This window comes from Mixophyes fleayi, chromosome 4 (assembly GCF_038048845.1).
Source record: "Mixophyes fleayi isolate aMixFle1 chromosome 4, aMixFle1.hap1, whole genome shotgun sequence".
NCBI classification, from domain to species: domain Eukaryota; kingdom Metazoa; phylum Chordata; class Amphibia; order Anura; family Limnodynastidae; genus Mixophyes; species Mixophyes fleayi.
In genome coordinates, this window is record NC_134405.1 from 126,242,054 (window position 1) to 126,357,881 (window position 115,828).

Genomic DNA, 115,828 nt, shown 5'->3' on the forward strand with positions numbered 1-115,828 from the left:
GAAGGTCCTTGTTTTATTGTTAGCCAATAAGACACGGGAGGGGATGTAGTCTGGGGGTTGTATATATATATGGCAGTTTGTATTCAGCCTCTCTGCTTCCAGATTCCTCCCTCCCACCCTGCAGTTTTAGGGGTAAGGGTTATTCATATGTATCCATAGTGTTTTGGTAGGAGAGCAGTGCAGTCGGTAAGTTTGCATATGGTGCTTGGGTTATCTCGTCATAGGTCACTACTCCCCCTTTTGTTCGTGGTGTCATCACATGTTTGGTCCGACTGTGAGGAGAACCCTTGGCCAGTATGTTAAAGGTTATACTGGTGGTTATAGGGGGTGTAGTCTTGCCGTTGGACAGATATTTAGCACCGGCCAATAGATAAGGTATGATCCTGGGTTGGTGGTACTATGGTCTGACCCTTCCACCATTATTGGTTTTGTGGTTGCTGACTGCCCTGCACTCGTCCGCCTTTCAGTTCTCCTAGCTTCATTTAATAAATTCTATTTTTATTCCAACCTTAATTTGGTGTCCGTGTCTTCATTGGTTTATTATGTTAAGGTATTCTGGTATAATTGAGGAGAGCTTCCCCGATGTGCATTTTATAAATATTGCGAAATTAAAAGTATCAAATGCAGTGTGAAATGGTCATGCCATGGAACGAACAAAAATGGAACTTAAAAATTGCTTCGCTGCAACTTTGCTCATCTCAACGGACAAAAGAAGATTTTTCACATTGAAAACATTATTAAGCATGATAAAAAACCAAATAGAATATTTTAAATGCAAGTCTCATTCTTTTTGCAGTGGATGATCACAAAAAACAGTGGTGAATGACTTCTTTGATATGTTCGTCAAGACGGAGACTATGCAGTGAATTTTGCATCATCGCGGAGCTGCACATACAAAGTATTTTAAATAGCGGCCTATAGATTTGGTTTTCTGTGAGCTATATTTGCATTTGATACTGCTCAACACTGACACGTACACCAACTTTTTTAAGCTCATGTGCCTAACAAATTAGAGCGTTTGGTCTATCATTCATTATTCATTCCATAGTGCTATACCTGTGCAGTTGTTGGACTCATAGTGAGATTAGGTGCAAACTGGTGGATTCAGTCTTCATGAATAAGGCGAAAGTGATTTGACTTTAACAGAGAATTTGCCTGCAAATTCAGAAAACAGGCCTGCAAGGACTTGTATATTTGGTTTTCAGCAATGACTCTTAGCAATGGAGCACTCCTCTTTGTCTGTTACCTATATAACACTTCTGAATTTGCCTGCAAATTCAGAAAAAAAGCCTGCAATGAATTTCAGCAATGACAAAATTACCAACGCAGCTCTTCACTTTGGGTGTAAATTAGACCCTACACTTATTGGTGCAAATTCAGAAAAAAGTCTGCAAGGACTTGTATATTTGGATTTCAGCAATGACAAAATGGCCAAAGCAGCTCTTCTCTTTGGGTGTATATAACACCCTACACTTATTGGTGCAAGTTCTGACAAAAAGCCTGCAAGGACTTTTATATTTGTATTTCAGCAATGGAGCTCTTCTCTTTGCCACTCTATCCTACCCCTTCTGTATCCATCTCTCAAATGGCGCTAGATCGCCGTGGAGGGCGATATTTATAGATTCCAAAACTTCCGACATCCGACGTCATGATGACGTTTTGCCTTGTTTTGGAATCAGAAATTGCGTGAAAGTACAGAGTCGACTGTGCTCGGTACTCGGATCCCCTAAGTTCGGTTGGGTTCGGTTTTCAAGAAACCGAGCCCGTCTATCTCTAATTGACACCAACAGTAGGAGAATCAGATGGCATGCACAGATAATAACAGGAACACGGATAGCACAGTGATAGCACAAACTGGAAACAGTGAAAGATGGCACAGCAATAGTAACTCAGACATACACAGGATGATGCTTGTAATAATTAAAGCACTGAAGAACATGAATCACAGTAACAGTAGAATCACTGGTGCATAAATAGGTGCTCAGGGAAAGTAAGATAAGTGATGTAGAAGTAAGACACAGATACACCGAGATGGACTGGAAGCAAATCACAGATGCACAGGGAAAGCCAGATGTCTGAGGTGCAGGATAAACCAGGGCTCAGAAACACTGGACTGAGCAGGATTGCTGCAGCACAGACAGGAGTTGAGACGGAGGCCTTCCCTTTATAAACTGCACACCAAAGGGGGAAATATGGGAGGGTTATCCAGCCAGGAACTTGTGGTTTCCTCTTTTAAATAATCCACGGCACTGTTGAATCTGCACTTATCCCTTGTAGTAAACAGAAGTGCAGGTTGTCTGGAAAACAATATAGGGTCCCACCAGGTAATGAGAGATGTGCCTCAGTGTTTAACCAGTAGCTTCCTCAGGGAAATTATAATGTGTATTTGAGTGACTCTAGAACTGCCTTATATCGGGCAGAGATACTGGTCTTGATTGGCTGTGATGCCTAATTAATTAATCTGAATACTAGCCAAGTGAATCAGTTAGTTCCTTAGTGGTTGGTTGAGAAAAACTATAGCAGAGGGTTCTTTAGTGATAGTAATATCTGACTTAAATGTCACCCTCAGTAGGAACCTCATTCATCATCATCATCATCATTTATTTATCTAGCACCACTAATTCCGCAGCGCTGTACAGAGAACTCATTCACATCAGTCCCTGTCCCATTGGGACTTACAGTCTAAATTCCCTAACAAACATACACACACAGACAGAGACAGACAGACTAGGGTCAATCTTGTTAGCAGCCAATTGACCTACCAGTATGTTTTTTTTTTGGAGTGTGGGAGGAAGCCCACGCAAACACAGGGAGAACATACAAACTCCACACAGATAAGGCCATGGTCGGGAATTGAACCCATGACCCCAGTGCTGTAAGGCAGAAGTGCTAACCACTACACCACCGTGCTGCCCCGTTATGCCTCATTATGTGGGACCATAAAATATGGCCATGCCAGAGGTATGTACTCCTCTGGAGATATCCCATATATGGTGGGGTATGTTAACAGCTTAAGACTGCCAAATTCCCAAATGTGGATAGACCAAAGTTTCTTCATAAATCAATCAATATTTTTTTTTACCTGTAAGGTAATGTGGCTATTCTTCAGACATTTGGTGTATTCTGGCCTAGATGGGTATGTCTATAACAAGCTGCTTCTTCTGCAGCGCCCTCTACCGACCTCTCCACAAACAGCCAGAGTTTTTAATTATGCTTCACCAATAACAAATGTGGTATGGTGACACCAACCAAGAATAAAACACAAGGGGTGGGCATCATTTTAAGGTGATTTTGCTTGCTATTTCCTAACCACTACACATGCATTTTTCATGCACATTAAATGACCCCCTTAATTAATAAAAGATCACAGGAGCCAAAATTCTGCTTGTTCTATTTATTTTGTAAACTTATCATACTTATCCTATCTTATCTAGGCTTATACTAGTGTTTATAAGTGATTCTACAATGTATCATACTCCATACAATAACTTGTTTACATTAGTTTTTTTTATTTTCTTCATGTGATTTCATTATCCAATCTATGCAGTAATATTGAGATCCACTGGTAGTTAGTGGTCACTGTCAATAAGGTCAGGCGCTTTTTCTCTGATGTCGGTACCTGTAACCTGCAGCAATGAGAAATAAGAACGCATTAGATTGCACCTATATCGTCTATAGCCACGTGAAAATCTTCTATATCATTGGCCAAGACTACAGTATACACAAAGTAACTGGAACATATATATTTACCTCTCATTGTGCTTCTTTCATACATATGTATGGCTGTATTTGTTGTCTGCTCCTGGCTGAAGGCTTAAGGTTGTGCCCCCCCCCCAGTACCCTCTGCTCCTGGCTGAAGGCAAAGGCTGTTCCACCCCCCCCACTCCCCTCTGCTCCTGGCTGAAGGCAAAGGCTGTTCCCCCCCCACTCCCCTCTGCTCCTGGCTGAAGGCAAAGGCTGTTCCCCCCCCACTCCCCTCTGCTCCTGGCTGAAGGCAAAGGCTGGTCCCCCTCACTCCCCTCTGCTCCTGGCTGAAGGCAAAGGCTGTTCCCCCCCCCACTCCCCTCTGCTCCTGGCTGAAGGCAAAGGCTGTCCCCCCCCACTCCCCTCTGCTCCTGGCTGAAGGCAAAGGCTGTTCCCCCCCCACTCCCCTCTGCTCCTGGCTGAAGGCAAAGGCTGTTCCCCCCCCACTCCCCTCTGCTCCTGGCTGAAGGCAAAGGCTGGTCCCCCTCACTCCCCTCTGCTCCTGGCTGAAGGCAAAGGCTGTTCCCCCCCCCACTCCCCTCTGCTCCTGGCTGAAGGCAAAGGCTGTCCCCCCCCCACTCTCCTCTGCCCCTGGCTGAAGGCAATTGACTTGTGGGCTCCAAGTCCCCTCTTTTATACCATGAAACTACTGTGTCATGTTACTGACAGCTTTATGAAGTCATATGGGCGGGGTTTGGGTGTGGCATGTTCAACTGTCATTTGGGTGTGGTCAATTTATTCAGTCATATGGGTGTGGTCACTTCAAATGTCAAATCGATGTGGTCCCTTTATTGTGTCATATGAATACATGGATTAATTTTTGTAAATATAGTAGTGTAGCCTACAAAACACAAGAGCAAATTAACATGCTACTAATGCCACTTAAAATTAAAATGCATAAATCATATTAAGGTTTTATCTGGCATGTTTTCTGTGTCGGTGAACACTATAAAAGGTAATATCACTTCTCTTACCCCTTTATATTACTTGAAAATACCCTCTAACGTTGGCGTTATACAAAGGATAGTAACAATAACTCCATTTGCTCTATTTGTATGAAATCTGGTAAAATATAGAGTTGTTCCTATCATCATTTATGTATAGTCCCATCATATTACACAGCACTGTACAGAGAATATTTATCATTCTCATCAGTCCCTGTCCCATTGAAGCTTACATTATAGTCATCAGTCAATAAGTCTACCTCTATGTTTTTGGATTAAGGAAGAAAACCCACAAAAAGAAAGGGAGAATGTATAAACTCATGACACCAGCAGCAATGCTAACCATTGAGTTGGATGGGAACCAGTTAAACAAGGTCTTATATCCACTGACATCAATATTGTGCTTTGTACTAGCATTTCTAACGCTAGTGGAACACATGGAAAAGGGTTTGAAATTAGACACCACCATTACTCTCAAACGTTAGCATGCAGCATCGTTTCATTTTTCTGAAAGATTCGTGCGCAGGCCTGGCGGTATTATTAGTTGAGATGCTCACTGACCCCCATGTTTTGGTTTTGGTTTGGTTTTGGATCTGGATTAACTTCGGGTTTTGGTTTTGCCAAAACCACCCCTGCGTGTTTTGGTTTTGGTTTGCTATTTTTTTACAAAATTAAATTTTTTGGGCTAAAATCACATAATTTAGGTATTATTTTTTACCTACATTATTATTACCTCACTAATACTAATTTCCAGTCATTTCCATTCAATTTTGACCACCTCACAGGTCACAATATTATTTTCATACACTTTCAAACAGAGATTGCAGCAGTTCTTGCCAGTGATAAGAAATAGGCCATTGTCATGCCTAAGCATAAGACCATATAACAGAGGGATGGAATTAGCCCGAGGTGATATAAACGCTGCAGGGGCAGGCAGATGAAAAAGTTCAGGCATAGCAGGAGTTAACTTATATGGGTGGTAGTGAAAAACTGAGTCATCCAATCGGAAGGGGAGGGCTTAGCCTTGCAGAGAGGCTTATAACATATAGGAAGAGGTTTCAACTTCCTCTTACCGTCTGGAGAGTTTACCCACCCACCCATTCCCTATTTTGGTATAGGAGTGAGTATTTGTTGGTTGCCATCTAAGTGATTCACACTTCTAATTTACAAGAGGCGGTAAGCAGCCCAATCAGCGGCCAATTTGGTTACATTTAAGGCGTAGTAGGCACTCTCCTCTTAAAGAGATTGGGCAATTAGTCAGAATAGCCCTTCGGGGTTAGGGGGCTCCACTTAGGCGGGCGGGCCTCAGCTAATGTGCCAAATGGGGGAGTTTGGCATTTTTACGCCTAGTCGGGTCCAAATTAGTTTGGACGGAATTTGCAACTTGTAGGTGTGGCTGGAGGCTGATTGGTCTGCTTAGATTTGCTACCAATTTTTTCCAGCAGATTCGCCTTTAATAAATTCCTGACCTTTCAAATGCCAATTCAAGTCTCTGTAAAGGTAAAATATGGTAAAGGTATGAGGTCCACCATAAGCGGTTTAAAAAATCCACCTGTTATGTGTGGAATTATTTTTACACAAATCCTGACAGTTGTCTAGCCATTTGTAGCGTTTTTAAAGCCACACTCAGTAGAGGTAGGGACCTTAACCATCTAGGATCCTCATCCATGTTACAGCATTTGAAGTGAGTTCATGGAAAGCTGTTGGGAAAATCAGAAACTTATGTTAAAAAATTAACAACAAGCAGACCAGCATCAGCTACCTCCCTTCTCTCATCTAGATCCCAGCACCTGCAATCTACACCCCCAACACCTTCATAATCAATATCCTCAAAAGTGAAGGGTGTTAGTCCTGCATCCAAGTTGCTAAGGCTAGATGACTCCTCCACTAACCATGATTATTCTGAAGAATTATTGAGCGTTAGTCCCGCTGCTGCCGCTGTTGCTAGGGGTCGATCTTCAACCCAGAAGAATACTACTAGTAGTTTACAACAATTGACTGTTAAACAATCCTTTGCTAGAGAAGGAAAGTAAGAAAGCTGTCACCGAGCCGCAAAGCGGATCACAGACGCCATAGGGACTATGCTAGTATTACATCTGCGTACAATGTCCACTATTAATGCAACTGGTTTTAGACAGTTACTTAACGTCTTCTGTCCTTTTTACCAAATTCCATCACTAAACCATTTCAGTAGGAAAGCTATTCCTCACCTCTACCAGAAGGTTCTTCAAAATGTAATTATTGGGCTACAAAATGCCATTCTACCCACTGTACACTTAACCACAGATAAGTGGACATGCGGAACTGGGCAAACTAAAGATTATATGACTGTGACAGGCCACTGGGTTGGTCATTCGCCTTCACCAGCAGGAACAGTAGCAGCATGTACCCAAGTACGTCACATTTTTTAGAAGTAGGCTACTATGTGTATCAGTGGCTTCACTAAGAGGCATACAGCTGACAATCTGTTACAAAAACTAAGGGATTGCATTGCAACATGGCTAATCCTGCTTGGACTCTCCTGAGGATATGTAATTTCTGATAACGCCACCAATATTCCATCACATTTCCTGTTTTGCTCACACAATCAATTTGGTGTTACCAAACTTCAAAAAAAATGACCATGACATGCAGGAGATGCTGTCTGTGTCCTGAAAAATTTAGGGTCATTCCAATAAAATTACACCTGCAAATCTGTTCTAGGTTATGTGAATCACAGCCTCTCTGCTCCGACTGCTTAGAGATGCTGGGTTTTTGCAAGGACCAATTGCGATGTTACCACATCTACCCAGAGTTTCAATGAATACACCAAATGCGTGGTTGACATTGTGGTATGCCAGTGTAGAGGTGTCCCCGGGAGCCCTGGAACCGGTGCCCGGGAAGAGGGCGAAGATCCCCGCTGCTGCTGTGTCCCTGGAGGGACAGAAGATGGTCCTGACTGCTGTGCTCAACAAGAGGGCGAAGAAAGAAGGGGAGCTTAACCTACCATTCCAGCGATCCAGCGTTGGTAAGTATTCGCTTTTTCCCGCAGGTCTGGGCAGCGGAGGAAGGATGAGCCAATCAGGGCGAGTATATAAACCGCCAGCGGCGCTATTTTACCAGAAGTGCGGCGGCGGAGTGAGAGAAGGACGTCGTGGGACGTCCGGAGCAGCAGAAGAAGAGATCTTCAATCAACCCGTACCCCTTTATCTCAGGGACCTAGTACTTACACTGGTATACTGGTATCTCAGCCTTGAGGAATGTTATACTCACAGATATAATAATTACATTTTCCTTATAGTCATCTGTTAGAGCGCCAGCTGTTCTGAATTCTCCCGCAAGTTTACACTGGCTTTAAAGTGAACAAGTGGATCTATTAATCGCTTTATTCCCCCATCTCTCTAAATCATTCCCAAACCATATTTGTGCAGAATATTAGATTATACTGTAGAATAGACACTCTGGGGCTGAGGCAGAGTTGGGTGCAAAATGAAAGTAAATTACTGTTAAAAAAAACTCTTAAAGAAACCTCCCTTATAAAAAAAAAAGAGTACAGGAAAATTATCGTATTTCTGCCCATATGCCGAGCCATTGACATCTTGAGATGTATCCGCCTCCGCATCAGCACCATAAGCGCTGGTTTACATCAAGTAGCCATCATCAGTGAGTATTTGAAACTGCCCAATAGCATGTGTAAGATATACTCCTCCTAATAAGAGTATATGCCTGTTTCTGCAGGTCTGCATGAGCCGCATTTGTGTAAACACGTCTTGACTGTACTCGGCCTCAGGAGGGCATCAGTGCCAGCATCATGTCTGCATAGGCGCATGTGCATGCACCTTCTTTATAGGTATGCACAGAGTGACTTCAAACAAGTTAAGCTGCCTATACTGCCGTCTATCTCACTGTGCATCAGCCCCAGTGTGCTATAGGTATAATATATTTATTTTCACTCAGTGGTGGCTATTGATCGACTGAGGTAGGAAGGGCTCACCATGGAATTCCATAATGGAATTTCATTATAGTGGCTGAGGCAAAATGTATATTTTTAGCCCAAGCAGACTAAATACTCAATAACATACAATATACTTTCTGATCTGCAGACAAAATACAAGACTTTTAACAGACATGTGGGAAACCTAATGGATGAAACCCTATGACAACCCCATAGGAATTTTGAACGGGTAATCATATCTAAAGTTTGTCATTCTCTTATGCTACTTACAAGACTTTCCCCTTTACCAAAGTCATGTATATGAATCATATTGCCATGCAATAAACATTTTCCCTGAAGCGTGTACAGTACATTTAGAGATGTCGCCTGGGTCTCCTCAAATGTTCAGTGAAATGGGCAATCCACCAAGATTCTGTTCTGATATCAGTGACCTGATTGGTAAATGTGCAAGGTAAATTGCTAAGTCTCTTCATACGGCCAACACATGGGTGTGAATGCTGCCCAGGGGAGGGCTAGCAAATTTCGGCCAGGGGTGCAAGACTTGACCCAGCAGCCTATTTTAAAGCAAAAAAATGCAGGTGGCCCAGTGATCCAGCCCAAGGTAGCCCATTATGGGACCAGCCCGGGGGGCAGATGCCACCCTGCCCCTGATGCTGCCTTAGAAATCAACTTACCGTTGTCATGAAAGATGTGGGTCCACAATTCCAGATGTGGAGCCACTAAGCCACTAGCATTAGACACTAGCTGGCCAGAAACTCAGAACAGGGCCATTCAGTGTCGGACTGGGGCATGAAGGGCCCACCGGGAGACTGCAACACTAGGGGCCCACCAGAGGGGTTGTGTGGTCAGCCATCATAGAGGCGGGACCAGACACTAGAGGGGGAGTGGTCAGTCCACTAAGGACAGCTAGCACCTTACTGTAGTATAAAAAGAATGCAGTATGTGTATAAAGAATATACAGTCTTGACCTGCCTCACATATACCACGCAACAGTGTCCCCAATTCATATTATGCCCACAATAGTGTCCCCAATTCACATTATACCCGCAATAGTGCCCTCCAATTCACATATGCAATGGAATAGAGCTCTCAATTCACACACACACACACATATATATATATATATATATATATATATATATATATATATATATATATATATATACATACTCTATATATATATATATATATATATATATATATATATATATACACATACATACTCTCTGCAGTCAGCCTCTGCTCTCCCAGTAACTAGAGCACAGATGAAAAAATATATATATATATATATATATATATATATATATATATATATGTATATGTATATATATATATGTGTGTATGTATATGTGTGTGTATATATATATATATATATATATATATATATATATATATATAATATATATAATGTGTGTGTATATATGTATGTGTGTGTATGTGTATATATATATATATATATATATATATATATATATATATATATATATATATATATATATATATATATAGAGAGAGAATTCTGTCTCATGCTGCAAGTCCTGTGAAAAAAAAATCTACTTACCCATTGCTGCAGCCTCTCTGGTCCTTAGTCCTTCAGGGAGCAGACAGTCAGCTGACAGGAGGAAGGGGCAGGTCACATGATCGCAACTGCGATCTTATGTGAAAGATGACTGGCTGTCACTGACAGCCAGTCATCTGCAGCAGCAGGAACGCCGAGGAGGACAGCGGGGACGCCGAGGAGGACAGCTGGGACGCCGAAGAGGAAATCGACCCCCAGGTGAGCTGGATGGGCTCCGCCCACTTCTAGAAGGGGGTGTGGCTGTAGGGCAGCGGGGCCTACTGGTGATTTTTCCGGTATCCTGGTGGGCCAGTCCGACGCTGGGGCCATTTAACAACATTATGGGCCCCCGGACAAAGCAGTGCACTGGGGCCCCTACCTACACAACCACTTACAGGAATAAAAGTGTAAATTATCAGTATAATTAAGTGTCAGTGCTAAAACATTTAAAAAACATGCTGTACTAAAGAGATTAATCCACATAAAAATGTTTTACAATATCTTGCCAAGTGAAAAAGAAAAAGATGATATCCAACAATGCTAAAATGTTCACAATAATAACCAAGGGCCTGATTCATTAAGGATCTTAACTTAAGAAACTTCTTATTTAAGTCTCCTGCACAAAACTATGTTACAATGCAAGGGGTGCAAATTAGTATTCTGTTTTGCACATAAGTTAAATACTGACTGCTTTTTCATGTAGCACACAAATACTTCATAGCTTATTTGTACACTGAAATTTAAAGTTGATATTTGAGTGTGAAGTGAGCACTGTGGCTTTTATGCCCTTGCCATTGCCTATACAGAAGAAATGCTCATAACATTGCAACTGGTTATTGAGTAAATTGCCCACTGTTATGAAATGAAATGGAAGACATTGTTAAAGTAATAGAGACCCCGATTATCAGGACGGCCGGCACAGAATGGGTTACTGTGTGCAGGTGCATGGCAGAGCAAGTCTATAGAGATTCATTACAACTTCCTCAGAGATCTAGGTTTACTTTGTGTTTAATCAGCCACAGGCAGGATAAATGGCTTCATTTCAGCTTGATGGGAGCCAGATTACCAAGAGGAAAAAAGTCCCTGAGAATCATCAATAAGCATATTGTCCTAATTTGCAGAAACACTGTGCATTCCTGCATGGATCAAACTCTACATCATGCTCACTATTTTATTTATATTTATGCAAGCAAAAAGGTTCCACCCATAAGTTCTTCATTTCTGAGACCCACCAAAAGTTGTAGAATTTAAGGGACAGTGTCACATCATTTTATCCCAGGTGTAGATAGCTGCTTCCACCTCAACTAGAACACCGATCACTGTCAAGATACTATTTTCTGTGGTAATTGCAGCCTCTGTGCTCACCAAACAAACTGCTTAATTTTAGGTACATCCTGCTCTTTGGTGAGCATAGAGGTTGTGTATGGGCATGTGAGTGCCTTCTCCTACTATGATCAATGAGTTTTGTAGTGATAGGCTGTAAAACTGACTCCGGTAAAAACATTTCACTCTTGTATTCAAGATTTATTCTGTCTTACCCCCCCCCCCCCCACGTCTGGATGATGCCCCTCATTCTACCCCACACCTCTGGATGTTGCCCTTCATTCGATCACCTGTAAAGTAAAGCCTACCATTCCACCATTTAACCATTCCACCGTTTAACCGCTCCACCGTTTAACCACTCCCTTGCCATCTTTGTCTCCCCTTTTCATGTGCCTTGTCACGAACACAAAATTTCTCTTCTTCACATCACCATATTTTGTATCAACCCCACCCATCTGATTTCTAGATCCCCTTACACTGATCTACCCCAAGAACTTGAAATCTCTGCGGCGTCAGATGTTCTGGAAACCCAACCTCATCCCTATACTTTCCAGACAATGTATTTTCCCCTCCTGGTTACACTTCTGTCGCAATGGGCATTTCTAGGAACACTTCAATGCAATGGTATAAAGCATTCAAACGCACAAAGTGACCCTTGTGGTAAAGACCCAGTGTCGTCTCACTCTCCTGACTGATGACATAAATGAGGCTATGCTCACCATTAGGAAGAAAGCTTACATTTAAATGTATGAAAGGTGGTCTTAAGGATCATAGCAGGTTAGAACATTTTACTGTTTCCACCATGTGTATTTTCCTATCCAGAGGTGGATCTAACGAGCTGTGGGCCCTGGTACAGGGAGGCGGGAAGGACGTGAACCGGGGCCCCCAATCCTCTGCATCTGGTGATCGTGGTAGTCTTCTCCCCTTACATAGTATTCGATTAGGCAGGGGGTTACACTTCAGCCCATGAATCTGCCTTTACCAAGTGGAGGGAAAACTGGCATGGGTCTCATAGAGCTGGACTACGGGGAGGAAAACAAGTAAACTCCGTGGCACAATATGGACCTCAGTCAGGTCCTCACACTCCTGGGCTTGAGATGAGCCCAATGTTGTATTATTAGAGCATGTCAGTCCACTGATGTTAATGGATAAAGGGTAGCTGCACGGAGCCGGTCTAAAAAGTGGCCATTCCAGATGCCCCGCCCACCAGAAGTCCTTCTACAGTTTTCTTAACACCAGCATGACCTGAAAAGCGAAAGACATAAGCCCAACGTAAAAGTTTGAGATGAAGATGTGGAAGGATGAAGGTTCTCCCAGGAGGACAACTGAGATTCTCGAGAGGAGTAGAAGCTACAATACATTTGGGGTCCAGAATTGGCTTGTTCTATTCAGAGGAGTCCTGGTCAACAAAATCAAAAGATCTGGAAAGAGCATCAGCCGTCTTATTTTTTGAACCAGGCCAGAGGTCAGATTAATGTCAAATCTAGAAAAGAACAAAGACCACCTGGCTTGGCGAGGATTCAAACACAAAGCAGAACAGAGATAAAGAAGGTTCTTGTGATCTGTATAAATGGTCACCGGAAATGGAGCCCCTTCTAACAGATGTCGCCATTCAGAGAGAGCTAATTTAATCGCCACCCTTTATCTCCAAATCCTTAATTTCTCTCTGAAGGGAGAAATTTACAGGAGAAAAAAACCACAGTGGTGAAGTTTCCCTGATGAGTTCCGCTGGGATAAAACAGCACCAGTGCCATAAGAAGAGGCATCCACCTCTAAGAAAAAGGGGAGCTGACAATCTGGTTGATGAAGAATAAGAGCCGAGGAAAAGACAGTTTTTAGTTGCTTGAGAGCTTCGAGGGCCTCAAGAGACCAGATTTTATGGTTAGTCGCCTTCTTGGTCAATGCCGTAATGGGGGCTATGATGGTGGAATAACCGTTGATAAACGGTGGTAGTCATTAAACAAGCTGAAATAATGCAGACAGCATTTAAACTGATACAAAAATGCACATTACTGTTAGACAGACGTAGACGAAATACACACTTACCCTAAAAACGCCTGATGTTAATTGTGACTACACAACAAGCCGGCTGTGGGATTCTCGTAAGTTAAAATGGCCACACTGAGATTGCCGGTTTTAAGGGGGCAATGGCAGGGCCTGGCGCATCTATAATGTGGAAAAGATTCTTCAGATTCTTTATTCTTAAAACTTGTCTCCCTCTCCTCAGGGGAGAGACGAGCCCTGCCCAACTGCATGGGTTCTTTGGGGGTGAAGTAGCAGCCTGAAATTGAGGGGCCATTAGAATAGCAGTGCACCGGGTCTGTTCTCTCTTTTGAGATCTCTCCTTAATCGTAAGTCTACCTTTACACATATGGAGATAAGGTCGTTGAGGGAGGATGGAATATCACAAGAAGCCAATTCATCTTTTATCTTATCCTTGCCAGAAGGTAGCACCAGTGCCTCGTTGTTCCAACGTAGCTCTGAAACCATGGTCCTAAAGTGGATGGCGTATTGGCCTCAAGTTAACTAATCATTTAATGACTTTGTTGTGTCTGCTTTTTGTTGGAGAACAATTTGAAAATTAGGGCACAGCATGTAGATCCGCAGTTTCAGCTGATCCTCTAGATGGGAAACCGTCATTTGTTAGGTAGGAGAATGTAGATTTGCAGCAATAAGTGGTTGAAAAGCAAGAAAGTTTTTTCCGGGTACGTTGTCGAAGTCATGGGTATTCTACTGCAGTTTTTCACATTTCAGTTGGATCTTTCTTATCATCAAATAATGACTTTAGAACATCATCTACTGAGAGCTAAATCAATACAATCTATAGTTCTTTAGGTGCCTTACTGACATCAACTAGGTAGACTGAAATGCTAATTTGAGTGTGATGTCATGATTGTCAAAGTAAGTGAGCGTTTCATTGTTTTCTCCAATTAATAATCTATTCTATATCAGCTGCGTATTCCTCCAATGCTTCGCTTATATCATCCTGCTCATCAATGATCTTTGCTAACTGGGGAAAACGTTAATCCGAAATTTCTTCTAGAAGAAGTGTTTTGAAAAAAAGATAGCTTGTTTCGAAATGCTTGGATTTTTTTTCACCACATATCATATATAGACTTAGTTTTACCTTGCAAAGAAATATTCAAGTCGTTTTGATTTGACTTGATATCACACAGAATGCAGCATTCCTATAGAAATCTTCTTTCAATAATTCACATTGCTGATTCTGTTCTTCATAAACTTTAACTATCTGTTCTCACAGAGATAACATTTTGGCTAACACCCTGCGGTAGCCAACGCTAGAATGATACGGCAAATCCACACTGAATACATCATCGTCCAACTTTAGCATGTTACAAATCTGACGATACCATTTTGCATTTGCACGAATATAGTTAACAATACTTATAACTTGTTGCAAAGTGTCACTTAAAATAGTAGCGCAGAGATTTTGGTGATGCAAGAATGAAAAGAAATGAGAGCATCTGGATCTGTTAATACTTTTTTTATGTGTGCAATAAACCCTTCCTGTTTTCCTGTCATGCAAGATGCACTCACTAAATTTACCAAATTCAGTCCTACTTGTCGACATTTATCCTGTTCTGCTCTCAAGAGTGACCAAAGCCAGTAACTTTTTGTAGCAAAGAAAATCTTCTATTATCGCATGAATGAAGTATAAAACCTGCGCAGAGTCAGTATTATTAGTTGATTCATCCAAAGCGATTGTATCATATATATTTTCCTTTGGAGTATTGTACAAAGTTGTTCTGTTATGTTGAAGGCTAATTCATGCTGCTGATCAGTCATGGTTCTCCTTGAAAGAGGCAGTTGTTTGTACGTATTCAACCGAAAAGTCGTAATTTGGCAAGTTGTTTGATATAAAAAACAGTTATACTGTCATTTACAGTTGTTGAAATTAATGTTATTTTAAAAGGATCACGCAAAAATCATTCACATGTGTAAGAGATATCAGTAGTTTTTACTTTGTGCCTTATTTTACTATCCATTTACTATTTAGGTGTCAGCTTCCAACTAATCATGCGCACAAAGCGCAAAATTAAGAGTCCTTTTTGCCTGGAACTGCCATACTCGACCCCCATAGACTCTCGTCAACCGTTCTGTAAGGGCGCCAGTCAGGCGGGAAGTTAACACACATTTTAGAGTCACATTAGAACTAAATCATGAGCGTAACAGGCATTAATTTAGCCCTATGGTTTACTAATGTTCTAATTGTGGTGGTCAATCTAGGCGGATTATTTTGTTGAAACTTATTTTACTCTTTGGTAATTTAAATATGTTCATTTTAAGAATAAAATTAAATTTAAAAGACGAACAAAAACGTACTGTATATAAATAAAATTTGGATTCAGTCAAAAGGCCGCAAATATGCATAATTTTAAATAAAATCAAGTATAACAATAAAAATACTGTAGCTGAATAAACATTAATATTCATACTATTCTTGTCTTCAAACTTCACTAGATTTAATGTTTTGTTTGTCATAAAATCCTGATACTTTACTTGTACATTTTAGAGTGCATTAGATTTCTCAAGAACTGCATCCCCTTTTCACAAAGATTAAATCTAATGGCTTATAACTCAGACACAGAAATACATGGCATAAGGTAACATGTAATAAACAGCAATATGCACTACTTTACATGAATAAATACTGTGCATGTATTTCTCTGCTTTGCAATTCTTGCACTTGAATGATCCCAGTATTGTAAAAGGTGGGCATGGCTTAAACATCGCTTTGTTTTTAGTGTGTTTTTGAACCTTTCCTACCTGTTATTCTGCTACTTTGTGTATCTGAACCTTTCCTACCTGTTATTCTGCTACCTTATGTATCAAGTGTTCCCCACACCTCTTAGATTCTAAGCTCACTTGAGCAATCTAAAGGATAATAATAATAATAATAATAATAATAATAATAATAATATAACTAAAGTCGTTTTTCAGGACTTATCTCTTGCAAAGGGAGTGTAGAAGCTGTGCAGTTTCCAGAGCCATTTGCTAAGGGTACTCTTATTGCAGTTAAAAATTGTTATGCTAATTTGCACAATTTTCTGTTTTCTAGGTGAAAACGCGCAATTTTATCATTCAAGCTTTCATAAATGTTGCTCAATGTTCTTTATAGCAAGAAGACACGCAATGCTTTTTATCTTTATTCTTCAGTTTGGTCATAAAACCATAAAAGCATTACATTCAGTTCTCAATGTTCCCCTGATTACCCAGATAAGAGAAGCAGGGAAGATATTTTATCTTTGTGTAAGCACAGAATGATATGTACTTTCTGGGATATGAACCTCTGTGCAAAATGCAAGACTAGTATAAAGTAATGATAAAGTTTAATTGCACTTAAAGATGGTAGTCTAATCAGTTTATAAAACTTATCATTTTTCAAATTTTGATCCAAACCATTGTAGCTGCACTAGATTAGATAAATCTATAAACAGAAATAATGTAAATGACGTTCCAAAAATGATGGTATTCGCACTACTTGTAATGCTGCATTCATACTCTGACAAAATCTGATGCTGCTACTGACATGTCCAATTTAAATTGCAAACATTAACTTAAAATAAAGTAGTGCATTATATTTTAGAAATGTGTTTAAAGTGTGCTAATTAATTAATTAAATTAACTGGTAAGATAGCAAATTTTGTTTTATTTCTTTTCTATTTTGAATTTCTAGCTTAATAGTTAAGATCAATTTAGTGATGGACTTTAAGCACACAGATTAGTCTGTCATAGTATTCCTAGTACCAATTTATAACTACTGTGTGAACCAGAGGCGGAAAGAGTGAGCTGTGGGCCCCTCTGCATCTGCCATGCACCAGGCCCCATTATCTCCATGGGTCCCGATGCTCAATGGTAGTTCAGCCACTGGTATGAACACTTTCTAATAGTGAATAAAAGACTGCTAAACCTAAAATACAAATGATAGTAACTAATCTAAAAAAAAAAATAGTAACATACCCAATTATATGAAGAAGTGTCAGGCGCATACCAGAATTGATAATATTTGAGATTATGCTTTGATCATAGAGGATACTATTGTTATGCACAGCAGACTTTCTGGTTGTAACCCTATGTAAGTACCTTACAGTCAGCCTCTTGGAGTGTGAGATATGCTGTTAAAAGAATTATTGTCAGATAATGTGATTACCATTAAACCTGCTGAGAAGGGTGGAGACGTAGTAGTACAGAATAGCAAAGATTACTTTTTAGATGCAGAGTGACAGTTAAATTATATATTTTAGAAGGTATCAACATTTGGCACTACATGCAAGTATCATACTGAACTTAAGCTTCTTTTGGTTGAAGCACTAACTGACGGTGATATCCAGAAAATGATGGCACTTTTTATAGGGTATGCACCCAATCAATCACTCCAAGTTATCACCTCCCGAAGATTCATAGAACATGATCAGGACTGCCAAGAGGAATTCAGGGCGCCGGAACAGCAACTTCATGGGGCCCCCCTTATAGTCGAGCAAGGTAAAAACTTTTGCGCCGCCGCTAGGTGGTGATGCAAAAGTGGGAATGGTCATGCAATTGGGGGCGTGGCTGTGCATCATTGGGGCGTGGCTAGGTGAAAAGCGCTAGGCAACCCTCCTACAGAAAAAAACCTGCATTGCTGTGTACACCACTGGCACGAAGGCCATCTAGCAAGATAGTGTAGTATATGTTTGTGTACATACAGAGTTCACAGACTTGGCCTGCCCCTTACATTGGGCAGAACACTCACCAAATATTGGGATTGTCCCACTAGAAACATTTCACAGACTCTCCTGCTCTCTCCTACCTGTTCTTGTCACTTTCACCACCTGTGACTGCTAGTTTCTTTAGTTGCGGTTTGTCTGGGTCCTGGAATGTTGGGGGCCCTATATGGAAAAACAAATGGGTACATTTAGAAAATTTCAACCAGCCCCGGAGATAAATCAATTGAACCCACGAGTAATAATTAGGCCTTCCTCCAGCTCCAACATTAAAATAATAGTATTCCCATTTAATAAATAAACCTATTTCTCTCCCTCAAACAGCCCCAACAATAAAGTAAATATATAAATATATACCTATTTTCCACAACCATCAATGCCATTAAATAATTCATTGTCACATTTAATAAAGAAACCTCAATCACAGAAGCCCCCTGTGCAATCACATACTGATTTTCCCCATTTATCACTGTGTCATGCTGCCCCCCTTCTTCATCACACTGTGCCATGTTGCCCCCCCTCTCCTTCATCACACTGTGCCATGCTGCTCCTCCCCCCTTCTTCATCTGACTGTGCCTTCCTCCACCCCCACTTCTTCATCACACTGTGCCTTCCCCCCCTCCCACTTCTTCATCTCACTTTGGCTTTCTGTTTTGCTGCCCTTGCCTCCGTTCCTTTACTTGCCTTTGTATTGGCTTATTTCATCTCTTTTCTTCTCTTCAGCCTTCTATGTTGTCTCCTTGCCAGGTCCTCTTTGCGCCACTCCTCACTGAATGTTGGGCGTGATGTCACGGCTGACATTTAGTGCAAATGGAGGAGGGAAGAGGGAAGCCGGTGCCGCAATTTGTATACTCACATGATCGCGGCGCCGGTGCCCCCGCCCCCAAAAATGAAAGACAAAAAAAAAAATTAGGTTAAAAAAAACCAACAAAACAAAAAAATTTCAGCAGTGAGGGCCTGGGCTAGGGTAATTAGTACCCGCACTCTCCCCCTCTCGGCGGTCCTGAAAACTATTACACCTCCAATGCTCCCTATGATTTCAGTGATTGAGTCACTATCTGAGATACTTCACATTTTCTCAATCTTATTACTAGCATTGTATACTCCAACTCCTTATGATATTATTATCTTTAATTTATAAGGCGCCACAAAGGGTCCACAGCGCCGTACATGATATATACTGTAAACAGTGACCCATAACACAACATGATACAGAAAGAACAAAAAATGAAGAACAAAAATATACACACACACACACGATAATGCAAATTAAATTATTTCTGGGACAGTGAGTGAAAGTGATGGTATAAATCAGCAAGAAGTAGGCCGAAGCTTAAGAAAACAGAACTAGAGAAGCAGGCCAAGAGGTACAGGGGGTGATGAAATAGTAGAAGGAGCACACAAGGAAAGAGGGCCCTGCTCCTCAGAGCTTACATCCTAAAGGAAAGGGGGAGACACAAATAGGGTGGTACTAACTGGGGGAGAGAACCGGGACAAGGGAGTTAGGAGGAGAACTGATAGACTTGAATAAAGAAATAAGTCTTAATGGCACGTTTGAAGCCTTTGAGAGTAGATGCTACCCTAATGGAACTTGGAAGATTGTTCCACAGCTGGGGAGCAGCCCGGGCAAAGTCCTGGAGATGGGAGTGAGAAGAGGTAATCAGTGAAGTAGTGAGGTTGCGGTCACAGGCAGAGCGGAGGGGGAGGCTAGGAGTGTAGGTAGAGATTAGATTGGAGATGTAGGGAGGGAGGATTGATTAAGAGCTTTAAAGGTAAGGGTGAGGAGTTTAAATTTAATTATGTAGGACATGGGGAGCCAAGAGCCAATCTAGTGACTGTTGGAGGGAGACAACAGAGATAGAGCGGCAGGAAAGAACAATGAGGCGGACAGCAGCATTGAGGATAGACTTAAGAGGGTCAAGGCGAGAGTCAGGTAGGACAGAGAGGTTACAGTAGTCAAGGCGAGAGATTACAAGCGAGTGAACAAGGGTTTTCGTAGCTTCCGTGGTGAGAAAAGGGCGTATTTTGGATATATTCCGAAGGTGGAAGTAGCAGGATTTTGAGAGGGATAGAATGTGAGGCTTGAAGGAGAGGGAGGAATCTAGGTTGACCCCAAGGCATCGGACTTGAGGAACAGAGACGAGGGTAGTGTTATTAACAGAAATAGAGAGGGGGGGAGGTGGGAGAGTCCTGGAAGGAGGGAAGACAATTTGTTCAGTCTTGGAGATAATGAGTTTAAGGAAGCGTTGGGACATCCAATATGAGATGGCTGAGAGACAGTGGGAGACACGAGACAGAAGGGAAGGGGGGAGGTCAGGGGATGAAACATAAATTTGGGTATCATCAGCATATAGGTGGTACTGGAGGCCAAAGGAGCGGATGAGGAGACACCAAGGGAGGAGGTGTAGAGGGAGAAAAGCAGGGGAACAGGAACGGAACTTTGAGAAATGCCAACAGGTAAGGGAAGAGGGGGTGGTGTAGAGTCATGTGTAGAGACTGAGAAGGAGCGGTTGGTGAGGTAAAAGGAAAACCAGGAGAGGAGTGTTACAGAGGCTTATAGATTTGAGAGTTTGCAAAAGGAGTGCGTGGTCAATGGTATCGAATGCAGCAGAGAGGTCAAGAAGGATAAGAAGGAAGTAGCGTCTTTTGGATTTAGCGAGAAGGTCATTAGTGACCTTAGTGAGGGCAGTTTCAGTGGAGTGGAGGGGGCGGAAACCGGATTGGAGCGGGTCAAGGCGTAAAGGTATTAATGCTGCAAATAAATTTTGCCCTGCGTGGAGGGTTTAAGAGAGGCAGCGTAAGTTTATAATAGATTCTATTCAATTTATTTTTTCTCAGTTATTTTGTATTTATTGGTGTTTATTATTTGCAGATTATCGGAATGGCAATGATTTGCTCTAAGTTTTGCCAATAATTATTTTAATCTTAAATTCACCATCACATAATATTCTAAAACCGTTAACTGGATTATCTGGAAATCACCCTCTCAGTGTTCACAAAAATGGAAAAAAAAAAAGTGAAGGAAGGTGGCGCACTATAAGAAATGCTTTTCCATCTAAAACGTAATAACTTTTATTGGATATTCATCAAAATAGCCCCACAGAATAAGACAAAGAAGGTGAAGTACTAAAAACATTAAAAGATGTGTGTACAAAACTAGAACTTGGGACTCTGATATGTAAGCAGTTATACTTGTTTGGTATTCTCATTGCATTTATATCTCTCATGTGGCATTTAATGTTTCCTGTATGTCAGTTACTGTATTTATTCCCCAGTTCCTTCAATTAGTATTCCAGAGTAAAGCCAACTCACATAAGCAAAATATGCACCCAAATTTGTAGAACATGCATAACGGTTTCTGAGACCCTTTCCTTTTACCTGGCTCCTAAGGTTTTGGAGCGGACTCCTACATTTTCTCAAACTTTGTCTAAAGGTTCACTGCAGGCATAGGAAATAAATGTTTAACAGATTGTGACTCTCTGACCCATCAAAGTGCAGGTCTGCAACCCCAATGTACAAAAACAGTTTCTTTTATATGGTGCTGATTTTATATATAACCCAGGCATTAACTGCAACTAAACAGTGGTTCTAAAAGAGCATCATTAAACATCTATGGACTTATACTCTTCTCTTCAAATTCAGAGATTAATTACTAGAACTTCAAACATTTTTCCTGATGAAACTGTTGGTGCAAAGTGCATTGGGGCTGGAATAGCTGGTTTGCCCTGTTTACAACATGACTATGGCCAATTCGGGTAGGGTATATACTCTTCGCGGACAAACTTTTCCATTACTCATTCTTTTGTACAAATGCTATGTACTATATGCACACAGAACATGAATAGTATTGAATTGTCTGTTTGTATGTACACTATATGGACAAAAGTATTTGGCCACACCTGTTAATTATTGAATTGAGGAGTTTTAAATCAGACCCGTTGCTAGAGGTGTATAACGCACCTAGCCATGCAGTCTCAATTTGCAAACATTTGTGATACAAAAATGGGCATTCTGAAGAGCTCAGTGACTTGTGGTGCTGTGATAGGATGCCATTGCAATAAGACAGCTCATGAAATTTCATCCCTGCTGGACATTCCACTGTCAACTGTAAGTGACTCAGACACGAAGTGGAAGACCACATAAAATCAGAGCGGGGTCAACGACTGCAAAGGCGCATGGTGCGTAAAAGTCGTCAACGCTCTGCTGATTCCATAGCTGAAGAGTTCGAAATTTCACTGGCATTAATGTAAGCACAAAAACTGTACGGCAGGAGCTTAATGGAATGGGTTTCCATGGGCAAGTAGCTGCATGCAAGCCTCACATCACCAATATCAATGCCAAGCGTCGGATGGAGTGCTATAAAACACACCAACATTGTTCTGTGGGGTGACGAATCACGATTCTCTGTTGGCAGTCAGATGGGTGAGTCTGGGTTTGGCGGATGCCAGAAGAACGTTACCTGCCTGACTGCATTATGACAACTGTGAAGTTTGGTGGAGGAGAGATAATGGTATAGGGCTGTTTTTCAGAGATTGGGCTTGGCCATTTAACTCCAATGAAAGGCAATCTTAATATTTCAGCATAACAAGTCATTTTGGACAATGCTATGCTTCCAACTTTGTGGCAACAGTTTGGGGAAGGCCCTTTTCTAATCCAACATGACTGTGCCCCAGTGCACAAAGCAAGGACTACAAAGACATGGTTTGATGAATTCGGTGTGGAAGAACTTGAGTGGCCTGCACAGAGCCCTAACATGAACCCCATTGAACACCTCTTGGATGAACTGGAATGGGGACTGCGAGTTAGGCCTTCTCACCCAACATCAGTGCCTGACCTCATAAATGCTCTACAGAATGAATGGGCACAAATTCCCACAGAAACACTTCAACCTCTTGTGGAAAGCCTTCCAAGAAAAGCGGAAGCTGTTATCACTGCAAAGGGGGACCAACTCCATATTAATGTATATGTATTTGAATACAATGTCATTACAGTCCCTGTTGTGTAATGGTCAAGCTTCCAAATACTTTTGTCCATATAGTGTATGTTAGGAAATTTAGACTGTAAGCTCCGATGGGGCAGGGACTGATGTGAGCGAGTTCTCTGTAAAGCGCTGCAGAATTAGTGGCGCTCCATAAATAGCTGATAATGATGATTATGATGGTATACAACAAATTATAGGGTGCCTGAAACTCACAACAGCTCAATAATTTTGGCAGACATATGCTGTATAACATCACTATTACAAAGCCTATTCATGCTAAAATCAATGACTGCTCTAGGTTATGTACTCATGGGCGGTGTAACATTGACATATGGACTGTTGAAGTGCATTGGCAGGAAACTCAATTGTTATCATGGGTGGAACGTAAACCACCAGTAAGTAGGTGTTCTAACAAATGTGTACATTTCTTCAAAGACTTAATATTGAAAAGAGTTTGTAGCTATTGTGCAACATCCACAAGCCAATACAAAAAATGGATTTATGATCAGACCTTGGAATGCGTTGAGAATGAGGTGGTATGGAAATTAGGGAAAACACATTTATTTCTTGCCACTCTATTTTTTTCAACTTTTTGTGCTTTTTTTAAAGCAAATAGTTATATACATTCATTGTTAACATTATGACACTTTTTACTCCAAAAAGAAACCCAACTATTGGGTATTGGCATATACATAGCTAAGTATAGGCAAGTATTGGCATATACGTAGATATATGAGAAAAAAAAATAAAAGTGTTTCTTAGTTACAAACATTGTGCAGTTGTCAAGATATTAGATATTATTAAAAAATAAATAAAACTAAAATTGATAATAATTTGACCCCCAGCCACCAGTTCTAGGAATGCGTAGCAACCCATTTAAAGTGTCCTTTATTTTTTTTAGAACTGCAGGAGTCAGTTGATATGCCACTGAAGTTTCATTGATAATGACACGTTTTAGATTATTTGGTAGTGCATGTTTACCACGAGAGCCATCATAATTAGCTTTGTGTATCCATGTTTTATATAACTTGTAAGGTACGTGGTGCTGAAACAGCAATTGTGCAAATCGATGAGGCTGGCCGCGGCTTTGCATCTTGAAGTTGTTCAACAGCCCTGTTGACACAGTAGCCAATGGGATATCTGGTAATGCTTCTCCCATAAAGTCAGCGATACGGTAGATATCTTGGTGGACTTGTGACTGTTCTGATATGTCTAATACATTAGGAAAGGATGGTGCATTAACAGAATGGGTATCAATATTGGTTACAGTGGTTCTTGATGGGGAAAAACTCACTGGTCCTGTAAAAGTTGGGGAATATAAAGACTCAAATGATGATGGTAGCAGTGGAGTCTGTGCTGGCTGCTTTATAGCATCCTGGCACACATCTAAAAGCAAATCATCTTCTATGCAGGACTCAGAGACAGTACAATTATTACTCACATAACAGTGGTTCTCGGGTTCTTGTGTGTCTTGTTGTTCAGGGTCAACAGTAACATTCTTATGTTTAAATTCCTTTAGAATGTGGGTAATGTTCCGGTCTATTTTTGCCATTCGTCGCCCAAGTTTAGTAATGCAGTGCATAAGTTGTGTAAACTGCACAGACAGTGGTACTTGTAGATGTTTTTTTTTCACAATGCTGGATCTGCTTTCTGGTGTAAGCAACACCATACTGGGTATACTGTTTTTTGAATCCAAATATGTCATAGCATCTAGAAGATATAATAAACAAATGCATTTAATAATGAATTATCAGACAGTAAATAGAAATTGCTAAATATATACATCTATAATAGTTTCCAACTGTGTCTGAAAATCGCTAAGTGCCTGTGTTTTTTTTTTTTTTTTTTAGATAGTCTTTTAAATCTCTTTACTCAGATAAAAGCATACCAATAAAGAGGACATGAACTATTGATACATCATCTACATTTCACATATGCAGATACTGCAAGTCAATGATATGTAGAACTCCAATATATTTACAGTCATGTAAAAAAGAAAGTATACCGTTTTTCAAATGTATGTTTTTACATATACCTAATCAACAATCATTTAGCCCTCACCAAGTCTAATCTCATGTGACAAATAACCTATGAGCTATTACGGTCATTATGTATCAAACAAAAAAGAAGGCAACGTGAAAAAGCCATGTGTGATAAAATCTGGGATGAGGTGGTGTGTAGAACCACTATTAGGAACAAGAACTTGAAATAGTAGTTTCCTGTGAGTATAAATATACATTATGCATTGTATTTGAAATTTTTTGACACATTCCTTCTCACAACACTGCTTCAATTCATTGATGTTTGAGGGCATTAGTTTATGCGCAGCCCTCTTAAGGATTCATCAACATCATCTCAATGGGGTTGAGGTCTGGACTTTGAATTGACAATTTCAAAATCTTAATTCTTTTCTTTTTCAGTACTCCATTCAGTTTGCTGGTGTGCTTTGCATCCTTGTCCTATTCGATGATCCAATTTCAACCAAGCTTCAGATGTCCTCACATTTTCCTCTAGAATCTTCTGGTATAAAGAGGAGTCATGATGGAGGAGCTCATGATGGATTGTGAGGCATTCAAGTCAAGTGGCTGTAAAACAACCCCAAATCATCCCCTCTCCACCAAAGTGTTTAACGGTTGGTATGTAGTTCTTGTAGCAATATGCTGCATTTGGTTTTAATGCACAATGTCATGTTTGTTGAAAACCAAAACAAACCTATTTTGGTCTTACATGTCAATGTTCTAGAAGTCTTGTGTTTTGCACAGATGCAACTTTGGACAAATTTGCTAGGACACCCACTCATGAGATGACTGGTAACTATTTCCATTGTTATCCATACCTAAATAATTTTTCTTACTGTAGAATGATTTGAAAATTACCTTGAAGCCCATTCCAGATTGATGAGCACTAACAATTGCTCTTCTGAGATCATTGCAGATATCTTTTCTGCTTGTCATAGTATTCACACAACTCCAAATGTTCCAATCCAAACTGCCAAATGTTCTGTTTTTATATATAAGTGGTAGCATCCCCTGATGATTAAATAAGGAAGTGCACTTGATTAGCAGCACCTGCCTCTAATTACTTGCTTTTTTGATATGGAAGCAGAGAGGATGTATATTTTTTCATCATTGGCTTCTTCTTGGCTTTTTTTGTTAAGGAATTATTGACAAAGTAAAATCTGTTATAGGTTGTAACATAGGTTTAAAATGTCTCAGGACTTCATGAGGACTAGATGATTCAACATATGGGATGGTGTTGCGTTGGAGATATGCAGTTTTGTTGTCGATGGTGAGGTGCTGGGAGCACAAGACTCTAAAAGCTCAGAGGTAGAGGAATATGTGTGAGTAATGGAAGGAAGGTATGTGTGTAATAGTAGTAGCTGATGAAGAAAAAAAAAAGCTGCTAGTTTCTGGTGAGTGGGTGGAAAAGAGGATATTTGTACTCCCCGTAAAATCGGTTTCTCTTAATCAATTTGGGGGAAACTGCTCACCATGGGGTATAGAGGGTGCTGTGCAGGGAATATGGCATTAAACTAACAAACTTGTCTGGCCTGCTCCCTTCCCCTCTATGCCCCCTGGACAGAGACACACCAGTTTATTTACTAATAACAAAAGCTGCCTGACACACTTCATCAACTGATGCTCCATTCCGCGTGCCCAGAAGGTGCTGACCGACCTGGTGGAGTGAGCCATAATTTCCTCAGGAACTGGAGAAACCTCTGAGATATATGCGAATAGTATGATGAATAGTATTCTTAATTCATATGGCAACTGTCTGTTTCGTTGCTGGCCGTACTCTCTTGTAAGTGTCGTATAACGCCAGGAGACTGTCAGTTTTATGCACGATGCCGTGAGATTGACATGGTTTCTTAAAGCCTGGACTACATCCAAGAGATGTAGCGAATCCTGAGAACCGGGCTGCAAGTCCGAGGGCAACACAGATATGACAATATCCTGGTTGAAATTAAATTTTGGCACTACTTTATGGTGGAAGCCGTGGTGTGTAAAACAACTCTGTCCTTGTAAAAAATGATGAAGGACGATCTACAAGACAGGGCCGCCAACTCTGAAACTTGTCTCGCAGATGATATAACGAGTAAAAAGGAAGACCGAACAGGTCAGAATCTTTAAGGGAACCGAATCGAACCGAATCTAACGGTTAATACGGTGACTTCTGTGATGCAGAGAGAACCAGATTCAGGTCCCACGGTACCACCGGCGGAACAAAAATGTGGTTGGACGTGAAGGACCCCCTGAAGAAAAGGGTGTTCTTCCGGTAACACAGACAGACGTCTTTGGAAAAAAACAGACAAGGCAGTCTGCTTGGTAATGTAACTTTAACTTTACACTTGGAACAAGTAAAGTATTTTGTTCGGAATGCTTTTCCCTTATCAGACATTTTCTGAAAGGCATTGCACCACAGTATAGAAAGCAAATAAGAATAGTACGGTCACACAAGACACAGGAATTTTTTACTAAGATACTAACTGATCTATGACTGACAGTCAAAAGTAGTATCTTACACTAATCGTTATATATATATTTAATGGTGCAATATACAGCTATAGTATAGTACAGAGCAGTACTTTTGTGAGTAGGATTCTATGTAATATACTACTTGCACAAATAGTAGTATACCCATGTCCACTAAATACAATAAGTATGGCCGTATAAAACAATTTGGTAGCTAGACTTCAAGACAGGAGAGGAGTCCGTCAGCAGTTGGAACTTCAGTGTGTGGCAGGGGAGTGTCTGCAGATCCTTCCCGGGCACACTTCGTGCCAAGTGAGAAGCCAATGAGTTGTTTGAGGTGGGAGAGCCCGAGCTCCTCCTCCCCGTTCAGAATGCAGTCTTCTTCTCTCCTGTCCTGGATCTATTGGAGTGGCTTCTAAATTATAAGCCCCTCAGCAATCCTTAAACAGCCTGTCTCCTCTAAATTATGCTTTTGAAGCATAGGGCTGTACTTGTACCTCGATCCACCTCTCCTCTCTGAGGGGGGGAAACTTCGTACATTCCACAAGATGGCAGCTGCCACCACTACGAAGAAAGGCACTCTCTGCCTGTTAATGGCAATGCTGGGCTTCAGGGATTCTTTAATGCGACTGCAGCTTTGCTTAACCGCCTGTCAACACTGAATTGCAGTGACAACTGTTCTGCGGCAACGCTGGTAATAGTGTGCTGGGATAAAGCACACTGTCGAATGTCTGTATAGAAGAAAATAAATTAAAATGTGTAAATAAAATGAAAAAAAAAAAAATCTATACTTCCCTTCCTATTAATAAAAGTAAGCCCAACTCCTTGGGCACTTAAACTACACTGAGGAGCTACAGGGGGCTTGCCGAGGGGAGGGGTCTGTCAGCAAGTTACAATTAACAAGTTAACTAGTTAGGTGCCAACTCCACACTCCCCTCATACAACCCCATGGTAGCAGTGTCCCACAGATTGGATGAAAGAGAAAAAGATTATAAAATTGTGTGTTCTTTTGTAGTTATGAGTGGGATTGATGAAAATATAGGATAGGGATATAAATGCACACAAGATAAACAAATGTAAACAGTTGTATACAGAGATAGGTTATTGATGTCTGTAGTGGTTTAAATATTAGGAAATATGATAGATAAATGTTGAAAAAGCAGAAATGTAAATAATTATATAAAAAGACAGATTTTCAAATAGTGTAGTAGTTCCATGTGGCTTCTTTAATGTTTTTTTTTTTAAGAATGGTACCACTGTTGCAAAAGCTCTTACCATACATACACTTTTTTTCCATTACTCACACTTGTTCTTTTACCTCCCAGCTTTTAGATTCTCATGCCCCCAGCACCTTATCACCAGCAACAACACTGCATATCATCAGCACAACACCACCACAGACATCAATTTACCGGACAAAAGGGGACCAACTACATTGCTACACAGCTACGAACGGACACTGTTTTGTAGCGCACACACATATTATCCCCATACACAGCTGAGCACATGAATATACCTACCTTTGTCTTAGTCTAGACTATTGCTAATGATGTCCTGATATGTAAAAACACAGATTTGAATGATGACAATACTTTTTTTTTTTTTCCACATGACTGTATGTATTCAAGAAAATCACCAAAAACATGCCTTTGTTTTTGACAAAGATTTACCTGAACTCTGGTTTACTAGGATATTAAAAGTATTCTGTGTCTGTCTGTTCATTGTGATCACGTCCTGGTACAACTCCTTGTGTGCTTGTAAATACTCCCACTCCTCCTTTGAAAAATAAACTGCAACGTCATCATATTTTACAGGCACCTGCAATAAAGAGGAAGTTATGTTCACCAATTGTACAGACAGGAAGTCTGGTGTGCAGAAGAAAAACATTTTTTTTCTTATATCAGTAAATTTGAAATATATTTAGATTGAAAAAATGCCTGTCCAATTTGCATTTTTGAATATTATATAAAGCAAGTTTTAGTTAATTTTAACTATGAGTAATTATCTGTATCTTGACATTCCTTCTTCTGTTGGTCGCAAGTTGGGGGTCTATATGGCATGTAATGATTGATACAGTTTATTAATGGACCATATTTCTACATTCTCAGAACAATACTTAAATTATTAAATGTTATGTCAAGTTTTAGAAAAATGCTTCTTAGTGGTGGCTGTACACAATCCATAAATCTCTCTCTGCATCAGCCAAGGTATCCAAATCATAGTCGCTGAGGTATTAAAGGGAACTTAACATCAACTGTGTTATCTCTTTATTCCTTTTGTTAAAAAAAATATTTCTGTGGGAAACAGGGCATTTGTTAACACCAGCATACAGCTGTAAGTGTTCCTTGGTGGCCACTACTGCTCCCTCCCCATCCCATTCTCTTCCCCTCTAAACAAATGTGTGATAAGGAAGCAAAGTACTTATATCAGCAGCATAGATGGGGAGTGATGTATATGGAGATGGTGTAGTTTTAGCACACACAAGAGGAAAAACATCTGAAGACAGCAAGAACAATGGTGGTGGTGGTAGTGGTGGCGGGCTTCAAATAGACCATTTAATTGATAGTAGTAGTAGTAGTAGTAGGCACACACATTTTGTAATAATATATCTTTATAACTCTATTAGGTAAATGATATGGAAAGCTTTATAAAACAAGGCTAGTGTACATTTAACAATTTAATCTAAAGTAGGAGCATCCTAAAAGCCTGATAAATGTGTGCATAGAGCCAGCATTTGACTACAACTATTGTAGCCCATCCCTCACAAATTGTTGTGCGCAACAAACATTTCTTGCCATAAGGTAAGTTTTGCAGTAAACAAAATCTAATGCCAATATCATGAACGACTCATTCTCACCTCTTCAGTTGAGTGGCTGCTGCACTGGGGGGAACTCTTCTTTACAATGGTATATTCCTACAAAAGGGTAACATACATTAGACCAACAAGCCTTCACATTAAGAGACGTGTTTCTGGTACTTCATCACCAGTTAGGGGATAAATTAATCTTTGTCAGTAGCCAATTTAAACATGGGGGTAAATGTATCAATGTCCGGATTCTTCAACTCCGGCGAGATCGGTGTCTTCAGCGCTTAAATTTAAAGCGGCGCTGCCTTGTAAAGGGAAACTTCCCTTTCCAAGGCTGCACCGCTTTAAATTTAAGCGCTGAAGACGCCGATCTCGCCGGAGTTGAAGAATCCGGACATTGATACATTTACCCCATGCTCTTTAGTTGAGTATTGACTGTATCACACAAGCAAATCTTTCCAATTGGTACTCTATCAAAACCAACAGAAACAACAGCTACAGAAAATGCGTAATAACTGTTAAACCTCTGGATAAACCCACTTTTATAAAATCAATGTTTATTTATTAAATATACATTTTATACACTTATAAACACTTAATTTGTACAAAAATCATAAACATACAGGAGTAAATATAAGAAGTTGCTAAATATTTTGTTAGAAAAGCTGGTTCTTCATCTGTTTTTTATTGCCATCATTTTAGTCTAAAATATTAAGGCTCTAGAACCCTCAGAGCAGTTTTCTGTTCTGTGTTTCTTGGATGTTACTGAAACTTTGCTTCCCCCCTCTGACACTGCTTCCCCTGCAGTTCTCTCCTTTGGAAGTCTGTCCTCACCCACACTCCTCAAGTGGGTGGCCATGGCCCGGTTTCTATTCTCCCTCACTAGCACTTTCAAAATCACTCCCCAGAACTCTCACTCTCCTCCTCTGAAGTCTATACCATTAGTCTCTTCACTCCACTCCACCTTCTTTTCACTTACAAAACATACTTTCCTTCAGTCTTACCTTGCCTCCTGCATCCACCCTCCACAACAATCCATGCACACACAGAGACACCTAAACGCTCTTTATCGGATCCTCTTCTCAGCCTCACTTGTACCAATGCTCTCACATATAACTAACATGTCCAACCTTAATGTAACTAGGTAAGGAAGGTCCAGCCACATCAAATGCCATCCAAACTCCCACCATGGCACTCCAAACAGACTCCCCATCTGCAACATTTCTCCTGTCAATGGAAAAAAACCATTAACATACAGTCATGCACTCTCCATAGTCAAACATTAGCAGTAGAATACTGAAGGGCTCAGAGATTTTCAATGTGGCACTCTCATAGGATGCCATGTGTCTAACAAATCAGTTTGTTAAAGTTCTGTCCTGCTAGTGCTATCCTGGTCAACCTTAAGTTCTGTTATTGTGAAGTGGAAACATCTAGAAGCAACAGCTCAACTGAGAAGCTGTAGGCCACACAAGTCTAAACTGAACTGAAAATTGCTGAAGCACGTAGTGAGTAAAAATCATCTGTCCTCAGCCGCAAAACTCACTGTCGAGTTCCAAACTGCCTCTGGAAACGTTAGCATAAGAAACGTTCATCGGAAGCTTCATTGATTAGGTTCCCATTGTAGAGTAGCTGACACACAAGCCCCAGATCACCATGCGCAGTATACTTCCTGGTGGTTGAGCCTTTCCCCAAAGGATTAGCCACCTTACAGCAGAGAACGCTGATCATCCATATTATCCCCCCACCACCACTGTCTTCTGCTGCTGTGTATGCCTGTCCATCTCTCCTCTGCTGACAACATGTGTGAAGACAGCAAGCTACAGCATTGCAGGGCAGAAGGTAAGTGTTAGGGGAATGGTCTTTCAATATAGGCATTGTGGGAGGGGAGGTAGAGCGAGTGGGGACAGAAGTTATTAGTTTAATGGTAGGGTGAGGGTGGCTAATTATTTAATGGTGGATAGGAGTCATTACATTTTTGGCGGGGGCTATTTAATCATGGGGATAATTTAATTCAATACTGGGTTTAAGGTGGTATTTATTAGTTTAAAATGGGATGATGGGACTATTAATTAGCCGAGGTTGGGAAGAAGCAGGGCCATTTATTAAATGTGAATACTAATTATTTAATTTCTCTGCTTTTTGGTAGGAAATAGGTTTAGTCATTAAATGTGAATGCTATTAATTTAATATCAGGCTGGTTGCCGTGAGAAAAGCCTAATTATTAAACATGGGTGTTTTTTATTTAATGCCGGGGCTGGCTAGGGGGACTGAGGCATACAGTGTTCATGCATTGCTAGGCTTTCCATATTTCATGTATCTATCCTTTTTCCAAACGGGATCCCAACATTCCAGGATCCAGACAAGCAGTAACTGAGCTTAAGACACCAGCAGCTGGTAGTGAAAGCTGCAAGAACTGGTAGGAGAGAGCTGGACAGTCTGACAATTGTCCTGGTTCTGGTGAGGCAGTCCTGATTTTACCTTACTGTCTCGCTCACATGGGACTTTGTCCTGACTGCAGGGACAGTTGGAATATATGTCCCACTTCACACTGCTCTGCTCGTGAAGGGGGAGCTGTTTGCACTTAACAGTAGTGCAAGAAGGATTGCCCATCTATTTGAAAGGGATGGAGAGCAGCCTAGCACTACTGAAACTGATAGTCATGCTCCTTGAATGCTGGTCATGCCCACTCTGATGGAGTGACATGGAAACCACTCTCTAGTAATCCTGCATTTGGACCTGGATGAATAATAATAATATGGAGATTTTTAGCATTGTTTGGACTGGGACCCTTAGTTCTAGTGAATGGAAATCTTAATGCTACAGCATATAATGTCCTTCTACAGAATTGTGTGCTCCCAAATTTGTTTGGAAAAGGTCCTTTCCTGTTGCAACATGACAATGCTCACATGCACAAAGAGATCCAGTCATAAAATGGTTTTCCGAGTTTGGTGTGGAAATACCTATTTGAACACCTTTGGGAGGAATTGAAAGGTCAACTTAGAAAGTGGAGGCTCATTAATTAACTATTAATGTTCATGGTTTTGGAATGAGACAAGAAGCATATATGGATGTGATTTTCGGTTGGCCACACACTTTTGGCCATATAGTGCATACTGGCTGCACCTTCTCCATGAACCTAATATGTCCTTTTTCTGTTTTCAATTATGATTTTTCTTTTTTGTACGATTTATTGTAACTACTGTCCAATGCTGAGGACATTTATGGCATCTTATATATAAAACATTAATTTTGATTCCTTGCTTTAAAGGATTTCTTGGTCGGAGTCCCTCATCTCTCTCTGCGTTGGTGTTGGTGTCACACTTACATCAAGCAAAAGGAATCGTCTGCACTTCTGTATGCAGTGGACGTGAGGATACAATGCTTTCTTTGTCTCACATCTAAAATTATTACACAAGCTCACCTCTCCGGTTAGCATGTAGATAATATCTAATGCATGGTTCAAGATCATTTCAGTCTTCTGTTTGTCAGGTTGGATGCTGTGCATTCTTAGAGTCCGTCAGATTCTCCAAGAATGTGACCTAGGGGAGAAAAGTGTCAACTGGTAACATTTTTTAAATTCCTCATCTAGAACAAAGAACAAAACACATGTCCCTAACAGAAGCTAAACCCCCCAAAAAAGACACCATAAACAATGTGAACAACATGACTAAGGTCACTCAAAATACAACAGCAGCATATCTGGAGAAAAGGAAAGAAGAAAACAAGCAAGTGACATAACTGACATAGCGCAGAGGTTGCATGAAAGGGTATCAGGAGAAGGTTGAAGGGTGGGAGTTGATTAGGACAGTGGATAAACATGCCACCACACCAGAAAACATAGATAAATATAATTGCTTATTCAGTAATGCTGAAGTATGGTCTATGTAGTAGTATTTAGGGCTATATATACTTTTTCATGTTTACTACTAAGTTTAAAATGTACAAGGGTGTTGTGAAATGGGGAAGAATTAAATTGTATATACTGTAAACATAAGTATACATGGAAATAAACTGTAACAGACAACCACTGGAGCAGAGAGTCATGTCCACTAGCATCATGCTGACGCACTTAGGTTTCCAGTTGCCCGAAAACCCCCCACCAGCCTGAAACATTGAACTCCGTTTAATGCAGTTAGAAGTATGACAAGCAGCGTGATTTCCCTTGTGTAGTGGACGTATACTACAGCAAAATCCAAATGAGTAAGTGTTTTGGATGCCCATGATACAAGGGAAAACTTCTCACTTGAAGTGCTATTCAAGTACTGTCATAATGCACACCTTTTTGAATTGCTTTTTATTTGATGCTGCTGTAGCTCACGCCCAATGTACAGTGACATCCTTTTCATAAGGCATGAATTTTATGCACTGTAATCACTGACAGATTGGTCACTGAACAAGGCCATAAATACATGGCCTTGTTTCAAGGCATTGTTTTTACTAATGGCTACGGTGGCACCCAGTGTCAGATGTAAGAGGACTGCAGTTGAAAAAGGTCTGCCCTGCCTTCGTATAAGAAAAGTAGGCAGTATAGTGCTTGCTCGAACTGCACCAATAGCTTCTAGCAAAGAGTTTGGTCTGATAATGATTCAGAGAACTGCCTAGAGCCTCAATTTACTTAATTTTAAACATACAGAAGAATCCATAGGTCTAACATTCCTGTATAACTGGGAGTGGAATGGATGGGCTAAAGAAGGTTAGACCTGCAAATGCATCTACTTTGAGACAAATACCCCCTATCTCAACCCCTTGACTGCGTTTGTTTCTATTTGCCTGATAAACCGTTCAAAGTCTAAAGCTGGGTACACACTACAGAAATTTCGACCAACTTTTTATGCCGAGCGATTTTACATGCGATCGATGGTCCGATAGCTCGGTCCATGGACTGCATACACACTAGCCTTGTTTAGGACGATAAAGGGAAGAGCGGACGTCCCTTTAGCGACTTTTTACAGCCATGTTGTCGTGAACAATGATTTTAATTTCGTACACACTGCAGCGACATTTGCGGGAAATGTAACGAGATACCAAAGGCATTAGTATAAAGGGGCAGAGCTTTCGCTAAAGTTAACACCCAAAGCTGCATAAAAAGAGAAGTCTACACTGTCTCTTCATTCATTTCTATAAAATAGAAGAAGTTTAGTAATATACATTTAATTTAGAAGAAACATTTAACTGCTAAAGTGCAATGCAATGAATATTCCCGAATAATAAAATCCCTTCGTATGTAATGGAATGCTCCATTCTCGGTGGACATCATCGCTGATTGGTCCACAGCAGAAAAAAATGCCCATGTCTGAGTGTATAAAATGACAGAGGAACCTGTTTGGCGCCGAGGAGCGTCAGAAGATGGCGAGTGAGCAAGTGGCAGTGGGGGTTGCGGGTGAGAATGTGTCAGTGGGGCTTGCAGCTATGGAGACGGAGACGGAGATAGAGTCAGAGATGGTGCTGGAAGGGCCAAAAAATGTTGGACAAGTTAAGGTGGGGGATGGAGATGCTCAAAGAGAGCAAAGAGCAAATCCAATGAGCCCAAGAGAGGTGGAGATAATGGTCAAAGTACTGGACCAGGACGACAACGACATTAAAAAAGGTCAGTAGCACATGTAGTGTACCTGCTAGAAGGACTTTATTTCATTCTAGTGTCACATAAAGCTAAATGCTTTGGGAACATACCTGTACCGTTATAATAACCAAAATGGCGCCTGTTTTCCTGAATGCTCGGAAGTTAAGCCCGCTATTGTTGTGATTTCGCCACAGGGACCAAAATATAAACTGATCTCAAACAGTGTGAAAGTTGAGAAAATTAGAGTATTTATGTCGTTGTATATAAATTACAGATATAGAAGTTAAATGGTAAACATTTTTTTATTTCCTTGTATCGTAGATAAAGAAATTAAAGGGAATAGAAACCCAAGCCACATCAAGACCTGTTCTGCCACAAACCAGTAGCACCTTTAAAAATACTAAATACTAAAAATAATACTCTGCAGTACTCAGCTCTCTGATTGGTATGGGCGCGCTCACTTCTCATGCGGATCTTTCTGACAGCTGTGTGTGTAAAAACGTTTGTACCTTTTTCCTGCAATAAAAATCTTGCTTGAACACTGTGTGGTTTATTCTGGGTTCTTCACAATTATAAGGTAATCAAGGTTAATATAACTTTAATAGGTTATAAAGGTATATAAAGGTTATAAAGGTATATAGGTGTATAAAGAGTAAATTTGAAAAATACACGTGCTTTACACAAGTGTAATGGTCTGCAGCCAGACAGGTGCAATATACATCGATACAAAACACTAGTCAGTGATGTGCGGATTCCGCACCACGTGGGACTGGGACAGACGTAAAAAAATTAACATACACACGCCCCCCCCAGGTCGAGGAAGTATGTCGTGGATCGGTCAGAAGTTTATACACACTACACAGCGGAAACGAGATTGGAACGAAAATATTAAACGGTACGACCAACCAAATGAGGCGACAATCGTCCATTTGGGCAGACTTTCAACCATCGTGTCACTGCACACACTGACCCGACTTTTGAACGAGCGGTCGTATGTCGGCTGATTCAGCCGATTATTGGATGAAAACTGTGTAGTGTGTACCCAGCTTAAGGATGGGTACACACTACAGAAAATAAATCGTGCCAAGGAAGCGTACTTGGCACGACAATCGGGAGAAAAACCTGTAGTGTACCCAGCCTAACTAAACTAAATGTATACTTTATGTAAGTTGTGAGTGCAGAGTCTTTGCTATCACTTTGGTATCCTGATGTACACAAGAAGCAGCAATATTAAGCCTAAAACCAAAGACTGTTCCTGGGAATGAGTGGAAGTTGGTACACATATCATACCTCCCAATATTTACACATGCCCCGCAATTTTATGATGATATAAAAATGAAGTAGAGTACCACAACCTACCCAAAAACAAAGGATGCCTATAAAACCAATAATTCACTGCCCAGGATGTGTCCCTAAATGGCGCACACTTGGCTTTTCGTTAACCTTTTAGTCAGACGTACTGTATAAGTTTGGCTGTAAAATTAAAACCCTAATGATAAAAAGTTGTATGTGTTCCCCAAATATTGCAATAAAACGAATAAATGCCTCGTACAACTACCTTTCACAGCCTCTTAGATGTGGATGCAACCTCAATAACCAGATTGGTTGGAATATATCACGCAATCTTCGCAAGAGGTTGTGGGAGTTGTAGTCCATTTTGCTAGTGACTCTAAGTAGTACTACAGTACAGTGTTACAGTAGTACTTCAAATCCCAGTATGCAACATATGGTTCCTTCCATAAGTGCATCAGCCTATCAGAGCATCTTATTTAGTGGGCTCAGAAAAATAACAACAGATGGTTACTGCATATACATGTATGGTGCATGGCTGCTAGAACTTATGAAATAGTTTCACTAGAGTGTGTTTATTACAGACCGGCCAGGCTGTGTGTTGCACATTTCAAAATAACAATAACTCTGGAATGTTATTGAGCAAAGTATACAGTGATTTTTATTCTATTTCTCTGAGGACACACTTCCGCTTCCGGTACCTAGTGACAGCTGTCGTCCTGGTCCTGTCATTTATGAATACATAGACATAGCGACATGGATCAGCCTGTCAGTGAGGCAGCTTGTCTGGTGCAGAAGAACAGACGAGCGACATTAGAGCGAGTGGAGAAATTTATCTCCGAGCTGTACTTCACTGATTGCAATCTGCGGGGAAAGTGAGTGATGATGCTGCTGCTGTCTTATGCCGACTGCATTATTAACACTGACACACATAGCCTGCCCTCATTCTATGTATCCATCTGGCCTTTTAGTCCTTCTACTCACAGTCTTATAGACCTTGGGGCTGATGTAGAGTGAGTGAGTGTTACACCTGTTCGCATGACTTGCTTGAGCCTCACACATATCAATGTGTACTACTCTGCATATGGGTGTAAATTCGCTATTTGTGCGTGCTTTTTATTAGTAACTTACACTCATTTTGAGACCAACTCTGCATCAGCTGCCTTTTATCATCAACCTGTCCTTATTCTCTTTGCATACCTGCCAATATGACCACATTCGACAGTGAGATAACACTCTTGTTTCTACTTTTCAGGGTAAGCCTGTCCTTACACCTTTTCTTCCCACAGCCTACATGTGTGACCTGTCTTAATTTGTACTGTAGTTCTTCTTTTGCGTCATGTTCCATACCTCCTAACTGTCCAGATTTAGGCGGGACTTCATCATCAACATGTATTTATATAGCACCAGCAAATTCCGTAGCGCTTTACAATTGGGGACAAATACAGTAATAAATAATACTGGGTAAAGCAGACAAAGGGGTAAGAGGGCCCTGCTTGCAAGCTTACAATCTATAGGTCCATGGGAGTCAGATACATAAGGTTAAATCTACATACTACATATTGGTCCAGCCAGATTGCACAGTAAAAGTGATTCATATGCTATGTGATCCAATCACACGACAATGTTTGTCTGGGGTCAGAGGGTTGTTGTATTGTGTGAATTGGGTAAAGGGTGGTAATAGGGTAACATAGTGAAGTTAAGAGGGTGGTTGAGAAATATTATAAGCTTGTCTGAAGAGGTGGATTTTCAGAGAAAGCTTTAAAGTTTGTAGACCAAAGGAAAGTCTTACTGTGCGAGGGAGGGAATTCCACAAAGAGGGTGCAGCTCGAAAAAAGGCCTGTAACCGGGAATGGGAAGATGTAATGAGAGTGGATGAGAGATGCAGATCTTGTGCAGAACAGAGGTGTCGAGCTGGGAGATATTTTGAGACAAGTGAAGAGATGTATGTTGGTGCAGTTTTGTTGATGGCCTTGCATACTAGTAGAAGAATTTTATATTGGATTCTGTAAAAAAAAAAACAGGCAAACAGTGTAGAGACTGACAGAGTTGCTCAGCTGAGGAAGAACGATTTTCAAGGAAAATCAATCTAGCCGCTGCATGCTAAATAGGTCGTAGGGACAGTCTCTATTTGATAGCTCTATCTGCCATCCCGATTCGGATAACTCTGTCTCGATTTGTTTAGCCGTAATGTTGGGCGGTGTGATGTATATTAATAATATTTGTTAGGGTTTTTTTCTTTACAGCTTTGGGACTGTTTAATATTTTACTGGCATACTATTGTGTTTCTTTACGATTTGCAAACATTCAAATATTGCATATAAAGATTACATATAAGATTAAAACATAATACTAGTGATAATTTAAAGATTTACCTTTCTTAATGGAATTGCAATATTTAGGTTATTCAATGTAAGTTTACCTAAACTGCTCTACCCACGCAAATCATTTCAATATCACTGATTTGTCAACTAGCCTTAGAAATAATGTCCCTGGATTATAATTATTAAAGCTATGAAGGAGGCAATAGACAAGGCTGTTATATTATGGCATTGACATATTGTGTATTGAGTATAAGAGAAAATACTTATAGAAATATACTTAAACAAGGCGCTAGGGGCAAATTCAGTTATCGGCAAGATATTGTAGGGACCTTGCACAATGTGGTTCTATGCAAATAACTGGCATTTACAATACAGAAAATATTGCTAATTTCTGAGTGAAGATTAATACCATAACAATCCTGGCTAATTAATGCTGTCTCTATGATGTTTCATATTTTTGTTAATAAAGGATGCATTTTAAGTGACACTTTAATTGGCTTTGGCACTGTGTGCAAAAAAGTTTTGAGACTTTAAAGCAGGCATATTCAAATTATGTTTTTGGGGTAACATGCAGTCCTTTGCTTCCTTGCGACAATAATCTTGACATGTGTATGTATTCTTATAGGTTGCTTGGAGCAACATGTCCTGTAGGTTCTCTATCCTGCTTTCTAACAGAGGAACGTATCTCATATGATAATGCTGTGAAGAGAGAGTTTCAGACAGCACAGGTTGGACAGACCTTTGGCCCTACGTAAGTACCATTAAAAATTAACAGAATCATTTTGTGGCTAGATTAGTTGGCTATAAAAAAATATTTGCACTATTCTATCGTGTTGTCCAAATTATAATTCTGATTAAGAATTACTATCAGTCTGCTTTGAATTTTTAGGTGATATTTGTCAATAGATATGTGTTGATTTCTGTACGTCAATTCATATATAATTGTATTACAAGCTCTGTACACTAACTTAATGCCATTGCTACATTAGATTGCTTGCCTTTTTGTGAAACCTCACTCAGAAAGGTTTTGACCATGAATTGCTGACAGCAATTTGCAACATGAGCCGGAGATCATGCTCCGGTTGGGAAGTATGGGTAATCCATATTAATGATACAAAGTAAGAGCAATCACATTCACATACTGGATTTTCTCACATTTAACCATATAAGTCACAGTTTGGCTTCAGAAAGGTGTGTGTGTTTTCACCTTCTTGGTAGACAACATTGGGATTTGTAGTGAGCATTTTAATTTACTATATTTTTCAACTAAAGTATTGTGATAAACATCTTGTTTTGTTTTCTTTAAGATGGTGGACATGTTGGTTCAAAGTCCAACTGAGCATCCCTAAAGAGTGGTCAGGACAGGAAGTCCATCTAATTTGGGAAAGTGATGGTGAGGGATTGGTGTGGAAGAATGGTACACCTGTCCAGGTGGGAGATTACTCTAGACATGTTTCAGTTGGTTCCGCAATAATTTCTCTAGTCTGAACATCACATATTCACACACCTCACACACCAACATTCAACTATAAGTCATGGGCTGAATACGAAAAAGGGTAAATGTAAAGAAATAAAAGGCTTATAGCATATCCTATTTTCAAATAGTTACTGCAGCATAAAAGTGGCATTGTATCAGTATGAAATAATACATAAGTCTATAATTAAGATACGTTTGGAAATATTTCCCCTGTTATTGTTGACTATTTAAACAATGGATCACTGCTCTCTTTGATGTTTCTTATAGCAGTCTTTCAATGGGTGATCCATGTTGAAGTAACTGTCTGTCCTGAGCACAGCAGGAGCTCATCCTACAATGAGGCATGACTGCTGCCTGTGATGTTAGTTATTATGATTTCACGGTTGCGCTGTGTCGCCCGGTAAGGGCAACGGTCTGCGCAGTGTGGGCACATAGTAACAATACCTGACGTGCTATCCACCCAATCACAGGTATCAGCAATGCTTCCTGTGCATGTCGGATAAAGCTTGAAGCTACTGCCACACCTGGATTGTGTCTGCAAATAGATTGAGGAGAAGTCTGCACGTTGGCATAACTATACTGTTCCTGCACAATGATGTTTGCCAGTGCTTTTAGACCAAAAGATTCGTTATGGTTAAGGGGTTTTCAATGACTCAGAAAATATGTTGTGCCAGTGACCGTTGCAGTTTTGATGTTTGAGTAACTTGCATTGATTTATTGTCCGTTGTATAATTTATGGTGATATTTACTTTGTCTAATTTAAATTATTTCAATAAAGTGTTTTAATAGTAATAAATTTACTATTTTTAAGAACAAATATTTTTAAGTGTTATTGTTTCACACTTCAGGTAGCTCACCCATACATTTTTATTTGAATGTGGTTCAGAACGTAAAAAAGCTTTGGAACCTATGCTTTAGAACAATGAAGGTTGAGGCGTTTGCAATAAAGTTGAAAATTGTGGTTACTTATTTTGGAGGAGGGCGCATTTAACAATAAAAAATAAATGCTGATGCTGTCATTATCAGTAGATATCTTTATAGCAGGCCTTTGGAACCCGCCTCTCAGGAGTCATATCTGGAGATGCGGCCAAACCAAACTAGGCCACATCTCCAGGGGGTTTGCTACACTTATGAGTGCATGCTCTTACTGTACTTAATTTGCATGTGCCAGCCCCTGAACAGCCTCTCCTGGCATAAGAGGCCACACGTGCAAAGTGCTTAAACGAAGTATTGTCATATTTTATATTTTACTATGCATACACAGTTTGGCAAAGCAGATTTTTACACGCAGCTCAAAATTAGGCCCTAAATACTCCTACTTTTCCTGCATCAGAATATCACATATGCCACTATTCTGGCAGATGAAATAAGTCTGAAGTCACTATATGTGATTTTATTTTATTCTGTTAATGACTCAATTATTAGCCCAAGCTGATTTTTACTTTTATTTGCTTTTAATACAGGGTTTAACAAAGGAGGGTGAGAAAACCAGCTACATCTTAACCAGTCAATTGAAAGCTGAGGATCCTCACAGGTGAGAGTACTGTGCAGTATATTTTAAGTATAATGTTAAAATATTAATTATATATTGCTGTTTTTAAAATATCCTTGTTTTCACAAATGTGTGAATAACACCGTGTTAGTACACATTGCACAGACAGACCATTTTCAGATGGTTCAATTTTCCTGCAAGAATGTGTAGTCAAAATTGATATTTTACCCATGCTCTCTCCAGAGACATCACAGTTAGGAAGGAAAGCAGACATTTGAATTTCCTGTACCAAAAAAAAAAAATTTGGAATAGACTGCCCATAACATGTTTTTAGTTATAAAATTATTCAGCAGTATTATTTGATTTTCGTCACCTTGTTTTGGGGTCTGCTTCCTCTATTTTTCAGCATGACTCTTTACATTGAGATGGCTTGCAATGGACTCTTTGGGGCTGGTCAGGGAGGGATGATTGCTCCTGTTGATCCACATAAAACGTTTACTCTGCAAAAAGCTGAACTTGCCGTTTTCCGCCGAGATGTAGCAGAGCTACTTCTGGATTTTGAAGTTTTATATGATATGGCTAAGGTGAGCTGGTCCTGTGATTAATTTCTTTATTTGCTTTTGCTGATATTTTTCAGACCTCAATAATACATCACAAGTACAACTAGACCATTTGCAGAAAACCATTTTTAATCTTTCGCCAAGAAAACAGATCATATTTTGCTGTACATAACAATAATGTATTGATTGGTGCTTATTTTGATGAGAAATTCAGAGTTTTCTTTGTTCATTTTATTTTTGTCACACTTGATAGAAAATTTGCATCCAGACATTTATAATAGTAATGTTAATTTGAGAGTAGTCCTGAATTACTGTGTAGGTGGTATACATTACAATATTTTATTGGGTGCAATTACAAAATTATTATTTTTGATGAAGTTTAAATTGATGTTTTTTTTTATTTTAAGTTGCTTGGTGAAGATAACCAAAGAAGCTTTCAGGCTCTGTATGTAGCCAATCAAATGATCAATGTTTGTGATGTCAATGACCCTGGGACATTTGCTGCTGTCCGCAAACTGTCTTCCACATTCTTTAACCAAAAGAATGGTGACAGCCAACACATCGTTCATGCTGTGGGGCACTGCCACATTGATTCTGGTAATTATTATTTATGTAAAATGTAGTCCTGCAGCACTTATTGTTTTTTATTATTCTTATAAATGAATGTGTTCTTATTAAGTAGAAGCTTATTAAGCAGTATAGCAGTAATGCATAACAACACAGTTTTCCTGACAACTAAACTACAATGTCTCCCCTGGGCTTCAGATATGTTTGGCTAGAATTTAATGTTAAGTGATTTAAAATGTTTCCAAATGGATATACTTAAGAAATAAGGTAGCGCTCGTTTGTTGTCATTAATAAGAATGAATGTTTTCTACGGTCTAGAAATGCTTTGAGGTCATTGCTTGATAAAAGAATGCTGCTTTTATGTGCTTTATGCTTAATTAATGAGTATGAATACAGTCAGCAGGCAAATGTTTGCCTACCTCCTAGGTTCCCAAACTGTGCACCGCGGCTCCCAGGGGTGCCGCAATGCTGTCACAGGGGTGCTGTGGCCAGGTAGAAAAAATAAATAAAATAATAATTTACCAATCTGGCGGCACCCGGGACCCAGCATCCTTCCTCGTCTCTTCTCACTGAATGTCGGGAGTGACGTCATCACGCCCGACATTCTGTGACAAGCAGCAGGAGAGAGAATGCTGGGTCCCATGTGCCGCCGGATTGGTAAGTTTTTTTTTTTTTTGGGGGTTTTTTTGTTTGTTTTTCTCTCTTCCTGTCCATGGCGGGATGCAGAGGGGACAGAAAGGATGCAGAGGGGGGCAGTGTGAAGATGCAGAGGGGGCACAGAGCGCGTGGATGCAGAGGGGGCACAGAGCGCGTGGATGCAGAGGGGGCACAGAGCGCGTGGATGCAGAGGGGGCACAGAGCGCGTGGAGATGATGCAGGGGCACGGAGTGTGAGATGATGCAGGGGCACAGAGTGAGTTAGCTGTAAATTATTCTTTGACAGAAATATAATTGAAAAAAATATATATAAATCTATTATTTTCCCTTGGATTTATGTGTATTTTTGCATACAACTAAATAAGTATTTCTGTCCTGACCTAAATACTTATTACGTTTTTTGACCCAGCTACTTATAAAATGGGACTGCTCGGTAATTATTTTGGAGGGGTGGCTTGAAAAAATTATGGAGACTCTAAGGGTGCTGCGAACTGTAAAAGTTTGGGAACCACTGGCTTACCAGATACCTGTAATTGCTTCAAAAAATGAAAGGTTGTATTTGAAAAATCCAATTCAGTATTGGCATGTATTATATTATTATTATTTTGTCTGGTTGGTGGCTATGTGTGACATTACTTTTGTTATGCTTTCATGTTTTAGTAAGTCTTCAAATATGTGGCAATTATTTGCACACTATTAGAAAATGTAAAAAGGCAGCTTCTTAACCTTCTTGACTTGTCATCGCTATCCCATAATTAGCTCCTACATAATGGATGCATCCCTTAAAAATAAATGTGACAGCAACTGGCATCTCCACCTAGTTTTAACAGTTCACTTATCTGTGTACAACTGATACAACCAATGCTCTAATAAACCAGTCCAGGGTGCAATGTCATAGTCAAATATTTATTCACGTTAAACCAGGCCTAGCTGTCCGTTACAGGCTGCACAATGCAATACATGAGTGGCTCAGGCTTTGAGCTAGTAACAGTCATCTCTTCTTCCAAGTGGCTGTGTGGCACACTGGGATGCTAACATCATAGATGTACCCGGAAGTGTTTGTGTATGTCCTAAAACCTACTGGTAGGTTAATTGGCAACTGACAAAAATGGTCCTGTGTGTGTATGTGTGGCTTTTTGGAAATTTAGATTGTATGCTCCAATGGGTCAGAGACTGAATTATTTAGTATTCTCTGGAAATCCCTGTATTATTTGTTGCTGCTATAGAAAATAAACAATGACTAAAAAAAAAAAAAGATTACAATTAGTATGACTTGGATTACAAAATCCTGTTTCAGCTTGGCTATGGACGTATGAAGAAACCATTAGGAAATGTGCTCGCAGCTGGGTTACCGCAGTACAACTGATGGAAAAAAATCCATATTTCACCTTTACATGCTCTCAGGTATGTCTGAAACTGGCAGTGGTATAATCCAGCCTGCTGGAATTACACCTTGAAATGATCATATCCCTTTCTTGAAGTGTCACATCCATGATAGCACATACTTAATTCAATCACAGGTAAATAATGTGGATATATTAAACCCTGTACCATTGCTGCCATTCTGACCTTCTCTGTACATCTGTGTTAAATGTTATGCCACACATGCTTTTGTTGTCTGTAGGCACTTACTAGGAAAGGGATTAAATGATTATGATTAGAGCTGCTACGTGGATTGCTTTCAGCTCTGGTGGAGAGACATATTATTCTGAAAGACAATTTTTTTTTCTAAAGTGAGAAAGTTTATCTCCAGTGCTTTTAAAATGCATTTGGCCATTGCCCTTATATTAGCTATGGAATGTTCCCAATAGTAAACTAGGAAGTGACAGGCTGAAGACAATCATTTCTGTAAAAATCACTGGTACCAATTGGAATTTAGCCTCTACATTTGTTGATATTGTGGGGGTGGTAGAAGTACAGATCAAAATGGTAAGCAATGTTTCTCAGAAGATATTTAAAATAATTTACATGCAGTCACCACTTTATTAGCTTCACCTTTCTAGTACTCGGTAGGAACCCTGTTTAACCCCAGAATAACCTAAATTATTTGTGGCATGGATTAAGCAATGTTCTGGAATCATTCTTTAGAACCAACTTGAGATGGTGTGTAGAAAATATGTAAACTGTAGCCATATGTGTATGCATATGGTCACCATTCTCTGTAAACTGTAGATACTGTGGGGTAAATGTATCAACTGCCGATTTTTTCAACTCGCTGCTACTCGGCCAGTTTGCAGTGAAAATTTAAAGCGGCAATGGCTTTAAAGCCATTGTTTTGCCTTTAAAGCCATTGCCCCTTTAAATTTTCACTACAAACTCGCCGAATAGCAGCGAGTTGAAAAAATCGGCAGTTGATACATTTACCCCTGTGTGTGTGTGAAAATCCAAGGAGATCAGCAGTTTCTGAGATACTCAAACCACCCCAAAATCATTCCACGGTCACAGTCACTTGGATCACATTTCTTCCCCATTCTTGTGTTTGGTCTGAACAACAACTAACCCTCTTGATCATGCCTGCCTTCTTTTATGCATTGAGTTGCTGCCACATGATGCCTGATTAGATATTTGCATTAATAAGCAGGTGAATGTAATAAAATTGCCACTGAGTGTATGTGTGAAATGTAAATCAACACTAAACACTGTCACCATTAATGTACCATCATTTTTCCAGGCTCAGCAACTGGAATGGGTGAAAACACGGTATCCTGGATTGTTTTCACAAATTAAGGAGTATGCCAAGCTCGGCCAGTTCATACCTGTTGGTGGCACATGGGTGGAAATGGTAAGATCATGTTTATTTTCCCATCATAGTATACTTCTCCTAAAACTCTTATCTAGCATTATCTAGAGTCCACATCCGTAATGTTTATACACATGTGTATTTATTTCCCATGTGGTAGAGACACTGAGATTGAAGACTGTAAGGGAAGTAATTACTGATTAGTACTCTACTTTGTGCCTATGAAAATCCTTTTCCAACATTTTGGTTACACCAAGATGCCCGAAATATTAAGAATAAGACAAATTCAAGAAAATGCTTGCTGACTTTGAGACTTGTATGGTTGTAGATGTTTGTTCCAAACATTCATCAGATCTGGTAGTTACTGTTGCATGTAAATTTTAACATGTTCAGAATTAACTTTGGTCTCTCCTAAGCATAATCTCATTACATAGACTCTAATTAGTTGATTATTTCTTGATTGGCTTCCTAATTGCTCTCTCATGCTATTCCTTGCCACTCTCTGTCCATTGATCTCTCATTTGTTCTCTTGCTTGTTCTTTTTTAATCCCTTGTTTAATACACCTATTTCATCCTTTGTATCCCAAGCTCTCCTTAATGTAGTTTTATATGATGTATTTTTTAGTTAGTAAATCCAGCTAGCTTGTGCAATTCTGCTCCTTAGCAATATCAGGTTGTGCTGCAGGGGGCAAACTTAAAATCCTAATTTAAAATGAGAAGTGCATACAAATTTAGAAATGGTTGGGGAGTGTGACCAAACTGAACTGTAAATCACAGAGTAAAATAAAGATGTACAACATGCAGAAGCAGGCAGTATTTTTTTCTGCATGCAATTTTTTTTACATTTTTTTACATGTTACCCGTGCATCACAACATCGTTTGTCCAGGTGCAATTATGCCCTCTCTAGTTGGATTGAAAGTGAGACTCTTACTGGCATTAGATCACTTCTTTTCATCTAGGGCCACATTGTGGTATATTTTGTTACTCTTCATTTCTTTGAATCTTTGCAATTTAATCAACAAACTAACATATAATGGCACATTCCCCTTGCACGGGAATCTAAACTAGGGTGGTTTATTTGTTTCTCAGGATGGAAATCTTCCCAGTGGTGAGTCCATGGTGCGCCAGTTCCTGCTTGGTCAGCTCTTCTTCCAAGAGGAGTTCGGCAAGATATGCTCAGAGGTTAGATATATAATTTACACAATTTTAATCAAAAATAATTATTAATAATACTTGTAAATGTATTCGCTTGTTTTTGATATTTTTTAATGTTTTGCTTCTTGCTATCTGTTGGAAATTACAAAAATATCACAATATATAATATGCTGGCACTATAGAAATAAAGTTATAAAATTATAAAAACATGGTCTCATATAATTCTTCCTTAGGGTCATGTAACACTAGTTATATTTTGCACTTCAATAGTAATGAATAATACTTTTCTTTTTCTTGCTTGCTATAAAGTATCTCTTCCATAAACGTAACAGAGTGAGTTGTATAAAGGTTTACACACAGGGTAAAAACTAGACTATTCAAATAGTAAGTTAAAAGATCAGCATCTAATACACTGGATTGGCCCATGTGTCCTGCATCTCCACTTTGACCATACTTGGCCAATATAACAAATCCACAGGTCCTGCAAAACCACATAAGGGGCTTGGAAATGCTGATCACTGCACCCCCAGGCCAACATGTGTAATTTGCCAACCGTATTGCATGCCCAAGTATAATCTAATCTTTATCAATTTATTGTCTTTAATGTGGTGTTATCTCAAACATATTCCGTTACACAGTGTGTAGCCAGTTTCCGGCTTGGTTTTGTGTGAAGGTCATGTAGGCCTAGGGTAGCAAGGCATTAATAGAGTTCAGGAAGGCAGTAGTTTTTAAAAGATTTCCAGATCAAGGAATACACTTTGAAACTGTAGGGAAGAAGACTGAAAGTAACTTAAGGAAGAACATTTTTACAGAGTGGGTGATTGATCCATGAAATGGTCTCCAGCAGTTGTAGTGAAGTATAAGTTATTACTGGGGCTTTATACACTCATTTTATACACACATCTGATGAAGTTGGGTCATAGTCAATGAATGGAAGCTCTGAAATAACTTACTATTGCTGAAGCATGATCACTGCTGAGTTAAGGATAGCAATTTTTGCACATATCTGACACATGCAGGAGCTCCTATTCTTCGTTGTTTTGCAACTGCACTATAGTACTGCCACCAGAGGCATCAAGAACAAGTGGCAGACAGGAGGTAATGACATATGAGGGCAGTGGTTGACAGGGGTAGGATTTAGAGCTGGAAACCACAAGGGGACTGGTGGGTAGGCAAATATAAACATCTGGTCACCATCTTTGTGTCCCAGTATTATGTGTTCTCTTGATTACTTAATTCATTATGCGTGATTAAAAAGATTGCAATGTATTGTAGAGTTATTAGCCATATGTTAAAAATAATGCATTTCTCAGTTATCCAATCTGGGGGACACTGCTACCATGGAGGTTGTATGAAGGCACATGGAGTTGGCACTTAAATAGTTAACTAACTGCTGCTGACTCCTCCCCTATGCAACCCCTGCTAGGCTCAGTTTAATTTAAGTGCCCAAGGAGTTGGGCTGTAATTTTAAAAGGTGCTGTTGTTTTTTTAGGTATAGTAGTACATTCTTTATTTTATATTTAGTTTATCTCCTGGAAATACAGTGTAGACAGATACAGGTGCTGTGGGCTACCTGTTATCTGTTAGGTCAGCGGTCCGTACAGACAGATGAAGAGTTTTCCTCTTTTTCTTTTATTTTCTTTATCCTCACTGCCCCCGATACTGCCTTTGGGCTTGTTCTTAGGGTATCGGCAGCCACTCGCTGCTTCGCTGTCACTGCCGCTACTTCGGGACCGGCGCTGCCGGCAGGCAGAGAGATCACAGTCAGGAGGAAGCTGGACATGTTGAGTGATACCATGTTCCCCACTAAGGCGGAAGGGGAACCTGGATCCAGTCCACGGCAGTGATAAAAAACCACAGCGCTGAGAGTAGCACTCACTAAATCCGTGAAATTCAAATATTTAAAAATAAACATTTATTAACAATTATAAAAATTATAAATATAAAAATAAGCTACATATATTCACTTAAATCTCTTGATCTGTGCACAGATCTATTAAATTAAAATAAACTGAAACCACAATTACCAAAAAATCTCCTTAAATGAATCCGTCTCCAATGAGTGAAGCAAAGTTCAATGGTAATCCATATCCCTCAATATAATTCACCCCAGGTATAAATGTATATAATGATTCAAAACCATCTATAGTCAAATTTCAACTTGGTTTCATGACATTTATAGGTGAACTGTCAATTGGGTAGACTAGTTCAAACGTATCTCAATACTCCTAGAGATGGAGATGGCTGAAGGAATATTATACATCAAAAGTCAAATCAACTCTCTTCCACAAATATCACCTATGTATAATCAGAGGGCGACTTGATATTCAAGAGCAAAATCTTTACTGAATTTCGAATGTTCACAAAATATCCAATTTAGCAAGTGTGGAAATAAATAGGATACAGTTTATATAAAATCACCGGCACTTTCCTGACCTGAAATACAAATCTCCACGCTGGTCGGCTCCCTTTGTAGGGACTTGTTAGTCCAGTGACACACCGCTGCTACGAGCGGTAATCAGTTAAGTCCACGGCAGTGCCTGTCTAGGTCAGACTACAGAAGCGCTGGGCACGTTCTAATGGTCACTGGACCGCAGGAAATTGTGTACAGTGCTGCAGTCTGCTGTCAGTGAGAGCCTTGGCAGGAGGAGGCAGTAGGGACTCCCCTGCTGGGTGGTATGTCCTGGGAGCTCGAAATCTCCCACCGAGTGCAGAGGATGACGGAGGTTTCTCAAATGGCTCTGTGAGGAGAAAGAAGTGTGCTGTTGCTGACTCCTTCCTTCCTTACCCTGGAACCCAGCTAAGTGTCATTTTCTTAGTTGTTGTGAGAGACACATGCAGTCAAGCTGTTTAGGGTATTTTCCCCATCTGTGGGTTCAATTTAAGGTTATTCACAGTTACTTCGGTTTACATATCTTTAGAGGGGCTAGTCTGCCCTGGTGGTTATGATGAGTTTACAGATCCTTGCGAAACCCCGTTCCTGCTACCCACCCACCCTGTGTGTGTGGAGTGCTTACTGCTTTTTTTTAAGTATTTCTTTTTTCTGCTTTTTTATCATGTCAGATAAGGGTAAATCTGCCAGTGTCAAAGTTTGTCTGTTCAAAATGTTCTGCAAAACTTCCGGTGGACAGATGGACCGGCATGCGCTCTGTGTACAGTGTGAAGCCATGGGTGAGACAAGTTCCGGATGGAATCGGTCTGCTCCATCATCAACGGGCTGGAACCCTGGGAGTTTCTGGCGTCCATAGACATCAAAGACCCCAATTCGGGGCATCAGTCTCTCCTTCGGTTCATGGTAGGTAGGGACTATATTCAATTCAGGGCGCTGCCCTTTGGTCCGTTTACAGCACCCCGTGTGTTTACAAAGATCACGCCTGTCATGGCCACTCGCCTGAGAGCCATGGGTGTGAACATAGTCCCTTATTTGGACGATCTCCTTATCAAGGCTCCTGCATGGAATGCCCTGGATCAACACCTTCCCTTGACCATTCAGATTCAGGAACAACACGGGTGGGTAATAAATTACCAAACTCCCAGTTGGTTCCGTCTCAGAGGATGTTGTTTTTGGGCCTTCTTATGGACACCAGTCATCAGAAGGTTTTTCTGCCGGAAAACAAGGCTTCAGCAATCAGGACATCGGTACAGAGGCTCCTCTGGTCTCCTCTACTTTCCACATTGATGGGCATGAAGCTCCTGAGTCAGATGGTCTCCTCATTTGAGACCCTCCCTTATGGCCGTTTTCATTCGCGGGTCTTCCAGTGGGACCCCTTATACCAATGGTCGGGATCTCCCTTCCACAACTGGGAGGCGGATTATCTGACCAGGCATGCGATCCTCCCAGGAGAATGGTCCTTGCTTCCTCAGGTTTTTCAGGATCTAGTCGACAGACGGGGCCTACCCGACATAGACTTAATGGCCTTTCGTCACAATTGCAGAGTACCAAGGTTTTGCCCAAGGTCCAGGGATCCCTTGGCAGCGGAAGTGCATGCATTGGGAATTTCATCTCTGGTACTTGTTTACTCCCATTCCCATGATTCAGTGAATCCTTCGACAGGTGGCACTGGGGGTGCCATCCAGTAATTCTGGTTGCGTCGAAGTGGCCCAGGAGGGTTTGGTACGCCAACATTCTTCTGCTCGCAGACAGGACTCTTGGGGACCTTTTCATGACCCTCACTTTGTTCGGTTAGCTTTAACGGCATGGCTCTTGAGGCCGGCATTTGGCGGAGCAAGGGGTTCTCCTCCTGTGACGCGCAAACCTTGATGAAGGCCAGAAAGCCGTCCTCGGCGCGCATTTACCATAGAACGTGGCTGGCTTATGTTAAATGGTGTGAGATTCATTCTTGCCAATCGGCTTCTTTCCGTCTGTCTCGTTTACTGGAGTTCCTCCAGGATGGTTTGGATGTTGGACTCCGTCTAAGTTCCCTCAAGGTTCAGGTCTCTGCATTATCTGTGTTTTTATCAATGCCATCTGGCTATTCTACCAGAAGTTCAAACCTTCTTCTAAGGAGTGTTGCACATTCAGCCTCCTTATGTTCAGCCTATATCACTCTGGTATTTCAATTTGGTCCTAGGTGTTCTTCAGAAACCACCCATCGAACCACTGCGTTCGGCTGAGCTCAGATTTGTGACTTGGATGGTAGTATTCTTGTTGGCTATCGCTTCTGCACGCAGGGTGTCAGAACTCAGGGCCTTATCCTGTAGGGCTCCCTACCTTATTTTTCATGAAGACAGGGTGGTCTTGAGGACGGTGCTTTCTATTCTTCCTAAGGTTGTTTCAGGTTTCCACGTGAACCAGGATATAGTGGTTCCTGCTTTTTCATGAGGGTTCATTGTTAGATGTTGTGCGGGCTTTACGCACTTATGTGGATAGGACCTCCGCAAGATGGACTCTATATTTGTAATGAAGACATTTTAACTGGATGAGTTAATTATATTCGGGATGACAAAGACTAAGCATGTAAAACAAGTGTTTTTTTAGGCTTTTGAAATTATATCCTGCATTATTTTGACTCTATCACTATGCATTTAAGTAAAAGGATAGAGTATTTTTAATAAATGGTATTCTTCTAGCTCATTTGTGAATGTATTGTAAGATTACGATTTCATGTCAAGTCTGTTTATTTTGAGAATATTCGTTTTATGTCTTACAAATTTTTTCGCTTTCATCCAACCTGGGGGACACTGCTACTATGGATTGTATGAGGGGGAGCTTGGAGTTGGCACTTACCTAGTTAACTTGTTAATTGTAACATGCTGACAACCCCTCCCCTCTGCAACCCCCTGTAGCTCCTCAGTGTAGTTTACGTGCCAGAGGAGTTGGGCTTACTTATCTTAGCTGATAACTTTCTTTTTTTTATTTTATTCTTATTTTACATTTATTTTTAACCAGTAGGTTAGTTCAGTGCTGGGGGACAGCACAGAGACTCAAAGCATCGACTGTACAATGTCTGTCAAGGAGATGGCTCTCACTGACAATGCTTTCTCTTTTAGTGGTGACAGGTGAAATGGTAAGCTGCAGTCACACTTTAAAACACTCCTGAGGCCCGGCACTTCTTGGCAGAGTATAGAGCGCCGGAATAGAGCATGATGGTGGCTGCCATCTCACCAGAGGCTACCAAGTGCCCCCTCAGAAAGGGGGGTGGATTGGAGCACTAAATAATGCATACAGCATTAAAACCAGGTGTACAGGTCTGCGGCTTAGAAGTATGCAGACTTGTATGGAGGACAGGCAAGCGATAGAGATATATTTCTCTCTCTCTCTCTCTCTCTCTCTCTCTATCTATATATATATATATATATATATATATATATATATATATATATATATATATATATATATATATATATATAATCATCATCTATTTATTTTTATAGTGCCACTAATTGCGCAGCGCTGCACAGAAAACTCATTCACATCAGTCCCTGCCCCATTGGAGCTTACAATATAAATCCCCTAACATACACACACAGACTGAGAAAGACTAAGGGCAATTTAATAGTAGCCACTTAACCGACCAGTCTGTTTTTGGAGTGTGGGAGGCAACCGGAGGAAACCCACGCAAATACGGGGAGAATATACAACTCCACACAGATAAGGCCATGGTCGGGAATCAAACTCATGACTCCAGTGTTGTGAGACAGAAGTGCTGACCACAAGTTCTCAATGGGAATAAGGTCTGGGGAATTTTTATGTTTTGATCCCCGAGCAACTTAGTTATCACTTTTGCCTTATGGCAAGGTGCTCCATCATGCTGGAAAAGGCATTGTTCATCAACAAACAGTTCCATAGATTGTAAGCTTGCGAGCAGGGCCTTCTCACCTCTTTGTCCGTTTTACCCAGTTTGTTTATTAGTTTACTATGGTTGTCCCCAATTGTAAAGCGCTACGGAATATGAAATCACACCAGGGTTGTGAATGACAGGTACAGGCGGTATCCGGGAACAGCTATAATCACATGTCTTTGGGAAAGGTATGTCACATTGTCATAATTCCATCATGTTTGGTATTTAAATGTGCTGGAGATTATGACCAGTTTATTGAAGGGGGAGTTATGTGTCTGGAATATATGTGTGGAGAGATACCAAAGATCAAAACTTTTGGAATATTTGTGAGCAAACTATCGTGACACCCAGGGACATCCCTGCCCCCCTATTAGTATCAACACTGCCCCTGTGAAGGCCGTCCCCTTTCATTTTGCTTAAAAAAACCTGTGTTTGGGACGAGGCAAATTGCCAGTCTTTTGGGAAAACCAATCCACATTGATGAGCTGTCCATCTTCCAATGTCAAATATTCTCAATCTAATCCCTTTTATGTTAAACTGTTTTGCTTGTGTATTTTATGTCAACTGTTTATTAATTGTTTTTTATATCTGAATGCCCTGTACATTTGTATATTAAATTTAATAAGTGGCGTCCTTTATACTCTAACAAATTCATTAGCCTGTTAAGAAGTATACAGCTCGACCAAGTTAACTTTTTGAATGCCTGTGTGTAATTTGTTAATGCATTTGACTAACAAGCCTAGTTTGTGCTTGCATTTACATTTGTGTAACAGTCTGGAGGTGTGACGAGTTAACCCTTTTTTTGTTGGTGTGGGATTTGATAACTTGTGGGTAGCCAGAAGCCTTGTGTGCCAGTGTGGGACAGTATACCGGGGTCCTATTGATAGGTTTTGGCAAACCTGAAGTGTGTGGGCATGTAAGAGCGCTGTTGTGGGGTATTCAGCAAGTCTATAACCTGTGTGATAGTTAGAGAGAGACTTGAGTGCTGGAATCGTGTGTAACATCATACAGTAAACACCCAAAGTCAAAGTCACGGAAGCTGGGAGCGTGTTCCTGACACCGCCCAACAGAGATTCCAGCGTTGCCGGTGGTTGCTCCCTCTACCTCGTTAGTGGGGGCACCCCACACACCGTTACTGCCACAGCAAGTAAACTAAAGTGCAGACTTTGAACCGGCTGGTCCTTCACCTTCTCTCGCTCTCCCAGGCCCCCCTTTCCCCAGTGAACCGGCATGGTCCATATATTTGGTTAGAGGTATTGACAGATTGAATCGGTTTCTGGAGTCACCAAGACCACCACTGTCAAGGAACAAGTGACACAGAGCAAATCATTCTCTTCTCTCGGTCTCTGATTCAGAGAGATCATCTGAAGAGGAGGGGGAATCCTTGGGCGATTCAGACTCCCCACAGGTCTTGGACCTGGATGATTCCTACAGAATCCAGGGCATTGAGGACCTTGTCCTGGCAGTACGGCGCGCCTTAGATCTCCTGGACATGGACGAGCCCAGACCAGTAGACCAAAGTCTTTTAAGAAAAGTTAAGAGACCCACGGTCTGTTTTCCCCATTCAACAGATTGAAGGAAATTGCGGTATCAGCCTCTACATGTCTCCCTGTCCCCACTATAGCCGGATGACCTCACAAGGTGGGAACATATACCATGAGTGGATACGCCGGTGCCGTGACACATAACGCTCCCAGTTCTGGGCACAGCAACCCTCAGGATGACACAGACCGTAAGGTGGAAGGATTTTTTAAATCTATTTATGTGGCGGTTGGAGCCACCTTTTGACCCATTCTGTCTTCAGCATGGGTCGCTAGGCCCATGGAATCTTGGGCTGAACATCTTGCAACAGGATTAAAGGACTTGGACCTGTTCCCCCTTGCTTTGCACCTGAAAGAGGCTTAAGGGCACTTGTATGAGGTGGCTCAGAACGCAGCCTCAATGTCATCTTCGATGTCTGCTTACATGGTGGCAGCTAGAAGAAGTCTTTGGCTTCATTCCTGGAAAGACGATGCAGAATCTAAAACATCTCTGGAGGTCCTTTCTTATTCAGGCTCCGTACTTTTCGTGCCGGAATTAGATCACATCATTTCTCATTCTACAGGAGGTAAAAGTACATTCCTTCCTGTCAACGTGTCTAAACTAGAGATGCTCATTCTCGGTTTTTTTGAAAACTGAACCCCCCTAACTTAGACAATCCGAGTAACAAGCCGAGCCGGTTCGGTACTTTCGCGCGTCCTCGAATCTGAATTGAGGCAAAATATCATTGTCACTTCGTCGGATCTTGCGGGTTTTGGATTCCATAAATACCTCCCTCCCCAGTAGATCCAGCGCCATTGCTCACACAAACAGGGGTAGCAGTGTTCTTGTTACGCACCAGTCTCCAGAGCCATTCAGTGCCATTGCCCACACAGAAACAGGACGGGGTAGCAGAGTTCTTGTCACTTGACAAAAATTGATTGGAAATTAATGTTTTTGAGGTTAATAATAGTAATGTAGGAACAAAAAAGAGCCAAATTATGTGATTTTAGCATTTTTTATCAATTTAAAAATAAATAAAAAATAGGGAACCAAAACACGTGAGTGCGGTTTTACCGAAACCAAAACACGAAGTTAATACAGATCCAAAACAAGGTGGTCAGTGAGCATCTCTAGTCTAAAACATACTAGTAGGTTAATTGTCTGCTACCAAAATTTACCCTAGTGTGTGTGTGTGTGTTAGGGAATTTAAGCTGTAAGCTCCAATGGGACAGGGACTGATGTGAAGCGCTGCGGAATCAGTGGCACTATATAAATAACTGATGATGAAACCTCAGACACCAAGGTTCAGCTCTTTTGCCAGCCATTTTGGGGGGCTTCTCTAGCAGAGGTCAGGCGAGCAGAGGCAGACCTTCCGGATTCACTTCCAGAGAGAAATATCTTCATTCACCAAATGGCGTCCCGCCAAACTTTCAGAGAAGCCATCAGCCTGACTCACACCCTCCTCTCCTCGTTTCTCTTTTTTCAGCTGTCTGGTCCCAGTAAGCCAGAGACACCAGGGGTTCTACTCCAACCTGTTCTTGGTTCCCAAACCGGATGGCTCCCTCCCACCCATTTTGAACCTAAAATCTTTAAATTTGCATCTAAGAGTGGACAGATTTCGTATGGAGTCTCTTCGTTCAGTAATAAATGAGTTTGAAGCTGGAGAATTCCTGGTCTCTATAGATATTTAAGTTGCCTACCTTCACGTCCCTGTATAGGAAGGACACCAACCATTGCTCCGCTTCATGATGAGAGCTGCCCACTATCAGTTCAGGGTGCTCCCCTTTGGCCTCTCAATGGTGCCAAGAGTATTCACATAAATTATGGCAGTCATGGCTGCTCAACTCCATTCCATGGGCGTGCGAATAGTTTCCTACCTGGACGACCTGCTGATCAAAGCCCCCTCGGATCAGCTTCTGCGTCGCCACCTAGCTCTCACCATCAAGGCTTTGGAGCTCCATGGCTGGATCATTAATCAGCAAAAATGGCAGTTAATCACAAGCCAACGGATAATTTTCCTAGGCCTCATCATGGACATAAACTTGCAAAAGATGTTCCTTCCAGAGGACAAGATTCTGTCGGTACAACACACAGCAAGCAGGGTTCTGGTCAACCACAGGCCCTCAATGCTCTCTGTATGAAGCTTCTCTGGAAAATGGCCTCAACCTTTGAGACCTTTCCCTTCGGAAGGTTCCACTCCAAAGTATTCCAGTGGGATCTACTAACAAAATGGTCAGGCTTGCCTCTCTGCTTGGAATCGCCACCTATCAGACTGTCCAACGAGGTCCATCTATCTCTTCAGTGGTGGATGGTCTGGGACCACCTGGACGTGGGCAGGTGCTTTACCCTGTGGTCCTGGATCATTGCCAGCCTGAGAGGCTGAGACACAGTGGTACTTCATCTACGACGTCAAGGCCTTTGGCCAGAACAAGAGGCCTCCCTCCTGATAAACATTCCGGAATGGAAGGCCATGTTGATGGCCTTACAAGGGTTGCAGACCCTTATCCAAGGATCATCGATCTGCTTCCAATCGGACATTTCCATGGCCGAGGTGTATGTCAACAAGCATTTCGGAAAAAGGAGTGCAGGGGCGATGAAGGGAACAGTTCAGATCTTGTCTTGAGCAGTACAGTTCGTCCCCTCACTTTCAGCCAAGTTCATTCCAGTCATTCAAAACTGGGAGGCCGACTACCTAAGTCGCTATGCAGTAATGCCAGGAGAGTTGTCGCTCCATCCAGAGGTTTTTCAGATGTTAGTCCAGAAATGGGGTCTTCCGGACCTGGACCTCATGGCGTCAAGGCACAACAGGCGGGTTCCCAGGTTCTGCTCAAGGGCCAGGGACTCGCTCGTGGTGGCCATCGACGTCCTGACCATGTGCCTCGAATTCCCACCTATTCCAATGATTCCATGCATCCTCCGGCAGGTCAGACAAGGAGGGCTACCGGTAATTCTGTTAGCTCCAAATTGGCCACGCCGGGTCTGGTTCGCATACGTACTGTTCTTGGCGGTAGGACAGAAGATTCGGCTGCCTTTTTGGAACGATATCCTTCTTCATGGCCCCTTTCAACACCAGCACCTGCCTCGGCTGGCTTTACCGGAGTGGCAGTCCAGGGGTTTCGGAAACCAGTTTCGACTCGTATTTATCACAGAATCTGGTGCACATACATGAAGTGGTGTGAAGATCGAGCGCACCACATGGCTGCTTTTCACCTTCCTTGGCTCCTGGCTTTTCTCCAGGGTGGTCTGGATGCGGGCCTCCGCCTGGGTTCCCTGAAAGTTCAGGCCTCTGCTCTCTCGGTCTACTTTGACCTGTTTCTGACGGATATGCCGGACGTATGGATGTTTTTGCAGGGGGTTCCCCCTATTTTCAGCCTGGAATCTGAATTTGGGTCTCAACATGCTCCAGGAAAACCCCCCTTTGAACCCTTACTGTCTGATGACCTAAAGTTTCTTATGTGGAAGGTCATGTTTCTGCAGGCCATTGCATCAGCCCGGAGAGTTTCGGAGCTAGGGGCCCTTTCATGTGGAGAACCATACCTGATTTTCCTTGATGATAGATCGATACTATGTACAGTGCCCTCCTTTCAGCCAAAAGTGCTTTCTGGTTTAAATTTAAACCAAGAAATCGTGGTTCCGGTGCACCAGGAATCTTCAACATCTTTCGGACCTGTTCCTTCAGAGTACCTTGATGTGGTCAGGGCCCTATGTATATTTGTCCAGCGGACTACAGGTCTTTAGGGTACTGACTCACTCTTTGTTCTTTTTGATCCCCATAAGCGGGCCTGGCCTGCTTCCAAGCAGTCCACAGCCAGATGTCTTACAGTTACGATCAAGAATACTTGCATTAATGTGAACCAACCTGTGCCTTCTTGCATTACTGCCCTTTCCACCCGCTTGGTGGGAGCCTCTTGGGCTGCGCGGAATGGGATCTCTGTTGACCAGCTCTGCCGGGCAGCTACCTGGTCCTTGGTCCACACATTTACAGCTTTGGACGTAGTTCTCTATGTGCCGGGCTGTCAGAGCGGTCCTTTCCTTAAGGGGGCTGCTTTTGTACGTCCCCATGGCAGTAGTGTCCCCCAGATTGTATGAAAGAGGAAAGAGGATTTTTGTACTTACGATAAATCCATTTCTCTGAATCCATCTGGGGGTCACTGAGTTCCCTCCCTTCTACTCTTCTGCTGTTTGGTTCTTGGTTGTCGACTCCCCTTCCTTGGGGTTTTAGAATTGCACTGAGGAGCTACAGGGGGTTGCAGAGGGGAGGGGTTTGTCAGCATGTTATAATTAACAAGTTAACTAGTTGAGTGCCAACTCCAAGCTCCCCTCATACAACCCATGGTAGCAGTGTCCCCATATGGAATCAGAGAAATGGAGTTATCGCAAGTATAAAAGTCCTCCTTTTTTTTTTTTTTTAAACTAAATTATAAAGTGTTGGAATTGTGGAGATGGGGGTTGCCGTCTTAATATTACTGCTTTACATTGTAGAGTATTATGCTGGATAAAAGACCTTACTGTAGACTGCAACAATGGCATATATAGCCCTTTTGAACTCTCTACGCCCTACTTATTGAAGAGCAGTAAATATAATCATAAAACATACATACTGTTTTAGGAATTCAGTTATTCCTTTCCTGTAAATGTTTTTAAAATAGCTAGATTTGAGTCTAAAATTCAAACACTGCTTCTGTGCATTCCTAAACCACTCTATACCACATTAAATTGAGATGTCATGTGTAATCACATTTTATCTTTCTCTTTGTAGGAGACTACACTGACATTGTTAACACTTTGTTTTCATTTAAAAAAATTAATCCAGATTCTTGTATTTGACTTTCTGCTAAATCACCACCTTGTGCTTCTCCCCTTTCCACTAGTTTTGGTTACCGGACACATTTGGATATTCTGCTCAGCTTCCACAGTTAATGAAGGGTTGTGGGATCCATCGCTTCCTCACTCAGAAACTTAGCTGGAGTCTGGTCAATGCTTTTCCTGTAAGTCAGCTGTGGAGGATGGTGCTTTTTGTCTGATCTTTTGTTGCCCTACAGCATAATTGTGCACGCTTAGTAAACCAATTATTAATCATTGTTGAGCTACAAACTTGTGCAGATATGTCCATTAGGCTGACTCATGTATACACATGCCTCCATTATGTTTTTTAGAAGTTTCCATGTATGCAGGATTGCAGTCCATGATAGAACTGTACATGCCAGCAAAAGTACAAATATCAAGTCCTGCCCACTATCAGTTGTTAGACCATCATCTTAATTACAACTTTTACATTTTGACCCTAAAATACTACTGTTGTAGCCTCATTTATGTCTTAAATATGTCATGAAAATATGGTCTCTTTGGGGCTGTCTTTATTTCATATGTCATAGTTGTACATTTAAATCTGTGTATTATATTTGTTTTGCTCACATATATAAGTGCGTTAACCCATTTAACGTGCACTTGGATGATACTAAATGTTTCACATTGAAAGTAATGACTGATCCCGAACAACGGAATCTCATGTAAAAATCAAGTAGTTTTTATGCTATCTGGGAACCCACTTAACAGGGAGAACACCCTCTAAATGTGCAGTCTCCACATCTTCATTACAATATTATGAGCCACAGTATAAAATGTATTTTTTCCATTTGACCCTGATGACATAAATTTTTCTGCTATGGGCCCTCAAAAGGAGAAACAGCATTTCTCCTACTTCTCTAAAATGTTCTGTATTCAGAAGTTCATTTTGTATCGAAAAATACTACTAATTCCACCATATGCCCAAAAACAAATGCATGTGTACATATAGTATAAGGCATACATTGGTATTATCTCAGTTCCTATGTTGCTGCTTTTGAAGCATAAATGTCTTACAGCATATAGACTCTTTTGTGCTTTGTAGACACTTTAGTGCACAATAGAATTTATTTTCTCCATGTCTTTGTATGTAGCATCATACCTTTCACTGGGCCGGCATTGATGGCTCAAAAGTCCTGACTCACTTCCCTCCAGGGGACTCGTATGGAATGAAGGGCACAGTGGAAGAGGTGAGAAATTTCATTGTAACCAGTGTCTGATTGGGGCATGAAGGGCCCACAGGGGAATACAATGGTAGAGGCGTAACCAAACCATTAGAGGGGGTGTGGTAAGCTCACGAAGGAGAGCTAGCACCATAGTGTAGTATATAACGAATGCAGTGTGTATATACTACAAAGAGGGCACAGTCTTGGCTTCCTTAGATTGGGCAGAACAGTCACCAAAAATTGGGATTGTCCCACTAGAATCAGAACATTTGACAGACTGTCCTGCTCTCTACTACCAGCTCTTGTCACTTTCACCATCTTTGGCTCCTGGTTTCTTTAGTTGTGACTTGTCTAGATCCTGAAATGTTGGGGGCCCTATTTGGAAAAAATAAATGTACATTTAGAAAACTCCAACAAGGCCCGGCGTTAAATCAATAGCACCCACGATTAATAATTAGGCCTTTCTCCAGCCCCATCATTAAAATAATAGTATTCCCATTTAATAAATAGATCTATATCCCTCCAACCAACCCCAACATTAAAGTAATGGTATTCCCATTAAATAAATAAACTTATTTCCCACCCTCCAAACAGCCCCGGCAATAAATTAATAGTACTTACGTGCAACCATCACTGCCATTAAATAATTCAAATTCACATTTAATAAATAGATCTCATTCTCCTCAAACTCACCCCCACATTCAATCAATAGCCCCCAAACCAACCCATCTTAAATTAATAGTCTCCACTATTAAATTAAATTTCCCCATCACCCCACAAACAAAATAGCACATATTCATTATCCACCACCTACCTCACACACACATATTACATTGCCAAAAGCCCTCTGTGCTGTCACACACACATTGCCACAAGTCCCATTTGCCATCACACACAATTACTTTGCCACAAGCCTCCTTTGCCATCACACACACACAGCATTGCCACAAGCCCCCTTTGTCGTCACACACTCATTACATTGCCACAAGCCCCCTCTGCCATCACACACACACACACACACTACACTACATTACCATAAGCCCCCTGTGCCATCACACACACACACACACACACTACGCTGTCACAAACCACCTGGCCATCACGAACACATACACACATACACACACACACATTACATAGCCACAAGCCCCCTGTGCTATCACACACACACTACATTGCCACAAGCCCCCTTTGCAATCATACACACATTGCATTACCACAAGCCCCCTTTGCCATCACACACACACACCACCCTGCTACGGGAAAGGGGCGGGCCTTCAGACAATGGGGATTTCCCTAGTGTCCCGGTGAGACAGTCCGACCCTGATAGTATCTGTCAGTAGTTAATTTTGTGTTTGTTCTGCCTTATAGTTTCCATACATAAATAATATCAATGAGTACTAATTGCATGAAAGGGCAGGCTATCTGAAGTAACTATTCTAATAATAACACAGCTGGGTTTACCTGTTAAACCCCACTGTATTTCATTCTGAATTGTAATTATTTAAACATTTTATAAAGTTTCTTTTGGGTACAGGAACTCTTAAACCATAATATTGAACAGATTACATTTTATGCAGTTCTCTATAAAGTATAAAATGTATAGTAAAGCTAAGAAAAAATGGCTGACTTGTATCAAGTGAGTCTGAGTCTGAAAAAATACAATCTTATTACAGTCTGAAAAATGCTAAATAATATTCTTTGTTTTATAGATCTAAATACATGCAGAGGATTTACTCAATATTTACATGCACAAGCAGATTCACAGTGCAGGGTCCATACAAATAGTTGTAGATCCACAATGTTAAATTCATAGAACAGACCAGCACAAGTATTGTAATGATTGAAAATGTATTTAATGACACAAAGAAAATGTTCCAAAGTTATGCCCGACGACCATTTCAAGTGGTGTCTCTGACTGAAGAAAGTCACTGATTGAAACAGTCGCTGGGCATGACGATGTAACTTTTTCGTGCAGAGATTTCTTTAATGTCCATGAAATTTATCATAGGCCTATGGGTAAAGACACATTTCCCTATCTGAACTGTCGCTTAATCCTTCTTAATCCCAATCCCTCTGCACAACACCTTTTTCTTTCACTTAATTGTACTTCACAATGTTTCAGATGCTTAAAACTGTGAGGAACAACAGGGATAAAGGTCGCGTTAACTGCAGTATTTTCCTCTATGGCTATGGTGATGGAGGCGGAGGTCCAACTGAGAAGATGTTGGGAAGGTTTAGAAGGATGAAGGACACAGATGGTTTGCCCAAGTCAGTACACGTCATTAAAACAAGCTCTGGGGAAAAAAACACTACTAGCAAGTCATTAACTAACTGTTAAGTAAAAAGTGCTAGTGTTCACCGAATCATAGTACAAATAAATTAAATTATGACAGAGTAGGGATTTAAAAGGGCATTAACAAAAGATCTCCCTAAATTGCCATTTCATGTTTTTTATATTACAGAGTACAACTCTCTACTCCTGATAATTTTTTTTCTTCCTTGGAGTCAGACACATCTCAGCTCTGTACCTGGGTGGGAGAACTGTTTCTTGAGCTGCATAATGGCACATACACAACTCAAGCACAGGTACTTCAATATTGTTGTATATCGGTATACAATCAAGTTCTTTGTGGTTTGCTTTTTAGTTCACAACATTGCATTGGATTAAGCTAAAAAAACAAGTGTTAAACATCACATCACATTCCAAAAGTACTTAACAGGTCAGTGGTAATACAATATTTTAATCTGCTCTGTGGGGAGTGTTTAATAGATCTATACTAAGATGGTGCTGTTTACAGTTCCCAGCAGCTAAAGAAAATAAAGGCAAATAATATTTGCATATAAAATACTGCTGCTTCTCTCTACTGTGGTGTAATAAATTATTGTACTCTACTTATAAAGAGTCACTGAGATTAAAATCCCATATATCTTGAGCAATGCATTATATGTTTTCTCTGCGTTATTTCTGACTGAGCCCCCATATCCAGGGTGCTGCAGAAATGTATTGTGTAACCTGCTGTGGTCACATTATTAGAAGACATGAATTGATTCTCCCTGCACCAGGCCTAAAATATTATTTGTTCTTTAGATCAAGAAAGGGAACCGGCAGTGTGAGCAGTTACTGCATGATGTGGAAATCCTCAGCTCCATTGCCCTGGCCCATGATAAGAGTTTCATTTACCCAGCTAATAAGCTTCAGCATCTGTGGAGGTATTGTAAACTGTTTTTGGGCAAGCAGATTTTCTTTAGTTTAAGTATATAGTTGACCTGTCCCAAATACTCCTTTTTCTACAGAAAACAATAGAACTATCTGTATACAGTACAGTATTAACAAAGCAGCATGAAAGCTATTTATTTGCAGTGAAAACCACACCATACAACACATACACTTTTTTAATATGCAAAACTCTAAACTGTATTCTAATGTAGCCTTGCTGATAGCAGCTGGGGAGCCATAGTCTCAATGTTCCCTCAAGTGGGAGCGACCTGTGCTAAATAACGAGCGTGGCTTCATTTAGGGTGTCATTTTTTTCCATTAAAGGATAGTATAATTTGGAATATAGCTATGTTCCTAGGCAACATATATAGCTACATATATGTTATACATAATAATATTATACCTAGGTTACATATGTAGCTACAGTGTTTCCTCATTACAACCAATTGCCAATTACCAGGCATACATTGCACAGAAATACTGGCAATCCCCCCCCCCCCCCCCTCCGTGCCAACCTTACATTGTACAGAGATACCAGACCTCCAGCCACGCTTTTACACCCTGTGCCAGCTATACATTGCACAGACACTAGAGCTCCACCTCCTCTCTTCATCCCCAGTGCCAGTCATACATTGCACAGATATACCAGAGCTCCACCCTCCTTTACAACCAGTGCCAGAAATACATTGCACAGAGATACCAGAGCTCCACCCTCCTTTACACCCAGTGCCAGCAATACATTGCACAGATACCAGAACTCCACTCCCTCCTTTCATCCCCAGTCGCAGCTATACATTTCACAGAGATACCAGAGCTCCACCCTCCTTTACACCCAGTGCCAGCAATACATTGCAGAGATACCAGAGCTCCACTCCCTCCTTTCATCCCCAGTGCCAGCCATACATTTCACAGAGATACCAGAGCTCCAACCCCCTTTACACCCAGTGCCAGAAATACATTGCACAGAGATACCAGAGCTCCAGTCACCCCTTTACACCCAGTGCCTGCAATACATTGCACAGATATACCAGAGCTCCACCCCCCTTTACACCCAGGGCCAGCCATACATTGCACAGATATCAGAGTCCCCCTTCCTTTATCGCCAGTGCCAGTCATGCGATCACGGATCTAATTGAATATGCCTCTAAGAGTTGTGGGGAACAATTGATACATAAAGTGGTAGGATAGCAATTGTAGCTGGAAATGCAGATATGTGACTGGCATTGGTGACTGGCATTTCTGCATTTTCTTACTAGAGGTCTAGTATGGTTACTTAGTGCTTAGTGCTATGTTGCCATAGTGAGGTGTGGATTCTTTTGGATCAGTGCACATTTGCTTTGAAAATGGTTGCACTCCACATCCCTTTGAGGGAAGATTAGTTGCCAATTAGAGCACACTGTAAGATGGAATCAAGAACCTCTTAAGAGCCACAGGTCTCTTGCTTATAACTGCTCAGTAAATATTTTCATATAGAAAGTTTGTAGATTAAGAAAAAAAAATAGTGTTTATTTATTTACTTATTTATTTATTACCTGCTACCTTATTTACTATTTGATATGCTCTGAATGGTGTGGTTACCCATGTTTGCGGCCCAAACCATAGGTTAAGAACCTGTATTCTTAAGGATCGTTATGCAGTCTAATGGTTAGCAGTCCCCTGATCCTTTTTTAGTGAAGACTGCATGTAATCAATCATTTTCTATGTTTGGGAGACCAAGCCCTTCTAGTGCTTTCCAGATCTATGCATGACGTTTTAGCACACAAACATCATTCCTTAAACATGCTATGTGTGCTATATATCACTCATGGATGTTATTACTCTAATATGGCCTTAGTGATATGTATGATTTTACTTCAGCTTATAATGTCTTCGTCTGTCCTACTCTCAAGGTTACTCCTGTTGAATCAGTTTCATGATGTATTACCAGGGAGCTGTATCCAGCAGGTGGTTGAGGATGCAATTAGGTACTTTGAAGGTAAGAGAACTCCTGTTTTGTTTCATTTTTGTAAACACTATCTTAATTTATACCTCTAATTTTTTGTTCTAGAGTGTACTGTATGTGTATAGTCTATACACATTGCAATGTAAGTGGGACTCTTTTTAGGAGAAATCTATTAAGAAGTCACAGAACAGGCACAGGGGGAACCGGATGAGGCAAGGGGGTGGGCGAGTTGAGAGCGAGTGGCGGGGTTATGTGGATGGTTGGTATGCTTTGAGGAAGAGGTGGGTTTTCAGCGCACGTTTGAAGGATCACAGAGTAGGAGAGAGGCGGATGGAACAAGGGAGTTCATTCCAGTGAAGGGGGGCATCGCGGGAAAAGTCTTGGATTCTGGAGTGGGAAGAGGTGATGAGAGTTGAGGAGAGGCGTCGATCATTGGCCGAGCGCAGGGAGTGGGCAGGGGTGTGAATGGAGTTGGAAAGAGCCTTGTAAGTGGTGGTGAGGAGTTTGAAAAGGATTCTGTAGGGGAAGGGGAGCCAGTGTAAGGCAAGGCAGAGAGGGAAGGCAGAGGAGGAGCGGCGTGAGAGGAAGAGGAGTCTCGCAGCCGCATTGAGTATAGAGCGGAGGGGGGAGAGATGGGAGTGGGGGAGGCCGGTGAGGAGGAGATTGCAGTAATCCAGGCGGGAGATGATGAGTGCGTGGATGATAGTCTTAGTGGCATCCTGAGAGAGAAAGGGACGAATGCGGGCGATGTTGCGTAGTTGGAAGCGACAGGCTTGGGCAAGGGCATGAATATGGGGGGCAAAGGAGAGAGAGGAGTCGAGGGTGACACCCAGGCAGCGGAGTTGGGTGACAGAGGAGATTGTGGTGTTGTTGACGACTATAGAGAGGTCATGGTGGGAAGGGAGTCTGGACGGAGGAAAGACAATGAGTTCTGTCTTAGAGATATTGATTTTGAGAAAACGCTTGGACATCCAGGATGAGATGGCGGAGAGGCAGTCAGATACACGAGAGAGGAGGGTGGGAGAAAGATCAGGAGAAGAGGTGTAGAGTTGAATGTCATCAGCATAAAGGTGATATTAAAGACCGAAGGAGGAGATGAGAGCACCAAGGGGAGAAGAGTAGAGGGCCGAGGACGGAGCCCTGAGGGACTCCTACAGGGAGAGGGTAGGGGGAGGAGGAAGAGCCGGAAGACGTGGATACAGAGAAGGAGCGGTTAGCAAGGTATGAGGTGAACCAGGCGTGGACAGATCCGGAGAGGCCGAAAGAGAGAAGAGTTTGCAGCAGGAGGGGTTGGTCCACTGTGTCAAAGGCTGCAGAGAGGTCAAGGAGGATTAGTAGGGAGAAGTGACCCTTGGATTTGGCCGATAGAAGGTCATTAGTAACCTTGGCCAGTGCAGTTTCGGTGGAGTGAAGAGGACGGTAGCCGGATTGGAAGGGGTCAAGGAGGGAAAAGGCAGAGAGGTGCCTGGTTAGGCGGCTGCAGACAATCCGCTCAAGTAATTTGGAGGCAAAGGGGAGCAGTGAGATGGGGCGATAGTTAGCGAGAGAGCTGGGGTCAAGATTGGGTTTTCTGAGTATGGGAGAGATAAGAGCGTGTTTAAAGGAGGAGGGGACTGCACCAGAGGAGAGTGATAAGTTGAAGAGGTGAGCAAGGTAGGAGCAGACAGTGGGAGAAAGAGAGCGAAGGAGGTGGGAGGGGATGGGATCGAGAGGACAGGTAGAGGGAGGAGAAGAAAGAATGAGGGAGATAACTTCTTCCCCTGTTGTGGGGCAAAAGGAGCACCAGAGTTGATTGTTGGCGGGAGGTGAGGCGATGAGGGTGGCGGGAGAAGGGGAGGAGGAGATGTTCAGTCTGATGGCCTCAATTTTGGAAGAGAAAAATGTGGCAAAGTCAGAAGCGGAGAGGGAGGGCGGGACGGGTGAGGGAGGGAGAGAGAGGAGGGAGTTGAAGGTGGCAAAGAGGCGGCGGGGGTTGGAGGATTGTGAAGAAATGAGGGACTTGAAGAAGGATTGTTTAGCGAGGGAGAGGGCAGAGCAGAAAGAGGAAAGAATGAATTTAAAGTGAAGGAAGTCGGCCAGGGAGCGAGATTTCCTCCAGAGGCGTTCAGCAGTGCGAGAGCACTTTTGGAGGAAGCGGGTGAGTTTGGAGTGCCAGGGATGGGGAATGAGGCAGCGTCTGCGGATAGCGGAGGCCGGGGCAACAGCACCAAGGGCAGTAGTGAGGGAGAGGTTGTAAAGAGAGGACGCCTCGTCAGGACAGGCCAGGGAAGGAAGAGGTGATAGTAGAGTTTCAAGAGAGGAGGTGAAAGAGGAAGAGTCAATAGCATCAAGGTTGCGCCTAGTGAGGGTGGCTTTAGGCGAGGCGGGAGCTGGGGAGGACGACAGATTGAAGGAGAGGAGATGGTGGTCAGAGAGTGGGAAGGGAGAGTTAGAGAAGTCAGAGAGATCACAGAGATGAGAGAAGACAAGGTCGAGGGAGTGACCAAGACCGGTGGGGGAAGAGGTCCACTGAGTGAGGCCAAGAGAGGAGGAAAGGGCGAGAAGTTTGATGGTGGCGGGGTCGGAACGGTTGTCAATGGGGATGTTAAAGTCGCCAAGTATGATGGAGGGGAGGTCAGAGGCGAGGTAGTGGGGGAGCCAGGCAGCGAAGTTGTCGAGGAAGAGGGACGGGGGGACGTTAGATGACGGAGACACGGAGGTGGATAGGGGAGAAGAGACGGATGGAGTGAACTTTGAAGGAGAGGGAAGGTAAAGTAGGAATTGCCCGAAAAGTACAGTTAGGGGACAGGAGGAGGCCCACTCCACCTCCTGGGCGCTCATCCGGTCTGGTGGAGTAAGTGAAGGAGAGACCCCCGTAGGAGAGAGCAGCAGGCGAGGCAGTGTCAGAAGAAGTAAGCCAGGTTTCAGTGATGGCAAGAAGATTTAGAGAGTTGGAGATGAAGAGGTCATGGACGGAGGATAGTTTGTTACGGATGGACCTGGAGTTCCAGAGGGTACATGAGAAAGGGAGGATGGGAGCAGGGGAGATGCGGATGAGATTGTCGGGGTTGGAGGAGCGAGGGGGAGGGTGAGAGGTGGGGTGGTGAGAGTTGGGCAAGAGAGGATAGGTATGAGAAATGAGCGGGGCTGCATTGTACAGAGCATGATCAAAGGCAGTGGCGAAAACAATATGAAATGCAGTTAAATGCAATGCAATAAAATTTAATATAAAGTGCAGATGCAATGACATGAAATGAAATAAGAAAATGAAAAATGGGATGAAATGGAAAAAAAGCGAATAAAAATTACAGTGCGAATAATATAAGATAAAATATTAAGATAAGATGCAAAGCAATAAGAAAAACATAAGATAAAATGGAATACACTACAATACGATAAAATAAATCGAAGTAACGATAAAATCGAAGTCATAAAATGAAATAAATCAAAGTAATAGGATTAAACAGCGGGCTGCAGAGAGCCGGTACCAGGTGTGAGGAACGGGAGAGTCCCGGTTGGAGAGTCCAGAGGGTCCCGGTTGGAGAGTCCAGAGGCCGGGGAAGGGGAGTGCAGGGCTAATCACCTCAGGTCGTTGTAGTCGTCAGTGTAGTGTAGACCAGAGATCAGGAACAGGCAGCGGGAGACGTGGCAAGGCTGCCCGCAGGACGAAGACAAGGCGACATGAGATGAGATGGCGGCAGACCAGGCGGCGGGTGTCCAAAGGAAATGGCCGGCAGACCAGGCGGGGGAGACACGAGGAGAGGCAGCAGGAGATAGCAGTCCAGAGATCGGGGAAGGTGAGTGCAGGTCCGATCACCACAGAGATCAGGAGCAGGCAGCGGGAGACCAGCAGGCAGCGTTGCCAACAGGGACAGGAAGACCAGGTGGCGGATGTCCTGGCTGACCAGGAGGCAGGGAGACCCAGGCAGCTCAGGCGGATCGGGGACAGCAGGCGGCGGTCAGCCACGTGTTCAGGGGGTAGACAGTAGGAGACAGCAGGCGGACCAGGCACCGGGAGACACGAGGCGGATCCAGTTAGCAGATGGCATGCACCCTCACCGAAGAAAGCGGAGCACGGCCCGCATCGGGCAGCTTGGACGGAACGGGGGTCCGAGCAGGGGAGCCAGAGAAGGAGCAGACTCGAGCGGGACACAACCAAAGCCAGGGGCGGCTGGAGGCGTCACACTGGAGCACCGGAGGTAAGAAACCAGGGGGGTAGTAGGCCCAAGCCACGGCCTGTGGTAGTGGAGGCAGCGGCGGTCAGTGGTGGGCATATGGATGGATGGGGCAGACGAGGTTAGTGGAGGGCAGCATTACCCAGATTGGGATGTGTCTCTGCAATATATGGCTAACAATGGGGATGTGTCTCTGCAATATATGGCCACCAATTGGGATGTGTCTCTGCAATATATGGCCAGCAATTGGGATGTGTCTCTGCAACATATGGCCAGCAATGGGGATGTGTCTTTGTAATATATGGCCAGCAATGGGGATGTCTCTCTGCAATATATGGCTATCAATGGGAATGTATCTCTGTAATACTTTTTATGGATAGAAATAGAAATATACACCGATCAACCTCAACATTAAAACCAGTGACAAGTGAAGTGAATAACATTGATTATCTTGTTACAATGGAACCTGTCAAGGGGTGGGATATAATAGGCAGCAAGTGATCAGTCAGTTCTTGAAGGTAATGTGTTGGAAGCAGTAAAATGGGCAATAGTAAGAAACTGAGCGACTTTGGCAAGGGACAAATTTGGATGGATAGAAGACTGGGTCAGAGCATCTCCAAAAGGGCAGGTCTTGTGTGGTATTCCGGGTATGCAGTGGCTAGTACCTAACCAAAAGTGATGAAGGAAGGACAAACAGGGAACCGGCAACAGCATGGAGAGAGCGAAGGCTAGCCCGTCTGGTCCTATCTCACAGAAGAGCTACTATAGCACAAATTGCTGAAACATTTAATGCTGACTATAATAGAAAGATGTCAGAACAGAGTGCATCACACCTTGCTGTGTAGCTACAGACCGTTCAGAGTGACGTTGTTGACCCCTTTCCACCGCCGAAAGTGACTGCAATGGGCACAGAAATAGACCATACAGCAATGGAAGAAGATGGCCTGCTCTAATGAATCACATTTTCTTGTATATAGTGTGGACGGTTGGGTGCGCGTATGTCATTTACATGAGGAAGAGATGGTGCCAGGATGCATTATGGGAAGAAGGCAAGCCGGTGTAGGCAGTTTAATGCTCTTGCCAATGTCCTGCTTGGAAACCTTTGGTCTTGCTATTTCATGTAGATGTTACTTTGACATGTACCACCTACCTTAACATTGTTGGAAACAGGATGAATCCCGTTCTTGGCTACGGTATTCCCTGATGGCAGTGGCCTCTTTTAGTAGGATAATGCACCCTACCACACTGCAGAAATTGTTGAGGAATGGTTTGAGAAACATGACAAAAGTTCAAGGTGTTGACTTGGCCTCCAAATTCCCCAGGTCTCAATCCGATCTGAGGGATGTCTTGAAAAACAAGTCAGAGCCATAGAGGCTCCACCTTGCAACTTACAGGACTTAAAGGATCTGCTGCTAATGTCTTTGTGCCAGTTACCACAGGACACCTTTAGAACTCTTGTGGAGTCTATGCTGCGATGCGTCAGAGCAGTTTTAGTGACATGAGGGGTACCTACACAATATTAAGCAGGAGGTTTTAATGCTGTGATTGATCGGTATATGTCTGCAATATATGATTTGCAATGGGGATGTACCTCTCTGCAATATATGACTATGGGGATGTATCCCTACAAATTGGGGTGGTTAACAGCAGTGTGTGGCTGAAAATGGAGGATGTCCCCACAGCACACATTAGAGCAGGCCTGTCCAACCTGCGGCCCTTCAGATGTTGTGAAACTACAAGTCCCAGAATGCCCTTCCAGCTATCAACAGGTTGTCTACTGGCAAAGCATGCTGGGGCTTGTAGTTTCACAACACCTGGACAGGCCTGCATTAGAGGATCAAGCTATAAACATAGGATAGAAATGTGGCTATTCATTCTTTAATTATTGTGTGCAGTGGGGAAGACTTGCTGGGTTCAATGATTTTGGTCATATGCATTTTGGAAAATGGCAGTCATTGATATGTATAATGAGATTATTTTTGGGGGAAAACATTAAGGCACAGTCCAAATAAAGACATACGCATTGCAGAGGTGGTTCGGACACTTGACCATTACACCAACAGGGTGTCACCGCCGACGGGGACTATAGCAGCGGCATGTCCGTCCTCAGCCCAGACATGCCGCTCTTTCCCTATTTGGGCAAGCCATTTCCTACAGCTTGCCCACCGTTACAGGACTTCAGCATTTGCCTGTCTTGCCCAAGCTCTCCTGCATCAGAAGTCTGGTCTGGTTTCCTTTGTTTCTTAACAACAATCCACAGCAGTTCTGAGCATGTGCAGAACTTTCTCATTCACACTGAAAGTTTCCTGCTGAGGTCATCAAGATGTGCCTATTGTCACTATAAAAGGGATCCTCTGTCATATAGACTTTGCTAGATGATTGTGTTAAGAGCCAGCCCAAATATGGCATGCGACTGAAGAACCGTCCATAGGTGACGCATGCCAAGTTTCAGAAAATGAGAAAAAAAAAATGACAAATTAGGAATAATCTAAAGTTTAAAATCTCGCGTTTTTTTTCCACTTCCTGTTTTACAGAAGTCATCGTTTTTCTTTTTTTGGGGGAGAACATACCGTATTTCCCCATGTATAAGACGCACCTTTTTCGCAAAAATTTTGGGTCCAAAACCTGGGTGCGTCTTATACAGGGGTAGCGATACAGGGGCAGCGGAGGGGGGGCGGGGGGTGATCCAGTAGGAGGGGGACAGGCAGCGTGTCAGCGCGATCCAGCAGGCGAGGACAGTCAGTGGGGATGCAGAAGGCAGAGTGTCAGCGTGATCCAGCAGGCGGGGACAGGCAGCGGGGATGCAGAAGGAGGCAGAGTGTCAGCGCGATCCAGCAGGTGGGGACAGTCAGCGGGGATGCAGAAAGCAGAGTGTCAGCGTGATCCAGCAGGTGGGGACAGTCAGCGGGGATGCGGAAGGCAGAGTGTCAGCGCGATCCAGCAGGCGGGGGACAGGCAGCGGGGATGCAGAAGGAGGCAGAGTGTCAGCGCGATCCAGCAGGCGGGGACAGTCAGCGGGGATGCAGAAGGCAGAGTGTCAGCGCGATCCAGCAGGCGGGGACAGGCAGCGGGGATGCAGAAGGAGGCAGAGTGTCAGCGCGATACAGCATGCGGGGGACAGGCAGCGGGGATGCAGAAGGCAGAGTGTCAGCACGATCCAGCAGGCGGGGACAGTCAGCGGGGATGCAGAAGGCAGAGTGTCAGCGGGGATCCAGCAGGCAAGGACAGCTACCGTAATATTTTTTTTCCAAATTTCAGGGCCAAAAGTAAGGTGCGTCTTATACATGGGAGCGCCTTATACATGGGGAAATACGGTAACTCAGTGTACAGGAGGTTTAAAGACTTGGGGTTTGTTTTATTAGAAAGCTATTATGACTGAGGAGTGCCTTTTGAGGGTTTAAAATTTTGAGAAAGTTATATTTTTTTTTTACAATTTAGTAAAATATGCCCCATTTTAAAGAGAGAGGATTTCATAACGTTGCACATGTCAGTTAGAGGTGTGAGCTGGGTGTACTCAGACTGGCTTCACGTGAAAGCAGAAACATGGCTGAGTCTCTGGCTAAGAGATTTTCATCTCTGAGCTGATGAAATTACCCACATTCTCTAGCCACGGAGGCTGGTTAGTTATTTTGGGGATATGGGAGGGGCACCCTATAGTACTATTAGCCCAGCCACTGCTCTCAATTGAGAGTTTAATCTCTCCCTGAGACAGCTGTTAGTGAATCCATTGTAAACCTCCCACCCTTCAGTGACATCAGTTAATTTATTCACTGCACTTACCTGGGAGCGCAAAATTCAAAAGTGCTTTGTGGTACTTGTACTGATCACTCTCAGTGGTGATAACAGCGTAAGGCATCTGGACATTAGCATCTGACATGTCCCTCTTTACAAGTGACATGTACTGGAGAGAAGCTGCAGATAATCTATACACACCCACTTCTCATTGCCTGCTGTGGGCTGTGTTTTACTCATTGGTTCGTCAGCAGAATGTAGTGTTTTCACACACACACTGCTCTTTCCCAGTGTTGTGCTGTACTGCTGTGTGAGAACTCTGCTGCTGAAACCATGGAGGTTTAACTCACAGCTAATCTGACAGTCCGTTTCATCACTTCCTGTCTTGGAGGACTTTTCTGTCAGCATCTCTGTAAAAGTCTGTCTGCTTTTACTAGTGACCAGTATCAACAAGGACTCAAGTTTGAGGACTGGGGAGGTGTTTACAGTGCTGCTGGTAGGATGCACATAAGCACAATGTGGTACATACTGCACCACGCCTCCACTGACTGCCATAACATGCATGCATACATACTGCCCGCCGCCACTGACTGCCAGAACATGCATGCATACATACTGCACGCCTCCACTGACTGCCAGAACATGCATGCATACATACTGCCTGCCGCCACTGACTGCCAGAACATGCATGCATACATACTGCCTGCCGCCACTGACTGCCAGAACATGCATGCATACATACTGCACGCCGCCACTGACTGACAAAACATGCATGCATACATACTGCCTGCCGCCACTGACTGCCAGAACATGCATGCATACATACTGCACGCCGCCACTGACTGCCAGAACATGCATGCATACATACTGCCTGCCGCCACTGACTGCCAGAACATGCATGCATACATACTGCACGCCGCCACTGACTGCCAGAACATGCATGCATACATACTGCACGCCTCCACTGACTGCCAGACATACATACATACATACATACATACATGCATACTGCACCCCACCACTGTCTGTCACAAGAAACACACGGCACCCTATCACAGCCTGCCATAACAAACATACGTACATGCTGCACTCTATCACTGCCTGCCAAAACATACTTGCATACATACTGCACCATATTGCTGCCTGCAAGAACATACATTCAGCACCCAATCACTTCCTGCCAGAACATATACCTACATATATTCTGTACCCCACCACTGTCTGCCACAACAGACAGACAGACCCTGCCACTGTCTGGCAGAACATACATACTGGATCAATGGCTGCCAGAACATACATACATGTGTGACATGTGACAAAAGCTGGTGCGCAGGGAGTGACATTTGAAAGATTCGTTAGTGCAAAGGGGGTGACAAGTGAAAATAGAGCTGGTGAGAATGGGGTGTCAAGTGAGAGACACTGGTACACAGGAGGTAACATGAGATTAAAGCTGGTGCAAACGGCGGTGATATGTGCATGCGGTTACAAAACTGGTGGGCAGTTGGGGATATGTGAAAAAAAGACATGCACTGGAAATGGAGGAAGCTAGGTTTAGAGGAAAAATTACTTTATCAAAACAGTAAGGGACAGGTGGGATAGGCATCTAACAGAGGTGGTAGAGGCTAATATAGTAGAGCAATGTAAACACTCTTGTTTATTAGGAATTAAGAAGAACCACTTGGCCCATCTAGTTTCCACTATTTTTAACTGCTGTGAAATTCTAAGGTCATGAATTTATTATCAATATTTTCACTTTACAAAAAGCCATGAAATTCCATAGACAAAAAACCTTACGGTTTAACATGTCCAATTAAGGTTCCTTATACAAAATCTACTATGTATGAATACGATTGAAACTCTTCAACTCAAACTGCAAAAAGCAATGAAATTACAACAATTAAGGCAGAAACATTAATGGACGTGTTCCTTTGCCCAATACAGACACAGTATGCCATCACATCCTGCGGTTAGCTGCAGATTCAGCACGATCATGGAGTGAGATTGCTGTCACTCACAAAATGGTGGAGCTGCTAATTCACAGATTTGTGTGTTCACTGGAATACACACGTACAGTAGTATTACATTTTCTTAGTTTACCTTTATCGTAGTTTAGGGTCTCTGTGTCTTAGGGACAGTAGAATAACTTCATAAAAAAAACTACAAAATAATATATTTGAAATACATTTAAATGGTAGAGAAGCTTCTGCTTAGTTTGGTTATCAGTGAGCAAAGTTTGCCATTACATTCCCTTACAAGGCCTGAGCTGACTGGTAGGTTAATTGGCCACTAACAAATTGACCCTAGTCCGTCTGTGTGTTTGTCTGTCTGTGTGTGTGTGTATTAGGGAGTTTAGACTGTAAGCCCCAATGGGGCAGGGACTGATGTGAGTAAGATCTTTGTACAGCGCTGCGGAATTAGTGGCGCTATATAAATAAATGGTGATGGTGATGATGACTGTTAACAACAATTCAAGGATACATAAAGCCAACAAGACTTAACTAATAAAATATTTCCCGGTAAACTGCTCAGTAGTGTAAACTGAACGCACAGAGAGCACCAGAACAAAGCTGCAAGGGGTATATACATGAAATAAGAATATGTTCCCACAGCAAAATAAAAATTAAAACTAGTTTATTTTAATGTAATAATAAAGGATATCGAATGTATTTATTAATAAAGTAAAAACTTCATGCAAATGGATTGCCAACAATACAAAGTATTTTAAACGTGCAGCGAGTGCTCAAATCCGCATATACAGATAGATACAGATGTTATAATTGCTCAGAGAAAATAAAGGAAACAAAATTAGTCCAGCTCTGGTAAAAATGAAAGGTCCTCAATTGGATAAGGTCGTATTGCAGAAGTAACCAGCTGGTTTACCAAATCCTCAGTTAATAAGAGTACTGATGCTCAAACTTCAGTTATGCACTTGTAAATACTAAATCCTCAATATGAGGTTCTGTTCAGCCAAATGTCTGTACATTCACAAACCAGGCTCTAGTATGTAGCTCCAAACTTGCATACACACTTCTATAAATTACCATCCATAAATCAGGACTAAGAGGGATGACTGTGGGGATTATCATCTGTGTATTCCAGTGAACACACAAATCTGTGAATTAGCAGCTCCACCGTTTTGTGAATGACTGCAATCTCACTCCATGATAGTGCTGAATCTGCAGCTAACCACAGGATGTGATGGCATACCATGTATGAATTGTGCAAGCAACACGACCATTAATGCTTCTGCCTTAATTGTTGTAATTTCATTGCTTTTTGCAGTTTGAGTTGAAGAGTTTCAATCGTATTCATACATTGTAGATTGTGTATAAAGAACCTTAATTGGACATGTTAAACCGTAAGGTGTTTTGCTTATGGAATATATATATATATATATATATATATATATATATATATATATATATATATAGAATGAGAGAGAGATATGTATATTCCCATGTTTGCTGGTACCATATTTTTCCCATGAACGGACAGTTTTTCAGAGATATATTTATTTTTTTACAGAAATCCGAACAGAAGGAGCAATACTTCTCAGTGGCAGTATACAGACATTGCTGAAAACAGTTTTCCTGACCCAGCCTACAACTAGTCACTCCTTCACAGTAATAAACACTCTGCCTTGGGAGCGCACAGAGGTTATTTCTATCCCGGGACCAACAGGAGAACAGAACTTGGGTACATTCTTAAAAATAAGTACCGTCATTTATTTATGGTTATGTAACAAATGTGAAAAAATGTGCATTTATTTTGACATACACAATGTAGTAGAGTATGTGTGCCTTTACAATAGTAGTATATCATTAAAAATGACATAATGTTTTGGTGTGGGGCATGTGTAGACGCAGGTGCGCTTGACTAGGATCAGACAATGTTATTATTATCAACCTTCCGTCTTCAGCTGATAAAACCTCCTGTTGTCAGTTCATCACAATGTTGAAAGTATTTCAAGAGATGAGTGTACTGAACCTTTAAGAGGCAGTGTATGGTTTTACCTTGTGATTCGGGGAGTGAGGGCTATATGTGAGAGGTTTAGCATTATGATGTGAGGAGTAGAATGGAAGCAAGCCAGTGTGTGATACAGTAAAAGGAGCAGTGTCTTACCTACGGGCGGTAGGCATGAGAGGGAGTGGGAGAGGGACCTGGGCCCCCCCCCAGAGGAGGACTACTGGGAAATCATAAGGGATCAAGTTGCCACCAGCTCTATTTCCACTTTGGTGAAGGAGAACGCATACAAAGTATACTATAGGTGGTACTACACCCCTGACAAACTCACTAAAATGTTCCCCTCTAGTTCTCCATTATGTTGGCGGGGTTATGGCCAGATGGGCTCCTTTTGGCATATCTGGTGGTCCTGCCCTAAAATATCCTCCTTTTGGGATCGAGTTAGGGCCCTCCTCTCCTCCCTCCTTCCATGCCCTGTCCGGAAAGACCCATGGTCTTTTCTTCTCTGTTACCCTTTGATTGATGATGATAGACAGTCTGCAAAATTGGCTTCCAATGTCCTTGCAGCTGCGCGATGCCTAGTAGCTAAGTCTTGGAAACAAGCTAACCCCCCACTATGGCGGCCCTGCGATCCTATATCTGGTTTATTGCTCGGATGGAACAGATTACATACCACCTACATGATAAGGGTGATAAATTTCACCAGGTTTGGGCTCCTTGGCTTTACTTATAACCCCTTACCTCCTGTACCAACTCCTTCCCCATAAAAAGACTCCCCAGGTTCATAGGTGGCCTGACTCTGGACTCTCGATGCTGTTTCCCTCCCCGGAGCATCTAAGTAGTAATCACCTCTGAAACTTTTATTGCCCCTCTTTTATTTATTTGTTTCTCTTCTTAAAAAGGAAAGAAAGGGATAAGGAACTGTGTGGATAATTGGGAAGTATGTTCTCTTTTTCTTTCAATCTCGGTGGCGACCAGTGCCCCCCCCCCCTCCCCCACATTATATTGTTATAAAATGTTATAGTGTCTTGAGTGTTCTAGATAACAATTGTATACTTACCTGCCTGTTTATTGACAACCTCTGGCTATTTTATAGATTTGCTACTCAAACATTTTCAGCTTCCTTGACTTATGCCCGTCACATGTACCGTTCTCTGTTTTTGTCTCTTGCCCTGCAAATGTACTAATTGTTGATTCTTATGTGTACATGATTGCTATTTTTCAAAATAAATAGTTTAAAAAAAAAAAAAAAAAAAGGAGCAGTGTCCTCCAACAGAACCTATCAGTGATTTGAAGCATTGTGTTGTCAAGCATACCTCTATGTAAAAACTCATTATTTTATTTTATTTTATTTTTGTAAGAGATCAAGGAAAGAAAGAAGAAAGTTCTTGACTTGGTGACTTTTTAAAAACCATAGCTTACATGACTAACTTATTGTAAAGTTTCAAGCAGAAATGATTTTCCTACTTTGTAATCTGTGTTACAGAGTACAGATAATGTATAAACTCATTCTGGCTGTAGGATCTAGTATTTTGGTTTATGCTTAATTTTTAGAGACTGTTGAATTTCAGGGAGTTCACCAGGACGCCCGGAAGAGTAGGCCATCCTCCCTGATCCCACCTCTCCTTCTTCTAAAGAGGGCAATTTGTGTCTTCAGGCTTACTGCACTTGCCTTTTGGCTTTTGGGTAGACAAGCATGAAAACACACATAATACACTGCAGCATGACCCAACAACACTGAAGCAAAATTTGATATATTAAATGACATGGCAGTGCTATATTCAAGAATTGACGACAACATACACTATCAGAGACACTCACTTTACATTTAAGTATATATTTAAATATTTAAGTACATGTGACACAAACACACATTGATTTTTTTCTTTTCCTCCCTTGCTGTCCCCTTCAGCCTCTCCTTTTCTGTCCACTGCAGGAACGGTGAATGTGTTTTACCATTACTCTTACTAAAACACAGACATGGAAACTGTCTACGTTCAGTGAAAGTAAACTTGAGTGTGAGAGAACAAATTTAAGGGTTTATATAAGGAACTGGCACCATGTACACTCTTTCAGGTTGCATCTAAATGTCTGTTACTGGTGCCTTCATATGGTCACTTACGTCAAACTATTAAACGTATAATTTATACAGGGGGACACATATCATATACAGTATTTATATCAGCTTATAATGGTATCTACATTATACTGTATATGTGTCATCCCTAATATCTTTCTTTCAGGACTAGTGAGAGTACCCAGTATGGGCTATGTTGTGCTGCCCGAACATGTGAGTCCCCTTCATCCTGTCACAGTTGTTTTGCAGGTATGTATGGAACCAGTACCTTAAATGTTCTTTAAACGTTCTAAGACAGTGCTCAATGATTTAACTATTCTGATTTCAAATGCAATATGAACAGAATGGAGTGCTTAATTAACTTACTATGAACTGTGGTTTTGGACTATGCAGCTCACACCCGACTGTTATGCCCTAAATGCCACATGTGTATGTTTGTGTTACCTGGAAAAGAGGCTGGAATCCTCTATAGGGAGAGCAAACTGCTGTTTGTGAGCTGGACATTTGTTGTTTTTCCACAAAGAGGGATTGTCAAATGTATGAGAGACAACCAGGCCAGGATTTATTTTGTTTTATCGTGTTTCCCTCTTTTTCATAAAACTAACTGATGCTAGTTGTACCATAACATGGGCTGCTGTGACACTTTTTATAGCTGTTGTGTGGAAAAGTGCCCCATCTACCCCAGGAGATGGCGTCTGTACCCTGATGGCATGACAATGTATGTAAGATAATAGTATCTTTTCAGATATTATTATTTTTCTTCTTATATACTTGTTTTTTTTTGTTTTGTTTTTTTGGCCTTTTATAGACTCACTCACTTTGACTCATTGCCATTCTCTAATGGCTAACTACCTGCATGTAGCGGAGGGAAATTTCAGTTGCATTCTAATATAAAATTGCTTATATATAAAGATGGTCCCAACCATTGTGCTTTGGTGGGATGGAAATCTAGTTATAAGTGTTCTACTCTGTTTAACACATATCCTGCTAGAAAAATCTTTGGGTTTAAGGGTGCTTATATGGGCTTACTACATGCCTAACATGCTTAGCCTGTGCTCTTGTTATAGCAATTTGAATGGCTGTCAAGGTAGGTAGATTTGCTCTTTCTGAACGCTATGTTTGTATTTATTGACATTTTGTTGAATGAATGCTGTTTTATGGTACGTCAAATATTTGGGAATGTGTCAATATCTATTGACATTGTGTTCACGATAGAGATCAATGACCCTATTTTGACAACTGTTCAAGCTGCAATGACCCCAATATAGGCTGAAGGTTCCGCTAGCACGTTGCCCATGTGCATTAATACTTAATGGGAGAATGACAAGTCTACATACCTTTCCAAAGTGGCATTCTAATAATATCATAATTATGCAAAATGCGTTCATAATATTCATCTTTATTAAATACACTTTGAATGATGATTTGAAATTCAATTTTAAGAAAAACAGATTTGGACAAATATTTCGTACCTTAGGCACTTTTGTTTACATATCTTTTTCCTTTTTGTAGTAATATGTATTGTCTTAGACTGCTAAGAGCATGTAGAATATTTTTCACTCATTTACAGCTTGTTATGGTTTGCTTCCAGCTAACCAATTTAGGGAAATATTTCCTATATGTATGTTTGTTTTGTTCCCTCATCTCATCAGGATAACGGTTCTGTAACCATGGAGAATGGGATCCTGTGCGCCAACATTGATTCTATGGGACGTTTGACATCACTAAAACTCTTATCCTGCAACAGGTAAAGCAGTTGTGAAGCTATAATAATTTAAATTTACAATAATGATGCTTGGGGAATAAAAGTGATTGTTACTTTAGCCTAATGGTTTGAATTAAGATACCACACTTTTATTCTGTTATTTGTGAGAAAATTAACAGTAACCTAAAGAAAATAATCTCCAAATGAAATGTTTGAAGTATTTTTGGGTTACAAAATATATATTGACTGTTCATCAAACTTTTGGTAGGGTAAAACTAACATGTGCAGTGTGCAATGAACCTTTATTTACATGTTTTATATGTACCTCTTAATATATGTTGTTTCAGAGAATCTATCCCTAAAACCAGTTATGGGAATCAGTTTGTAATGTTTGATGATATTCCCTTATATTGGGATGCTTGGGATGTGATGGATTATCACCTGGAGACCAGGTAAGGTGGAATAATGATGTTGCCTTGGTACTGTAACCCTCACTGTTACTGTACATTGTCATTTGACACTTCACTTTCTGATTGCAGGAGACCTGTTTCAAACCCCTTGAATAAACTAGAGATCAGTAGCAGTGGGGGGATGAGAGGCGTTGTCACATTCTCTTTGACAATCAGTGGGACTAGTACTATCAAGCAGGAGATAATAATGGAGGCTTCAAGTCCATACATCCGATTTAACACTAAGGTATATTGTAGATTTACAGAACCAACTTTACTCTTGAACTTTCAGTTTCCCTCAAGTACTAGTTTGCCCGTACCCAAACGGTCCCTGTTGGCTTTGTCTTGTTTGGGATCACTGACCGTGTGTAGTGTTGTGTAAGTAGACTTCAGTGGATGTCCGTTACAAAGCACAAAATGTTCACTCCTCGTCCCAAAAGCACCTTTGTTCTGTACACCTCGTTTTGTGCAAGTATGCTTATTATGCTACGTTTTTGCACTTTGCACCTCTTCATATTTTACTGAGAGAACAACAGAGCTGACCTTTGAGGCACACTGGTGCAAAATTAAACAGTTTTTATTGTTGTGCCTAACAAGCATGCTTGGTAAATGAACTCCTGTGTTCTAGCTTTTCATACTTGAGTGCATTACATGGAACTGTTTAAACTAATAAATAGTACTTTGCCAACAAGTAAAGTTACTTTGAGGGTTTTTTCTACATCCTGTAATATAGTTTGTCTCTTGGTGATTTCTCACTTTCATTTGTATGTAAAGTACGCTTGTCACCTACAGACAATGGAAGCATTAATTCTGTGGGCTAGCCCAATATTCATGAAAATGTAGCCTATAGATAGTACTGGTAACTGGTGACATCCACTGAGGAACATTGTACCTTGTACCTCATTGGTGCATCAGGTTCATAATGAATTGAATGTCTGTTCAGTCTAGCTAATGTCTGCCTACGCTGTGTGTAAGCAGCAGATACACTTTTTAAATTCATTAAAGTTGGCAATCCCAAAATCGCTGCTACAACAGCATTTGGCTCGACATACTTGATACAACAATGCAATTCCGTTTGTCGGGGCTTATTTCTGTGTCACATCCGTAGGCTGGATATGTCACATGAGCTTAGGTTAGCACAGTGGTTAGTATTGCTGTGGAGTTAGTGTGTTTCCCCATGTTTGTGTGGAATTTCTCAAGGTCCTTTGTTTTTATATCTTACACTTCAAAGATATACTGGTGTGTTAATTGAGTTCTGACAAAACTAACCCGTGTGTGTGTGTCCTTGTGGTAGGGAGTAAAGATTTAAAGATCATAAGCTCCAGTGGGGCAGGGACCAATGTGAATGATTAAATATTCTCCTTGAAACATGGTGGAATATGAAGGCGCTATATAAATATCTATTAATAAATATCAAAGCAATATTTTTATTGGCTAATGTATTCCTATTATCCTTACATTTAACCTTGAAATGCCTGTTTTTCATAATTCACATTGTGCAAACAATTTCACCCATTTCACAAATGTCTCTGTGCATGGTAAAATGGTTTTCCATGTATCTGACAATCCAAAGGTCATGTTAAAAATGTAGTGCAGACTTAATAAAGTACAAACACTATTTCTCTTTCATCCTATCTAGGGGACACTGCTGCCATGGGTTGTATGAGGGGAGCTAGTAGTTGGCACGTAAACAGTTAATTATTTGTTTAACCTATAGAAAGACTCCTTCCTTTTGCAAGCTCCCCTGCATCCTCAGTGTAATTTGAGTGCCCAAGGAGTTGGACTTACTGGGTGCTGCTCAACAGCATTTACTTACAGACTTATGGAAGCTTATTTTATTTTCATTTATTTCATCTTTCTTTACTTAAGATACGGGGCAGGTATCACAGTGCTGCTTCTTACTGGGGCTGTGTTGGAAACATATTTCCACACAGGACCCCGGACCGGATGCTGAATTGCCAGAGCATGGACGGTTCTGGTACTACAGATCACTGTAAGAAGTGACAGCAGTCTGACCTGACAGGAGGATGACTGGCGTTGCTAGTCAGCAGAGAGTGTCGTGATCCCATTGCAGGCCACCATTTTTAGGACGGTACCAAGTTCCCTGATAATGAGAGGGGGAGACTTCGACCGCCCACTGTCACTGATGGACTAATGGGCGCTGCATACTTCTATATAGAAATCAGCGCATCAGCCAGAGCCAGAGAGACAAGTGGTACAATTAGGCTGCTTGATAACAAGACAAGCACGCCATAACGGATATTGGACGAACATGGAGAAGCATAAAAAAAAGACACCCCTACAGAAAGTGTCGATTTGGTGTGTCTCTGAAAAGTGCGGGAAAATGGCAACTGCCTGTTATCAGCTACTGAGGCAAGCTGTACATTCTCCATGCTACACACATACTGCTCTCCTCTCCTCCTCACGCTTCTCAGAGGGTTCTTGGCCAGCTAGGAGGGCTAAGTACCTCTCTCATCCTAAAAGATTGTCTATAAGTGTGGCTGGATCATGTAGAAATAAATAACTTATTGTAGAAATGTACATCAGTTAGAGGTACAGGCACCAATGTATAATTGCAAATGCACCTATCTTGTTACATTGGGATGTGTTATGTGGGAGATTACTTGTTTGGGGTTTTGTAACCTTTCTTTCGGAATTCCCACATTGGCAATAGAGTGGAGGAAATGTGTATTCTGCAACTGTCTGGAGAAAGGGCCCCATGTTAATCTTATGTTAATTAGACCTTTTGATGTGTGTGTGTGTCCAACACACCTGAAGGCACAGGAGGGTTTAATTAGACTTGCTGTTAGATTTCCTCTGTTTATAAAACATGATGCAGGAAATCACAGCAAGGTTTAGGATATCACAGGTAAGTGTAAATATTGTTAGCTTTGCATTGCATGTAAATCCATGTTTGGGAAAAGATATCATATCCTGATAATAAAAATAGCTCAGACATTGCGGAACCATCTCGGGTCAGGGGGCTGCCTTACCCCCTGCAAGAAGTTATGTCAGAACTGTATAAAAAAAAGAGTTGTTTGAGCATGTAATATATCATTCTTGTACCATCTGTACTTCTGGAAAGATCGCTAGTACCACAGACTGGCGTGTGAACTGTCCTTGTTAGAACTACTTGAGCTAATAAACCATCTTTTGCTTCAAGAACCTGTTTTGACGACTACTTACCCTGCTGTAATTTCCTGTGACCTACAGATGAGACCCAAATCTAATCCATTCTCTGGTTGATCTGAGGTGCACCCAGCATTACAGTGCCAACATTTTGCCCGCTACCTGCAGCTCTGCCCAGTGTGATAGGCCAGGGTGGAACCATCCACAGCAACCCTTGATCTGAAGGCAAGAGCTGTCCCTCCCTTAGGGGGGATGCTTTAGAACGTCCCCATGGTAGCAGTGTCCCCCAGATAGGATGAAAGAGAGGAGGATTTTTATACTTATGATAAATCCTTTTCTCTGAGTCTATCTGGAGGAGACAGTGTTGCCTCCCTTCTGCTCTTTTCTTTGTTGTCTTACCCTTCCTTGGGGCTTTATAAATACACTGAGGATACAGGAGGTTGCAGAGGGGAGGAGTCTGTCTGTAGACTAAACAAATAATTAACTGTTTAAGTGCCAATTCTTAGCTCCCCTCATCCTATGGTAGCAGTGTCCACCAAATTGACTCGGAAAAAAGAATTTATCGTAAGTATAAAAATCCTCCTATCCGTATGATCACAGCAACAGTACTATTTTATATTCAAGATAGATTTCTGTTCTACACTGTCCTGAGATAAATTTAAGTATGTCTTTGCCATAGTACATGTATGCTTGGATTCTCTGCTTCTAAAGAATATCTGTTTCTCAACAGGTCATCTGGAATGAGGCTCATAAGTTCTTGAAAGTTGAATTCCCAACAACGGTTCACAGTAGAAATGCGACGTATGAGATTCAGTTTGGACACCTGCAAAGACCAACTCATCGTAATACTTCCTGGGACTGGGCCCGATATGAGGTTTGAGGTTTTATACTGATGGGATCCTTAATGCTGTGTGTTTTGAAAGCAATAGTTTTATTGCCTGCTACAAGATGTGTGGCATAGTATTGCAGTCTTTCATTGGCTTTTATTTTATTTTGTGTCTCAGTAGAGAGCTGCATTTTATTCCTTTTATTGCAGCTTAAGGAGTTGGACTTCCCCCAGCTGAAAGTATCTGTTAACATTGTTGAATGTGAGAGCATGAAGCAGCAGGTGTTCCTGGCAGGAGAGTGCATAATGTCATTGGCTTTTCTAGACGATGGTGTTAAATTATGCATTTAGGATTATCCATTGTGTTCAATAAGGGGGAGAACCTGGCCTTAATTCCTCCTGCTTCCTTGCCGGAAGTTACCAGAAGCCAATACAATAATCGTACAGCACAGAAGGACTAATTATGTCCTGGATTCTTCAATAGCACAAAATATAGCTTCCCAGTTCAGTGCTACTGAAAAGACTGCACGGTTTCAGTCCTTCTACTCTTTGAGCACCCAGGGGTAAATGTATGAAAGTCCGGTACATTACAGTAGTAATGTTGAAAATCACAACGTCACCATTTTAAACATGTCAACAGAATGAAAAGGTCAACATTTACACTATATCACCATTTTGGCATCAACAGTATAACTATCACTCTTGCCAGAATTACTACATCTTAATTTACACTGGGGGGTAAATGTATGAAAGTCCGTTTTTTTTCAACTCGCTGGAAATCGGCGAATTTACAGCTCAAATTTAAAGCGGCGCTGGCTTGTAAAGGCAGGTTTGACCTTTTCATTCTGTTGACATGTTTAAAATGGTGATGTTGTGATTTTCAACATTACTACTGTAATGTAATGTCGACATTCAAAGGGTAATGCCAGCATTACAGCAACCGGACTCGCCACCATTATAGCCGCCAGACCCGCGCAGGTCCGGCACAAAATACTTTATATTAATAAAAAACAAAACACAAACATTGCAAGTAAAGCTTTAACCCCCGATTTTACTAGAAACAACACTAGGCTTTGCCAGCCAGGGCTGGTGGAACTATAGCAGGGAAACTTGCAGTGTGGGGTCCCCTTGCCCTAATGACAACCAGCCCCAGATTGGTCAGCCCGGGTTGGATTCCCTAGGGAGCTGGGGTCTGCAAAAACAAAAAGCACTAGGGCTCTTTCCACACCCTTGAGCGGTGGGTGTGGAGTAATAAAAAAAATATTTAATGTTAAAGACACCATTTTGTCCCTGGTGCACTACAGGACCCAGCAAGCTCAGACTGCCATTAACAGTTTGGACATGCTGGTACTTGTAGTACTGCAAGTACCAGCATAGCCATGGCTGCAAGTGCATGCTGACACTTGGGGAACCACAAGTACTAGCATGTCCTGGCACCCAGAGCCCACTGCGACCTGTAGTGCACCAAGACAAATTGTAAATAAACCACACACCTCGTTGTCAAAATAATTTTATTGGGAGAAAAAAACCCAAAAAAAAACAGTAATACTCGCCAGCATCCAAGTTCTTCATTTGTATTAATTCCCATTATCCGTGCTTGTTCACAAAAAGAAAATGGTAAAATTAATCCCAGGATCCATGCTAGTAAAGTGAATTAATATGGCTGTATTGTGGCAGCACTAGAGTTAATATGTTGGGGGGGGGGGGGTGGTGGGATTAATGTGTGTGGTTTGTTTGCTTTTTAATAACGATTTAGCACCAGTCCCGGCAGTTGTAATGGGGGGCTGCTTCTGGCATTGCCCTTTGAATGTCAACATTGTGACTGTCAACATTACTACTGTCGACAATCACAATGTCACATTTTAACCATGTCAACAGAATGAATATGTCGACATTTACACTGTCGATGTATTCACCGTTGCCACATCGTATCCAACCTGTATAAATCGCCTCCCGAATTTAGGTAGCATGAGAGTGCTGGGTGTAGAGCACCCTTTTCTATTTTCTTCATAGTGGGGACAGGTCAAATCAAATTTTGAAAAAACACGTATATAAGCAAATGCACACAGACATCAAATTCCATTTCATGAATTTGTACTAAATAAATAAAAAGGTAATCAATACATTTCTGAAGCATTTTCTGTGTTTACTATGCACTTTTGGTGGTATATCTATAAAGTTCTGACAATATGAAAGTTGTATTTAATATTGTCTTCTAGATAGTTTTCCCATAATATTTTAGATAATAAAAATAAAATGTATTTAAACTCCCTTGAAATGCATAAGAAAGCATACCAATTTATCCATTTTTTTTAAAAATCTGTTCCTATGGATAAAAGGCAAAAAATAGCATGGTGTGGAAATGCAACGTAATAGCAATGCATGTGTAGTGGTAACATTTATGTGTATTGTGCACTAAAAGAATGCAGGTAAAAAGCACAATTTCTAATGGCTCTTACTGCCTTTGTAAAGACTGTTGCATAATGTATCAAGATTTGGAGCATTACATCTCATGCTAGTTATATATGTGTATGTATACATACATTCAGCCTTATTTTTCTCCTGCAGGTTTGGGCTCACCGCTGGATGGATCTGTCAGAGTATGGCTTTGGAGTGGCTGTGCTAAATGACTGTAAATATGGTTGTTCAGTACTTGGGAATGTTCTGAGCCTTTCCTTGTGAGTTATGTCATTCTTGGTTTTTATATATTTTTAAAAATTATATAGTCTTTTTATACGTTAAACATCAATATAATTCTTTAAATGAGATCTCTAAGCAAGTGTCACTTCAGCTTTCTGCAGATTTGTTTGGATTCTAAATACGCTGCTGATTGGATAATAGTACAATGTGATGCTCCCATATTAGAATTTAGACCATGTAGCGCTATTATTCTGCCTGAAGTTTTCCTTCAGAGTATCTCGGCAACATAATAAACAACGTGATTGAAAAAAAGTAAATACAAAGACAAAATATGATATACCTTTGAATCTCTGTTAGCTAAGGGAGAAAGGGAATAACCGTTAAGCATCATGCACAGGGGCAGATCACTTGAACAACCAAAAATGTACCTAGAGCCAGGGACCTCTGTTTGCGATTGACCTTGGCAAGGAGGTTATGGCCATGGGTAGATCCAGTGTCTTATATTTCTTTCATTTTGTGGTTCAGGTTCTTCATGACACCCGTGTGGCTGAAAATAGATTATGGTCGCTCCCTCCACTGTCCAGTCCAGACATAGGACTTTCCTCTATCCCTTCTCTCCCTCTCCTACTTCCTTCATAGGAGTATGAAGATGCAGGGTTGTAAGGTCTAGAGAGATGACAGGAACAGGAAGCCTACATTAGCAGCTCTCATTTTATAACACTGTTACTACCCCTGCATGGGTTTAGCTTTAATTGAATGTTGTTAAGGTTTTTTAATAATGTGAAAAAAATTCACTAAAATGATAAAAAAAAAAACAAAAAAAACAGGGATTTCTAGGACACTTTCTTCTTGCTGGAAGATATCCATACCTGCTTGACCCCAAATAGATGCTTCAATCTGTATCTTATGAAACCAGACAACCCCCAAATTCCAGGTTCCGCATCCTTTAAAAAGCCAACTGATGGACTGCTCCTCCATTACCTGAGTGGCAAAGGCTATTGAGTGGAGTTCAGGATCTTCAGCTAGGTCTACCAGATCTTTCACAACCTGATTTTTTGCTCCAACAGGCCGGACAATTTGTGGAAGCTTCATGGACCTGCTTTTTATGGACCTCGACACATTGAATATTGAAGTTAGTGGCCCAAGAAGGAATAGTAACTCAAAAAAAATTGCTGTTTACACTCCCCTTTACAGGGATAGCTTTTTTTTCTTTGAAAGATTTGTTTATTCAAGATCATTAACAACATATAACAGAGCATGGTACATCATTAACAAGAGTCTGTCAGCAGCTATGACAGGGTCAACATAGTTGTAGCATGTTGTAGGGTAAACCGATGTGGATAAACCAATTAAAAGGACCATAGTTTTTCAAAGAATTTTGTTACAGGAAAAGTGAATAGAGAAAGAGTGAAGAAAGATACAGAGAGGAATATGAGGGCGGAAAAGGAGAGAAAAGGGACAGAAACAGTTGGAGGAGGGAAGTAAGCGGTGTGGCTAGGGCTACCGGGGGGCGTTTGGTCGGGATATTCAGAGGCCAATAGCTCTAGTTATGCTATGGAAGGGGTGAGCGGTATTGAAAAATGGACAACAAAGTATCCCAGACCTTGTCAAAGGACTTAGAGGAGTTATTGATTATGCTTGACATAAATTCCATACGGTGAACATGTCATGCTCGTTTGATAATAGCTTGAAGGGAGGGGGTTGTAGCTTGTTTTCAGTCCGTTGTGATTTGGCATGTGGCGGCTGAGATTATATGATGTGCTAATTTTTTTTGATGACGCGTCGCAGGAGGAAATCCGAGGGGCAAAAAAAGAATTTAGGATCAAGTGGGACGTCAATTTAAATCAGGGATAGAATTTAGGTTTTTAATGTTACGCCAAAATTGGATTAGTTTTGCGCATTCCCACCAGATATGAAGAAACATGCCCACCCCAGAGCACCCACGCCAGCAACGATCTGAGGCATCAGGTAACCACTTGTAAAGCCAGGCCGGGGCGCAATACCACCTATTCAAGAGCTTATATACGTTTTCTTTGATTTTAACACACATGAACCTGGAGGCAGCATTCTCTCTTATATCAGCCCAGTCTTCGTCATCTAAGGAGTTACCCAAATCTCTTTCCCATGCCAACTCGTGGGGGTCCCGAGCGGAATCGGATACGCAAGAGAGCTCAGAATATATAGTGGAAATTAAGCCAGGCATGGATGCTCTGCGCAAGCACATCACTTCAACTGTAGTGAGTGGGCTTGCAGAGAGGCGCGTTTTGATAGAAGTATGGAAGTTGCAAATTTTTAGATACCGGTAAAAATATTTAGATGGGATTTCTATAGCTGCTTGAATATCAAGGAACTGTGGAAAAAGGGAAGAGTGGGATATATTATTTACATAACAGACACCCCAAGAGTGCCATGCAAAGAATTCGGAGGGTTCCAAACCCGGTGGGAATTCTGGTGAGTTGAATAAAGGGATAATCAGAGAGGGGTGCTTGGAGAGACCATATTGTCTGTATGCGAAGTCCCAAATTTCTAGGGAGTGTGCGACTGTCTGATGAGGTAGTACTCGTTTGGGGTGGCAAGCTCGTGGGAGCCAGAGGAGGGTAGCAGGGGTGAGTTAGACCCAGACCTTCAGCCTCAACAGATATCCATACACTGGAGCCATGTGGCCACACCATAAGACACATTGAGCGATATGGACAGATAAATAATAGTGTTTGAAATTCTGTATTCCAAGGCCACCACCCCGAGAGGATCTCTGAAGGACTCGCAGCCTTATTCGTTGTCGTTTGCCCGCCCAGATAAATTTAGAGGTAATGTATTGGAGGTATTGGAACACATAGGGAGGGATTCGAATAGGGAGGGTTTGGAACAGATATTGCAATTTTGAGAGAATGGTCATTTTTACTGCATTAATGCGTCCTATCCAGGAGATATATTGATGAGACCAGGATTGAAGGTCAGACTTCACTTTGGAGAGGGTTTGGGGCTTGAAAGAGCTGGTGATGGCGCTGAGTTAAGAAAACACCTAAGTATTTCAGTTTTTGTAGCTGCCAGTTAAAGGGAAATTGTTGTTCTAACAGAGATTTGTCTGATTAAGGAATATAGAAGTCCAGCGTCTCGGTTTTATCGGGATTCATTTTATATCCCGAAAAATAGTCATAGGTTTATAGTTCTGAAAGGGGGGGGGGTGATGGGTTGAGAGAAACTCAGCAGAATGTTGTCCATGTAGAGGGCCACTTTATGGTCTGTTACCCAAACGGACACCTAAAATCACCCTATTAACACGGATCCTGGCAGCTAGGGGTTCAATAACTAATTCAAAATAAGTGGGGAGAGGGGCCATCCCTGACGTGTACCATTCCAGATATTGAAGGGCGATGAAGTGTACCCATTAGCTGAAACTATGGCAGAGCGCTATAAGGTGGAGACACCCTTCAAAAAATTTACCGGAGAAGCCCATCGATCCAAGGATCCCATACATGAACATTTTGCCGACATGTATGGAATGGATTAGATCGATAGCCCTCCTGGTGTTGTCTGGTGCCTGTCTTCCTGCAATAAATTCAACTTGATCTGGATGAATCCGGATCTAGAGGAAGGGGTTTAATCTAGTGGCCAGAGTGTTGGAGTAGAGCTTTAAGTCGACATTAAGTAAAGAGATAGGTCGGTACCCAGCGCATTGTGTGAGGTTTTGGAATAACTGCATTATTAGCTTGGGTGGTAGCTAGGTCAAAAGATGCCCCCTCTAGGATTTGGTTAAAGAGGGAAGTAAGGTGAGGGGAAAGTGCCCCAGCGAATTTCTTATAATATTGGGCTGTAAACCTTTCAGGACCAGGAGCTGATGAGGATTTGAGGGTCTTTATGGCTGCTAAGACTTCTTCAGAAGTGATATCGGCATTGAGTGTAGAGAGTTGGGAGAGGGTAAGTTTAGGTAGTGGGGTATCAACTAGATATGATTCAAGGGAGTAAGGAAGATTATAAAGAGAGGTATAGAAGTTTTTAAATTCATTGACTATGTCATAAGTAATGGAGTTGGTGGATTTCTTATGTATCTTATCAATCAGAGCACAAGTGCGCTTCTGTCTAAGCTGTCTGGCCAACATTGAATCCGCTTTGTCCATTTTATAAAAAAACCGCTGTTGAAGATTTTGTAGGAGAGAGGTAGTTCTACGAGTAAGGAGCGTGTTCAATTGTCCTTTCAGTGACTCGATCTGTGTTAAGAAGGAAGGGTCAGAGTTTATTTTATGTTGTGTCAGCAGGTCTGTGATGCATTGTTCAAGAGAAGATATTTCTAAGGCAGCATGTTTCTTAGCTTGTGAGGCGGTGCTAATAAGCTGGTCCTGGATAATTGCTTTATGGGCCTCCCATATGACCCCTGGCACCACCTCTGGGGATAATTTTTTTGAATGTAATTAGAAATAGCGGTTTTAATGTCAACGAAAGCAGTAGAATTTAATAGAAGGGAGTCTTCCAGGCGCAACGTGTGTGGATAATGTTGTACCATATCGAGAAGTATATACATTCCTGCATGATCTGTCCATGAGAAAGGAGTAATTCCAGCTTAGTCATGAGTGATTGAGACACATGAAGCATATCAATGTGGGAGTATAGTTGGTGAGGGGCTGAAAAATCAGTGTAATCTCTTGCAGTAGAGTTTTTAAGGCGCCAGGTGTCATAGAGGGTGTGCTGTTTCAGAAACGTGAATAAGGTCAAGGAGTCTCTAAAGGGTGGGGAAGATGGTGTTCGAGAGGAGGTGGAAGTTTTGTCTAACTGTTGATCTAATAGGATATTGAAGGCAACCCCCACTATGACATGACCTTGGGCTAATCACTCAATGTGTCTAAATAGTTTGGTAAAGAAGGTGCCTTGTCCCTGGTTAGGGGCATAGATTGATACTAGAGTGATTAATGTGGAACAAAGTGTACCCAGTACCAGTAGGAAACGCCCTCTGGGTCAACATAAGAAGAGGCGGGTCGGAAGGGGACCTTGCTATGTATAAGAATGGCAACCCCCCGTTTTTTTGCAATCAACTGAGGCAAAGAAGGCCTGGTGAATCTGTTTACCCTGGAGTTGTGTGTGAGTACCTGTGAGATGGGTCTCTTGGAGAAAGACGATGTCTGCTTTTTCCCAACTACAGGCTCCCAGGACTATGGTGTGTTTGCGCAGGGAATTGAGGCCATTTACATTGATCGAGAGGAGTTTCAGGGCCAAGGCATCGACTGAAGTGCAGATTCTAGATGAGGGGCAAGCTGCCAGCTGCAATAGGAAAACAAGTTAGACCATATACATTCAGGGGGAGGGGCAGGGCAGGAAGGATGGGGAAACCACAAGAAACAGAGAGTAGCAGAGAGAAAGGTATTGGTAAGTCTTCTCACAACTGAGAGAGTGAAGAACCAGTAGGAAAAGAGGGACAGCCAGTAATAGAATGAACTCGACCGGGACCTTGGACCCACTATAAGAGTTTTTCCTCCGTATAATGACAGCAACAATAATGAACTGAGAGAACAGTGTGTGGTGTAATATGTAGAAACCAAATCCGATATACATTATAATTAAATGAGGGAGGGGTGGGAGGAGGAAGAGAACGGAGGGCGGGATAGGCAGCAGGTCAAATACTTTTGAATCTTGAACAACAATTAACGTCGAGAGCGATTCTCAGGGTCCTCCTGTTTCTCCTTCAAGGCCTCTATTTCGTCATGGAGGCAAGATAGTTAATTATCCAACACAGACTGTGAGAGACATAAGTCATCTGTTTTTGTCTTCAGGGCATCCGCCCTGATTCCCAGTGAGGCGAGCTCTGATTTGAACTTATTGACGGCTTTAGAGAGTTCTTGCTTGAACTGCCTGGATTTGCGGGGCGGGGGATTCCGATGCCTCACTGTGTTCAGCTTGTAGAAGAGTAATTTTGGACTTTGTTCCAAAGAAATTGGTAGAAGATTTCTTTGGTTTGTTGGACATTGTGGATGTAAAGGAACCCACACGCGTCCAAGAGGAATGGGATAGAGTAAGGAAGAAGAGGGATTGGAACCACACACTAGTCACAGAAAATATCAGCGGGATCCTTCCAGGTCCGGGCCGAGGAAGGTGCTTTACATTAGATTCGCCTGAGCCTGGGGTATGTTTAGATAACCCAGCAGGGTTTGGTGAGGTGCAGATAGCCGCCAGCCGGGGAGTATACCTTGATAGCAGGGGTCCAGAATTCCTAGGAAGGTAGGATTCCCTACGTATAGGTATAGGTAGGTTGCATGGGTGTTCAGGTAGGATTCTCTGCTCTTCAGCGCAGAGGATTGTATCACAGCGGTCGTTAATGTGCCCTCACCATTTCCTACAGTAAAGGAATGAGTTCGTTCTCATTCCAGGGGGATTTTAACTTCAGGCGCAGTAGGTCCCCACGCTATTTAGGACGTTGTATGTAGCCCCAGATGCAGCAATTCAGGAACGGGTTTAAAGGGGGTCCAAGGACCAGGAGGCTGGAACATGAGCCCGGGGATTCGGGCTCAATGCAGGTCGCACTAGGCGTGTAACTGACCCAGACAGTTGGGGAGCTCCGGTTGTTGGTTAAAGGGCAGCGCCCAGGTGTCAGGGTAGTTCACAGACCCAAAGGTTATCAATGGGGGTCCAAAGAAGGGTATAAAGTGATAAAGAAGCCCTTAATAACATGGAGCCAATGTAATGTGTATGCTCTCAGTATGGCTGTGAGGCCACGTCCCCAGGGATATCTTTTTAGGCAAAAGCAGGTTCATTGACATCCAACTCGGAAATCCAAATTTTTTTCATAGCTCCGCACAGAAGCCTATCTCAGGATACGTACAATCCATCTTAGATGAGGGTATCCCAGTGCAAAAAGAAACCATCATCATCAGCACCATTTGTTTATATAGCGCCACTGATTCCGCAGCGCTGTGCAAAGAACTCATTTACATCAGTCCCTGTCCCATAGGAGCTTACAGTCTAAATTCCCTAACATACACATACACACAGACACAGAGAGAAGGAGAGAGAGACTAAGGTCAATTTTGATAGCAGCCAATTAACCTTCTAGTATGTTTTTGGAGTGTGGGAGGAAACCGGAGTACCCAGAGGAAACCCACGCAAACATGGGGAGAACATACAAACTCCACACAGATAAGGCAATGGTCGGGAATTGAACTCATGACCAGAGCGCTGTTAGGCAGAAGTGCTAACCACTTAGCCACCATGCTGCCCTACAGAGTGAGCAGACTCCAAGGCCACTGAATAATCCAAATCTTCTATTAAGTCTGTGAGAAGGATTGCTGTGCAGACCTTGTGACATTTAGTCAAACTTCCAAATGGAGAAATTACAAATGGAGTCCCTTTGCTCTGTTGTCTATACGATGCAGCAAGGGACTTCATGGCATCCATAGACATTCAGGATACCTATTTCCTTATGCCCATAAGGGAGGGGAAATAGAATTTCTACATTTAGCTGTTGGTGAGAGCCATTTCAAGTTTCAGCTCCTTTAAATTCATAATAACTTGGCACCTTGGCAGGGGATTTCCATCTTTCCCTACCTGGATGACGGTTTGAACAAATACTCTTCCACAGAGATGGCATTGGTAGAGTTCAGGCGTCATAACGTAGTGGTGAACTTCCCTAAGCAGTGGTGAAAGACTGAATTACCAGGCTTCATAGCAAAATTTGGAGCCTTAAATGAAAGCACAAACCGTGCTTTACTGCACATGTGCCAATCTCTGAGCATAATCTGTATTGGGCAGGGGAGTTTTCCTTTACATGACAAGATAACTGCACTGTTGCACTGTCTTCTCCAACAATGTGGCATCAGCTGCATAATTGTGACTATGGAAGCTGCTTACTTTCTACAATTCCATCTGCACCCTCTGTATAGGAAAATACTGTGGAGATGGGACAGGACCCTTTCTTATCTGTTGTACACTCTCCATCCCCCTTCAGAGGAGAGAGACACTGTAACTTTGCAGTTGAGTGCTTCTTATCTGTCCAGTGGTCACACTCAATGTCGATACTGGACTGTGATGTGGCCAGTCTCTACAGTTGATGAGCAGTTTGACGTGGCAGCAGTCTGCAGTGACTTTCGTCGCCACTGGAAGCTATTTTTTTCCATCAACATTCTGAAATTTGCCTGGTCTACCTTTTGACTCCTCCTCTTCAGTGAGATAAATATGATTTGTCCTGTAAACTAACATTTCATCATCATCAACATTTATTTATATAGTGCCAGCAAATTCCATAGCGCTTTCGAATTGGGGACAAACACAGTAATGAGCAATACTGGGTAAAACAGACAAAGAGGCAAGAGGACCCTACTCGCAAGCTTACAATCTATAGGTCAATGGGAGTCGGGTACTTGAGGTTAAATCTACATACTGCATATTCGTCCAGCCAGATTGCAAAAGTAAAAAGTGATTTGTATGCTATGTGATCCAGTCACAAAGCAATGTTGGTCTGGGGTCAGAGGGTTGGTGTCTTGTGTGAATTGTGTAAAGGGTGGTAATAGGGTAACCTAGTGAGGTTAAGAGGGTGGTTGAGGAATATTATAAGCTTGTCTGAAGTGGTGGGTTTTCAGAGAACGCTCGAAAGTTTGTAGACCAGAAGAAAGTCTTATAGTGTCAGGGAGGGAATTCCACAGAGTGGGTGCAGCTCGAAAAAAATCCTGTAAACGGGAGTGGGAGGATGTGATGAGAGACGCAAATCTTGTTCAGAACGGAGTTGTCGAGTTAGGAGATATTTTGAGACAAGTGAGGAGATGTATGTTGGTGCAGTTTTGTTGATGACCTTGTATGTTAATAGAAGATTTTTATATTTGATTCTGTAAAAAAAAAAACAGGCAACCAATGTAGAGACTAACAAAGTGGCTCAGTAGACTAAGATCGATTTGCAAGGAAAATTAATCTGGCTGCTGCTTGCAGACAAGATCGTAGGCGCTTGAGTCTGTTTTGGGGAAGACTAGTAAGGAGGGAATTGCAATAATCAATGTGGGAATTAAAGATTTTGCAGTGTCTTGTGTAAGAAATGTGGGTATTCTGGAAATGTTTTTTAGATGTATGTAACATGATTTAGATATCGAGTCGATGTGGGGAACAAAGGATAGTTGTGAGTCAAGGATCACACCTAGGCAGCAAGCTTGCGGGGTGGTATTTATTTTCATGTTGTCAACAGAAATAGAAATGTCAGGTAGGTAACTTCTGTTGGTGGGTGGAATATTATTAACTCTGTTTTTGAAAGATTGAATTTGAGTTGGCGAGATGACATTCAAGATGAAATGGCAAAAAGACAGTCCGTAACGCGAGAGAACACAGATGACGAGAGATCAGGAGAGGACAGATAAATTTGGGTATCATCCACTTAGTGATGATACAGAAATCCAAAGGAGCTTATTAGTTTTCCAAGAGAAGTGATATAGATGGAGAACAGCAGAGGTCCTTGTACTGAGCCTTGTGGAACTCCTACTGATAGAGGAAGTGGAACAGAGGTGGATCCAGAGAAATTAACATTGAAAGTGCGATTAAAAAGATAGGATGTGTGTCTTGAAGACCTAGGGATTGTAGCGTTATTATGATGAGAGTGGTCACGGTGTTGAATGCAGCAGAGAGATCCAGAAGAATTAGAAGAGAGTAATGGCCTTTGTTTTTAGCAGTGATCAAAGCATGGACAACCTTAGTCAATGTAGTCTCTGTGGAGTGTTGGGAGTGAAACCCTGACCGAAAAGGATCTATTAGGTTGTTTGCGGAAAGGAAGCATGTGAGGCGAGTGTAAGAAAGTCTCTAGAAGCTTGGAGGGGCAAGGGAGCTGAGAGATGGGACGGTAATTTGAGAGAGTGTTTGGTCAGAATTTTGTTTTTTTCAGAATAGGAGTAAATCACTGCATGCTTGTATGATGACTGGAAGATACCAATAGAGAGAGAGAGATTACAGATTTTAGTTATAGGTGGAATGAGCACAGGAGACAGGGATTTACCGATTTCTGAGGGTATAGGATCAAGAAGACAGGAGGTAGAGTAGGAATATAAGAAAAGAATATATACTTCATCTTTATTTGTGAGATCAAATGAAGAGAGGGTGTCAAAGGGTGCTGGGAAGGAATTGAGCTGATTGCTTTTCAAGGAAGATAATACCATTTGTAGCCAGATTTTATCAATCTTGTCCTTAAAGTAGCAAGCAATATCCTGGGCACTGATAGTAGTCTAAGGGTTTGGGGTGGGAGAGTTGAGAAGAGATTTAAATGTGTTCAACAGGCGTTTGGGGCTCGAAGCCTGTCCATAGATGAGAGGTTGGTAGTATGTTTGTTTGCAGTGTCCAGAGCATTTTGATAGGAGTGGTAGATAGAAGTATATGTGAGAAAATCATTAGAGGTTCGAGATTTATGTCAGGGCCGTTCTGCTTTACGGGAAAGTTTTTGAAGGTTTCGTGTTACATTAGTGTTCCACGGTTGACATTGAAGTCGATGTGAAGTATGAATATTTGCTGGAGCCACTTGATCAAGGGCTGGTGCTAGGCTTTGGTGAAAGTGAGATACTGCCATATCTGGGGAGAAGAATGTAGAGATTGGGGAAAGAAGGTCTTGGAGAGAGGTGGAAAACTGTTGAAGATTAATAGAGTTAAGATTTCTGCGGGTATGAGGAGGCTTGGTAGAGTTTGACAGCAGAGAAGTCAAAGTGCTGGGAGTGAGCGTGTAGCTGATAAGGCGATGATCCAAGAGGGGGACAGGCGTGTTTCATCAGTAATGTAGTTCTGTACTTAAATATCACTTAGGAAATCTTTTAACATTCCTTCTGTCCAAATCTTAGGCAGAATGTCTGCACTTCAGCCTCGTGTGGATCTTAAGGATGTACTTGCAGTGAACTAGTCCATTACATGCTTTCCATGGGTCAGATAAAGGCAGCCATTCTTCTGATGGCTATGTGAGGTTGGGCAATTACCTCCCCTCAGAGTAAACGCTCACTGTGCTCATGTTGTCCCTCCTTGGCTTTTGGCTTTAGCTGAGCAGCTGCGCAAACTGGCCACAAGGTGTTCCGTGCACACATTTTCTTCTGCTGGGGCAAACTTTGTTATGTAGGTGTTGCAGGCAGTGTTTGTTAAGTAACTATTTCTTTCTCTTTTTAAAACCAAATGCTTGAGATTTCTTGAATGTTAATCTGTGACTCTGAAGAATAAAACCAGAATTTTTACGTAGCAAAATATTTTATCTGAGACCAAGGGGGGCATGCAGACCTTTCCATATCCGGGCGCTGTCTAATGTTTTTCGGAAGACTTGTACATTATACAGAGGGCAGGTGTTTGCATTGCCCTCTTAATAGCATGAATGGAGCTGTCGCCCTTACAAGTCTGTCTGTATGTTTGTTTGCTGGAATTATTCTATGTCAGTATTTCAAGACATCTAATTTGCTGACGGTCGGAAATTAGGTCAGTCGTGATTAATATATCGGTGTAAATAGTGTCATAATTTCTGTCTTTGCTATCACGTACCCCACCGAGTAGAGTAACCACTCAGCTTATATACTAAACATGTTATACATTTAACTCCATACAACACATGTTGAGATGTTATAATAAGTCAAACTTTTGAACCATTAAGTCTTATCTATGTTAACAATATATATTTTTTGCATGTTTTCTACCAGACTGAGAGCTCCTAAGTCTCCAGATGCCACAGCTGATATTGGACATCATGAGTTTTCCTATGCACTGATGCCCCATGAGAGTATGTATTTAATATTTTATTGTTTGACCTGCCATCTCCACATAAAATCAGAACAATATGTTTATTAATTTAAATGTGTACTAGTTAAAACAGGAAATTTTGTGATTACCATTTTCATCTCTCTTAAATGCGTGGAAGCATCCTTTTATTTAAACTACTAGACGTTGAATGAATCTGTTTCCTCCCATTCATTTGCATGGCATGCCTCTCCCATAAGTTATGGTTGCTAGCAAAGGTTATGATGAAGTGAAATAACATTGTAAACCATGTTAAAAGACAAAAGGTAGAATGTTCATGAATAAGCATCGTACTGATGTTGTGTTATGTGATTGAGTCCTCAAACTGTTTATAGAAGTCACTTGACTTTAATGAGAATTTATTTAAATGATGTAATGTGTGACACTTGAGGTGGTTGGTATAAAAGTTCTTAGCCTGAATTCTAAGTAGGTGTATTATAATGGACTCCACAGAGAGCATAATGCCACACATTATTTAGACAAGTTACTAGAGGGCCACTGAAGACTAGCTAGACAAACTAATGCTTATCGTGTTCAGCTTTCATCCGGTGGCTGGTGTCGGCTGGGTGTGGTTACCATATGGTGACCACAGCATCAGAGATCATTTATCTCTGTGGGGAATACACACATCTGTAACCACTGACATTCTGTTTCTTGTGGTGGCTTGACCTGATTGTTGCTTGTAGTGTTTTGATCTGGCCACTGCATAAAATATAATGTCAGTGTGTACAGACTTTGCATCTCTCATAAAGATCAATAATCTCTATGAGCATATCTGGTCATGCACACCTCAATGGCAACACATGCTGCCGGATGTGAGCATCACAAATTTCTCTTTCATCCAGTCTGGGGGACACTGCTTACCATGGGGTTGTGGAGGGAGCTTGGGGGAGTTGGCACCTAACTAGTTAACTTTAGTACTGCCGACAGACCGCTCCCCTCTACAATCCCCCTGCCCCCTCTTGTTCAGTTTTTTTAGGTGCCCGCGGAGTTGGGCAGTGTTTTTTAGTGCTTAGTGTAAATTTAAACTTTTATTTATTTTATTTAATTTTTAGAAACTTTTTTTGCAGGTGGCAGCGCTGGAGTGTGTTCTACTATAGAGAACACACTCACAGCAGTAGCAGCGCAGGCACTCCACTGTCAGATGGGAGCCAGCGGCTCTCACTGACAGGGACAGGAAGAATGGGTGCCTGAATTAGGAGTGACAAGCGGTCTCACGGACCGCTGTCACTCCTGGAGCCTCCTCGATAACCGGCGCTGCCACTGCAGGCATAAAGCACCGGTTATCGGATGTTTAATATGGTGGCGGCCATCTTGGATTTTCGGAAGGGCTCAGAAAAAGAAGGGGGCTATACCTGGATCCCCCCTCATGCATAGGAGGGGCATCGGGTATCTTCCGCTGCGGAGACCTCCCATGGAGGTCTCCACTACTCTGCCACAGAATTCTGTTTATTTTTATTTTTGGCCACAGAGTCACTGCAGAGGCAGCAATACTAAAGGGGGGGAGCTAAGAAATAGAGCTCCCCCTCCTTCCACAGAGAGAGATGGTCTGTTCCAGTCTTCTGGCGCCAAGGAGAAGCCCTGGAAGAGAGAACAGAGCTGAGGGAGCAGACACCAGGATACTACTGCTGGACTTCTCCCCTGTTTGGCCTATGGGCTAAGTATTTGATTTATTTAAACACATATTCTGTACTGCTGTGTACAAGTGGGCTAGTAGGGGTTATTTTATAGTTCTACTTGCTTAGGTATTATTTTGTGTTTAAATTTTTACAAGTACAACTTTATATCTAGATTAGTTGATTACTTGTAGCTTACATCTCTCTCTCCACACATTTATATCTCTCGCTCTCTACTCGGCTAAATTTTACAATTTTAGTCTGTGTGTTTGGTGTGCCTTCCTTTATTAAGAAATGTCAGATAAGGGAAAGGGCCCTATTGCAAAATATTTTACATGTTCTAAATGTCATGTTAAATTACCTAATGGCCAGAAGGACCCGTTGGCGCTATGCTCTGTCTGCGAAGCAGAGGTCCCACCAGCGCAAACCCAGCAAATGTCAGCCCCACCGACGGAGGAACCGGCCTGGGTGGCCTCCCTATCACAGTCGGTTTCCTCTTTAGCTCAGATGGTTTGCCAATCCAATCAGTTGTGGTCTAGTGTTGTAACCTCGGTGGCTAATAATCCTAGTACACAGCTGGGCCTCCCTACTGCCACAGGTTCTATTGGAACCTCTATGCCAGGGCCTTCCTCTTTACAGATGGTCCAGGCCCCTGTTCCCACAGAACCGCCATGGTCCACAGCATTTATAAAGGACTTGGATAAGCTAAACCAGTTACTTGAATCCCCTAACATCCCACCTTCTAAAAGAAAGCATCCTAGGTCTGATAATACCCTTACGGTCCTTTCAGACTCTGAGGAGTTTTCAGAGGACGAAGGGGAAATGAATTCTGATCCTGACCAGGTTCAACCTTTGAGTCAGGAAGAAAGTTCTAAAAGCCAATTTATTAATGATTTGGTTTTAGCAGTAAGACAAGCTTTGGACCTTTAGAACCGGAGGATCCTACTCCTAGAGACAGAAGTCTCTTTAAGAAGGCCAAAAGAAAGGCTAGCCGTATTCCACCTTCAGTAGAGCTTAAGGATATTGCTGAAGGAGCCTGGAAACAGCCTGATAAAAGGTTCTCTGTACCCAAAAGATTCTCCTCCCTGTATCCGTTACAGGAGGAAGATGTGGCCCGCTGGGAGACTATTCCAAAGGTCGATATTCCAATAGCCCGATTGGCCAAACACACTTTACTCCCAACCCCGGCTTCAGCATCTCTGCAGGATGTCAATGATCGTAGGGTAGAATCTCAGCTGAAATCTATATTTGCAGCTGCGGGTTCTTCCTTTAGACCCACTTTTGCTTCAGCTTGGGTGGCTAAAGCCATGGAAACATGGGCAGACCAGTTAGCAGAGGCCCTACAGGACTCTGACTTACTTCCCCTGGCTTTGCATTTAAAGGAGGCATCGGGGTACCTTTATGAGGCGGCCCAGAACACAGCAGCCGTTTCATCTTCTATTCAGGCTGCATCTATCTCTGCAAAAAGGACGTTATGGCTGAAATCCTGGGAAGGAGATGCGGAATCAAAAAAGTCTGTGGAAAATATTCCTTTTTCTGCAGCAGGTTTGTTCGGCCCGGAATTGGATACCCTGATCTCACAGGCAACGGGGGGCAAAAGCACTTCCTGCCGGTATTCCCTAGTAGGAGCCAGGGCCGGATTAAGGGAATGGAGGCCCCTGGGCTAAGGGTGCCTCCATTCCCCCGTGAGGCCCCCAATGTGAGCCACCCGCCGCCCCCCGTACCCCGTGTGGGCCCCCCCCAAGCGCTTACCTGTCACTGTAGTCCTCCGTCCCCGGCGCGATGTAAGCTCCTTACTGAGGAGATCTCGCGAGAGTTCACTCGCGAGATCTCCTCAGTAAGCAGATTACTGAGCGCCGGTGAGGGAGGACTACAGTGACAGTGCTCAGCAGCATTGATCGGGCTGGGGGTGCCCCCGCCCCCGGACCGATCAATAATGCTGCTTAGGACTTTGATGGGCCTCCTGGATGCCCGAGGCCCCTGGGCTATAGCCCAGTTAGACCTCGGGTTAATCCGGCACTGGTAGGAGCCATAACCCTCGGGTCAGCTCCTTTCGCTAGCCCTTTCAGGGGGCTTCCTTGCCTAGGGGTCAGTCCTTTAGAGGCAGGCAGCCCAATTCTCGAGGCTTCTCTGCCAGGGGGAGATCCTCGTTTGCAGGTAGGCGTCATACCTCCAAGACCCAGGAGAAGCCTACATCCTGACGACCACCCTGTTCTTTTGGAGGGGACGCCAGTGGGGGGACGTCTGTCTTTATTTCAAGAACAATGGGCAGCGTCCTCTCAAGATCCTTGGATTCAGGGCATTATATCAGAGGGGTACAGGATAGACCTGCTGGGCACGGCTCCACATCGTTTCTTCTTAACTCCGTTACTCTGAGATCCATCAAGACGCCAGGCAATACAAGATTGTGTTGCCTCTCCTCTTTCTCAAAGAGTTATCTGCAGGGTCCCAAACTACCAGAAAGGACAGGGCTTCTATTCAAACCTGTTTCTAGTCAAGAAGCTGGACGGCTCCTTTCGGCCCATCTGAAACTTAAAGGGCCTCAATGTGCACTTAAGGGTGGACAAGTTTCGGATGGAATCCCTGAGGTCAGTGATAAACGGCTTAGAGAAGGATCAATTTTTGGCATCCATAGATATAAAGGACGCTTAAGTCCACGTTCCTATTTGGATCCACCATCAATCTCTCCTAAGATTCACAGTGGGATCCTCCCACTATCAGTTTCAGGCCCTCCCATTCGGCCTCTCCACAGCGCCGAGGGTTTTTACGAAGATCATGTCAGTTATGGCAGCATGTCTTCACCTACAGGGAGTTCAGGTAGTACCTTTTTTGGACGACTTGCTCATCAAATCTTCCTCGGAGACTGGCTTACGTCATCACTTAGCCCTCTCTTTGGCAGTTCTTGAGGGCCATGGATGGCTAATAAACCTGAAGAAATCTCAGATGGTCCCGTGTCAACACATGGTTTTCCTAGGGCTCATTATGGACACCAGTCAGCAAAAGGTATTCTTGCCCGTCGAGAAGATCAGTTCTATTCAGAGTGTAACAACTCAGGTCTTGACTTCTCCCAGCCCCTCAATGCACTTGTGCATGCGGCTGCTGGGAAAGATGGTGGCCTCCTTCGAGACACTTCAATTTGGTCGAGCTCATTCCCGATGTTTTCAGTGGGATCTATTGAAGAAATGGTCAGGATCCCACCTACGCTTGGATCTCCAGAAAATATCTCTATCTCCAAGGACGATAGAATCGCTCCAGTGGTGGCTAGTCCTGGATCACTTGAGGGTGGGCAGGTCCTTCGCTCCATGCTCATGGATCATAGCCACGACGGACGCCAGCCTAAAGGGTTGGGGGGCGGTAATCCTGCACCTCCGACTCCAGGGACTTTGGTCGGTTCAGGAAGCAGCCTTATCTATAAATGTGCTGGAGTGGAAGGCTATTCTTTTAGCCCTCCGGGGGGCCCAGTCCCTCCTCCAAAACCACCCTGTCAGAGTCCAGTCCGACAATGCTACAGCCGTGGCATATGTCAACAGGCAGGGAGGAACCAGGAGTGTAGCTGCAATGAAGATTGCTGCTCAAATTTTGGTTTGGGCAGAACAATATGTCCCTGCAATCTCCGCAGTTTACATTCCAGGAATAAGAAATTGGGAGGCCGACTACTTAAGTCGAAACCAAATGATGTCGGGGGAGTGGTCACTCCATCCGGAAGTTTTCCAGTCTCTGGTTCAGAGGTGGGGTCTTCCGGACATAGATCTCATGGCCTCCAGACACAACAGAAGGGTTCACAGGTTCTGCGCAAGGGCAAGAGACCCCTTAGCGGTGGCAGTGGACTTCATGACGATGTCATGGGAATTCAGGTTGGGATACCTATTTCCTCCGATTCCCATGCTTCCTCTCGTACTCAGACGAGTAAGGCAGGGGGGTCTGCCAGTAATTCTGATGGCTCCCTCATGGCCGCGCCGAGTCTGGTACGCGGACATAATCTCTATGGCGGAAGGACAGGGAATCGCTCTTCCGTCACGAGACAACCTGCTTCTGCAAGGCCCCTTCCGTCACTGGAATTTACCTCAGCTCAGTTTAACAGCATGGCTGTTGAAGCCAGTCTCTGGAGGGCTAGAGGTTTTTCCCCCAGAGTAGTAGACACCTTAATGCGAGCCAGAAAGCCAGTTTCAGCTCGCATATATCACCGGATTTGGAGAGCCTACATCAGATGGTGCGAAAATAGGACATGTCCCTCGTCCTCCTTTCGTCTCCCTCGCTTGTTGGCTTTCCTTCAGGATGGCCTGGAGGCAGGGCTTCGGTTAGGTTCCCTAAAAGTTCAGGTATCGGCTCTTTCAGTGTTTTTTCATCTGAAACTAGCGGATTTACCAGATATTACTACTTTCCTTCAGGGAGTCTTGCATATTCAACCTCCCTATGTTCCGCCTACAGCACCATGGGATCTCAACCTGGTGCTGGATATGCTTAAAGGGCCTCCCTTTGCGCCATTACTTGGTGCAGATTTAAAGTGGTTGACTTGGAAGGGCCTCTTTCTTTTGGCTATCGCATCTGAGCGTAGGGTTTGGAATTAGGAGCTCTGTCTTGTCGGGAACCATATTTGGTTTTCCACGAGGACAGAGCGGTGTTAAGAACCCTTCTTTCCTTCGTTCCAAAGGTAGTTTCGGCTTTTCATCTGAACCAAGAAATTGTAGTTCCGGTCTTTTCATCTACTTCCCATTCGGATCAGCAGTCTATGGAAAAGTTAGATGTGGTTAGGGCTCTCCGCATTTATGTCAAAAGAACTTCTCAGATTAGACGTACCGATTCTCTATTTGTTCTTTATGATGCCAATAAGAGAGGCTGGCCAGCCTCAAAACAGTCCATTGCAAGATGGATTACGGCAACCATTGAACAGACTTACATAAAGGCTAACCGTCCTGTGCCGGAGAGACTTACCGCCCATTCCACCAGATCGGTAGGGGCGTCGTGGGCAGCAAGAAATGGGGCTTCTGCAGACCAGCTTTGCAGGGCAGCCACCTGGTCTTCTGTCCATACATTTACAAAATTTTACCAGTTTAATGTATTTTCATCCACTGATGCAAATTTTGCTCGTAGTGTGTTGCGAGCGGGATTTTCAGAGTAGTCCCACCCTTAGGGGGCTGCTTTAGAACGACCCCATGGTAAGCAGTGTCCCCCAGACTGGATGAAAGAGAAAAGAGGATTTATGTACTTACGTTAAATCCGTTTCTCTGATTCCGTCTGGGGGACACTGCGATCCCTCCCTTCTGCTTTTCTTCTGTGTGCTCTTGTTTGACTGGCCTTTCCTCCTTGGGCTTTTTAATTAACTGAACAAGAGGGGGCAGGGGGATTGTAGAGGGGAGGGGTCTGTCGGCACCCAACTAGTTAACTTTAGTACTGCCAACTCCCCCAAGCTCCCTCCACAACCCCATGGTAAGCAGTGTCCCCCAGACGGAATCAGAGAAACGGATTTAACGTAAGTACATAAATCCTCTTTTTTCTACTATCCTTAATCTTGAACTGCCATATGATCAAACTGTTTATGGAAGCTTACTAATATATTTATTGAATATCGTATAGGACTTACTAACTTTTTTTCATTCTTGACTACAAAGGTGTGGAAACAGTTCAATGGTTGTCCTAGAGTTAGAACTGTGAGGAAGTAGAAGCACTGTAATGACCTTTTATGGCATATATTTTATTATGATTTATTTAAATAGTGCCAACATATTACGTAGCACTGCACAGAGAATATTTAATCCTTCATGGGAACTTACAGTCTACATCAGCAGGCAACCTACAGTATGCTTTCAGATTGTGGAAGGAAACTTTGGCAGCTGGGGAAAATGCACGTAAACACGGGGAGAACAGACAAACACACAGGTGGTGTCCTGGTTGAAACCAAAACCATGGCCCCAGCTTTGTGAGGCTACATTGCTAACCACTGTGTCCATGCTATTTCATATACTTTTCTTGTCTTTGTTGCTTTGACAGCTATTTGATGTGTATCACTTTGTTTTTTCTTCTTTCTCAACTAGGTTCATTTCAGGAAGCTGGAGTTATTCCGAGTGCATATAACTTCAGTTTTCCCCTTCTTACCACTACTTCACTGCATACACAGACTAGATGCTGTAGTGCCTTTACCGTTCTGTCTCCAGCAGTTGTTTTAGAAACTGTCAAACAGGTAAATGAAGTCATCGTTTCACAGATCAATGTTATCAATTATTGGCACATAAGCCAATTTGTACATGTCTAACTTTACCTTCTGCTTCAATGTACTTCCTTTTATGACCAGTTCTGCTACACAGAAGTGCTTTATAAAGAGTAAGAATAAATGCGATCATATTAAATTTTAAACCTATTTTGTTGCAGCTATTACACTTAGAAAACTTAGGGCTAGATTTACTAAGCTGCGGGTTTGAAAAAGTGGGGATGTTGCCTATAGCAACCAATCAGATTCTAGCTTTCATTTTGTAGAAGGTACTAGATAAATGAAAGCAAGAATCTGATTGGTTGCTATAGGCAACATCCCCACTTTTTCAAACCCGCAGCTTAGTAAATCTAGCCCTTAGTGTGTTTTTTACTCAGGATTTTCTATTTTTAAAGTAAAAAAAAAAAGTATATAGTCTCAGCTGTAAAATTATAAGGCGCAGAAGAATTAAAGCACAATGCTGCTGTCCAAGTGCTTTTGTATACAGGTTAGCAAACTCCAAGGTCGTTTCTAATATCCTTTTATTTTACAGTAACTAGAAAAAATATAATGCACACATCTTAATTTAATACAAAGCAAGTTGCTTGTATGAGATGATTATCATATTCAGGTTTAACTTTACTGACATACATTCCATTACAGAACAACAGGAGTCCTCACTAATCTCATCACTACTCTGCCAATATAAGTTATATTTTATGGTATTAACATCACCACACTCCAAATATAAGGATATATAAAATACAATATATTCATATAATACACATACAGCAATGAGGCTGACCATGTCTTTGGCCTTTTGCACATCCACACATGAAGGCGCAAATGGGGACAACATAAATAAATAATACATGTTAATAATAGCCACTTCTGCAGCTTATCAGTCATATAGAAACTATAACTTAGAGGTTGGTGATGATGCTTGTATTAAGCAATGCCTTCTACAATGACCCTGAATTCCCTATGTATATAGACATCCTGTATACTTGTGAAGGGTAAATAACACATACTATGCAGTGCAGTGTAGATGGTCACTAATAGGTATAGGTGAAATACAAATGTTTATGTAATCCTGAGGTTGAATTAGTATTAGTCTAGCTGCATAATAATATATATTCAGTACACTTTAATTCCTTGATCATAACCAGGCATAAACACTGTCAATGTATATATACAATGCATACAGAAAAGTAATAATGGAGTTCAACCCACCTTTATAGTCACTGTAAAATACATGTATAACCACAACGTTAATAAATAACACTTTCTAAGTATAGTAGCTCGCTGCCATTCTTCAGATGCCTGGTGGTATGCAAGATAGAAAAGCTGAATCTGTAATTGATAATAAAGAAGAGCAAGACGCCTAATAGGGTACTATTTAAGCATTCATTAAGATTTGGGAACTATATACACATATGCTTTTCTGCATATATGGTAGGCATATAATTGAGCTCCTTATTATTCCTGGGCTCTTTATACTTAAATGTTACACTATTAGGTGCTGTGCTGTAGGTAGTGGAAGATTTTGTTGTGCCTAGCCCCACAATAGGTGATGTTCTAAATGGCACAATTGGAGTGTACAGCCAGCTTCAACAATAAAGAGCATTAGCTGGTGTAAGAGCACATGTCAATAATATATATATGCTATGTGACCAACCCAAATGTTGGTCATATAACATCCACTAATTTTATTACAATATAAAACTTCTCTTTTTAGAATAGTACAGGCATAATGGGTGTGTGTACACACAGTGCAACAGTTACCTCAGACACATTATATACAGCAATGTCTACAGTTTTTGCACAGTAACGACCTCACACTCATTACACAAAAACAGGGCCTACGCCATTTTAACTCGAGCAGCTCCAGGACCAGTGGGATGGATTGCCTCTTCCTCTCTGTGTGCAGGCAAAAGATGGTGATCACTGTGTGGAGCAACCTGTCATAAGAGCCTGGTGCTCTAGTTAGTGCTTCCAACCCTGCTGATGACACCATAGCGCATTAGCACCATGTTTGTGTTTGCCTCATGGTATGTGTGCCACTAACCGTGCAGGACAAGTTTGCTCCTTGCATTGTTTGAGTTTCAAAGTGATAGAGAATCTTAAGTATATATGTTTAGAATTCTATGTCATAAAACTCTTGTTAATTTTGATTTAACTTGTAATATACAAATTTAGTTTAATTGCATTTGCTGCAACTTGTTCTCCTCCCAGGCAGAGAAGCGCCCGAACTCACTTGTACTCAGATTATATGAGTCTTATGGCAGCAGTGTGGACACCTGGCTGCAGACATCGCTTCCGGTGAAAGAGGTTTTCTTGTGCGTATACACGAAATTGTTTTAAAATTCTAGTTTTAGTCCAGTGAATAGACAATGTCAATCACTGAATGCTATTGTGCATTTACCTGTACAGCAGTCACATGTGTTACTCAGTATTGAATGAAAGCAAAATGCCCAAGTTCAAATTTTACAAAAGGGGTTTATTTAGGGAAATAATCTAACGCTTAAAATAAAATAAAGCTAATATTGTTAGGAACCCCTCCAGTCAGCACGACAAAACCCGGAGTCTACTCCGAAAGTCTGGTGTTCGCTGGAGCCCCTAGTGGTGGGGACAGACTTGGCTGCAGACGATCGGAGGGTCGTGAAATGTGCACTGACTGGGGAGAATCCAGGGGTAGCGTGAAGTAGTACACAGCAGAGTAGAATCCAAGCAGAGGTTGAGGGCCGACAGCAGACAGCGAATCCAGATAACGAGCCAAGGTCAGGGGTCACAGGCAATACAACAAGGTCCAGAAACAAGCCAGGGGTCATACACGGGAAGTCTAAACTAGAATACAGCACAGGAACATAGGAACAAGGAACAGGAGCCTAGCTACACTGGGAGCTATAACTGGCAATGAGGCTCTGTCCTCACTGCCTTAAATAGCGAGGAGAGCCAATAGGAGAGAGTGCCAGCGAAACCCCTCCCACTGCACTGATACCCAGGACAAGTGACCATAATAATAATAATAATAATAATAATAGTACTCACTGCTGCAGGCAACACTGGTATCTTAGTCCTTAGTCATGATCAACTCTGCAACAAGATGTTCCACGAATACTGTTCCTGAGCCACTTCCCCACACAGGGAAGCCCAACGTCCGTGCCATCTACTCAGTGCGCACGCGCCCAACGGCAGGAGCGCTGGCCGGGCGGTGCGATAATAGGGTTGAAGCGTCCCGGTTGTTGCCTAGGCAACCGGGACGTAGGAGGCGGAAGTGACGCCCCGGTTGTCATAGAGATGGCCAGGACGTCTGGGGCTGCCGGAAGTGAGTCGCGGTGGCCCTCCGGGGAGCCGCGACTCATGACAAATATTTACTGCTAATTTCTATCTGTATAAAATACTCTGTATTTCTTAAGTTCATCATATTGCTTTCAGTATGACTGAGGTGTGTTTACACCAATTTGCATTGATAAAGGAGAAAATCCAGCAGTTTTGGTCCCAATATTGTAATATACTGTTCTTGCTCCTCTCAGGTGTGACCTCCTAGAACGTCCATGTGGCAGTCAGACAGTGATATTGGAGGACCGGGGTCTGAAACTTTCTTTTACTCCATTCAAGGTGCTCTCTGTACTCCTGGTTCTGGACAGATAGCCAGTTTGTTTTCTAACTTCTGATTTCTTCTGAGTTTCACATTTTAAAATGGACCAAAGTCATTTTCTGGGACTAACGAAGCTTTGCAGCTCTGATACCGAGAACAAGATGAAGATTTTTATATAATTATATTACTGTAAATGTTCTGGATTGCCTTAAATGCTAAATACAATTAGTTTCATATGTATGTCACAACATTTTTTTGTACTACATATGTGAAATACAATTCAGTAGAATTAAAAAGTCTTATTTGGTGTTTTTCTTTAACTACAGCCATACACAGCAATCGCTCTCCTCTTTTTATTCTTGAAATTATTTGATCTTTTCTGCATGAGAAGTTCTATTTTGCCTTTGGAAATCGTAAGTTGTTTGATAATTTCTATATTTGATCACCACATAGAAAAGTCTTACTTAAAAAGTTACCCAATTTACAGGTGACATTCTCTGCTGCTCAGGGGTGTTTACCCACTGCTACAAGACTCCAGCCTAGAGGGGAGAGAGCTGTGAGTGTAGGTGAACACTACACATACTTGCTGTTCAAGCAGATAGGACAGATAAGGGGAGCAGGTAAGTTGTTGCTTAAAATTGCATGCTGTTACTCTTCAGTCAGGAACTAAATTTACTAAATGAGAGGGTTTGAATATCCCATCCAGTTTTTGCTGACAGTTCTCTCCTTTCTCTGCTTTCATTCCTTTCAGTGCAAACTGCTAACAGTGGCAGTAAATTTTGTTAGAGGGCATATGCCTGAAACTTTCCTTTTATTCTTGGTTAATAATTGAATGTGACATACAAGTATGGAAAATAGAATTTTTACAACCCCTTTTAATCAATTTTGGACCAGTGTTCGACAGGGATATCTGAGCGCTGGTCTCTTAGCCTGAACACTATTTATCAGCACTCAACTAAAACACTACTGGCCTGATTCATTAAGGATCTTAAATGAAGAGGATCCTTATTTCAGTCTCCTGGACAAAACCATGTTACAACGCAAGGGGTACAAATTAGTATTCTGTTTTGCACATAAGTTAAATACTGACTGTTTTTTCATGTAACACACATATGCCAACTTTAAATTTCAGTATACAAATAAGCTATCAAGTATTTGTGTGCTACATGAAAAAACAGTATTTAACTTATGTGCAAAACAGAACTCATTTGCACCCCTTGCAATGTAACATGATTTTGTCCAGAAGACTGAAATAAGGATCCTCTTCATTTAAGATCCTTAATGAATCAGGCCCTACATTTGCATTTATTTTCATGGTGCTTAGAACATACTGTTTAGTGTAAAACTAGCAACACTTTTCTTGACTACTAACTTCAATATAAGTAAAATGAGAAACTGAAAAGTATATCTCTAGCCAGCGGTTTTTGTGATATCATAATTGTGGTGTTCACACCGTATATCTCCTGTAAATTGTGAGGAGTCATACATAAGCCAAAAAAGAAAAATCTACGTACATGGTAACTAGCCTTGATTAGATTTAAATAAATGCTTTTAAGTATAAAGTCAATCTGGTCTATTATGAAAATGAATCCAGGGGCCCATACTTATACCATACTTATTTAAATACATGTTCCCAATCATAAAGGCAATAAGTAATTTCCTCCATAACTGCTATGTGCCACATTTTATTTTTAAGTGCAGAAAAGACAGGGGGGTGGGTTCTTACAGTTTTTGGCTTATAAGCTCTTTGGTGTGGCTAACATATGTGAGACTAGTGTGTTAGAAAATGTGTTACTGTGCTGAACAGGGGGGGTGGGGTGACATAAAAGAAATACACATGGGTCCCTTGCAACAAGAGCCTCAAATAGGCTGTTCAAGAGTGTGTGGATTTTGTCCCAAAGGGGGTTATTGTGGGACATGACCACCAGATGTGGACTAGGATGGCCCTGCAGTCACAATTTCTCCAGCAGTAGGGGTGAAAGGAAGCATTCTATTAAGTCTCACTTGAGTATCATCATTACCGTTTATTTATATAGCACCACTGATTCCGCAGCGCTTTACAGAGAACTTACTCACATCATATGGTACTATATATAACATGCTTCGTCGTTCCCAAGGTCTCTCTCCCACTCCACTTCATGATGGTTCCACATAGTTAGATCAGCGTCGAGCAAAATAAATTTGCAATATAATTTTCTTGCATGTGGGTGTTGTCTGCAAATGCTGTCAATGGGGTGAGGTCCAGAAGAATGTGGGTTATAAGTAGAAAGTGTAATTAATGTATTTGAAGGTATTCGATTAGGCTTAATGTGTGAGAGTATGACCTTTGTTGTAGGTCAGAAAAGAACAGCCACTGACCCTGTCTAGAGAGGTCTGTTGGAATCTTAAGATCGGCTTGGATATAATTGGTAAACCTGGCCGTAGATGTCCCCAGTCGAAAAGTAAGTTTACCCCAGATAGGAGTCATAGCGGAGGTGATGTTCAACGAATATGAAGGAGAGGGCTTTCGAGTCTGGATGTCATACTTTCATTTAGGGATTATATTCATTTTGACCGCTATGACCTGCCCAGCCGGTGGCTCCAGGAGCCCCAAGCTGCCTGCAATTTGGAGAAGAGCTGGGATAAGCTTTCTTGGAATAGCAGATCACAGCGCAATGCAAGAAAGGCCTCTATGCATTTCATTTTTTTGGGTTACCACTTAAAATTAAAGTTTGGTTTGAGGGATTTGGCAGCCTGAAGGCAGTCATGAAAGAGCT

At 42.0% G+C, this 115,828-nt stretch overlaps 2 protein-coding genes and 1 long non-coding RNA gene across 10 annotated transcripts; 1 reads left to right on the top strand and 2 right to left on the bottom strand.

Moving 5' to 3' along the window:
* Positions 1-3,489: 3,489 nt before the first annotated feature.
* LOC142149956 (uncharacterized) lies at positions 3,490-3,831 on the bottom strand. The gene is made up of 2 exons (XR_012690944.1): positions 3,751-3,831; positions 3,490-3,626 (listed from the first exon to the last, which is right to left on the bottom strand). It is a non-coding gene; the product is annotated as an uncharacterized LOC142149956 (long non-coding RNA).
* A 19,923-nt stretch (positions 3,832-23,754) lies between these two features.
* LOC142151994 (oocyte zinc finger protein XlCOF7.1-like) lies at positions 23,755-37,659 on the bottom strand. 8 transcript variants are annotated; one of them, XM_075208166.1, is made up of 6 exons: positions 37,606-37,659; positions 33,909-34,026; positions 30,539-30,595; positions 29,352-29,499; positions 28,179-28,412; positions 23,755-24,919 (listed from the first exon to the last, which is right to left on the bottom strand). In XM_075208166.1, exons 5-6 carry the CDS (start codon positions 28,219-28,221, stop codon positions 24,027-24,029), a joined length of 936 nt encoding a protein of 311 aa, XP_075064267.1. In that variant the 5' UTR covers positions 28,222-28,412; positions 29,352-29,499; positions 30,539-30,595; positions 33,909-34,026; positions 37,606-37,659; the 3' UTR covers positions 23,755-24,026. The 8 variants fall into 7 exon arrangements, 7 of the variants coding, with proteins under 7 accessions (XP_075064268.1, XP_075064267.1, XP_075064265.1 ...); XM_075208167.1 differs by lacking the exon at positions 28,179-28,412 and having other exon boundaries at positions 23,755-24,508; positions 24,651-24,919; XM_075208164.1 differs by lacking the exon at positions 28,179-28,412 and adding an exon at positions 31,618-31,714.
* A 194-nt stretch (positions 37,660-37,853) lies between these two features.
* On the top strand, positions 37,854-113,370 carry MAN2C1 (mannosidase alpha class 2C member 1). The gene is made up of 26 exons (XM_075208169.1): positions 37,854-38,212; positions 40,287-40,412; positions 40,969-41,092; positions 42,602-42,672; positions 43,037-43,214; positions 43,598-43,787; positions 45,711-45,817; positions 47,085-47,195; positions 48,244-48,336; positions 60,983-61,099; positions 62,051-62,146; positions 64,248-64,393; positions 64,588-64,711; positions 65,214-65,335; positions 67,232-67,317; positions 78,696-78,866; positions 81,377-81,459; positions 82,863-82,957; positions 83,263-83,367; positions 83,455-83,611; positions 87,224-87,367; positions 89,888-89,997; positions 101,575-101,654; positions 109,320-109,465; positions 111,707-111,810; positions 113,008-113,370. Exons 1-26 carry the CDS (start codon positions 38,094-38,096, stop codon positions 113,123-113,125), a joined length of 3,123 nt encoding a protein of 1,040 aa, XP_075064270.1. The 5' UTR covers positions 37,854-38,093; the 3' UTR covers positions 113,126-113,370.
* The last annotated feature ends 2,458 nt before the right edge of the window (positions 113,371-115,828 follow it).

Excerpts from the sequence above, each read along its gene's own strand:
- MAN2C1 (XM_075208169.1), top strand. The coding sequence starts at position 38,094 with ATGGATCAGCCTGTCAGTGAGGCAGCTTGTCTGGTGCAGAAGAACAGA. Across the intron at positions 62,147-64,247 it reads TGAAGGGCACAGTGGAAGAG|ATGCTTAAAACTGTGAGGAA; the intron begins GTGAGAAATTTC and ends ACAATGTTTCAG. Across the intron at positions 89,998-101,574 it reads AATGTTCTGAGCCTTTCCTT|ACTGAGAGCTCCTAAGTCTC; the intron begins GTGAGTTATGTC and ends GTTTTCTACCAG.
- LOC142151994 (XM_075208161.1), bottom strand. The coding sequence starts at position 33,992 with ATGCACAGCATCCAACCTGACAAACAGAAGACTGAAATGATCTTGAAC. Across the intron at positions 30,596-33,908 it reads TCTACATGCTAACCGGAGAG|GAATATACCATTGTAAAGAA; the intron begins GTGAGCTTGTGT and ends ACCCTTTTGTAG. Across the intron at positions 24,920-29,351 it reads CCTAGTAAACCAGAGTTCAG|ATGCTATGACATATTTGGAT; the intron begins GTAAATCTTTGT and ends TATATCTTCTAG.